Source organism: Malania oleifera, chromosome 1, assembly GCF_029873635.1.
Source record: "Malania oleifera isolate guangnan ecotype guangnan chromosome 1, ASM2987363v1, whole genome shotgun sequence".
Lineage (NCBI taxonomy): Eukaryota > Viridiplantae > Streptophyta > Magnoliopsida > Santalales > Ximeniaceae > Malania > Malania oleifera.
Window position 1 is genome coordinate 149,724,554 of NC_080417.1, and position 144,179 is coordinate 149,868,732.

Here is a 144,179-nt window from a genome sequence, read left to right on the forward strand (position 1 = left end):
TATGTAGAGGTTGAAAACTACTCCTTCTTCCCTCTAATTAATATTTTTATTGCAAATTATGTTTTATTTGAAATTTAGGATACATTTTTTTGAACATTTTTTAATATGAAAAATGTGACATTTAATATGAAAGAAATTCTTTCTCAAAAAAAAAAAAAAAAAGAGTGGGGGCCAAACAGGCGCCTAGTCTTTTGTTAATTTTCCTTTAATGAGGCTTTGATTTGGGTTGGCATGACTTTAAGTGACAAAGTAGTGTCATTTTGTGGGACGGATGTAATTAGATTTTGGAACATCATTTTTCGGTTGAAAGACTCTGCCGACCAGCAATCCGAAATCCCATAATTACCCTTCTTCAAGGACTTTGCAGGGCTAAAACTGTCCTTTTGGACGGACAGAGTCAAAACATTCAAATTGAAAAGTTTCAAACGGTCCAAAAAGGGCACTATGGTATTCTGCGCAAACAAATTATTATTACAATAAAAGAAAAAGTAGAGTAAAACAAAGGTGGCATTAGGGCATGCTCAACAAGTCCACATATATTTCCAACTTTATAGCATTTAAAACATACCAAGAACTTTCTTTATGCACTTTGTGTTTCTCTTTCTAATTATAAAATAAATAAAAGGTGGGTTAGATCTTCATTTGGTCCATAATTACCGAAAGATTTGACAACAAGTCAAATGCAAATTTGGTTATTAATTCTTTTTTTCTTTTTATTTTGATCGATTATTTTAAATTTTTTAAACATCACAATTTACGAGTAAATTTAGGTAATTATTGGATTAAGTTTGCAATACTTTATAATTAATTTTGAACTATCACATTAGGAAAAAAATGTAAAGACTAAGATAAAAAATTTAAGTAATTCGATGATTGATAGACCATCTAGCATTTTCAATGGGCCCAATTCGTATTTCTTTGAACAATGAGCGCATTCGTATCTAATTTTTTATTCAAATGATTTTGATTTATTTTTTTTATCCAATCAAGAAGACCAATTAGCATTTGTAGTTTAGTTTAACTAGTTAATTTATCTATAATGTTTCTTAACCATGTTAATTTTTTTTTTTTACCCTTTTTACAGTTATTGATGGAAGAAAAACACAGAGTACACAAATACACACTAGAACAATATCGCTCAAAAGCCGAGTTCTATCTTTGCTCGTGCCTTAACAAAAACAATGAGAGCAACGTGCATCGCACACCAGGAGGCCTATTGTACACCCGACAATGGAACAACATGCAATATGTCTCAACTGCATCATTTCTTCTATCAATATACTCAGATCATCTCCAAATCTCAAATCAACGGCTCAGTTGTCCCAACGGAGAGGTGGGTCCCCAAGAACTCCTCTCCCTCGTCAAATCACAAGTCAATTACATCTTAGGATCAAACCCACTAGCCATGAGTTACTTGGTAGGCTATGGTTCTAACTACCCTCAAAGGGTGCACCATAGAGGTGCATCCATTGAATCATACAAAACAAGTGCGGGATTTATCGGATGTACACAAGGATATGACAATTGGTATGGCCATCCTGATCCTAATCCTAATGTTGTTATTGGAGCTCTTGTAGGAGGACCTGATAGTGATGACCAATTTAGAGATGAACGGTCAAACTATATGCAAACTGAGGCCTGTACATACAATACGGCGCCATTGGTTGGAATTTTTGCAAAATTGCACGAGTTAGAAGGCAATAATATTAAATTGCCTTGTGATGACTCTTTAGTTTCTTCTAGCTAAGTAGATGTTATTTAATTGCATATGAAAATTTTTTTTCCATGTATTTGTTTGGCTTGGCAATGTACTCCTATTTCTATAGGTCAAATAGAGGTTTATAGAAAGAAGTAGCCTAGAAGTGATCAATGTTTATTGCAATTTTGCAATACAAGTAGGTGAAAAAAATTGTAATAGATAGTTTTATTTTTATTTCGAATATTGCTATATGAAAATCTTAATGATTCTAATTTTAGAATCAAAAACAAAATTTGAAAGTCAAGTGACTTAATAGTAGTTGGAGCTCAAACAACATTACATAAAAATTTTATTTTTGTTATAAACTTCGTACATGAAAATTTGAATGATTCTAATTTGAAAGCTGACAACAAATTTTGGAAGTCAAATGGATTAGTAGTAGAAATTTGAATAGCATTACTTAATATTTAGATAAGAGATTTTTCGTCCATTTATGACATATCCCTTAATCAATTTTATTTAGAAAGTAAATATTTCCGGAATGTTTATATAAAATGCATGCTCTTTATATATATATATATATATATATATATATATATATATATATAATTTGAATTTTACAGATTTGTACAAATTTGAATATAATTTTGTATTACATTTTATCCAAATTAAATATAACTCTAAATCCAAAATCTCTTCAAATATAAGACCAAAGAATTTTTATTTTTGCTTAACATCTTGAGGTTTTTGTCTTTTTAAGAAGCCTCTGAAGAGGTCTGTGAAAATTTTGAAATCTTAAGAAAAGTTATTGACATTTTTAAAACTTTAAGAAAAGTCAGTATTTATTTTACCAAACTTAATAAGAAGTGAATGTCCTTTACTAGACCTGAAAAAATAGATAAAAATGTGTTCATCCGAACTAAATGCGACCAATTTAAATTGACTCATAACTAAATCTGCACATTAAATGAGTTGAATATGGTTTGAACTTTTTCTATCCACTTCTAAATGAGTCGGTTGGCGGATTTACAATTTTATCTGATGGATATCTGCTTATTCGTTAACAATTAATATTTAAATTAATTTACAATCTTATATGTTCATGCTTATTTGACATCAAATTAATTAACATAAGCTCTATTGGCCAATGCTTACCCCCACACTCTCAACTCTTGCACTACTAAATGCGTCTCTAGGTCTATCCTATGTCCACATTCAAACTCATATCCAAATACTCAGTTTATTTGTGATCAAAACAAAAGTCTCTAAGTTCATGCTCTGAAAAATAAAAATAAAAATAATTATTTTATGATTAGTTATTAAATGTTTAATATATTACCAAATTATAATTTTTAAAATAACTTCAGTTATTGTGTTACAAAATAAATTGTTTATTGGATAGTGAAAAAAATTATATTAGGGATGAGAATGACGGATTATCCGCCATCTGCCATGGATTATTCGATCCGAAACGCCATAAATCCGCAACTTAAAAGAGTTAGATATGGATTATAATATCTTCACCCTATAATATGCCTAATTCGTCACGGATTATCTAATCTAGTCCGTTTTATTAGGTCTATCCTTTACCATAAAAATTATAAATGCTTACAAGTTGAGTTTTCTGTATTTGATGATAGGGGTGAGAAAACAGTCGGTTCAGCCAAATTCGGTTAGTTAATCGAATTAACTAAAATTTTCGGTTAATGATTTCCGTTAATCAAACCGACCGAACGCAAAGAGATCATCAAACTGCACCCGACCAAATTACCTTTTTAGGTAATTCGGTTAACCGAATTTAACCTAAATAATTTGAAATTAATTATTAAAAACATAATATAATTGTAAATTTTTTACCAATTCCAGGGAAGATGGTGAGCAAATCGAGACGAGAAGTGGGAAGAGGGGCTTAGACGAAGCCATGAAGAGGGAACTCAGGGAAGAGGGTGAGCAAAGATCGAGATGACAACTGGGAAGAGGGGCTCAGGCGAAGCCACGAAGAGGCAATTCGCAAAGAGGGAGAAGTGGAGAAGGACCGAAGGAAAACCTAGAGGCTATGACGTAGAGGACACAAATAATTGGAACAAAATAGTAGCCCTAGCTGGCCTTCGCCTTTCCCCAATTCCGCCTTTAACATATAATATATATTACTAATTTATATTTAAAGTTTAATTAGTTATTAATTCGGATAATTTGGTTAATCGAATTAAAATTCCTCATAACCAAATCGATAACTGAATTCCCAAATTTTGATAAATCTATAATGGAACTGAACCGATAATATTCTTTAATCGAACCGAACTGACCGAAATTGATTGATTAATTCGGGTTTTCCCAAATTATGCTCACCCCTATTTGGTGAGAATATTCAATCTTTTTAAAATAATGGTATTCAAGACCTTTTAGTCCACTCAATTAATCTGAAATAATGAATCCGATCTTTTATCTTCCTCTACTTAAATGATTAGTAAGGTATTATCTAAAATGAAAAGTCCGAAAAAGAAATTCTTAATTTTACTTAAATAATATTAAACATACTTAGATTTATACAAATAATGCAATATAATATAAAATATTAATATTATTTTTGGGTTGCCGAGTCCGAGTGAAAAGTGTTGGCTCGCTCCAGAAATTGCGGATGCTAAGAGCCAAATCCAAAGAACATAAAGTCCACGTTCCCAAACCGAGATTGACGGTGCCAACGGTTGAAGTCGCGCCACGTGGAACTCAATAATAATCAGGCCACAAGATATCGTGCCGTCGCCTTTTGGGGAATGGGTCCATTATTCAATTTTTGGTCACGTCGTTTGAACATTTTTTTTTAATAATAAAATCTGGGTACCATGTTCCCATGTTCTCTTGCACATGCTGCGAGACTCAGCAAGATTTAATAATTTTTATAAAAAATAATAAAATAAAATATTTCGTTGCATTATTATATTGTAAAATATTCTTACGAAACAATTTTTTAGTACGTTGAGGGAAACTAAAGTGTGAACATTTCTAGTATGTAATCACTATTATTGACTGATCCAACAATAATACATTAAAACTTGTGCATTTTATTTTTTAGTGATTAATAGTACTTAAGAGTCTTTTTAAGGTTGGACTCATTTGTAAATATATATATATATATATATATATATATATTACTCTAATATTTGGTAATAAATAAATTTAAAAAGAGTTCATATTTTAATTATTTGATATAATATTTTGAAAAAAATTAGGGTGAAATACATCCACCTTTGTTGAGGTTTAGTAAAAAGACAGAGATTTTTTCTGAGATTTAAAAAATGTTACAAATCTTCTTTGAGATTTTAAAAATATCAAAAACTTCCCCTAAAGTTTGCTAAAATGATGCAACATCTTCTTAAAAAATTTGTCTTTTTATAAAATATAAGAAAAAGTTTGTATCATTTTTACAAAACTCAAGGGAGGTTCTTAGAATTCTTAAAACCTCATAAGAGACTCTTTAAGTCTTTAAAATTTTAGGAAATGTCATTATCTTTTTATTAAATTTCACAATGTTTTTTGTTCAAAAAATCAAGCATCATATACGTTAGCAAATAGCTAGGCTATCTAGCCTCATAATAATTACTAAGAATTGTGAAAAATACATCAAATACAACATCTTATTTTGACTTCCATACAGTTGCCCTTATTAGCATTGTAGGACTACTCACGATCCCTTAAAGTAAAAATATATTTAGGGTAAAAAATACTCAACTCTTCTAAGATTTAACTAAAAGATGAAGACATTTTCTAAGGTTTCAAAAATGTCATAGACCTCCCTTGAGGTTTCAAATATTTCACAAACATTTCCTAAAGTTGCTAAAAAGACATAAACCTCCTTTTAAAAAACTTGTCTTTTTTTTTTTGTAAAATCTAAGAAAAGTTTTATACATTTTTAAAAAAATTTAGGGGAGGTCCCTGAAATTTTTACAACCTTAGAAGAAGTCATTGTATTTTTACCAAACCTCTGGGAAGATCATTGTATTTTGCCCATATATTTATGAATTTTCATAACTGATTAACAATGGTTGTCCATATCAATTTAAAGATTTTCTCATATTGCCTCCTATCTTAGAATTTCTTTGTAATTGGAAAAAGGTCCTTGAATTATAGGTCTATTGAAATGTAGGACAATTGAAGAAAAAATTATCTCTTATTTCAAGACAAAAGTCACACATTTTATAATTAGAATATGATAACATGCATGCATCTTGAAACAACTTTCTCAGTATAATGAATTTATTTTGAATGGCAAAATCACATTATGAAATAATGTTTTGAGAGATGATGTAACGCCCTGAACCCTCTATTCGGCCCAAAGTGTTACTAAAACATAACATACACATTTTTCTGATACCATACATATATAATCCATCCCAAACAAAGGAAAATGGGTGCTCCATCTTGACATCATATGCATACATAGCGAAAAAATTTCTAATACATCAAACGCTTACCAGAGTTTCTAACTGTTCCCAACTACATACCAAATCCATATCATAATATTACAAACCCCAAAAGCATAAAAATCGCTACCTATGTCTCACCAGATATGACAACATCTAACAACCGTCTATCACCAACCCGTTGGTACGCTAGACTCGATCCCTCGAAGGACATGAAACATGATTTGTATGATAGGGTGAGACACCTCTCAGTAAGATGGATCATATTATTATCAATGTGTGGCTAGCATGAGATTTCGTGTAAACATATTGCTGATAACATTTAAATATATTTAACTGATATTTTAAAAACAGTACAGCAATATATCTTTTGGCAAACCCATGATTTCATAATAAAATATTGCTGGCTCAATATACCCCCTTTTATAGTAAATATGCCCATATATGCCTAGAAGATACAACCTAGACAGTTGAATTAGCGTCGTCACGTTGTCACATACTACTACGACATACTTCTCCCCATAATGGGTTGTGCGACTTGTAGGCTGGACCTAACATATAATCAGCCGACTATAGCTAAGTCAAACTAAGTAGTAAGTACGATTGTACCTACCCTATACCCAGAATTCTACATCATAAGGGCCATCTGAAATTCTGCATCGGATGGGCCCCCAAAATTCTACATCAGGGAGTACTACCCAGGACTCCAATCGACTATCCAATACCAACACTCTCTCTAAGACATGTGGTTGCATTATCTCCCAACATATAGTTACTGTAGCGATCCTAATTTTATTTAACATAAAATGTAATATAATGAATAAATGGTCAACCCGAACCCGTGGGTAACAGGGACACCTGTCATCTACAGGGGAAACCTAAGCAACAGTAAAAATAAATTCTCAAACATCCAACCACAAGACATAATACTAGAGTTTACTATATCATCAAAATACTGTTACTATATACAACCTCCAAAGAGTCAAAATAACATTGGGATCAAATAACAAAAACTCCCGATCCTAGTTCAACGCTTACCCTTCTAGTAGGGAAGCTCCAATCACTTAACAGCAGCCCTGGCCCGCCGGTCTCTCTGGATTTCCTGAAAATCATTTAATGTTCGGGGGTGAGACACTTTTCAGTAAGGGAAAATAAACTAAATACAGCTGTGTGGTAACATGAATATTTAATGCAATTATACATATATAGTACGTTTCATAAATCGGGAAAACATTCATCATATCATACTGAATAATCATACATTTTCATATTTGTTAATAACTCATAACGTACATAAATCATCCGGCTGTTATAACTGTAATATTGAAAATATACCCAGGATGAATAGCTAACTGGGGTCATGTATTACCCCCCATGACGAGTTGTGTAGCTCGAATGCGGGACCCGACAATGGCTGGCCGACCACTGCCAAATCAAATATGTCTGTAAGTACGATGGGCCCGCCACACCCTGGTCCGGACTTCTAGGTGGACGTCCATACTCTATTGAAAGCCACATCGACTATCCATCTCTCATCGTCTCGTGGGATGGTTAGCACTAATCTGACGTAGATATATGATCTACAATATAGCTACGGTACCGAGCTCCTGAACTGAACTAAACTAACATCTGGGTTCTGATAACATATAGTACATGGTAATATAGCATCTTCATAATTTTATAAGTACGGCCTCGTACCAAAAACATAAATATGGCCTCGCACCGATAACATAAATACGGCCTCGTACCGATAACATAAATATGGCCTCGTGCCAATAACATAAATACGACATTGTGCCGATAACATAAATACATGGCCTCGCGCCAAAATCGTTTCAGGTATATATATTGAAAATAAATCATTTATCATATATTCGTCAAATTCATCACAACATAACTCATCTTTTCGTAATACCTGAAATCATGCTTTGTTCGTAAAATCCTTCATATCATAATACATTTCACGTAAAATAATATTCATGCCATACATATGCTGTTAAAAGTCATACTTCATATTCTAAAATCGTGATTTTCTGGCATCTCATACATACATATACATTTTAACATCATAGCAGTATATTCCCAAAACGTACATTTCATTCATAATATACCAATATAACATAAGCTTTTCCGAAACTAAATTTACTTGTAATTAATAATAATTTGCATAGGAAAAATAACTGCTTTAGTTTATTCCCTTACCTGGCTACTGAGAAAGCCCCTAAAATATCCTAACCTGACCCCCGTAGGATTTCCTGCTCAACACCTTGAAACTGAAAATTTCCAGTATTAAACCTCAGTATTTTCATGCGTACATCATTTCCTATAACTATCGCCAAACCAAATTCGACTTAAAAAACCTTACCTCAACTCAGGGATGATTTCGAACTTTGTTTTCCCAACGATCCGCTCCGATAAACTCGTAGAGAATTTCACCAGGAGCGTCGTGGTGACTTCGGATTGTCGATCCGGCGTATATCTGGCCCAAAAATGATGAGAGAGAGAGAGAGAGAGAGAGAGAGAGAGATGAAGAGGAGAGAGAGAGTGCGAAGATGGCTTAAGAATGAAGATAAAAATCGGATTTTTGATATATATAGGGCCAGATTTGTCGACGAGACACGTCACCTCGTCGACGAGTCCTTCATTAAATTCGTCGATGAGACCCTATATTCGTCGACGAAATTCAGAGCAGCAAAAACCCTCCCTCGTTATTTTCTCATCGACGAATCTCTATATTCGTCGATGAAATTTCTACTGCTCTCATCGATGAACCCCTGTATTCGTTGACGAATCCAGGCAATCTCTTTTAAATTATTTTATCCCCCAAATACAATGTCGTCGATGAACCTGTAGCGTTCGTCGACGTAGTCTACGACCTCCTTCTGTTTCTGTTTCTATTTCTCTCCCTCTTAATTATTCAAATTCCATTTTTATTCGGGTTGTCACAGTTACGGTACCGTGCTCATAACTAAACATCATATTCACAGGTCTCTTAAATCATATATGACAATTTACATCATAAAACTGAAATGATAATTCATTTTCATAAAATTATATAAAACATAAACTATTCGTAATTTTGTGAAATATCTGTTATATAGTGTTTACTAACATCGGCCCTCAGCGGTCAATTATAACTCGGCCACCGGCCGTCATATCTAATCTCGACTCATAGCCGTTACAATTGAGTATTACACAAAACTTGTTCATTCATGCTAATTAAAACTGTATTCATGCCACACAATTTTTCACCTGATAAATCATAAATAAATAACTGATTAAGAAAATAGACACTTTACTGAAAATAGGGGTATGAGTATCTCCAAGTTGTTATTTTACTAAAATATAGATACATAATTAAGTATAGGAAAAATGGAGATAATCAACCCTACCGTCTTTGGTTTATATTAAAACACACCTACGATTTGAAATCCCAAATTTTCAATCAGTGAAAACATTCAGAAAGTCTAGTACTTTAATCCAAAAATATCATATTCGAATTTAATCTGTTGGTTTTGAAAATAAAGTCTTTTAATCGAACCCTAGGCTCGAAAACTTAGGAAAATTCGTAACTATATATATAAACATATCTAGTATTTCAATCGGTTAAAACTTGCAAAAGTAACTGACATAATATAATCCGCTTACTTGATTCCTGAAAAATGACCCGTAACTCTCGAAAAATAAAATCCTAACTTTTGGAGCACGGCCTAAAACGAGATCCCAGGAGTTGGGAGGAGGGAGAGAGAATCGAGGAGCACTCGTGAGTGATCCGGGGGACTTATATATATATATATATATATATATATATATATATATATAGAGAGAGAGAGAGAGAGAGGAAATGAGAGTTATAAAATAAAAGCATAACTTAATCCTTAAGTAACTTAAAATATCTCCTCCAAGATATTTATATATAAATATCTAAAAATATCTCCTTCAAGATATTTTTTATTATTATTATTATTATTATTATTATTATTATTATTATTTTATTTATTTATTTTATTTTTCTGTTCGAGTTACTACATTCTCCTTTTCTTATAAAAATTTCGTCCTCGAAATTTGCTAACTGACTCCCATCACATCCACTGGATTACTACCGATCTGCTGATCCAACTTTAGGAAGAGCTAGTGGCCACCCACATAGTAGCTTCATCCTAAGTTGATTACCTACCCTCACTTATGGCGGAGGAATACCATGGTTACATACCATGTCTCAAGAGATTACAATAGCCATACAAAACTCTCCCTAAGACCATCCATATACCAAAATTGTAAACACACCGATAACTTAAACAAACCTACTCTAAACAACCTATATGCAAAACCAAACTTACCTAAGCTGCCATAGTTACCTGTTTAACGCTGATCCTCTCTAAATAACCGTGGATACTTCTAGGGTATTTATGTCTCTAATTCCCATGAAGTTTCCTCGACTGCATGATTACGTCAAAGTACCTTCACAAGCAAAATCCTCTTAGTACGTAACTTCCGTTCCTTACATTCTAGAATCTGAACCCGTATTTCATCATATGTTAGAGTTTCCCTGAGCTCTAAAAACTCGTAACTAATCACATGCGAAAGATCTGAAACATATTTCCTCAGCATGGACACGTGGAACATGTCGTGAATCCTAGACAGTGTTGGGGGAAATGTTATCTTGTATGTGATGACCCAAAAATATATATACGATTAAAGTATAATAATAATAATAAAGTTAATATCAATACAGAAGTACTTTTTTGTAGGATCTTTGATTCCATGTTTGATACTTAAGAAAGACCTTGTCTTAACGAGTGTTCAGAGATCATTGCGGCTTAGTTGCTCCCTAGAGGTCGGCCTGGTCAAAATGGAATTTTATAAGATAAACAGTATAGACACTCTTTGTACACGTAAATAAGTACATATACATTAAATAATATTTTGACAGACATAATTTGTAGAAATACATGATAAAATAATAATAATAATAATAATAATAATAATAATAATAATAATATAGGTATCCTATGTGGGGCCCACATGAGTCCTGAAGTTGTGTGGGATCCACATGAGTCCCGAAGTGTAACGACCTCAAAATTCTTATCATTTTTTTTTAAATATATATATATACAATAAACATTCCTACGCAGCAGAAACATAAATCATAAAACCATTTATACATAACTGTACAATACCAAAATCCAGAATATACAGACCATACAAAAATGCCCCTCCAGTGTCATCTATCCAAAAATATACACCACACTGACAAAAACTCACCCTATAACCAAGGTGATCTGAGCTATACTCTATCCGCGAGCTTGATCTGCTCGCCTCACTGGCTTACCTGAAAAATGTTAGAGTAATGGGGTGAGTCGACGCTTAGTAAGTGGAAATATGCTATCACTAGTGTGTGGCAACTAAGTTAAGGATACTTTTAAAAATAATAACTGAACTGCAATGAAATAAATCATCTGTAAAACATATCTTTCTTTCACAATTTAAAACATATTGTAGCGTCTGTTTTTCTACTTTTCATACAGATAGTATCATACTATACTCATCATACTGTAAAACTGGATACATATAGATATAACTGTACTTATTCCCTGGGACTCTATACGTCATGATTTGACCCCTCATGACAGGGTTGTGCAGCTCGTAGTCGGGACTCTATCTGATTGGTCCTCCAAATAAGTCATTATACTCTACACTACCTCAGCCCGGCCAAACTGCATCCTCTCCTAAGCTCGGGACTGGCTACTACCTCGTCAAACCGGCCCCCTCAACCCAGTGTACTAGGGAGCTGAATACTCTCCTAGCACGCCTGATGGTACCCACATACTATCTGAGATATGTGGTTGCACTCTATCTGTATCTAACAACGATACCATGCTCTGTAATCTGTATCTGTCTGCGTATCTTTCCTCAGGGATCTGATACTATATACATATATACTCTTTTACTGTTTTCATCATGTTTCCGAAATTACCATAACTCTATCTTTCTGTATTGTAAATACTGTATCTCTGTGTACTATATTTGTAGCATCTTGATGCTACCTCTGTATATCTATCTGTGTATTCTATATATATATTCTGTCTGTATGTTCTGTATGTTATGGTTATAGGAAAACATGGCATGCTATATCACTGTATATATATATATATATACTGTTCTGAGTATTTGTATACATGTATATGGATATATGTATATATCTGTTTCATGAAACCATTCATATAAAAGCTATATAAACATGAACATTTCTCTGTGAATATAAATCTATATCTATATATTCTGTGTAAACCCATATACTGGAAAAATTATGTAAATTGTATGTATTGTCAATAACTGTGTATTTAGTATAGTATGATACATCACAAAACTATATAAATTCTTTATCTCATGAAAATCTACTCAAACCACACAAGCATTTAACTCATATTCTGTATAAACTATATAATGAACTGATATGAATATATGTTTATAAATTCTCTAATAATTTTATAAAAATTCCTAGCATAACATATTTCCCTTATCTCAACTTTAAAAAGCCCCTATAAAGATCTGGCTCTTTACCTGCAGGATTTCTAATCCAACATCCTGAAAATGCAATGTCCCAAAACAAAACATCAGTATTTTTTAGTTTACATCATTTCCTATAACTGTCAGAAAGTCAAAAACTCAATAAAAGACCTTACCCTAAATTTGGGATGAAATTCAACTTCGTTTTCTCGACGATCCGCTCCGGCAAACTTGTAGAGAATTCCACCATGAGCGACATGGTAGCTTTAGATCGTCGATCCGGCGACTGGTGGGGCCGAAAATGAAGAGAGAAGGGAGAGAGAGTCGTAGGAGAGAGAGAGAGAGAGGGAGAGAGGCGCTGGAAATGAGATAAAATCCCAGATTCCATATATATATATATAAACCAGGGGATTTCGTCGACGAGTCCTTCACAAATTTCATCGACGAGACCCTGTATTCATCGACGAAATTCAGGCTGCCTCAGAACCCCTCTCGGTATTTTCTCGTCGACGAAGCCCTGTGTTCGTCGACGAAATTTCTTAACCACTCATCGACGAATCCCTGTATTCGTCGACGAGTCCTTGTAATTTCTTGAATTTATTTTATTCTCCAAAATGTAATGTTGTCGACGAATGCTCTACGGCCTCCTTCTGTTCTGTATCTATTTTCCTCTCTCTTTAATATTTGAATATCAATATTTCCTGGGTCGTTACACGAAGCTATGCAGAGCTCATAAAATCGTGTGAGGACTATTGGATTTACGTAAGACCCACTTAGGTCTCGAAGTTGTGTGGGGCCCACAAGACCATGCGGGGCCTACATGAGTTTTTCAAATTCGAATTTAATTATTTTGTAAAAAAAAAAAAAAAACTAAAACATGGTTTAAAAATAATAACAATGATAATAATAATAATAATGATTTTAAAAAATTATTAATAAATAAATAATTAAGTAATTAATTAAAAATTAATTAAAGGGGAGTGGTAGCAAACACTCTCACATGACCTTCATCCCTATCCCATACATAACCTATGTCTAACCCATCCCATGCTCATTCTTTGATTTTAAAAAATTATAATTTCACTCATCTCCTTACACTTTTACAAATTCTATTTTCTTCCTCAAAATTTTCCTATAAATAGGAAGCTCTCAACATTCATTTTTCATAAAAATTTTTAAAGGAAGAGAAAGATTAGTGAGTGAAAGAATTAGTAGTGGAAAGAATTTTTAAGTAAGTTCTCACTCACCCACTCTTTTCAATCTCACTTCTTAGAGATAGTCATTGTGTTCGTAACACAAGGTAAAAGAAGAAGTAAGTAAATTTGATTATGTTAAACTTTTATTAAAATTCATACCCGAATTTATTTGTAAGTAAATTTGATTATGTTAGATTTTTATTTAAAATTTATACCCGAATTTATTTGTAAGTAAATTTCGATTATGTTAATTAATTTCATAAAATTCTCTTAAGTTTATTTTTATGCATATTTAATTATACTAATTTTATCTTTAATATATTTTTATTTATTTTTGAGTTAAGAAATGTTCTAAACCCCTCGGGTATTTTACATCATTAATTTCTATTCAAGAAAATAGTTTTAACACGAAAATTGTGTGGCATAAGTTTATTTATACGTTGCATATTTTGCGAAAATATGAGTAAAGATTACATGAGTTGATTTTTTTTATTGCGTATTTCACGAAAATATGAGTAAAAATGAGATTTTCATGATATTATTTTAATTGTAGAAATTATATAATAAAAATATTTTTAAAACCCCTTATAGTTCAAACGATACAAAATTACGAATGCTCAATACCGCAGTTTAATGTTTAAACGGATTAGAGTGTACCCACGCTGTTTTGCAGAATGATTTTATATAGTAGTGGATTTCTCCTGAGTGCACACCTAGGTCGGACAAAAGTTTAATAGGAAAAATCCCACTTAATGATGATATAAGTTAATTTAGTTTGGTCGACTAGCCATTTAAGTCCAGTTTTCGGACCGCACAACCCAGTCATGGGGGTAAACATGACTTACGATTAACAGGCCTAAGGGTGATTTTTACAGTATATGTATATACATATTTAATTACGTGCACAGAGTTATTGATGATTTGAAAGTAAAGTATAGTTTATATGAATATGATCATTATTGTGCCTAAATGATGATTTAAATGAAACGTATAAGGAAAATTTAAAGTTAAAAGTTTAATTTAACAGTTATAGTATATGATTATAAAATTTTACTGTTGTAATTGATGACAAAAGTTTTTAAGCAATTTTTTAAAAAAAATTTACATTTATTTTAAAAGCATTTTTAAATGTATAGTAATAAATATTATTTTATGAAATTAAAATATTTTGAAAGTTCATTTTGGCCACACACTAATTATTGTCTCACCCCAATCATTATTTTATATTTCAAATCATTTTGAAGAGTGTACCAAAAATCTAGCGTAGCAAATGCATGGACGGGAATAGAAAGAGTAGAGTAGAATAAAAATTTAATATAATATAATTTAGAATATGTTTGTGTATTTTAGAATTTTAGAAGTTTGCATTTTAATAGTTGAGACATATATTTGTAATAAAATTAATTAATGCTCTGGTAATAAATATGATTTAAATTTATTTGCATCCGCTGAAAAATTTATATGTAGAAATTCACTCGGGCTCGAGTCCTTACAATTGATATAAGAGAATAGGATATAAGTTCTACATACTCTAACATATAAATTTTACCAGAACTTAAGTATAAAATATGATTTGGGTAGGATTTGGTAGTTTAGAATATTTATTTTAGTTTATTTTACGTTAATGATAGATTTTTTTATTTTAAAATAAAATTTGATCATTATTTAATAATGGATCCTAAAGATAGTAACATTGGAGGAAATGAGATAACGTGAAAGCTCCCAAGGATAGGTAACAATCTTATATTCTTTAAGAAAAATGATAGTATTATTGAAGACATGTTAATTAAGTTAAATATGTTATTTATGTTTGTAGAAACACGTACTTATATTGATGACTCATAATTAATTGTTAAATCATATGCATTAATAATTTAAAATTTTCATATATATAAATATAATAATATAATAATATCCAAGATTATTTATTTTCGCTGTTATTATTTTCACTAAAAATATAAGAAGTAACACATTAGACTTTATTAGGTTTGGAGGTGCTACACATACAAATAGATATGAATAAACGGTTTATTCTGAAGTCTCAATTTACTTAAAATTTCTTTACATGTGCAAGTTAGATATGAATATGTATTTTTACGTTACATATTCAGTTCTTATCAAAATATTCAAGCTTAATTTAGGAATGTATATTTGACGAAATCTTTAATTTTAATTTTGTATTAGTTTATAAGGAATTAAATACAATTTAAATGTTACTATATTATATTTAAATTCAAAAAAAAAATCCCTTAGCATGTGCAAGTTAAATATGAATATATATTTACATTACATATTCAATTCCCATCAAGCATTCAAGTTTGATTTAGGAGTAAATATTTTGACGGAATTTTTAATTTTTATTTTGTATAAATTTATAAAAGTAAATACAACTTAAATTTTAGTATATTATAAAAAAAATTACATTAATGAAAGTAATATAAAAATTAACTAATCTTCTTCAAATAACTAGCCAATGTCAAATCATCGATCGGTCAAATATACCCAATATATATTTGATCTAATAATAATAATAATAATAATAATAATAATAATAATATTGGAATATATATAATGGGTACTCATGTAGTAAAAAAAAAAAAAAGCCTAATGGGTAAAAATCATCGGCTATAGCTCACTTTCCTTCGAAGCAAGGCCAAGGCATGAGACCACTTGGGCATAGTGGGGATTCGAACCCACGATCACATGGATGCACGGCCGGTTCCTTACCACTAAGCCACCCATCTAAGTGGTAACTTAAGGATGAGATTAACTATAGTTAAAATATTAATAAAGATATATAAATATAAATAGAACCTTAAGTCTACAAATTTTGTTATACGTGTCGCTCGCTCAATTTCTACAGCACGTGTCACTCGCTCGATTTCCACAACACATATCGCTCTCCTTCGATTTTTGAAAAATGCGTCACTTGAGGCGCACGTTGCTCTCTCTCGATTTTTGCGACACACGTCATTCTCTCTTGATTTTTGCAAAATGCGTCACTCGATATCCGTGATATGCGTCGCTCTCTCTCGATTCTCACGGCGCACGTCGCTCTCCCTCGATTTGTGCAAAACACGTGCTCGATATCCGTGACACATTTCGCTCTCTCTCGATTCTCGCGGCACACGTCGCTCTCCCTCAATTTGTGCAAACGAGTGCTCGATATCCGTGACACGCGTCACTCTCTATCGATTCTCGCAGCACACATCGCTCTCTCTCGATTTGTGCAAAACACATCGCTCGATATCCATGACACACATCGCTCTCTCTCAACACGCGACTATTCCCTTATAAAGGGTTTGCCTCCTCAAACTCTAAGCATCACAACTTTCAACCATCTTGAACAACCACATTTAGATTTGCAAATATTAGATCTTCCCAACTTTTCTCTTAGTTGTCTCATTACTTGAATATGTTGTCAAATCACCCAACTCCCCAAGTTGCTGAGAGCAGCACTAGATCGCCAATTCAAAGATGGAATCCCAGCAAGGTACAACTGGAGATTTTAGAGGAGGCCTTCCGCAGCAGTCAAGGGGAACTCCCTTCTGTGGAGCAGACTATCTTACTTGTAGCATGACTTCGACGGTATGGTCCAATCGAGCCAGGAAATGTACGTTTTTGGTTTGAGAACCGTAGGCGTAAGCAAGGATTAGTTGAAAAAACCACTATTTCAACTACTGCCTCACCAATTATCCATCTTACCTCCTCCGCCACTACTGGCCTGAGCAGTGCTCCTACCATTTCCCCAACCACTTGTACCATTATTTCTATCGATAATATTCCGTCTATGAAACTTACAACTAACATCACACCAATGAGTCATACCTCTTACAATGGTAGCACCGCAGTCACCACACTAAGGGTTTGTGATAATGCTGGCCTACACCACCATTACAAAGAGATCCAAAATGCATTGAGACTCATGTACGGGCCACCAATGGCTCGTTATGAGCATCCCCACCAAAGGCCACAAGGAGAAGAGGGCAGCTCTTTCTCCCTTGCCTAACAAACGGGCGTTCTCTCCCTTTTTTCGACCCAAGTCAGCGACATTACAAGAGGTCAACTCCGCCAAGAAAGAATCTAGACAGTTAACAGTAACATCACTAGCACTTTGACAGATGTTAACGTTGAGTTAAGGCTCTAAAGGCTAGACTTCGTTTCATTTTATATATATAATATTATCGTTTTCCACATCTTCTGAACTTATTTAACATTTCAACCTCTATTAGATCGACGATTCACACTTCAGTTCCCAAAATAAAATATTTTACCAAATTGACCCTCAATATAATCTAAGACTTAGTCAAATCGTTCATCAATTTACTTTTTCAAATAGTGCAACCAATTATACAGTACTCATTTTAAATTAACAAATTTCAAGGACGAAATTTTTATAAGGAAGGGAGAATGTGATGACCCAAAAATATATTATAATAATAATAATAATAATAATAATAATAATAATAATAATAATAATAATAATAATGGTCATTAAGTTAATATCAATACAGAAGTATTTTTCTGTAGGATCTTTGATTCCATGTTTGATGTCTAAGAAAGACCTTGTCTTAGCGAGTGCTCAGAGACCATTGCGGCTCAGTTGCTCCCTAGAGGTCGGTCTGATCAAAATGGAATTTCATAAGATAAATAGCATAGACACTGTTTGTACACGTAAATAAGTACATATACATAAAATAGTGTTTTGACAGACATAATTTGTAGAAATACATGGTAAAATAATAATAATGATAATATAGGTATCCTATATGGGGCTCACAAGACTGTGTGGGGTCCATATGAGTCCTGAAGTTGTGTGAGGTCCACATGAGTCCTGAAACTATGTAGGACTCATAAAATCGTGTGAGAACTATTGGAGTTACGTAGGACTCACTTGGGTCTCGAAATTGTGTGGGGTCCACACGACTATGCGGGGGCCCACATAAGTTTTCGAAATTCAAATTTAATTCTTTTGTAAAAAAAAAAAAAAAAAACTAAAACATGACTTAAAAATAATAATAATGATAATAATAATAATAATAATGATTTAAAAAAATTATTAAAAAAATAAATAAATAATTAATTAATTAAATAAAAATTAATTAAAGGGGAGTGGTGGCAAACCATGCCTAACACATCCCATGCCCATTCTTTGATTTAAAAAATTTATAATTTCACCCATCTCCTTACACTTTTACAAATTCTATTTTTTTCTCCAAAATTTTCCTATAAATAAGAAGTTCTCAATCTTCATTTTTCATAAAAATTTTCAAAGGAAGAGAAAAGTTAGTAAGTGAAAGAATTAGTAGTGGAGAGAGAATTTTTGAGTAAGTTCTCACTCACCCACTCTTTCCGATCTCATTTCTTAGAGATAGTCTTTGTGTTCGTAGCACAAGGTAAAAGAAGTGGTAAGTAAATTTGATTATGTTAAATTTTTATTAAAATTCATTCTCGAGTTTATTTGTAAGTAAATTTGATTATGTTAGATTTTTATTTAAAATTCATACCCGAATTTATTTGTAAGTAAATTTCGATTATGTTAGTTAATTTCATAAAATTCTCTTAAGTTTATTTTTACGCATATTTAATTATACTAGTTTTATCTTTAATATAATTGTATTTATTTTTGAGTTAAAAAATGTTCTAAACCCCTCAGGTATTTTACATCATTAATTTCTATTCAAAAAAATATTTTTAACACGAAAATTGTGTGGTATGAGTTTATTTATACGTTGCATATTTTAAGAAAATATGAGTAAAGATTACATAAGTTGATTTTTTTTTTTGTTGCGTATTTCACGAAAATATGAGTAAAAATGAGATTTTCATGATATTATTTTAATTGTATAAATTATATAATAAAAATATTTTTAAAACCCCTTATGACTGAGACGATATAAAAAATTATGAATGTTTAGTATCGCAGTTTAAAGTTTAAAAGGATCAGAGTGCACTCACGCTGTTTTGTAGAGTGGTTTTATATGGTAGTAGATTTCTCCTGAGTGCACACTTGGGTCGGACCAGAGTTTAATAGGAAAAATCTCACTTAATGATAATGTACGTTGATTTAGTTTGGTCGGCCAGCCAGTTAAGTCCAGTCTTTGGACCGCACAACCCAGTCATGGGAGTAAACATGACTTTCGATTAACAGGCTTAAGGGTGATTTTTATAGTATATGTATATACTGTAACGTCCCTCAATAAAAATACAACATAATAAATAAATGGTCAACCCGAACCCGTGGGTAACGGGGACACCTGTCATACACAGCGGAAAACCTAGCAGCAGTAAACATAAAAATCCATACATCCATCTATAAAACATAATACCAGAGCTTTTATAACATAATATAATTGTACTTCTGTACATATCTATATACATCAAAATATCTCTAGGGTCACACAAAATAACTCTAACCCTTGTACAAAATCTTACCCTTCTCACGGGTAATCTTACTAACTCAACGGCGGCCTTGACCCGCCGGTCTCTCTGGGGTTCCTGAAAAATTTAATGATGTTAGGGGTGAGACACTTCTCAGTAAGGGAAATTAAACTAAATACAACTGTGTGACAACATGAATATTTAGAGTGCTTATACATATATAGTACATTTCATAACTCTGGAAATAATCATAATATCATGCTGGATAATCATGTATTTTGTAAAAACCCCAAAAATAGAGATATAAAAAAAATTAGTGGATTGATTTCCAAAAAAAAAATAATAAAAAATAAAAATAAAAATAAAAATAAAATAAAATAAATAAAAATAAAAAAATAATAAAAAAAATAAATAATTAATTAAATAAATAATTAACTAATTAATTAATCGGATTTAAAAGAAAAAGAAAAAAAATTAAAAAAAATTTATTTTAATTTTTATTAATAAAATATATTATTATTAATATTAATTAAATATATTATTATTATTATTATTATTATTATAACTATCTCCTGAAGCTTAAAGAAGCTTCAGGAGACCTTTTTATAAAATAAAAAAAGTTCATTCTTTCTTCTTCTTCTTCTTCTTCCTCTGTACTTTTCATTTTTTTTATTTTCTCTTTTGCTGCAACGCAGCTCTCTCTCTCTCTCTCCTCTCATTCTCTCTCCCTCTCTCCTCGATTTCGTGACGGATTTTCGCCCGATCGAAAATCCGAAAATACCACTGGACTCCATTCGCCGCTATCGTCATTTCTACCGGAGCGGATCGGTGGTAGGAGTGGCGTAGGCGTATTCCCTGGGGTAAGCCATTTTCCCATTTTTCTTTAATTTCTTGCAAAATATAAGTCCAATTGACGAACGGACACCACCACGAGAATCTAGGGATGATTCTCTACAAGTCTAGTGGGACGGAATTCTCGTGGGGGTGTCGGGCCAAAACCCCAAATTTGGGGTGCGGCGATTATTAAGGGGCTTAATTTTAATTCATTAGTATTAATTTAAAAATGCTAAAATATTAAGCATCTAGGATTGAAGTAGGAAATCTGAAATTTAGGGCCCGGGTGAGCGCCGCAGGTGTAATTTTGGTACCCGCAGGCAAAATTTGGAAAATTAAGTGGGGATGTTAAATAATAGTTTAAATATTAATTTGAGGTATTTGGAGCCTAAGGAAGGCTAGATGAGTATTATGTTGGAGAAATAGATTAATTAATCTAGGGAAAAATATAAATTGGAGGAATTAAATTTCGGGCGCCAAGGGCGTGAAATTTTGGGTCCTAAGGAATTTCTCAATAGCCAGGTAAGGGAATAAACTAAAGCAGTAATTTTCCATACAAATTATTATTGATTATGAGTAAATTTATTTTCAGAAAAACATATGTTATATTGTGTATTTCGAATGAAATGTACGATTGGGAAAATACTGCTGTGATGATTAAAATGTATATGTATGTATGAGATGTAAGGAATTTACGATTTTAGAATATGAAGAATGACTTTTAATAGCATATGTGTGGCATGAATATTATTTTATGTGAAATGTGTTATGACGTGAAAGATTTTACGAACCAAGCAGTTATGGAAATATGAGTTATGTTGTGATAAATGATGTATTTTCAGTATATATATACCTGAAACAATTTTGGCGCGAGGCCATATATTTATGTTATCGGCACGAGACCGTATTTATGTTATTGGCGCGAGGCCATATATTTATGTTATCGGCACGAGGCCGAATCTATGCTATCGGCACGAGGCCGTATTTATATTATTGGCACGAGGCCATATTTACTATGATTTTGGCGCGAGGCCATATGTATGATTTCGGCGCGAGGCCGTATCTATGTTTTCGGCACGAGGCCGTAATGATGTTATGTATGATCATGTATTATATGTTTTCATAACCAGGATGTTAGTTTAGTTCAGACCAGGAGCTCGGTACCGTAGCTATGGGTTCATTTTGGCACGAGACCTTATTAGTGCTACCGTCCCACGAGGGGATGGGAGATGGATAGTCGATGTGGCTTTCAGTAGAGTGTGGACGTCCACCTGGCAGTCCGGACCAGGGTGTGGCGGGCTCATCGTACTTACAGACATATTTGATTCGGCAGTGGTCGGCCAGCCATTGTCGGGTCCCGCCTTCGGGCTGCACAACCCGTCATGGGGGGTAATACATGACACCAGCTAGCTAGTCATCCTGGGTTTGTTTTCAGTACTACAGTTATAACAAATGATTTTATGTATGATATGAATTATTAACAGATGTGAAAATATATGTTTACCCAGTACGCTATGATGATGTTTATGGAGTTATGAAATGTACTATATACGTATAAATGCATTAAATATTCATGTTGCCACACAGCTGTATTTAGTTTATTTTCCCTTACTGAGAAGTGTCTCACCCCCAAACTTAATTAATTTTTCAGGAGCTCCTGAGAGACTGGCGGGTCAGGGCCGCCATTGAGCTAGTGAGATTACCCTGTGAGAAGGGTAAAATTTTGTAATAGCGTCAGAGTTATTTTGTGTTTGACCCTAGAGATATTTGGATGTATGTGAGGATGTATAGAATGCTCTGGTATTATATTTTATGACTGGATGTTTGAGATTTTATGTGTACTGCTGCTAGGTTTTCCGCTGTGTATGACAGGTGTCCCCGCTACCCACGGGTTCGGGTTGACCATTTTATTTATTATGTGATATTTTATGTTAAGAAATTGAGGGACGTTACATATTTTCATATTCGTTAATAAATCATAACATACATAAACATCTGTTATAACTCGTAATACTGAAAATATACTCAGGATGAATAACTAGCTAATGTCATGTATTACCCCCCATAACGGGTTGTGCAGCCCGAAAGCGGGACCCAACAATGGCTGGCCGACCACTGCCAAATCAAATATGTCTGTAAGTACGATGAGTCCGCCACACCCTGGTCCGGATTGCCAGGTGGACGTCCACACTCTACTGAAAGCCACATCGACTATCTATCTCCCATCCCCTCGTTGAATGGTTAACACTAACACAACCTCGTGCCAAATCTGATCTACCCATAGCTACGGTACCGAGCTCCTGGTCTGAACTAAACTAACATCCTAGTGTAATAACATATAATATATGCACATACATAACATCATCATGGCCTCGTGCCGAAAACATAGATACGACCTCGCGCCGAAATCATACATATAACCTCGTGCCAAAATCATAGTAAATATGGCCTCGCCCAATAACATAAATACGGCCTCGTGCCGATAGCATAAATATATGGCCTCGTGCCAAAAGCATATAAATACGGCCTCGTGCCGATAACATAAATATGGCCTCGCGCCAAATACATTTCAGGTATTTACATTTGAAACTAACTCATTTATCATATATTCGTCAACTCAATATAACATAACCCATCTTTCCAAAATACCTGAAAATGTGTTTTACTCGTAAAAGCATTCATATCTTATCTCATTTTACGTAAAATAATATTCATGCCACACATGCTCTATTAAAAGTCATACTTCATATTTTAAAATCATGATTTTTTGACATCTCATACATACATATACCTTTTAAGCATCATAACAGTATTTTCCCAATCGTACATTTCATTCATAGTAAACGAATATATCATATGATTTTCTGAAAATAAAACTACTCATAATCAATAATAGTTTGCATGGAAAAGAACTACTTTAGTTTACTCCCTTACCTGGCTACTGAGAAAGCTCCTCAAATTTCCTAGCCTGACCCCCATAGGATTTCCTACTCAATACCCTGAAACTCAAAATTTCCAGTATTAAACGTCCATATTTTCATGCGTACATCAATTTCTATAACTACCTTAAAGTCTAATTTGGCTTAAAAAGCCTTACCTCAACTTTGGGATGATTTCCAACTTCGTTTTCTCGACGATCCACTCCGGCAAACTTGTGGAGAACTTCGCCAGGAGCGTCGTGGTAGCCTCAAATCTTCGATCCGACTTAAAACCAGCCCAAAATCAAAGAGAGAGAGTGAAAGAGCCGAAGAGGAGGGAGAGAGGAGAGAGAGAGAGAAGATAGCTTATATGAAATAAAAATCAGATTTTTCATATTTATAGCGGCAGAATTCGTCGACGAGCCCGACCTTCGTCGATGAGTTCTTCACAAATTTCGTCGACGAAGTCCACTCCTCGTCGACGAAATTCAGTCAGCTCAAAAACCCCTCTCGGTATCTCTTCGTCGACGAAGTCCTGTGTTCGTCGACGAACTCCTTGAAGCCTTCATTGACGAAACCTTGTGTTTGTCGACGAAACTTGGTAGCTTCCCTCTTTATTTTTTGTTTCCATTCCCCTTTCTTTATTAGTTTAAATTTCTTTTAAAAATTCGGGTTGTTACATATACATATTTAATTATGTGTACAGAGTTATTGATGATTTGAAAGTAAAATATAGTTTATATGAACATGACCATTATTGTGCCTAAATGATGATTTAAAAGAAATGTATAAGGAAAAATATATATATGTATATAATTAAAAGTTATAATTACAGTTTTTAAAGTTAAAAGTTTAATTTAACAGTTATAGTATATGTTATAAAATTTTACTATTATAGTTGATGACAAAAGTTTTTATGCAGAATTTTTTTTAAATTTATATTTATTTTAAAAGCATTTTTAAAGCTATAGTATTAAATATTATTATACGAAATAAAAATATTTTGAAAGCTCATTTTGACCACACACTAATAATAATCTTATTTACTTATTGAGCATCGTCTCACTCCAATCATTATTTTATATTTCAGATCATTTTGAAGAGTGTACCTGAAATCTGGCGTAACAAGTGCATGAGTGGGAATAGAAAGAGTAGAGTAGAATAAAAAATTTTAATATAATATAATTTAGAATATGTTTGTGTATTTTAGAATTTTAGAAGTTTGCATTTTAATAGTTGAGGCATATATTTGTAATAAAGCTAATTAGTGCTCTGGTAATAAATATGATTTAGATTTATTTGCATTTGCTGAAAAATTTATATGTAGGAACCCACTCGGGTTCGGGTCCTTATATTGTATGCCACCGGACCGACTCTTTCCAAGATCTCAAATGGCCCAACGTATTTAGGGCTCAACTTGTCCTTCCTACCAAACTGCATCACTCCTTTCATTGAAGCATTCCGCAAAAATATAGTATCACCTATATCAAACTTCAGCTTCCGTCGGCGTATATCTGCATAACTCTTTTGCCGACTCTGTGCTGCTTTAATCTGTTCCCTAATGAGCTTAACCTTCTCAAAGGTTTACTGAACAAGTTCCGACCCCAACATCTACCGCTCACCAACCTCATCCCAGTATAATGGAGATTGACACCTCCGACCATACAATGCCTCATTTGGTGCTATCCCAATACTGATATGATAACTGTTATTGTATGCGAACTCAACCAACGGCAGATATTTAATCCAAATACCCCTGAAGTCCAATACACACGCCCGCAACATATCCTCTAGAATCTGGATGGTCCTCTCTGACTGACCATCGGTTTGTGGGTGAAAAGCAGTACTGAACATGAGTTAAGATCCCAACGCTTCCTATAGACTCTTTAAAAATCGAAAAGTAAATCACGAATCCTTATCCAAAACGATAGACATTAGCACCCCATGCAATCTAACTATCTCCTGAACGTAAAACTCTGTCAACTTATTCATAGAATAATAGACTTTAACCGGAATTAAATGGGCAGTCTTTGTCAGTCTGTCAACAACTACCCAAATAACATTCTGCTCGCGTGAAGTGCTAATGGCAACCCTATGACAAAATCCATGAAAATGTGCTCCCACTTCCATTTAAGAATGAGAAGTGGTTGCAATGGTCCCGCTAGCCTCTGATGTTCGGCTTTCACTTGCTGGTATGTCAAACACTGCTAAACGAAACGGGCGATATCTCTTTTCATGTTGGACCACTTGACAGATTCTTGCAGATCCCTATACATCTTCGTGCTACCTGGATGCACTGTATAGAGCGAGCGATGTGCCTTTTCTAGAATGACCCGTTTAATCTCAACATCATTCGGTACACATATCCTGGTGTGAAATCTCAACACCCTGTCATATGAGATATTGAAATCTGGTTTCAATCCATTCTGCACTCCCTCTATAACTTCTACCAGCTCTGTATCTTTCATCTGAGTTGTCCTGATCTTTTCCCATAAGGTCGGTTGCATAACCAGGCTAGCAATGATTCCTTGGTGATTTCCTTTCACCATCTCCACACCCAACATTCGTAGTTCTATACCGATCTGATGCTGAACTCCCACTATCGATACTGACGCATCTACTGACTTCTGACTCAAAGCATCAGCTACCACATTAGCTTTTTCTGGGTGGTAGCTAATGGTACAATTGTAGTCCTTTATCAGGTCAAGCCATCTCCGCTGCCTCATATTCAACTCATTCTAAATGAAAAAGTACTTAAGACTTTTATGATCCGTAAAAATCTCGCACCTTTCACCGTACAGGTAGTGTCTGAAGAACTTTAGTGTATACGCTAATGCTTCCAATTCCATGTCGTGTGTCGGGTAGTTCTTCTCGTACGCTTTGAGTTGACGAGAAGTGTAAGCAATAACTTTACCTTGGTGCATAATGACACAGCCGAGACCCTTTTTAGAGGCATCACTTTAAATCAAAGATCTCCCATCTCCTAATGGAATGGTCAACACAGGAGCAGTAACTAGTCACTGCTTCAGTTCTTGAAAATTCTGCTCGCACTCATCAGATCACTCAAACTTCATATTCTTTCTCATAAGCCGTTATTTTCTCAACTTGGAGATACTCATAGCCCCAAAAGAAAAGTTTTGCTTCCAATCAAGTAAAGAGTTGACAATGCCACATTGTTTGCTATACAAAGTTCTTATGCATCTTCTAAAATGTTTGCTTGCTATACAAACTTCTTATGCATCTTCTAAAATGCTCATCCCATTTCTTATTTAAATTTTGTCTATCATGTCTTTGAATTACTTGAAATATGATTTGGGCAGAACATTTGCTTGAATGGACTAACATATTAAATATGATCTTGAGCGGTCTTAAAGTGGACTCAAAAAAAAAAAAAGGTCAATCTCAACACTCCCACTCTAGCACACACAAACTTAATGTACAAACAAATAAAGTTTCTCATATTCTATTTTTCAGCTTTTGGTCCCTGGTTTTATTCAGTGATTTGGTAAAATCTTCTTTTTTGATTAATTTTGTCGTGATTGTGGAATATTTTTGTTGAGATTTTGCTTTTGACTTTCAAAGTTTATTGGTCCTCTTTATGTTCTTGTTGAATCATTTTGTGGTTTGTTTTGGATCCAGCCCTTGCTTGCTATGGATCAAAGCATGTTGAGGTTGCCCATGAGCAAATGGCAGTCCGAACGCTACTTATGATTGATAAAAACGTAACTTAGTCCTTTAAGTAACTTAAAATATTCCCTTCAAGATATTTATATATAAATACCTAAAAATATTTCTTTCAAAATATTTATTATTATATTTATTTATTTTGGTTCGGGTTACTACAGATGAGCTTTGTTTAAATTGCATTTTCGCATGTAACATAGCTTTTCCTCGTTATATACAAACGTTAGATCGTGTAAGAGGAGATTATATTGGTGAAAATTAGAAATATACACAATTATGAAAAGTGGGTAGAGAAATACGACTTCGATCTCACTAACTGATAAAAAAAATGCGATATTAGTATATGATAAACATGTATTTTGAGTATTATAATTTGAAAAAGAGATGATGAGAATGTTAATATGCATGTTCATGTGTGTATGCTGTATATTATGATTTTTGAGAGGCCTCTTAGTCACTTATTTACTTTATTAACATATTAGCACCGATCTAGAGATATGGTGTCCGCTTAAAAATACATTTATAGTTAAAAATAATATAATATTATAGTGATAATATATTATTACTTATTTATTATCCTGATATTTAATTAAGGTACTATTTAATATCATTAATATTTAGTTCTATTACATTGCAACAACAAAACAAATTATGATGACATATAACATCCCCAAAGTTTTACTGTTTAAAATTTAACCTTTTTAATTAAATCATTCATTTAAAAATTATTAATCACTCATTTTATTAGTCCTCAATTTATAATTTTTTATTTCTCATTTAAGATTTTTATTTTTAATTTTTTTAAAACAATTATACCGAATAACCCTAATCTTCTTGCCTCCATTAACCAAACATTTTTCCTCTATATCTACTATAAAAAAACATGCAGAGCCTTTTCAAATAACAAAAATAAAAGGAAAAATAAGTCCTTTCATATTTAAAAATAAAGAATAATTTTATTTTTTATTTTCAAATTTATACAAATTTAAAAAATATCATTTTGTTCTACAATTTTCCAACATTCATATAAAAAGTTACAAAACAATCCTTCGAAAATTAGATAATAAGAATATTTCTAAACCAAACTTAAATCATTTCATCTAACATTTTCCTTTTCCTTTCATGCTTTCCAGTATCCAAGTTTCTAAATTGGAATTTTTTTAAAGAAGAATTATTTTTTTTTCTCTCTTTCGCACATATGCACACATTTTTTACAATGGGCTATTTCCCAAAGAAACCCTAGATTTGGTGTGATGCTGCTTGAACAAAGGAGAATAGGGCTGCCACTCTAATCTTTTTTTTAATACTTCATTAATATTTAAAATTTTAAATGATATCTTAATTAAATTTCAATCCAATTAAATATTACAATTTATCTAAATCTAATATAAATTCAAATCCAAAATCTATGGTAAGAAAAAAAAATATTAAAAAAATTCATATTTTTATATTTAATTATTAATAAAAATATTTAAATTTAATTAATTCTTAATTACATTAAAATAATACTTTACATCCGTCTGGATCAAAAATTTTATTTAAAAAAAAAAGTCATTTTCCTTATATATGACTAAAAATTAAAAATATTAAATATCAAAGAGGGGATATAAATTGCTTAATTTTTTTCATTCATTTTTTTTTCCTAAATAAAATCTTAATCTAAATAGATTCCTTAAACATATAAAAATAAATTTTAAAATTATTTAAATTTATATTAAATTTAAACAACATATAATATAAAATTATATTAAAACTTACCTAAATAAGATCCAAAATTAATGGTCCAACCTAAGAATCCTCCAACTTTTTTTTTTTTTGAATTACGGACCGAATTTCCACGTGTCCGTTTTACGGTCCACATGACTAATCCAATGCCCCTTTAAATCGACTCCACAACTTCAAAGGAAGGTAAATTTAAAAAATCCAGGAACGAAAATAAACTCGAGAGGGTTTGAACACCTAATCTCGTGAGAGACACTCTCACAATCAGCACTATTACCTGAACCACAGGGTAGAATCCTCCAACTTTATAATGTAAAGATAGTGTCCTTAATTGGCGTTTATCCAATGGGAAGAACTTAGTATTTTTAATGAAAAATTGTTTTTTTCAAATGCTTTATTATTATTTTACACAAGCTCTTCTTCCAAAAAAAAATAAAAATAAAATGACAAGCCCTTCAAAGTTCAAAAAATAAAAATAAAAATAAAAAACAAAGGTGCAACAAGTCAACAAGGTAAGCACATACTATTCACATGTATGTTTTATTATATGGTCCCAATATAATTATGCTTTCCCAAAGTTCATCCATATCCTTAGCTATACTTTCTCTCGCCGCCCGGATTCAATGTTGTTGTCAGCGTCACCGGCCGAAATGGCTTCAAACTCTGCAGCTTCCGGTGCCTTTTTAACCGTTCTGGTCTCGTCGCCCCGCCGGGCCATCTCCTCCTCCACCCTCTTCAACTGCTCCTTCTCCTCCGCCACTCTCTTGAACGCTTCCGCCGTGGACGGCGCCCTCTCCTCCACTCCATGTCTCCCGCCGCTTCCCTTGCTCTCTTCTCTATACCACTTTTTATCGAATAAAAATTCATACACGCACACGCACGCACTCATCGTCAGCCTCAAATCACATTAAAATTCCACCCTTTAATTTTGTATATTATTAATTTTTTTTTAAAAATAATTAAGGTTAAACAGAAAATTAAATTAATAAGGAAATACAATTCATCTCATAATTGATGCTCGCATTCTAACATCTTTAAAACATATTCAATTTTGTGAAAAAATTAAATCTACAAACATTATAAATGCATTCGATCGCTAGAATAAGAGGGAAAAATTAATAATAAATTAGTAAAAAGAAACAAAATCACAAAAGCTATATCCTATATACGAAGAAGCAGGAAGAAGTAAAGATCAGCGGCACAAGCAAATGTTGATAAAAATTACGGACGTACCAGGATGGGGGGTTGGAGACGCGCGGTTACGGGCCGGAGCAGCGGCGATCGCCGGGAATTGTAGCGAAGACGAAGAAGGTGGCCGGCCATGGTGGTGTGAACGCCGTAAAAGCAACCGAGACTGAGATCGGAAAGCAAGAGGAAAGTCGTTTGGAGACTACTACTAGGTTTCGGAACAGGAACAGTCGAATGAAGTGGATCCGGTGTTGATCAGATTGAGATGTACACGTGCCTGCCGGCTTGGATTGCCCCAGCAACGTGGCACATTGTTGATTTGCCACGTCATCGCATCGGTGGACGAATCTTGTTTGGATAAGGAGCTAGTTGTCACGATGTTGCCTGCTCATAATTAAGCTACAATCATGATCCCTGGCCGGATGGAAAAATTAGTTGTCAAATTTAATTATTTATTTATGTTTTAATAGTACGGGGCTCCAGTCATACGCTCTTTTTGACACTATAATGTGGTATCAAATTAGAGGTGAAAGTCACCTGCCCATTAACGCGCCCTTGATAATTTAAAGGGATAAACTCTCAAGAATAATCGAACAAATGATTTAAGTTCATCAAAGTCATAAGTCACTCATATTATTTATGTCAATTCAGTTTAATTACTTGATTAAAGTTTATCATCCTATCATTTTTTTAATTACTTGCAATCTTGATTCAATCTTTGTCTTATAGGGATAATTATAAGCTTATTATAAATATTAGTTTTTTTTAATATGCATCTTATAAAGAATCAAACATTTTCGAATTTTATTATCATAGCCCACTTTAAGACAACTTTATGCAATAAATTTGTGTGAGGATTTTATACTTTTTTTTTTATGAAAAATTATACTTTGCACACAAAATTGATGAAATGTGCAAGCCAAGATGAAAGAGTTTTCCCTTCTTCTTTTTTCCCCCTTATTTGTTAATTATATTTATTTCTTAGGATTAAGTTTTGATTTGTGATGATAATATTAAAATTTAGAGTTTATTTAAAAAATTAATATAATTATGCTTAAATCAACTCTGAGTAAAAAGTTTTCATTAACTTTACAAAAAATTGATTAATTACAAAAATATATGCAATGATTAATCATACAAGTATTAGAATTTTATTTTATAGCTTAAATTATTAGTGGTAATAGTTGAAATGTATAGCTTATTATGCTAATAATAATATTGGATAATTTATAAAGAGTTTAATTCTTCTTATTCAAGGGTCTTAGAATTGAGAGTAGATTGCATTTATAATAAGTATTTTTATTATCGTAAGATTCAGATTAAGTCATCATATGGATATCTTTGGGTCTCATTAGTAGTGCTCATTAGATAAGTCAATATTATACTGAACAGTGCTTGTTTCTTATTGCCACATAAGTGATGCTCATCATATGGGCTTATACTCTGCAGAGTAGTGCTCGTCTCTTGTTATCTCATGAGTGGTGCTTATCGTATGGACATCTTTAGATCTCATGAGCATTGCTCATTAGATAGACTAATTTTTTTGAACTATTTCTGTCCCTTGTTGTCTAGTGGTGCTCATCAAATAGAAATTTTTTAGTATCATAAATGGTGCTCATTAGATGGACATTTGGCACTTATAAGCAATGCTCATAAAATAGACCAATTTTTGCATAACAATGTCCATCTTTTATTGTCTCATGAGTAGTGCTCATTAGATGGACATTTTTTAGTCTCATGAGCGGCACTCATTAGATAGACCAATTTTTTGCGGAATAATGTTCATATTTTGTTGTCTTATGAGCAACGTTCATCAAATGGGCATTTTTTAGCATCATGAGCAGTGCTCATAAGATGGTTCAGTTTTTTGCTCAGCAGTGTCTATCTTTTATTGCCTCGTGAGGGGTGTTCAACAAATGGACATTTTGGGGTCTCATGAACGATCCTTATCATGGGTCAATTTTTTGTCGAGTAGTATCTGTTTCTTGTTGCCTTAAGAGCGGTGCTTATTAAATGGGTATTTTTAGACTCATGAACGGTGCTCATTAGATGGGCCAATTTTTTATCGAGCATGTAACGCCCCAAAAATAATTATTGTAGGAGGATGTAGTGATTCTAAAAAAAAAAAAAAAAAGATAATTATTAATTAATTATTATTAAATGAAATAAATTAAATTAAGTTTTATATATATATATATTATATGTTAAAAAAAAAAGGAAATCATCCTGAAAGTTCTGGATGATTTCAATGAAATAGACAGAGGCCTGCATTCTCTCCCTCTCTCAGCGCCTCTCCCACTCTCTGTCACTCTCCTCGTCTCCTCTCATTCTCTCCTCATTTTCTCGGCCAATATTCGACCGATCGGAAATCCGAAGATATTGTTGGGTTCCTATCACCGCCACCGACAATCCTACTCGAGCGGATTTGTCGTAAGAGCTGCGTAAGCATATCTCCTAGGGTAAGGCCAATTTTCACTCTTACCTCAATTTTTCTTAAATCTTAAGTCCAATTAACGAACGGAAATTACCAAGAAATTCGTGGGGAGATTCTCTACAATCTAACTGGAGCGGGTTTTCGAATTGTAGCTCTGGGGCATCAATCTTAAATCGGGGTAAATTTAATAATTTAGGCTTTTATTAGGCTATTTAGGGTATTTAGAATCTAAGGGAATTTTAGAAAAAGTTATTCTGGGGATTGTGACGAATAATAGGGTGAAATTTAAATTTTAGGGTTCAGGGCTTTTGAACGCCATGGGGCGTAAGCCGGAGTTCTATTGGGCTTTTTAAGAATCAAGTAAGGAGATTAAGTTAAGTCAGGAATCTTATTTAATTTGAACCGATTAAATTTATTTATTTATTTGAGATTTTAAAAGTTATTTCAAAAACCAACCGTTCGAAATGAATTTTACAAACTTAGGATATATGGTATGATATTTTGAATAGAAACGAATGGTGGAAAGTTTGGTTGTTTATATGGTTATGTTTAAATGTTAAAATCGTGTGGGCGATGATTATTTGGTAGAATTTATTGCTTAACTAGATTTGAGACTGTTTGCGAAATATTGGAACAGTTTGTAAAATACTGGAATTGTTGCAAAAATATTGAAACTGCTTGTAAATAATACATGAATTTGATATGACGGCTAAGGGCCGAGATTTTATTTAAACAATTGTGAGCCGGATTGTATTTGTGGCCGAGGGCCAGATTTTTGAAATAACAGGAAATATATGTGAATTGATATTTTAAATTGTGATTTATATTATCTAAATTGCATGATATGCTTTAAAAACCCTGGGGACCAGTATATTGTGAGCACAGTACCATTGTTAGTTAGACCATGTGCACCCACACTGTTCTGAATAGAAATGTAGGGGGGTCCAGCTGACTGCCTGCGTGAGGTTGAAGTAAGGGCGTTGGACCTGCAGCTTTGCTATGGATGCCTGCAGATGTGTTTGTAGATGTTGCTTTTTGACTTCGTTTGGATTGATCATCTAGACTTACTCCAGCCTTCGGACTGCACAACCCGTGCCATGGGGGAAGTAAATGACGTGTTTGTCACAGGAAGAGTCTTAAATGCATATCTGTTAATTTATGTGAATATGAATAATTAATAAGATAATTTCGAGGGCTTGCTGAGAAAGGTGAGTGCTCTAATAGCAGTAATGGTATTAGAGTATAGAGAAGCTACTTGTATGGGCAGGTAATCTTCCTTATCCTTGGTTAGTTGTGTGTGTGAGTGTAAAATAAGAATAATTTTATAAATGTGCTTATCTATTTAGTGAGCTGGTTATTTTCTGTAGACTAAATGCATGCTGGCCACACACTGACATTAACTTAATCTTTCTCTTACTGAACTGTGCCTTACCCCTACTTTACAAACTATCTTTTCAGGAAATCTCAGAGATCGAGTCTAGCAGGTTAGAGGAACCGAGCTAGCGGTGTAAATTTGTGTAGGTAGTGTGTATGGACAAAGAGTTTATTTTTGTGGAATTTTAGGGGTTGTAATTATGTGAAAATGGATATATTTGTGTATAAAGATAATTAGAACTCTGGTAATGTAATTTGAGGATTTTGCATTTTATTTCCGCTGTGTATATGTGTATTATATTTGATGAATAAGGTATTAGGTACACAAACGTCACTAAAGTAGCACCTCGGGCCCCTCGTGGCGGGTCGGGGCGTTATAGAGCAATTTTCGTCTCTTATTGCCTCATTAGCGACGCTCATTAAATGGGCATTTTGGGCCTCATGATCAATATTTATCAAATAGATCAGATTTTTTGTCGAACAATGTCTGTATCATGTTGTCTCATGAGTGATGCTCATTAAATGTGTATTTTGAATTCACTAGGCATAGGGATCTCCATTGTTCCATTGGTAAAAAAGGGATCAGAAGATCTTGCTGAGGTTTCCCTTTTTAAGGGTTAGCTGCAGACTTCTTTCACCAATTTGTCCAATTGATCAATTTTCTTGAGTTTTTCTTCAAATTCCAAGGATTGTTGCTCGTTAATGCCGACATTGTTAACTCATTCTACTTTCTCTATCAGATTTGAAAATTTTAAGGCTAGTTCATATGGTACCGCCGCTATATCCTTAGGTATTGTTTCTGTTTGAACAACCCTTGAGCCATGTTCCATATGGTCTTTTTTCTATTGTAAGATCATGCTAAACATGCCTTCTATTTCCTTCGGAAGGCTAGAAATTAGTCTAAAGACACAATTTGAGTTGAATTGTCTAGTGGTAGGGAGTGAATTGATTGGGCTGATTGATATCGAATAATGGCTTCGGACTCAAAATTGTATGATGTAGCCATGATTGAGTTTTAGAAAGAAATCCTTCCAAGTTTCTTGCACTCAACATCAACTACTGTTGCCAAAATTTGTCTAGGAGAATTTGGATCAATCTCGACTTTGATCACTTTCCATAAATGAAAGAAAACGACTTGAAGGGTTTGAGTTGTACTCCAGGGGACCACTTCAATGCCTAAGTCAGGAAATTTTGAAGGATTATATGACCTACGTTAATCGTCCCACCCAAGAGTATATAGAGTTAGAGGGGGGGTAAATGGACTCTTTTTGCGGATATATAATTTTTTTACAAAATAAAACTCTTGACCAGATTCAAGAAATTAAATCACAATATATGAAATTTAAATCATGCACAAGATAAATAAAAAAGAGTATAGGGAGAGAAGATCAACACCGGTATTTTTACGTGGTTCGGCACCAAGCCTACATCCACGCCTTGAGACCAACTCAAGGATTCCACTATATGATCTCCTTCACCGGCGGAGAAGCCTTACACTCGAGAACAAATCCCTATACTCGAGAACAAATCCTTACACTCAAGAACAAATCCCTACAGTGCTCACAAAAAGCCTTCACCAAGCGGTTCATAAAGAACCTTTACAACCAAGAAGATGATTTACAAAGAGATGCTCCTTTAATTTGAGCTGATAACAAATACAAATCAAAGTTCACACAATTCTCTCTAGGATTGAATCACACAAGATAAGTGCGCAAGAGAGAATGAGCACGTGAAATGAAGAACTAATATGCAAAGTACCTAGGTTTTGTAATCAAAGATGTTTTTCACTAAGAATGATAAAAAACAATGTCTAAATAAGCCTAATAGCTTGTATTTATAGCGAAAAAACCAATATGAACGTTAACTAGCCGTTGGGATAAAATCTCATGAGATTTGCTTGAGAACTAGCCATTTTCTAGTCATTATGGCGTCGGGCACGAGACCACTTGTCGACGAGTCCCCTACTCTCGTCGACTAGTCACACTCTGCCAGCAATCGTTACCATTCTACTTGCGACTCATCGACTAGTGGCCCCCACTCGTCAATGAGTGCCCTGAATCAGAAAAAGTCATCAACATGAAAGTTGTGGGATTTTGTCTTAACTGTCCAAGGACACTAATATCGTACCTTTTGGAATTTTCTAACAAAATTTATACCCCAAGTACCGAAGGGTGTTTAGGACTTAAGGTTGCACTACATTAGTTGACGATTGCTTTGTTTTTCCTAATCAAAAAGTCTTTTAATGATTTAAAATATTCTTGGACAAAAGTATATGAAATATATTAAGTCTAATGAAGATTAAAACTTGTCCAAGACCATTACTTTTCTTCCTGGCTAATGCTAGGCCTCACTAAATAGATATGGGTACTTCTAACGCATTTCCTCCTCTAGCTCTCACGAGACTTCCTCAATTGCATGATTCCTCCAGAGTACTTTTACCAGTGGAAGTTTCTTGGTGTGTAGTTTTTGCTTTTTATGATCTAGGATTTGAGCTGACACTTCTTCATATGATAAAGTATCTCCAAGCTCCAGTGCCTCATAACATATTACGTGTGACGGATCTGAGACGTATTTCTTCAACATAGACACATGAAATATGTCATGGATCCTGGATAACGCTGGGGGTAAGGCTAACCTGTAACGACCTGCCTTATTTACCATATATTTTTTTTTCCATATAACAACGTACATAATATCCAGCTAAACTGTCGTAGTCATGGTTAACCTAGACTCATGGGTACTAGGGATATATCTTTCATAAAACTTTGATACCTAAGCAGCGGAAAACATAAAATCATATAGATGTCATAAATACTAGAAACCATACCAGAGTTCTATTAAATCTGCAATATACATATACATACAATCATCCACAAAAGACTAAAAAGTGCTCCTAGGGTCTCAACCTAAAAATCCATTTAACCCTAACTCATCCACTTACCCTACAAATAGGGTAGTCCATACCTCTGAGTAAGTAAATCGTCTAATACATCTATACGTACGTAAAACTTTCCCTAGGACATTCATAAATCTCATCATGTAATAACCTCACATGACCAGGTTGTGCGGCCCATAAACTGGACTTAAAAGTGGTTGGCCTTCCATGTTAAGTCAAACATAAAGTCTATAAGTACAATTGCCCACCCATCCTAGTTCGAACCCATCCTGCTCTCTGCAACACTTCTTGGACCGGACACAGGGGGTATCCTGCTCTCCGCAACACTTCACGAGTCAATCGACTATCTAATACCAACACTCTATTTAAGAAGTATGGTTGCACTGACTGATCTATACACCCAACCTGGTCTGAACCCATCCTGCTCTCTGCAACACGTTAAGGGCCAGACATAGGGGGTATCCTGCTCTCTACAATACTCCTCTGATCTTGCTAGCTAGCTACGGTACCATGCTCAAAACATACCTAGTCCATTAGGGTTCTGATATCATATAGTATATTTCATATATTATAACTGTAACATATCTAATTTTCATATTTCTACGTAAAATATGTCATAAATATTTGATCACGACATAAAGCCGGCTGAAACTGAGCTGTTACAACACTAGGCCGGCTGATCTATCACGACACTAGGCCAACTGAAATTAAGCTGTTGCGGCACTAGGCCGGCCGAAACTGAATTATATCATAATTTCTATAAGGTTTATAGCATTTTTTGGAAATCATTATCTAGCTGCACATGTTTTGTATAATCATAAAATATTCTAACCTACTTATCTATTCTAAATAATAGTCACACTCAGGCCTCACAGTTTGAGTATTATTCTAAAATATACTTTCTCCCTAGGAAAAATATGTTTCGCTGAAAAATGGTATTAAATTTGCTTCTAGAGTTTACTCAACTCAAAATGCCTGTTTTGCCAAAGATACACATTAATTCATGATAGCATTTTTAAATGCCTGAATTCCCAAAAAAATCATAAATATAATTTCTATAAACAAATATTGCATTTTAATCGCTAAAATTTCTAAAAAATACTTGACACAATCTTTCCCCTTACCTAATTCCTGGATAAATGCCTGCAGGGATCCTAAAACCGTGCCTACGGCGTACGCACCAAACTCTGTATCCATAAACCCTAATTTAATTAACTCAACCCTAGAATAACAACAATTTTAACATTCCTAAGCTCATATACTCTCAATGACCAATTAAACTTTAAAACATCTTCCTTACCCTAATTTTGGAGCGGTGTCTGGAATGTCTGAACTACGAAATCGCTCCAGTTCAATTGCGGAGAATCGTCGCCGGAATCCCGAAATGCCGTTTATCCTTCAATTTAGGTTGAATCGGACGAGAAATCAAAAAAAGAGGAAGAGCATTTCACAACCTAGGAGAGAGAGAGAGAGAGAGAGAGAGAGAGAGAGAGAGAGAGAGAGAGAGAGAGAGAGAGAGAGAGAGAGTTTTGATTTTTTTTACAAATAAAATGACTTAGAAGTCTATTTATAGGTTGCTGGCACAAGGGAAACCGTCGACGGTTTGGCCTTGCACCAAACCATTTCTCCTTTTTCATACTTATTATTATTATTTTTTGGGTCTCTAAATACAACCATTTAAGATTCTACTCAATCTTTGCAGTTTGAGTTTAACTTCTCATAACTTATTATGCAAAGATAAACTTACCTAGAACCACTAATGGGTTATTATAATTAAAACATGACAATTAAGATCACGTAGCCACCAAGGCTAACAACCATAATAGTAAAGGAGTGAGGATGAAATGAGATGTTTTACCTTCCTTAAGGAGTCTTTTTTATAGGCATTCATGATAACTTCTTATTTATTTCCCTACTAATGAATATTTATTTGGATTTCAAGAGTTATACTTTGATTGTGGATATGTTAATAGGGAGTAAATATTAGTGTGCTAACTCCTTACTTTTATTAATGAAAGTTACCTCATTTCTATTGACCCATTGATGTATTTTGGTGAAACATAAGTTAATATCGAGTTTAATATTGAGGCTTCTTCTAGGTTATATCAATTGGTAAAAAAATCATTTTTTAAAAATAATAAAAGTTGCATAAACTCCTCGTGTTTGGACAAAAATCATTGAGTCATTATATGATTTTATTATAAACACTAAACCCCTCTATAATATTTAAAACTATGAAAAATCATAAAATCATTAGTTTTATTGATAAAAAATAATATATTAGATGAAAATATTAGCCCCAAGGTTTCATTTACTTGGTTTTGATGATAATAAACTAATTATCGACTAATGGTTTTATATTTAAGTTATTTGCAAGATTAAAACCATTAAAGTTAAAAAGTTGAGAGAAGATGTGAAATGTTCAAATTTATTTAACTGTATTAATAATCTCTCAATTGTAATATAATTTACATTGTAAAACTATGAGAAAATATAACATATAACATATATGGACTTAAATTGGTAAAATGGAATCAAAAGATTATCAAACCCCGACCTATGTGCTAAGGGCAGTCGATCGGCCCCAAGAGATAGTTGACCGGCCTTGAAGGCGATTGATTGGTCTAGGATTTTCTGCTTTCTAGTAGTTACTTTACCTTCTCTAACTGCTAATGAGCAGTTGATCGGACTCATTAAGTGGTCAACTAGTATGACTAGCCAAAATGCTTTAACGAGTAGAAAACGACTAGTTTTCATCCAAACTCTATATATATATGTCATCCAAAGCCTTGAAAATGTTCAAAAAGTTATCTATATTGAACTACCAAGTGCTCTTACTTTCAGTTGTCTCTTATTCTCTCCTTATGCTTTCTATTATCAATATTTGAAAAAAAACTCTTGGGTCTATATTTGATTATTCTTTGAGAGCTTATTTTTGTAAGCTTGTATTGTAAATCTTTCTTGTAAGGAATTTTCATTTCTAAGTTTTGTTATATTGGTTCCTTGATCTTTGAAAAACAAAGATTGTGTCCTAATTTCCTTTTCTCTGTTAAAATAAAGGGTTATAATTGGTTCCCTAGTCTCTGTTACAATAAGAGAATAGTGAAATCTTAAGACAATTGGTCTTAAGAGACTGAACGTAGTCGTGAATAGCCGAGACACTATAAAAATGCTTACATTTCTTTTCCCTATCTTTTTAATTTAAATTTCTTTCATATTATGTGTTTTGCTTATTGTGTGTTATTTGCTTTAACTTTTGTATCAAACACTCAATTTTTATAAACCCAATTCACTCCCTTCTCTTGGGTTGCCTTCGAACCAACAAAATATGCAAATTTAATAAGTAAAATTGCCCTTAAATGATGATATTATTTTTCTTTAAACTTCCAAATAACAGTCAAATTGTTTACCATAGTCTTTACTAGTATTAAGACATTAAGTAGTTTAGGTATATTCCTCAAGACCGGTGAGAATATTGTATACATTAATCAATAATAAATATGTCATATATAAATTAAAATAAAAAGTTTTCATATTTATTTTGTACAACGTCGGATCTCAATAATTATGTAATAAACCTAAAAATATTAGGAGAGTAGAATATAATACTAATAAAAATTAATAAAAATATATTAATATTAATTGCATGAGACATTTTAGTACTTTAACTCATTTAAATAAACACAAGTTAACGGTATTATAAAAGTTTAGTGAGTTTCCTATAAATCTACATAATTCAAGCTCAAGACTTAAAATCTATATTTACACAAATAATCTCACACTGCACTTGGAGATAACATTTGAAAACTTAAATTTAGATTTATATGAATTTTGATAAAATATAATAAAAAATTATATGATATTTTTGTCGAATCCACACAAATTCAAACCTCAAATATATGCTCCCAAATACTATCTTGAAAAATTAATTATCATCTATGTTTAGTATAAAAAAAATTGTATTTTTAATTATTAATTTACATATATAATTATTACAATGCTATACATTCTTCATAAAATTGTTACCTTAAATTATTTTAATTTCCTTAAATTTTACTTAGATTATATTTAGTACAATAAATTATAAACCTCAAATTTTATTTTTTTTATGTTTAAAAAATAAATATAATTCTTCATAAAATTGTATTTTTTTTTTTTTGCATATTTTTAATTCATTAGACCTGAATACTTTTAACACATTAAATTTGAATATGCATAAAATTAAACGAAGTTAAATTCGGCTTATCCCCGTTAGGGTTTTGGTGACCGGCGTCGCTTCCTACTCGCTGCTTTGCGTAGCTCTTCAGCTTTCTTTTTTCCCTTTCGCGCTCCCTCTGTGCCCATCAATGGACTCCAATGGAGACGATGCGGCTCGAATTCTCCGCGAGCTAGAGAGTTTGAAATCTGCAAAGAATGACATAGAGCAGCGCATCTCACTCCTCGAAGCTCAGCTTAGCCAGTCTCGGTTGAAAGACGACGCCGTTTCGAATGATTCATGCCCTTCGGCGTTCGGAGATTCCTTCGCTGGTCACGGATTGTCGCCTCAGATGATCCACAGATACAGCCGGCACCTCTTGCTTCCTTCCTTTGGGGTTCAAGGTTTTGATAAATATACTTATATTGATACATACACATCTGCAAATGCTCATGGCTTCTTCTCTGTTACCATTGGAGCATGAATTTTGAATTCCTGTAGGTTTAAAATTTGAACGGCGACGGCCTTGTGTGTGTGTGTTTTTTTTTAATTTTATTTTAAGGTTTTCTTCTCTTGCTATTATTAACTGTTTACATTTTGGAAGTATTTATGTAGATCTTAAGAGCTAGAATCGGTTTAATTTTGCTTTCAGAAGCAGGGATGCTCTTATTCTGCCTTGGAAATGCCTATAGTTTTCATTATGCTTAGTTTGTTTCATGCAAAACTTTCCTAGATATGGTTGTTTCCCTGGATTTCCATGGAGAGAAAAAAAAAAAAACTTTTCTTCGGTCGAATGAAGTTCATGGTGCAATTTTTTTAATTATGAATATCAATCAAAATAAATGGTACCTTCTCCGTTTGATCGAAGAGAAGTGGAAAGAAGAGGAGAAATTTTGAAGGGCATTTTAGGTTTGGAATATAATTTTCATGTTTTTAATTTTTAGTTTTTTAAAGAATTATAAAATTTTCACTTTCTTAACGTTTGTGTAAGATATACAGAAAATATCTTTTTATTGCTTTCCAAGTTCTCCATATAAATATTTCTTTTTAAAAAATAAGGTGCCAGTTTGGTATGTACTTGGAAAACTTAAAATGGAAAACCAAATATGTTTTCCACAATCAAACATGCTTTTACTTTCTCTCCAATTCTTTGGATTGGTTAGAGGACAGAAGAGAAAAGGCAACTTATTTTTCTCCTCTTATTTATTTCACTTTACTAATGATGAGTAAAGAGAATAGATTTTTTCTTTTTCAATTGGCTGGAGAGTATAAAGAGAAGATAAAAGAAGTGGAGAGAGAGAGAGAGGAGGTTTGGGTTTCTATGGTATATGTGTGTGTGTAGGAGAAACAAAGCAACATATCTTTTGTTTCTAATTTTGAGAGTTTTTTTCTTGTAGGGCAGTCAAATCTCGCGAAATCTTCAATTTTAGTTGTCGGTGCTGGGGGATTGGGTTCACCTGCTTTGCTATATCTTGCAGCCTGTGGTGTTGGTAAGAGATTGGCTTGAGAAGATAAGAGCCAAAGATATTTAAGTTTGTAGTGGCAATTTATAATTTTTTGTCTCTCTTTTTAGGCCAATGAGATATACTGTTGACATTTTGTTCCCATGGTTACCAAAATTATTCTAATGTGTCTGATCACATATGCACAAATGAGTTTTTTAATATAACCTTTATTTTTATTTTTCATTTTATATTTTATTAATTTCAAGCTTTCCTTTTAGTTTTTGAAACCCACATTTGGATTTTGTTTCCAGGTCGCATTGGCATTGTTGATCATGATATAGTCGAGCTTAATAACATGCACAGGCAGGTACAAATTTGCAATATGAAAAAGGGTGGTGGGGAGTGGGGAGGGGGTAACGCTAGCTTTTTCTCCTCAAATATGTAGAAGTACTTATATGGGATAGAACAGAAACACTACTTTTAGTCTCCTGTGCCTTTTCTATTGAAGTGCTACTTGCTTATCAAATTCTTTCATGCTATTGAAATGCTATTAGTATACTGTGGATCACCCCATTTAAAATTTATTTAATTACTTTAATAATCTTCTTCCATTGCCTTTTGTTGCATTTCAGATTATCCACTCTGAAGCATATATTGGTCTGCCAAAAGTTGAATCTGCTGCTGCTGCTTGTCAATCGTACGTTACAGTTATTGAATTGTCTTTTTACCTTTACCTGATGTCAAATTGCACATTTGAATCCTACATTATGAAGGATGACCTCCCTTTGGTCGCCATTGGAAGTCACTTTAAACTTTTATTGTTCCCTTTTTCTCTGTAGTCTTGCTTGTTTCTAACATAGGTTTGTAACTCAGGATTAACTCCACTATTCAGATTGTGAAACACAAAGAAGCTTTACGCACCTCCAATGCTTATGAAATAATGAGCAAGTATCCTTCCTTGATTGAGAAAAATTTAGATGTGCCATCTCCCCCCACACCCCCTTCTCTCTCTCTCTCTCTTTCTCTCTCTCATGTAGTAATTCTTTTTCTTAGGGGGGGAAGGGGGCATGGTGTTGTGTGTGGGTGGTGTCAAAATATTGCTGAAATTGTCATTCCCTTGACTGCAAAATTTTCTAGGTATGACATAATAATTGATGCAACAGACAATGTTCCTAGCCGTTACATGATCAATGATTGCTGTGTTGTGTTGGGGAAGGTAATCTGGTCCTCTGTATTGCTTGTTCTTATAAAATGCAGTTTTGTTTTATTCTAACCTTAGTATTAACCACATATATACGCCCATGCAGCCTCTTGTATCAGGTGCTGCACTGGGATTGGAAGGACAGGTGTGTTATAAAGCACTCTGCTGTTCAGAATCTGGCATAGAGTTTCTTATAGGCTCTGAATTTGTGAATGTTACGTTCAGCAATTATTTGTTTTGTATCAATTCTTAATGACTTTATCATCAAATATATGATAGCTCACGGTTTACAACTACAAAGGAGGTCCGTGCTATCGATGCTTATTTCCAGCTCCTCCACCTACCACTGCCTGTCAGAGATGCTCTGACAGTGGAGTTCTAGGAGTAGGTGAGTTTTTCGTTGTGGTTGACACCCCAATCACCTCTGATTGTGAATTATTAATATAAAATTTATCTATTAAGTAAATTTTGGCATGTGAACTATTCTTCATTTTTCTCACCCTTCTGAATTTGCAAAAGAGTCTTAGGGAAGATTTTGTTTAGGTTTGATGTGAGATTCTATATTTAGGTTCTCCTTACTTTTTGATTTGTTTCTATGACTTGGGAGGAGATCATATCTTGTATGTTGGCCATTACTTACCAGATGCAATTCTTCTCCTTGGGACTAGTTAGTATTTATGTAGAAAATGGATAGAAAACTAACATATGCTGTTCTGCATTTATCATGTTTGTTTTTTGTCCTGCTATATTGATAATCCTAGTGGTATTTTCCCCTCAAAAACTGCTTTGCCATTTTACATTTTTAAGCATGAGTACAAACAAATTATACCATGTTTATTTATTTGTTTTTGTCTGTTTGTTTTACAGTTCCCGGTATCATTGGCTGTCTCCAAGCCCTGGAGGCTATAAAGATTGCTAGTGCTGTTGGTGAACAACTTTCAGGACGGATGCTTCTTTTTGATGCATTGTCTGCAAGGATTCGTATCGTATGTTTCATGTTGCCTTCAATTAAAGTTCTATAAGTATCAGCTGTATTTCGTTGTTTTGTTGTATATATATTTTTTTATTTTTTGCCTTTTATATATAATCCCATAAATGGATTAATGCTTATATTTCTGCTATAACACATAAATTTCAAGATTTTTAGTCTACTTGTGTGATGGGGAGTAGCCAGGAGGATTTTCTTGTGAAGGGTTGTCATTGTTGATTAGCAGAACTAAACTTCCACCCACCATGACCCTGCTCCATGATGGTTGCAGCACCATAGCATATGTAATAGATCTTGGTTTTATCTTTTGCATTTAACACCACTTCAAACCATTATGTTATCAGGCCCATCTAAGAAAATAATTTTTTTTTTATTCTTGGGTGGCTGTGGTAGGAAGACATGATGGTGGAAACTTTCCAGTTTCCACCTTTCAGATAGAATAACATTGATCTATATCATCGTGTATCTCTCAGTGAGCAATCTGATTTTATGAGTAATTAATTTTTCCCTGCAGTAAACTAAATAAATAATGCTTTATGGGAGTCTGTTTGACTTTCTAGTTTTTTTTGGTGTGTCCTATATTGCACTCATTTCTGGTATGTAACAATAGTTTTATATTGCTTAGGTTAAGATTCGAGGGAAGTCATTGCAATGTGAAGTTTGTGGAGAAGGTGCTACATTTACCCAACAACACTTCAAAGATTTTGACTACGAGAAGTTCACTCAGTCACCACTGTCCACGGTCATCTTTTTTCCCTGCTCACTTGTCTCCTATTTGCAATTTCATTCTCTTTTGATTGAATTGCTCGATTTCATTTGTTCTTAAAAATTAAAAATATCTTCCTAGTCCTCAACTCCACATCCACTATTCACTTTACTAGCTGTTTTACTTTATTTTTTGTCCTAGTGAGCATAACGTGTGTTTCTTTTTCTATGTAATGGATAGTCTTGATGAAGCTAATGTATCTGCAATTTCAATTGACTGCAGTCACCTTTGAAGCTAAACCTGCTTCCGAAGGATTGCAGAATAAGTAGCAAAGAGTACAACGAGAGAGTTGTTGGCAGAGAAGCACACGTGTTAGTGGACGTACGACCAGCACACCACTTCAATATTGTCTCTCTTCCCGGGTCCCTGAACATCCCACTTTCAAGTTTGGAGCATAGGTTGCCTGAAGTTTCCGCAGCCTTGAAGAAAGAGGAAGGGCACAAGGGCATGGATGCTGATTCCGGTTCAGCTCCCCCTCTATTTGTAGTCTGCAGAAGAGGCAATGATTCACAAAGGGCTGTCCAATACCTACACAAAATAGGTTATACTTCAGCTAGGGATATCATTGGAGGACTGGAATCTTGGGCTCTTGAGGTCGATCCAAAGTTCCCTTCCTACTAGCTAATTTGTCCATTGATCGTCGAGAGTTGCTTTATACTTTTTTATAGGTTCATGTACTACTCCCACATAAATAACGCTGCAAGGAAGAAAAATGGGTGGATCCGTTTGGGCAGCTGTATTTATTGCCCTAAAAGAAGCCATCATGAGCTAACCATATTTGATGTAAAATATTTGCACTTGTGGTAAATTGACTTAGCGATGTGTTGAAAGCATGGTGTAGATGTTTTACTGTAGTATAAAAATCGGTGGAAACAATGAGTTGTGTGCATGAGAAGTATGAATGTGTTGGGTGTCTGAATAGTGAATAGTATGTTTAGGCTTTGGACCATGACATGGATTATGAGATGATTGCATGATTGTTTACTTGGCAGAACCAATAGGATGGCAATTTGAACTAATTTTAACATGCTATCTATCTTGGCAACAGGTGCTTTCTTCTGGTTCAGATCAGGATGAGTGTGTACTAAAGAGAACTTGGTCGTATAAAAATAATTTGCATTTTATGAAACTTTGGGTTTGAGATAATTGAGAAATTCATTTAATTTAACTGCAGGATATCTGATACAACTTGGACTAAAATCATTAAACAAACCATGAGTCGACTCCATACCTGTGCAGAGTGTGACCAGATGAAAAGGTGACTCTGCTTTCCTATAAGACTTTGTTTAAACTCAATCATAGACTTTGGTTCAAGGTCAATCCGTTCGACAAAACTTCAGGCAGGGTTTGAACAATGAACGATTTTTGTTATGGGAGTGTAAAATTAAATTGCATTTTAATTTATATTTATTCTATGTTTGGGAGATTTTTGGATTTTTGTGAACTTGGACAAAGCATAATACAAAATGATACACGTTTCTATTCTTTCTTTTTTTTCTTCAAATCAATACAAATCTAAATCCAAGATTTCAAATTGGTACTTCCAAATGCAGCATTAAATATAAAAAAAATATGACAAACTCCCAACTAAAAAAAATATAGTAGTAATCCTTTTACCAACAACTACTAAACCCCCTAGTGCTTTTTTAAATTGTATAAAATCACAATTTAATTAATTTTTATTGACAAAATATGCTACAAAGGTAAGAAATGTCTACACAATGAATCAATAAAATCAAGATATTAACTAATTTGATTAATATTCATGCAAATGTCACACCTTACTCCTTACACCAGCAACAAATTTCATCAAATCAATGTTTTGCATAGTGTTGCCAACAGTGACATGTTAAGAACAGGCAACGAAATCATTTTTTAAATGGAATAGTGGGTAATTAGAAAGTTGCTAGTAGTCTAACTTTGAGTGATAATGGTGAATGGGGATTAGAGTGTAGATATAAGTCCAGTCATAATATTTTAATTAAATTATTAGTTTTTGCGCATATTTTGATCTTTTCAACCTCTTGTTAACAGAAAATAATAGAAATAGTATTTTGGATAGTTTCAAAATATATGAAGGTTACTGGTCATATGGAACCACAAGATGGCTTCTTATATTTAAGTCAAGGCAAAATTACCCCACATGTTAATGAACAAAACATATAAAAATAAATAAAAATAAAACCAATCAAACTCAGTTAAAACTAATTAACTCAAACTCAGTCCAAGCACAAGTCTAAACTGAAAATTTTTGACCAAGCTCAAATTTTCAGGCCAAAAGGGATGGCATGCCAAGCTCTGTTGATTGCCCAAACTAAAAAATGACCAAAATTCAGAAACACCAAGTTTTCCCCTTATAAATCTTTTGGTCCCAACCTCACAGGCAAGAAATCCCACGAGTCTCAGCCAAAGCCGAAGTGAAGAACAATATTTAAACTCCACAAATTTCACAATTCATGATGAGTAATGATGCAAAGAAGAAGAAGAAGAAGAAGAAGAAGCAGCAGCAGGATTTGTCAAATGTGCTTTTGGAACAGAATGAAATGGATTATGTCTGGACTAAGAACGAAGTAAAAACTGTTTCATCATGTGTCAAAAAAAAGCACAAATCCGATTTATCCATCCAAAACACAGAAGCATAAGAGAATTTCATTTATCGCAAGTAATGAAATTTCAACACCGCAGAAAAATTGTTTTAGTTTTCTCCTCTCATCAAATCCAAAACCACTGGCAGCTTTGTCATCATGATTCTACCTATCCATAAATCCATAAATGACAACAAAGAAAGTGTTAAATATCAAAATCTGAAGGGCTAAAAAAAAAAATCCATCCCTCTCACCAACCAACAAGAAGAAGCTTCAACAAAGCCATCCTGATATATAGACCATTCTTTGCTTGTCTGAAGTAGGCAGCCCTTGGATCCTGGTCAACCTCCAAAGTTATCTACATGATCAAAGTAAATTACTAGGGAATGAAAAAACTATGGAATCTAAGATCATCCCTGCGACAGTAGCAAACACTGCATGCCTACCTCATCAAGCCTTGGAAGAGGATGCATTACCACAGCATGTTTCTGCATTGCACCCAAAACTTCCCGATCTACAATGTACTTGCCTCGAGCTTCTTCGTAAAGGTCAAACCTCTCCCCAAACCGTTCTCGTTGAATGCGAGTTTGATACACCACATCACACTTCGAAGCAATTTCCATCAGATCAGCACTTTCCTCCCAATTGACTCCTTTCGAGGTTAAATAGTCTTTTATGTCATCCTAGAAAACAAAGTGACCAAATGAAAAGAAGAAAATAAGGACTCCCTAAAAGCCTCCTTTACTATTGATGCTGATTCAGTTAAATTCATAAAAATCTTCAATTCTCTTACCTTCATTTTTACCACATCAGGGGAGACAAAGTATATCTTCATATCTTGGTACTTGGCGAGCAAATATGCAAGTGAGCGGACTGTCCTTCCATTAGCAAGATCCCCAACAAGACCAACTTTAATGCCATCCAGTTTTCCTATCTCTCTTTCAATAGTGTACACATCTAAAAGAGCCTGCCTTGTGTACAAATAGAGGAAGAAGAGCTTTGAGTTTAGGTGCATAAGAAAAATACATTGTTATAATTCAAATAAAGAAAAGGATCAGCTAATCTAAGATTATTATAATGAAAAATATAGTTTGGTTGCTTCAAGTGAACTTATTGTCCCACTAAAGTCTTAATGTGGTTGTAAAAAATAAGAATGTGCTTAATAGTCAAAAAATGATGATTTTGGTAAAATGGGGCCCTAGTGTCAAAGAACCAGCATCAATGGTAATCTTGCTTTCTTATGGAAATTTCTGCCTGCATGAGTGACTCCACTGTCCACGTAGGAGGGGTTTGCATAAATCTCTCAATCCCCTGAGATTTTAACACAATTGTAATAGCACTCTCTTATGACACCTGCAGCTTAAAAGCTTGCCTTGGCACAATCCACTCAACACTAATACTTAAATATAGATACCTTAAAATCTAAAATAATAATTTATTTTACCTTTTCTTTGTTTATCATTGCACCAACCAATGTCCCCATCGGAGATAAGAAGAGCATTCCAATTTTTATTTTTATTTTTATTTTTTTTGTGTGAGTTTACATTCTATTCATATTTTGGGACATCAGTTCTGCTGCCAACAGAGTTTCCACCAAATAACTAACACATCAAAAAGAGCTTTTCATTGTTTAGAAACAATGGATCATGTGTCTTACAAACATGATAACATATCTACTATCATAGTACTTCTACTTTTCCCCAGCAAAGTTTGCTTCAACATAAAAGAGATGATTGAGGATTAAATAATAGCAGAAAAAATAGATTCATGGGTGCAGACAGGATAAAATTTTGAATTAAGAATACTACTTGAAGTCATATTTTCAAATCCACAGTTCAATGAATCATTAATGTTCTTCACTGCTGACCTAAGGATGCAGAAAATGTTTTGTCATACAAAGTGAAACATATCATTCCAGTTCAAACTGAGGCATTATATTTATAAGTTACGACTGTATTTCCAAAGACTACTCCATCATAATAAAGTAAACAAAAATGATATGCCCAATTTTCAGTAAAAAATGGTTAACTTGTTTTAGACCTAAAAAAAACTGATCAACCAAGCTTCTTTGAAATCTTCAGCCGTCAACTGCTCTATATATTTTCAAAAGTCTAAGAATTAGTGCACACCTGACTTGGATGTTGTCCTGGGCCATCCCCAGCATTAATAATAGGAATACCAGCTGTAGCTGCAGCTCTTTTGGCTGCACCACTTTCGAAGTGCCTCATCACAATTATATCCGAGTAACCCTCAATTGTTCGTATGGTATCTGCAGTTCAACCACCAAATTAAGAATAAAATGACGCAAAATGGTGCTGGAAAGCCAAAATATAAATGGAAAATATAATACCTTCAAGTGTCTCTCCTTTGGCTGCAGATGAAAACTCCCTTGCATTTTCTGTTGTCAAAACTTCTCCGCCCAACCTTTTCATTGCAGACTCAAAAGAAAGCCTAGTTCTAGTGGAAGGTTCATAGAAGAGTGTAGCCATTAGATAACCCTTGAGGATTTGGCTCCCAGATGAGTTCTTCACGATCTTCTCCATCTCACGAGCCACTTCAAATATTGCACTGAGAGTATCTTTATCAAACTGCTGAGCTTCAATTACATCATCAAGTTGAAACTTATTCCCTACTAAAATTGAGGGCTCATTCTCAATGTCCAATGCATGACAGTGGATTCCATTCCTTTTTGAGACTCTTCTCATCTGTTCCCTTGATGATTTGTCAGCACAGAAAAATCTTGAATATGATACATTTTTCTTAGAATGACTCGACTGTTTAAAGAACATATTTGAATAATTGCAGCCATAGTCTCTAGAGAAATTTATTGCTCTGGGAGCAATTATAGCCCCACAGAAGGCAGATGAAGAAAATGAAGATGAAGCCATCAGAAAATGGCTATGACCAGTTCAATGCTGAAGAGTTGGTTCCTTTGAGCACCTTAGAACCCCTAGAACAAGGCAACATAAAGCTATATTAATCTTACATGAGCAATGAATGACCACATAAAGTTTCAACTCAAATGTAAACACAAAAACAACAGAAATAAAATCAATACACATGCACACATTAGAATGTCATGTTTTGAATAACATAAAATATAAAGCATCTTATCCTTTCCCATAATCTTCTTGGTAGTACATAAGAGGTACCCTCTACTAACGGGTAACATATTTCAAATTGACTTTTGTTAAAAAGCCACTTCACCCAAAGCTTAAATTGTTAGGTTGTGGGCCAACAACAATAAAACCCCCCACACATGCAGTTCAATTGCATGGGACAGATACACAAGTGAAGAATAACACCAATATGGAAAATAAGATAAATTTTCAAAACTACACCATAAGGCTTAAAAGAATTAATTAAAAGGGAAAAATTTCTTTCAAATGTTGAACATAATAAGACTTAATAGTCAAAACTCATGGGAAACTTGAGAAACTTACTCAAAACTTGGGATAGTTCTACTAGTACTAACAATCTGCAAACAATCATTTGCTCTAAACCATTGCTAAATAACAAAAAAGTAAGATGGTATGGAATTGAACAACACAAGCTTCATAGCAGACGTCCATGCAGCACTAACACTGCTTTATGGGTGCCATGTTTGTGTTGTGTACTTGTGTCAGTGTACGACATTGACATCCTTCAACACATATACAACCCTTCAAAAACATGTCAACAATTGAAGTGTAATTCTAATGCTACAGACTTTCTCGACATTTCAACACTCTTCTCATACTTCTTCAACAATCTCAAACATTTAATGACACTTTGTAACATAATTTTCTTTTACCATAAATATCATAAATATGATAGAAGAACAGCCATATGGTTTTTGATACTTCACAACATTAACGACCATGTGCTTCCCCAAATCAACTAAAGTTACAAATGAACATGCTACTAATGTTCTTATTTTACAATCCAAATGAACTTCATAAGTTTCCAAGACTTCTTACTTTTCAAGCAGTAAGGATTACACCCCTGAGAAACTAATAAAGCGAGAAAACTGCTCAGCATACCTAAAGTACTTTCTAAAATTAAGCAAAATTTTTCATCAAAGAACAAAAAAAAGAAAATCTTATATTTGCACAGCATATGAAAACCAACAGAAAACAACTACCAGATCACCTTAAGCAAACACATCAGGAAATCTCATTAATTGAACTGGCTGCCAATTTATTTGGCTATAGTTTCAAAAATCTTGAAAACTAGTTTGCTCTCTAATCTGTAAAATCACATTACTTAGTCCCAGGTTGTGCTGTAGCTGTAAGCTGCACTAAAATTTAAAGAGCAAACCACCCCCTTAAAAATATTATATAGCAAGTTTGATGTCTCAAACCTGATGAACTTCCCTCCAAATAAATGAAAAACAAGTAAGCACACATTGGGTTTCTAAAGCAAATCACACCCTGAGATACCTGCATAATGGGTTCAACTTCACCTCCAAAACTGAGCCAAAGATGTTAACTTGAAATAAAATTGGTACAAGTAAACGAAAAAACCATTAGAAAAAACACAAAAATAACTAATATCACATGAATTAAATGCTGCTGCTACAAATGATCATCAAATCCCTTAAATCAAAGTGCAAGCACAAACTAGGGTAGAAGAATCAAAATAAAGTGATTCACAGTAGAAGACCAATTATTTGAATTACAATAACAATTAGCTATCTATTTGGCATCACTTATTTTTTATTTTTTATTTTTTTTCTAAATTACATTTTTGTTAGGTATTCCTAGTTATCGGATTAAGTGATTATCCCATATTTTAGTTGTTTGGATGCAAATTAGCCAACACACTTATTTTGGGCAAAAATACTATAGCAGTACACAAAGAAAAAGAGAATTAAGAATTTAAAAACATGTAAACAAATGCAAGAAAACCAGTGCAGCACAATGCACATAAAGAAAGAGAAAATTAAATAATTAAAAAAAAAAAAAAAACAACCGCAAGCCCATAGCAGCACTTAAAGAACAAAAAAATTAAAGAGTTAAACAAAAAAAAAATAGAAAAAAAAAGATACAAGAAACTTGTAGGCAAAGTGGAAATAATAAGGTTGATGGTGTTCTCGAATTCAAAGCAATTATTTTTGTTTCTGTGAAGTTCAGGGAAGTGTTGAAGAAAAGCAGAGACTAGAAAAAGAAATGCAGAAGAGCTCACCAAATCTTCAAAATTCTGACTGTTATCAATTGATTGTCAACTTCTATTGCAGGTTTTCTGCTCTACTAGATGCCTAGGAATTTGCTCACAAGGATCAAAGAGAGGTTGGAGGAAGATGAAGCTGGCAGCCTATTGCTTACACTCGACAAGGAATAAACTCATAAAATTTAATTTTTTAATTTAAATATACTTTCCAATTCCTACATTTTCTTAATTTCTCCTACCTTTCAGTAAACGATTTTTTTTTCAATTTTTTTATTTTTCACCCAAAATATTCACTTTTTGAGGAAATCATTAAAAATTTTGTAATATTCAACCTCTTTTCAGTATCATATCTATGGAGGAGTACAGCTAATATGGGGGCAAATCAATTTAGTAACTGCAGCAGTAGATTAATTATAGACATGGGGGATTTTGGTTCTTTAACAGTGCACAAATCATATTATGCACATAATGAGCTAGAGTGGAATTAAGTGTTTAAAATTCTGGATGAACGTGATAATTAATTTGATGGGATCATTGAATTTGTGATCTTGAAAGAAGAGTGGAAAGTCAAGCTCCTGCTATGAACTAGAACTTAGCTTTGTCTGGAGGATGATGAGCTCACTAATCGGATAATTAATCAGCCACTTAACCCAAAAAGAAAAAATGCAAAGTTGAATGGACCACTTTGACATGTCTGGGCATCTTTCATCCACTCATTTGGTAGCTAAGTACAAGTACAGCCCACTTCAGCAGACCAATTTCCACATTTGGTCAGCATAAAAATCTCAACTCTCATCTCACCAAAGAAATGAGGAAGCATTGGGATTGTTGGGCAGAATATGGTCAGCCACTCTGCCTGAATTGAAGTGCTGTCTAGCCCCTACACTCAATGATATTGCAACTTTGTCTCTTGCATTATGTTGCCCAACCCAAACCTTTCAAAAACTTATATATATATATATATATATATATATATATATATATTATATATATATATATATATATAATGTAGCCCAATCCTCCCAATTATTCTTCTTTTTTTCTCAGTATAAAGAATATGAACCTTTAAAAAAAAAAAAATTATGGTACAGCAATCAGTACATTTGTGTATAGACAGACTAGAAAATGAGTACCAACTTGCTGGTGTACTGATCAAGGGAACAAAATTAAATAAATGGTATTAATTTTTTTAAAATTAGTCAATGGGGTTTCATGTTCACAACACAATGGATTGAAAATGTTCAAGGAAAATAGTGCGTTTGATATTTTAATTACCAGAGACTTCGTGAAAATCTTCTAATTAATGTAGCAGATCGAAGGGAGTAGTCTGAATACAGGGACAACCTAAATCCAAACTAGAAAAGTTCAGATTCTATGCTAGAAGACAACCTAAATCCGAACTAGAAAACATGAAAACGAAGTTAACTAACGGCAAATCAAAATCAAGCACCATCAAGTACAAAAGAAAAAGAAATAATGCAATATGTTTATCAAATAGACTCAACATGAACACCAATCAAAACCCTTGATAAAGGCTTTGGTAAGAGGGTGCGTGAAGAATATCATACCAGAGTTGAAGGAAGAACAGCGCTCGAGCAGACTCTGATATCTGAGTTAGGTGCTCAACTCGCCCAACAATCACAGCTCAAAATCCAGTCGTAGAACACCCAACGCTCGAAGAACTCAACACGAACACAATCACTCAGAATCCGACAAAGAACCCAACTCGGCCACAATCGATGTCGCAAGCAAGGGTTGGCGAGTTAGAATTCATGTTGATTCAGAGAACGAGAGAGGAAACCGTGGTTGGGGGCCGTAGAAATGAGAATCGCTGAGGGTGTCGGGCTGGGAGAGGATATGAGTCCATAATTTTCGAAATTGAATATGGGTATTATTGGAAAAAAAAAATTAAATTTAACAAGTGTCGTGGGCTTAGCAGTAATGGTTTGGAATAAATGAGATATTAGTGTTGTGGGCTAACCAGGAATGACCACCCTAACAAACCAAACTTTATCATCTAAACGAATTGAACTCGAGTTGGCTCATGTCCAGCTACGAGCCGGCTCATTTATCAATTCATTTACTCGTTACTAATTCATGAATTAAGTGACAATGACTTGTGGACAAACTCGATATCAATGTCATTAAATATTTGTTTTTAAATTTTTTATTTTTAAAATATATTTTTCTTAAATTATATTTATTAATTATCAATTATTTTAATTAAATTAATAGTTTCGTTCATTTATTAATTTTAAACGAGCTTTAATTGAGTCAAGTTTGAGCTTGAGTTCAGCTTGTTTAAGCTTTAGTCAAGAGCTTGAGCTATATACATATGCTAAACGAGTTCAGTTCGAATAGAAAACTTTAAATTCGAGTCGATATTGAGCTTGGCTAGAGCTCACTTATAAATAATTGAGTTGTTTGGTTCATTGTAGTCCTAATTCCAACCCAAATCTTAGGAATTCATATTTTACACTTGGTCGGGATAGACTTTTCACAAGGAATAATATATGAAATTAAGAATGACTATTTAATTGGGAATATATTAGGAATAGAATTATTTTAATTTAGGAGGTCTTAAGATAAGAGAGATTTATTTAAATAATTTTATAATTTATTCTTTAACTTTTTAAAAAGAAATGTCCTTTATAGAATTAGATAAATTAGGCAACTTTATCATTAATGCTAAATTTCAAATTCTAAATTCCTTTTTAATAGATCTAACCATTTTCAACTCATTTTTTTAAAGTTAATTAAAATTGATATCTTTATTCGTAATACTGGATGACTTAAAATTAATCAATTTTAATTTTTGAAAATTTTGTAAAATTTCCTTTAATTATAATTTATTTAAAGTGATTATAAATATAATTTAATGACTTTTAACTTTTAAGCTATTAATTACTTAATTTAAGTATTTTATCTATTTATTTAAATAATCCATATACTATATAATTTTTGTATGATACCAATGAATCGGTGGATAGTTTACATACTATAGTCTAAAGAATTTAATAGAAAGTCTTTAAAGTTTGAGTCTTTCGAGTCAAATGAATTGACGAAGGCTTAATGTACAAATTAATAAATAATTAAAATATGCGGAAGAATTGCTATAATTTAAGAGACTTTGGTAGTGTTTAAAAATATAGATTTTAGGTATATAAAATCCTAAATTCACCTTCCAAACACAAGATATATATATATATATATATATATATATATATATATATATATTCTATAATTAGTAACGATACAATAAAATAATCCTATGTTTGGAAGTGTGAATTTCGAACTTTAAATTTGAAGTCGTATAGATTTCGATAAATTTGGACATAATTTTATATATATTTTATTAAAATTCAATACAAATTTAAATATTAGATCTCTACAAATATATGGTAAGAATAGATCCAAATTTTTCATTTTTTCCTAATGTTTGAAAAGTAATGTTCCTGAACCACAACCTTAGTGTAGTGGACCTATCCTGGAAACTGGATTTCTCTGGAACAACCCAATGGGTTGGGTGAATTTTTTCTAATTTTTCTTAAATTTATTTTTTAGAAATATTTTATCTTATTTTTAAAAGATAATAATCTAAAAAATGGTTTATATTATTTATACTTTTATATATGATATGCATATAAATTGGTTAGTTCATTTTTTTATCCAAATAAAATTTCTTTACACAAAATTTTCAGTTATCCAAAATAAATTTTATAAATATAAATTTACCTAACTTTGTTATATTTAATTTTATTTTAGAATGTCATGTCATATTTTATAAAAGATAAAACAAGAATGCTGGAAACACTGTTGTTCTTGCAGTGAGAGATGATGTATATTTATATTAATAACTGTACAATGATTTACAGGAAACTATAAACAAAGAAATGAAATATACACGAAAAGCAATTAATTTTATAGCCATTGGGGACTCCTAGAATCAAGGTGCAGTTACATTTGATTTGCCATGATCTGTTGCATTATTTATGTCTGTAATTGGGGACTCCTAGAATCAAGGTGTAGTTACACTTGATTTGCCATGATTTCCTGCAGTGTTTATTTTCGTAATATGCCCCTTCAAGTTCGATAGGGATGAATTCACGTTGAGCTTGTCTTGTAGGAAGACAAATCTTGCTGACACGATTGGTTTAGTGAGACCATCAGCGAACTGGTCTTTACTTGAGATGAAGCGAACTTCCAAAGTTTTTTGTTGAACTTTTTCCCGGATAAAATGGTAGTCTATCTCCACGTGTTTAGTTTGCGCATGGAATACCAGATTTGCCATGAGATATGTGGCACCAATGTTGTCACACCATAGGATTGGGCTAAAACAATACCAATTTCATGTATCAAGGATTGTATCCAAAGTGACTCAGCAGTGGCATATGCAGCCGCACGGTACTCGACTTCAGTGCTTAAACGTGTCACAGTTGGCTGTTTCTTAGAGCTTCATGTGACTAAGTTGTCACCAAAATAAATGCAAAAACCTGAGGTAGATTTTCGATCATCTGGGAAACCCACCCACTCGGCATCGGAGTAAATAGAGCTGTGTTGACTTGCTTCGGTTAAAAGGGTATCAGAGTAATGAAATTTCACAATATTTACTTATAAGGGAAAAAAAAAAGGTAAAAATTAGGTCGTTACACTTGATATACATAAGTGAGCACTAACTTAATCTAAAAGTTTAAGCCTATTGACTCTTAGGTCCAACCATGTATATAACAAAACCCTTAACATAAATTACTAACGATGACAACTCAACTTATGTGATTGGAGATCCCATGAATTAGGTTTAATGGGTAATATTTTGTTAAACGCTATTATTTGTTTTACTCATCTCAATGATATTGGAATAGTGTGTTTAGTTATAGTTATTCACTTGATGAATACACCTATATGAGTGTGGAAGCGGACTACTTTTTATAAAAGTTTAGTGGGCTAAAATTTTCTAGAGCATTCATGAAAATCCATATATAGTGCATGACGTATTCACATCAGCCTACAGGAACCTTGTACTTAAAAATGTCATGTGAGTTGTGTGTTTATAGAGTTACACTGAAAGGGGATGGTTCAAAATCATAAAATTCATCAAGTTATTGTAGTTCATGGCACACGTTCTCTAAGTACAATTCAAACCGAAAAGGTATTGTCACTCTTTGCACAACTTTTCATGGTTATCCAACCTTTGTTTTTCTTTTTATTTTGGTTTATAATTTGAAACATGCGGAAAATTGTTGAAGATGTATCAAATTTTGACAGTTTTTTTCTTCTTTATTTTCTTGTTAATGGCAACAATTCTTTCTTGGTTTTATTTCCATTGTTTTTATTTTATTTTATTTCCTCCAACAGTTAGATGTTAATAATGGTGTTTGAACTGTTACATACCATTAGTTTGTTGTAATAACCAAAGCCAGAAGTTACTCCTACATGCAACATTGAAACTTATAACAAGACAACCTCTAACCTTTTCCAAAACACAACCAAAAAACATTTCTCTTATCTTTCTTATAAATTCATTCTCTCCATCATTTACTAGTCATAACAAGTAGATATCTAGTTATTTTTTCTATAATCCTATCTTTGTTTATTTTTCTTCCTCCATATTGGGTCACTGTCCATTATAACTACTAAAGTTCTAAAATTTGTGAGTGCACATAAACTCGAATCTCGTTTAGTAATCTAGAAATCGTGCACACTATGACTATTTGTATCGAGAGATTTTCTTGTATAAACATGAAATCAATTTTAAGGAAAATGGTCTTAACACACTTTAACTTCTCTACAGTAAATTTTTTCTCCTAGTTTAATTTAGTTATTATCTGATTACACCTTAATTTTTTTACATGTATATTAACTACTGCTGCAATGCTTCGCTTCTCTTGGTTGCTTAGTTAATTGCTGCGGTACTTATCTATGTATAAATATGTACAATGATGTATATGCGTTTTGGTAAACAGTAATCCATAGATCTGCCGACCTCAGCACGCACACCAGGAGCAAGAGAGTGACTTATAAGTCACAAACATAATTATAATACTCACAAAATTAATTTGTTAACCCATCCATCATCAAACCATTTCATTCTTTTTTATATATATACATATTATGAAAGAGGTTGCCACCAATTTGGACACCAGCCAACCAATCCATTTCAAAGGATTTTTTTTTTAGCGAGAAAGTCAAAGGGGATAAGATCATGATTCTTCAAGATGTGGGATTGATGATGGTGATAGGAGGGGTAGACATTTCATTTTCTCAAGAGCCAAATATAACAAGATTACACTGTTTGCATAAATATAGCAGAGAGAAAAAAAAGAAAGGAATACATCTAAGAAAAATATAAAAAATAAATAAATTGAAATACAATACAATAGAAATAAATGCAAATAAATAGAAGACAGAAGTCTAGACTTGTGCGCCTGCACAGAGGAAATTGAGCAATAGTTAATAGAGGGTTAGTGGTTGAAAATTAAATGCATCCCTTAATTTATAAATTGATGTTCAAGGGAAACAAAAAAAGAGAACAATATGAAGTGAGAGCAATAGTTAAAGAATGGATGCCCCCACGGCATGGTACAGTGGAAAGGTATCAGCAAGTAAGAAAGAGTATCGAAACTTCAATTCCAGGTAGATACACTCATGGAGCCAGCGGTACCTGTGGATGGTAAGAGTTTACTCTATGAGCCAACGGGGATTGTGGATGGTGAGAGTTCGCTCTATGAGCCAGCGGGGACCGTGGATTGTGAGAGTTTTCTGTGAGCTAGTAGGGACCGTGGATGGTAATGGAGATGTGTCCCGAGAGTCAGGTTGGCCGAACGTCCAACTGATGCACAAAAGTGGTATCCGCATCCGGACTTTACCCTGATCAGCGAGACCTGAGGGTGAAGGACACTGATCTATAGGTTTGGTGTCGCACCAGGGGGTCCAAAGGGCTCGTTGGTGGCTGGAGTTCCTATGTAATAAAAAAAAAAAAAAAAAGTTAAAGAAGGAAGGAATATCGGGTAAGAGCAATAGTCAGAAAGATATAGGTAACCGATAGAGAGTAACAACAATAGCAATATAGAACAATTTGTCAAAGCAGAGCAATTCTCAGTATAGAATAATTCAAGAGCGGAAAGGTTTTGATACTCATAAAGCATACAATCAAAAGGGTCAAAATAAAATGAAATTTATCACATGTCACCGCTCTTTGTTGACACGTGGCCCCCACTTCTTGAGTTTTATTTTTTTTAATTTTTTTATTATTTTTTTTATTTTTATTATTTTTTTATTGAAAATAATAATAAAAATTCTAACAAATAGGAAAATTTTGCAAAAAAATCAGGAAAATTTGGGAAAAAATCAAGAAAAATATTTTAAAGGTCAGAAAAATAGAAAAAAAATTATTTTTGGGTTGTTTTGAGTTGAAATAAATACAAATGTATATTTAAAATCCTAGCAAATTTTATAAAAATATTGAAAGTTTTAAAAAAAATCTAAAAGAATTTTAGAAAATATGGGGATGTTTTTAAAGATTTTTTTGCTTATAATTTGACATTTTTCTCCAGTTTTCATTGGTTTGTCCCTTTTTTCCAAATTTGTTTGGTTCATGAAAAAAGAAAAAAACAAACAATTTTCCAAGAAAATAAAAAAATACAATGAATAAAGGAGAAAATATAGATTATTAAACACACAAAAAAAGGTGAGGGTTACCTCTATGGATCCAAATCAAATGGGAAAAGGGAGAGAATCTCGCTCTTTTCCGCTTTCACGAGTTCGTGCTTGATCTGCAAGAAAAAACAAGAGAGAAAAAGAGTGGTTAGAAAATTAAAAAGAGAGAATAAGAGCGAGAGAGAGAAATATAGAGAATAAGGAAGAGAAAAATTAGAGAGAGAGAGAGAGAGAGAGAGAGAGAGAGAGAGAGAGAGAGAGAGAGAGAGAGAAGTGAGAGAAGGAAGGAGACCAAGAGAGCGTGGGGGAAGAGAGAAAGGAGAGGGAAGAGAGAGAAAGGAGCAAAGATTGAAAAAAAGGGAAAGAGAGCAGCGAGAGATGAAGAAAGGAGAGAGGATGAAGATAGAGAAAAGAGCAAAGAGGATAGAGAGTTGCAATAGATGAAGAGAAAGAGAGATGAAAAGAGAGAGTTGTGAGAGATGAAGAGAAAGAGAGAGAGAAGAGTTGTGAGAGAAAGAAATGGGAAGGGTGAGAGAGAGGGTATGGGAAAAGACAAGAAAAAGAAGAGCAAAAAAGGGGGGGAAAAGGAAAAAAAGAAAAGGAAAAAAATAATATAAATTAAATTTTAAAAAAATGAGACACTACGGTGATTCTTGGCACAACTAAGACCACACGTCCAGGAAGTGACATGGCATGTTCCTGGCCGTCCAAATTGTGATTTCTTTGGATGGTCGGATCGCTGCCATATCAATGATCTGTGTCACAAGTCTAGCATCTACCGCATTCCATCATATAGTGAGTGATGTCACACTGCTAAAATAAATCAAAATAATTAAAATAATAAAAATAAAAAATCATGCACCACGTGTCAATACTGTTGGCTGACATATGGAAAGCCCATTCCAAACAGGGTCAACTAACCTTGATTGAATTGGTCTGACCCGTCCCGAACTGGTTGCTTTTTTTTTTTTAATTTAAAATTTAATTTTTGATTCATTTTTATTTTAAAAAAAATGAAAAAAATAGTACAAGAATCAAGAAAAATTAGGAAAAATCACAAAAATAAAAATAAAAATTATTTGAGTCAATTTGACTCAAATAGCCAAAAAATGGAAAAACAAAAATATCAAAAATAAAGTAAAATGAAGGAAATTTTCTTTAAAATCTGAGAAAATTGCATGAAAATGCTAAAAAAATTTAAAAAATTCTTAAAAATATTTTTAAAATTTTGGGAATCTTTTAAAGACTTTTTACTTGATTTTGATAAATTTGTTCATGTTTAAATATCTATATATATTTTATTCTACGTGAGTGTGTCCCAATAATTAAACAATGGGTAAAAAAAATATTTCAGACCTCACCTATCTTAGTTCTGAGGGGGTTTATCTAATAAGATTCCCACCTTTGAAGGTCTTATTAGACATCCTAAATCGCACCTTATTTCACATTTTCTTTTAAATTTTTTATATTTATTTGCTTTTTAAAGTGTTAATTAAGACCATTAGATTTAATTTAGAGACAATTCATCGTTAATTAGGTACCGTTAATAGAGCAGGTGAGTAGGGAGGGTGTAACGACCTACTTATCTTATCATATATTAAAACATAATTAATAATAAAGTCAACCTGAACCCATGGGTAATGGGGACACATCTGACATTCACAGTGGAAAGTTAAGCAGCAGTAAATTTAAATCACATCCTCCAAACCATAAAATACATAATACCAGAGTTAATTATATCACGTTTCTGTATTTATATACAATCTCCAAAATAACCAGAAATGCCAAAAAGTATTCCTAGGATCCTACAACAAAATCTATTGATCATAGTTCAACACTTACCCTCCCATCGGGGTAACACCAACCTAACTCAACGGCGGCCTCGATCCGCCGGTCTGTCTTGATTTCCTGAAAATTATTTAAGTTTGAGGGTGAAACACTTCTCAATAAGAAAAAATAAACTAAATACAGTTATGTGACAACATAAATATTTAGTGCTATAATACATATACAGTACATTTTATATGCTGGAAAGCATTAATGATATCATATATGAATAATCATAACTTTCATAATTTCTAATAATTCATACTGATCATGAAATGTCTGATATAACTGATAATACTGAAATTTACCCAGGATGTATAACTAGCTGATGTCATGTATTACCCCCCATGACGAGTTGTGCAACCTGAAGGTGGGACCCAACAATGGCTGGCCGAGTCAAAAATACTTGTAAGTACGATGGGCCTGCGACACCCTGGTCTGGAGTACCAGGTGGATGTCTACAACTCTACACTAAAAGCCACATCGACTATCCATCTCCCAACTCCTTGTGGGGCGATTAGCACAAGTATAAACATAGTAATCTGATCTATGTAGCTACGGTAACGTGCTCCTATAACTAAACTGAATTATCATTCGGGTTATAATAACATATAATACATAATATACTTGTCTAACATAAATAGATTGATAGCATTTTCTGAAATAACATACATACATATGACCTTGCATCAGTTTCTTTCATATCTGCGGCCTTGCGCCGAACATTCATAAATACGGCCTTGTGCCAAAATCAAACATAAAACACGGGCTTGCGCTAGCTATCAATCATGACCTTGCGCTGAATATTTCATACATATCATTCTGAACAAATAATTCATTTATCATGTATTTCAAAATCCATAATGTACTGCATTATTGCATAATTTTTGAAAACATACTTCATTCATAAAATTTGCCATAACATAATACTTTCCACGTAAAATAATATTCATGCCATACATTGCTGTATAAACCATACATTCCATTCTAAAATCATATTTTCTAGCATTTCATACTAATATATATATATTTCAACATAATGACAGTATTTTTCAAAATATGCATTTTTACCAATCTTCTCATATATGTTATACATGCTTCCTGAAAATAAATTTACTAATAAATAATAATATATTTTGCATAAAAAATAACTATTTTAGTTTATTCCCTTACCTGACTTCTAAGAAGAAAGCCCCCCTAAAGTACACTCGTCCTACACCCGCAGGATTTTCCGTTTAATACCCTGAAAACGACAACTCTTAGAACTAAACTTCAGTATTTTTTCTGGAGTAACATTTCGTATAACTAGGGAAAGACCAAATTTTGCATAAAAAGTTTTACCTTAAATCAAGGATGAATTTCAACTTAGTCCCACCAACAATCTGCTTTGGTAGATTTGGAGAGAACTTCCCAAGGAGCGTTGTGGTGGCCTCAGATTGTCGATCTGGCAAACGTCGGAGCCGAAATCGAAGAGAGAGGAGATAGAAACTGTAGAGAGGAGATAGAGTGAAGATTTTTCCAATTTTTTGCGTAAAAATCCGAGGTTTGGGCTATTTATACTATGGGCTTCGTCGACGAGGTCAAGAGGCAATTCGTCAACGAACTCTCCCCTTCGTCAACCAAATTCAGAATCTCCTGAAACATCCTCTCGGTATCTTTTCGTTGACGAAGCATACCCTCGTCGATGACCCTAAAACAACCTTTTTATATTCCCGTTTACCCCTTTCTCTATTATTTAAATATCATTATTCTTCGGGTCATTACAGGGTGCTAGTACCTTCCCCTCGCAAAACTGAACTTTAAATCTCCACTCTGGTAAATACGGACCAAGACTACTAGTTCCTTGACCTTAAGATTAGTCTAGAGACCAATCAACGAGTAGTAATTAGATGAATTAATTGCACATAAGTAAATAACAGGTTAGTGGCGACTCTATCGAACATTTATTATTATTAACCCTCGCCATTTCGGACCCATTTTCGAGATGTTGTGTAGTAATCCTTAAAAATAATATTAAAAATAATAATAATAAATAAATTAAAATTAAAATTTTAAAAATAATTAATTAATTATTAATTATTAATTAAATAATATAAAATAATAATAATATTATATTATAATAATATAAATATATATATATATATATATATATTTATATATAATGGTATAAGCTTCCATGAAGCTTCTTTCAGTTTCACCTTCAATCCAATCTGAAATTGGATTCCTGTGCAGGCAAAGCTCTTAATTTCTCTCTCAAGCTCTCTCACTTCTTCATCTTCTCCATTCCTCTCTCCCACTCTCCTTCATCTCGTCTCCGTTATTCGATCGATCAAAAATCCGAAAATACCATTGGGCTCTGCTCACCGCCACCGACATTTCTACTAGAGCGGATCTGTCGTGGGAGCGGCGTAAACATATCTCCTAGGGTAAGGCCAAATCTCAAATTTACCTCAATTTCTCTTAAATTATAAGCCCCATTATCGAACAAAAATTTCCACGAAACTCGTGGGGAGATTCTCTACAATCTAGCCGGAGCGAGTTTTCGAATCGGAGTTCTGGAGTACCAATCCTAAATCGGGGGTGAATTTGATAATTTAGGCTTTTATTTGGTTATTTAGGGTATTCAAAACTTAGGGAAAGTTACTGTAGGAATTATGACGAATAATATGATGAAATTTAGATTTCAGGGTTCAAGGGTTTTTGAACACCTGGGGCGTAGGCCGGGGTGTTATCAAGTTTTTTCAAGAATCAGGTAAGGAAATTAAGTTAAGTCCGTAATTTTATGAATTTTGAATCAATTTAATTGTTATTTTTATATAAATATATTTATTTATTTATTTATTCATTTTGGAATTTAAAGGTTATTTTGAAAACCAGCCGTTCGAAATGGATTTTACAAACTTAGGATATATGGTATGGTATTTTTAAATAAAATGAACGGTGGAAAGCTTGTTTGTTTATATGGATATGTTAAATATGGAAAATCGTGTGGCAGATAATTTAATTTGTATGGATTATTGTATATCTGGATTTGAGATTTTGAAATACTGAATTGTTTGAGAAATTCTGGAAATGCTTGTGAAAATACTGGAACAGTTTATGAAATGCAGGAGTTTGAACTAACGGCCAATGGCTGGGTGTTATTTTATTGGCCAAGGGCCGGGATTATTATTTGACGGTCGAGGACCGAGTTTTACTTGGTGGCTATATGCCAGATTGTATTTTGTGGCCGGGGGGGGGGGGGGCAGGTGTTTAGAATAACAGGAAATATATATGAATTAATGTTTTAAATGGTGATTTCTATTATCTAAATTGCATGATATGCTTTAGGAACCCTGGGGATCAGTGCATTGTGAGCACGGTACCATTGCTAGTTAGACCATGTGCACCCACACTGTTTGGATTGAAGTGTAGGGGGTCCCGCCAACTGCCTGCGTGAGGTTGAAGTAAAGGCGTCGGACCTGCAGTTTTACTGTGAATGCCTGTAGATGTGTTTGCAGAGGATGTTGTTTTTTACTTTGTTTGGGCTGATCACCCAGGCTTAGTCCAGCCTTCGGGCCGCACAACCCATGCCATGGGGAAGTAAATGGCATATTTATCACAGGGAGTGTCTTATATGCATATCTGTTAATTTATGTGAATACGATTAATTAATAAGATAATTTCGAGGGCTTACTGAGAAAGGTGAGTGCCCTGGTAGCAGTAATGGTACTAGAGCAGAGGGAAGCTACTTGTATGGGCGGGTAATCTTCCCCATCCTTGGCTAATTGTGTGTGTAAGTGTAAAATAAGAATGTTTTCATAAATGTGTTTATCTATTTAGTGAACTGTTTATTTTCTGTACACTAAATGCATGCTGATCACACACTGACATTAACTTAGTATTTCCCTTACTGAGTTGTGTCTCACCCCTACTTTACAAACTATCTTTTCAGGGAATCCTAGAGATCGAGTCTAGCAGGCTAGAGGAGCCGGACTAGTGATGTAAATTTTATGTAGGTAGTGTGTAGATAGAGATTTTATTTTTGTTTAGTTTTATAGAATGTAGTTATGTGGAAATGAATATATTCGTGTATAAAGATAGTTAGAATTCTGGTAATGTAATTTGAGGATTTTATATTTTATTTCCGCTGCGTACGTGTGTTTTATATTTGATGAATAAGGTATCAGGTACATTGATGTTACTAAAGTAGCACTTCGGACCCACGTGGCGAGTCGGGGTCGTTACATGTTGCGACACATTTTTCTTCTTTTTCATACATATTCATTCTCTCCATCATTTAGTAGTAGTGTCTAGTAGATATCTTGTTATTTTTTCTATCATCATATCTTTTTTTTATTTTCCTTCCTTTACGTTGGCTAACCGTCCATTGTAACTACTAAAATTCTGGAGTTTCTTGAGTACACACAGTTTGAATACACAAATATTGGTATATTATCTCCTCACATATTGCAGGAGTTTACATTACTATATATAGAATGTAAACAGAGCAGTTTGTTACAAGAGATTGTGACTAGATACACTAGATTACAGCAGAATATTTAAATAGAAATTATTGTTGAGATATCTTCATTATTTGAATTTAAGAGATTGTTGAGATATTTTCATTATTGGAATTTAAGTTGCTGTTGTGATCAGTTCCGGGATCCTTGGAGATAGTTTCAATAGAATCCTTAACACCCCCCTTTAAGTGAAACAAGGAGGCACGTACATTGAGCTTGGAACAGAGTATTTGAAATCACGAGAATACTATTCGTTTGGTTAGAACATCGGCCATCTGGTCTTGGGTGGAGATGAACGAGACTATCAAATCTTTAGCAGCAACTTAGTCATGAACAAAATGAAAATCTATCTCAACATGTTTGGTGCGGGCATGAAATATTGAATTGGCTGACATGTAAGTTGCACCTATGTTGTCACACCAAAGAGTTGGAGCACGTGGAAGTGTAACTCGCAGATCGTGAAGAAGGTACTAGATCCATTGTAATTCGGTTATAGTGTTGGCGAGAGCCTTGTATTCTGCCTCGGTGCTTGTGCGAGACACTGTTGGATGTTTATGAGAACTCCAAGAAATTAAGTTCTTGCCAAGAAAAATACAATACACACTTGTGGAACGACGACCATTGGGGTAACCTGCCCAATCCGCATCAAAAAATGATTCAAGGTGTTGAGTGGATGACTTAGTGATAGAAGTCCATGAGATAATGTATGCTTGAGATATCGGAGTATGCGCTTCATGGCCTGCCAATGTAGCTTAGTTAGACGATGCATAAATTGGCACACATGGTTGATAGCAAATGCCAAGTTGGTATGAGTGAGTGATAAATATTGTAGTGACCCAACAGTGCTTCAAAAAAGAGTTGCATCAGGAAAGGGATCACTGTCATGTGCCAATAAGGAGTGAGTCGATGCCATAGTGGATGAGATCGGCTTAGCTTCAAGCATTTTTGTGGCCTGTAGTAAATCAAGTATATATCATTGTTGAGATAAAAGAAGGCTCTCTGGTAGTCGTTGCACCTCAACACCGAGAAAGAAGTTGAGATCACCTAGATCTTTAACAGCAAAATCTTTCCTCAACAGTGCAAGAAGCTTATCAATGGTAGATGGAACCGAAGAGGTGATGATGATATCATCAACATAAATGAGAATAAAAATGGTTGTGGATCCAGCACGAAAAATAAATGAGGAGTCAGCTTTGGATGCATGAAAACTAAGTTGAATTAAACAGGAGCTCAATCGTGAAATCCAAGCCCTCGAGGCTTGTTTGAGGCCATAAATCATTTGTTTGAGGTGACAAACATGAGATGGATATAATGGATGTGAGAAACTAGGTGGTTGAGTCATATATACCTCCTCAGAGAGCATCTCATGGAGAAATGCATTTTGAATATCAATTTGGCGCATGGCCTAATCGGCAGAGAAAGCTAGTGAGAGAACAATTCGTATAGTGGTTGGCTTAACCACAGGATTGTATGTTTCTCCATAATCCAAGCCGGCTAATTGATGAAATCCTTTAGCCACTAACCGCGCTTTGTAGCGCTCAAGAGATCCATTACATTTTCTTTTTAGTTTGAATACCCATTTGCATCCTACTACATTCTTAGCCGCATGAGATGGAACAAGGGACCAGGTATTGTTCCGAAGCAGAGCATTAAATTCTTCTTGCATTGCAACTCGCCACTCTATTATTTTGACTGCATTAGTGAAGCAAGTTGGTTCAATTGTTGCAGCCGTTTCAGCAAGTAACGCTCAGGGAATGGGGTACCGAATTGTGCCATCTGTATGTTTTCGAGGTATGAACACGTTGGCTTGAGGCCGAGTGACCATTGAGTGAGTTCGTGTAGGCGCTAGTGCTGGAGGTATCTTAGCGACAAGAGGAGCAGGGGACAAAGTTGTAGGTGACTAAGGTGATGCCATTGTAGGTGATGAAGCAGCTTGTGAATTAATCACATCTGGGCCCATCGGTGAAGCAAGTAATGGTAATGGAAAAATGGCATGAGTTGGTGATGAAGGTTGAGACGTGGACCTGCAAATGGGATAAGAAGATGGAAAAGAGGATTCATCAAAGATAACATCAAGAGAGATGTAAATTCGATTGGTGTTAGGATTTAAACATTTGTAACCCTTATGATGCATGCTATATCCGATAAATACACATGGAGAGGAACGAGGATGCAATTTATTGCTGTTGTAAGGTCGAAGATGTGGATAGCATGCACACCCAAAAATTTTGAGAAGATTATAATCTGGACTGCACTTGTATAATTTTTCATAAGGTGATAAATTATTGAGCATAGCAGTAGGCATGCGATTGATAAGAAAACATGCGGTTTGACAAGCTTCATCCTAAAATTTCCGCGGTAAGGAGCTGTCGGTGAGAAGAGCAAGTGATGTTTCAATGACATGTCTATGTTTTCACTCACCACATCCATTTTGGGCATGAGTATGTGTAACGCCCCGAACCCTTAAACTCGGGTCCGACATGTTACACCTAATGAAATCCTAATAATCCATAATTCATAATATACGCAGTGGAAAACATAACCATAATCTTCATATAACATAATACCAGAGTTAACTAATTCTAACTATAATCCATAATAAATCATCCATCACCTGCATTTCCATAAATCTACATAACTCCCAAAATATTTCAGTATTCAATATCAGTATGTTTCACAACCATTCATAAGATCTAGAAGACTTAAAACATAAAACATAAATTTTATACATCCCAAAGTTAACATAGAAATATACTCTTTTATTTTTCTATTTCCCAATAATGCTATAAAAACTTCGAGTTCTCAAAACTCAATCTCAAGGAAATTCTGAAAAAGATAAATTCATATTCGAGTGAGACGTATCTTAGTAAGGGAAGAAATGATATATTAAAACGGTGTGTGGCTAACATGAGTTTATATAACAGCATAATATTTAACATTTGAAAATCGTTAACACAATTTCTGAAATCATTCTCTGATCCTAATCAAACACATGCAAAAGATTTAACCGACGAGATTTCCCGAGGATAGGGGTGATTACCCACTCATACAAGTAGCACCCCTCTACTCTGATACCTAGGCAACCCAAAGGTCACAACAGAAGCATACCAGGGCACTCACTTACTCAGTAAGCCCTCAAGTATTAAATTGATCTCGTACTCACACAGTTCAAACAAAGGTTTACTGGCGAAGGCTCCCAAGAATAGAGAAATCTACCCGCCTATACAAGTAAGTTCCCTTTGCCCTAGTACGTTATGTAGCTACTGCCACATCTGAAGCTACTAGTGCACTCCCCTTTCTCAACAAGCTCTCAGGCAAAGAGTACGCCCCGCCCAAATCATAGCACATTTTACGTGCATAAGTACTTCTAAAATCATAATACATTATTCATTCTATCATTATTCAATCATTCACATTTGTTCATGTTCATAACTTTAACATTTCACGTCATTTCACTTTAAGTGACTTTTTCCCATTTTACATTGTTCACATTTCACACTTCATTTCCATTCCATTCATTTCCATTTTCATTTCATATCCAGCATCTTTCAGCTGTTTTACCCAGCATTTTTCAGCTATCATACATTTACCCAGCATCTTTCAGCTGTTTTATCCAACATTTTTCAGCTTTTACACATTTGCCCAGCATCTTTCAGCTGTTTTATCCAGCATTTTTCAACTGTTTACCCAGCATTTTTCAACTGTTTACATGGTTGCATTAACACACACGAGCAACGTAGTTCATATCATGTTTTATTCACAATGCATTACTTACTTAACCTGTATCTCATACATTTAATATATATTTGCACATAATCTCGTGCCACACAGTTTAGTAATAAAGTTCATACATTGCCTATAAAATACGCCAACATTTAATGTTTATATACCGAAAATACCTTTCATTCCTTACATAATTACCCTGAAAATATTTTTTCACTTTCATTAGTTCATTTTCGCATATACATATCTAATAAAAAGCCCTAAATTCGCAAAAATATAATTTAAACAGTTGACATTTTAAACTCATACCGAAACATATACACGTACATATAACACAATTTATTTTTCTTTAAATTCATAAAAAATCTAATTTAATATATATTTTTTCCCTTACCTGGTTTCTTAAACTACCCCAATAGGGACCCCAAAAAGATGCCTGCGGCGCTCACCCGGACCCTGAAATTAAAAATTCTAGTTCCATGTAATTAATTCTGAATAAAATATTATTTTAATATTTCCTAAATCCATAAATTCTAAATAAATAAATATACCCTTAAATTTAGCCAAATTACCAAATTTCCTAAATCTCACTCTCGCTTTAGAGTAGGGTCTAAAAAATCCCAATTGAAAAATTACCTACGTCAAAATGACGACAACAAGAACTAGGACCCCGTGGTGGTGTCTGATCGTCGATTCAACAGCAGATTTAACGAAAAATTGAGAAATTAGGAGAAATATACCTTTCCCCAGGAATGGTGCTTACGCCGCTCCCACGACAAATTCGCTCCAATAGAAATGTCGGTGGCAGAGTTAGGAATCCAACGGCACCTTTCGTTTCCTGATTAATCGAGTATCCACCGAAAAATAAGAGGAGAAAGAGAGAGACGGAGACGGAGATAGCAAGCAACTGAGAGAGTTGTAGAGAGAGAGAGAGAGAGAGACGTCTGAGAAGATGCTTTCATCATCTTTTTTTCTTTTTCTTTTTTTTTACTTACTTAACTTAACTTATATATATATCTTATCCTTATATATATTCATATATATAATATCACCATTAACTTAGTTAATTCAAGTTAATAATGTTTAACTAATTAATTACTAATAAATAATTTTAATTTAATTTAATTCTTTTTTTTCTATTTCCTTTATTTGTTTATTTAATACATTAATTTAATAATGCTTAACTAATTAATTGATTAATAATTTTAATTTATTAATTAATTTAATTTTTTTATAATTTTAATTTATTAATTTTTATTTTTTTATTTTTTTTCCCGAGTTATTACAGTATGTGGGCATGACAAATGGTGATGAATGCCTTGAGTTGGAGATGAGTATGAAGGGACCGATACTCACCACCCCGGTCGGATTAGAAGCACTTTATTTTAGTATCAAATTGTCTTTCAACAAGTGCTTGAAATTTTAGAAATGTGGGATAAACATCGGATTTACATTGAATTGGATATAGCCAAGTAAATCGAGAAAGTGCATCAATAAAAAAAACATAATATTTATTTCCAAGATGTGAAACAACTGGTGATGGACCCCAAACATCACTAAATATTAACTCTAAAGGAGATGAAGAGACATGCATAGAAGAAGAAAATGGTAACTGATGGCTTTTAGCTTGCAAACATGCAGAGCATGGAGTAGCAGTTTTATTGGAAGAGATCGGAAGCTGAAACTTGGAGATGACACGCCGAACAGTTTGAAAAGCTGGATGCCCCAAGTGACGATGCCAGTTGACATTTGTTGTTCGTTCACCGACAAGTACTTGTTTTATTGGACTGGAAGGAAGCTGATAGAGACCATTTTTAAGACGCCCTTGAAGGCTTATTTTCTTTGTGCTACAATCCTTAATTACAAAGTGAGATGCATGAAATTCAAAAAAGACGGAATTATCACGAGCAAATTTACTGACTAGAATAAGATTTTTTGTAATGTGAGGAACATGAATGAGATGTTTTAAAACAAAAGAACGAACGAAAGTGCAAAGAAGAGGGGAGCCGATGTGATTAATAGACAAACCTGAGCCATCACCAACATGCATCTGATCAGTGCCATTGTAAGGTTCTGCAGACAGATTGAGATTGGAGAGATCACTGGCAAGATGATGGGTTGCCCCGGTATCGAGGTACCAATTCTCATCAGGTGCATTTGGTTGAGAAGTATAATATGCTTGATGGGACTAAGATGGGGCTTGTTGAACAGCATGATCAAACCTATAGAGATAATTAAGAGCAATGTGACCCATCTTGTTGCAGCCCTGGCATATAGGGTGATGGCCATTGGAAAAGGTACCCAATGATGGGGAATGATGACTCCTACTGTGACCAAGTTGACCATGTCCACCATAGTTATGTCGGCCACCAGAGTTATTATGGATGGGCCACTGATTCTTGCCTTGATTTGGATGATTGCGAGAGGCCATATTGGCAGAGGACATGGCAAGATCAGTGGGAATCTGATGTTGTTCAATGCACTATTCATGCACTAGAAGATGTCCATACAATTCATCAAGAGGCAAAGGATCCACACGAGTTATCACGAACGTGACAAAGGGATTATATTCGGTCCCTAAACCTGCAAGCAAATAGGAGACATTTTCATAATTATTTATAGGCTATTTGACAGCAGCAAGAGTATCAATGAGAACTTTCATTTTTTGAAAGTACTCGGATATGGTAGAGGATCCTTTCTTCATGGTGGCAAGTTGATAATGAGTGCGAGTGATATAGGCTTGAGATTGAGAGACAAACATTCTTTTAAGAGAAAGCCAGAGATCACAGGAAGTGGTTCAGCCCATGACATGCAAGAGAATATTTTCGGATAGGGAAGATATGAGGGTACTGAGAATGATCTAGTCTTGCTTGCTCCATAGCTGGAATGCCGGATTTGGAATGGTGACAGCGGAAATTGAGGTAGATGTTGGATTGGGTATGGTGGAAGGGGAAGGAGGATTGGAGCCATCAACAAAACCATAGACATGTTGGTCACATAGATAGGGAGTGACCTGAGCATGCCAGAGGAGGAAATTTTCGTGGGTTAATTTGATGGTGAGCAGATGATGAATATTGGTGAGGCTAGCGATAGGAACAGAGGTGGAATTTGGGGATGGCTGTGGGTGGGTTTCAATAGAAGATGGTGGTGAGGATACAGGGTTGTCCATTGGAACAGAAGAGAGACGTAAGTCTTGGTGGCTCTGATACCAAGTTTGAATACACAAATATTGATATATTATCTCCTCACATATTGCAGGAGATTACATTGTTATATATAGAATGTAAACAGAGGAGTTTGTTACAAGAGATTGTGACTAGATACACTAGATTGCAGCAGAATATTTAAATATAAAATATTGTTGAGATATCTTCATTATTTGAATTTAAAAGGTTGTTGAGATATCTTCATTATTTGAATTTAAGTTGCTGTTGTGATCAGTTCCGGGATCCTTGGAAATAGTTTCACCAAAATCCTTAACGCACACAAACTCGAATCTCGTTTAGTAATTCTAGAAACTGTGCACGCTATGACTATTTATATCAAGCGATTTTCTTCGTAAACATGAAATCGATTTTAAGGAAAATGGGCTTAACACGCGTAAACATGAAATCGATTTTAAGGAAAATAGTCTTAGCACGCTTTAACTTCTGTATAGTAATTTTTTTCCTAGTTTAATTTAGTTATTATCTGATTATACCTTAATTTTTCTACATGGTGGTCATCAGCAATTTTGAAATTAAGGTGGGATTGCAGTGAATTAAAAAAATAATATATATGCACAAGTAATATTTGTAGTTTGATTAGGTGAACCGAAAGAGAAAGGTGAGAGACGGTGGGTCAATTTTCCGGCTCCCACATACGCCTCCATTATGAAATGCTGCAGCCATTGATAAATCCTTCGCGCATATCTTAGCTACTGCTGCGATGCTTCGCTTCTCTTGGTTGCTTAGTTAATTGCTGCGGTACTCAACTATATATATATATAATGATGTATATGCGTTTTGGTAAACAGTAATCCATATATCTGCCGACCTCAGCACGCACACCAGGACCAGGAGAGTGACTTATAAGCCACCAGCATAATTATTATACCCACAAAATTAATTTATTGACCCATCCATTATCAAACCATTTCATTCTTTTATATATGGATATTATGAAAGAGGTTGCCACCAATTTGGGCACCTGCCAACGAATCCATTTCAGATGGATTTTCTTTTGGCAACAAAGTCAAAGGGGGTGAGATCACGACTCTTCGTGATCAGTGGGGTTGATGATGGTGATAGGAGGAATGAAGCGAAGGGCATGCATGCATTTCTTTTCTTTGCTTAAGAAACTAAACGAAGGCAATTCTCCAATAAAATTTTTTAAGAAAATGAAAGGAGAAGAAGGTAGGCGGCCGATATCACACCTATGCTATGACTTCCTCAATGGGCCTGCGAGCTTAATTTCTTCCTGTTTTTCCCACCACCCCCATCTTCTTTCCTACCCACCTACCTTCTTACTTCTTACGACCTTAATAATGAATAATGAATATGTATATATGCACGCACGCACTATCATATACCCACCTACATCATCTTCAACTATCATAACTGTGTAGCCTATTTGTTCACATTTTCTTTTCTCATTATGCTTCTATTCAAAATGCATATATATATATATATATATATATTAATAACTCAGGGACTCCAGTCACCATCGCATCACAGTGGACACTTTGGTACAACCCCAAATTCAAGAAATGAAAGTCATTCGCTCATTAACGCAACCCTAATAATTCACCAGTGTAATGCCTCAAGGGGGAATCGAATTCGTGACCAAAGTCACAAGTCACCCTTATCACTTGAGCCAACCCAACTGGTCTAAATAAATATATATACATACACACACATATTCTAATTTTGGAGGCCTATTCGTTCTGAACTGTACAAAATGAAATATATCTATTCTAAAATTGCTTGCCCCATAAAGAACTTGAACCCCATTAATTGGCCAATATTCGAGGTTTGGGAGATATAGCTTTTCATTTAAGATATGGGAAAAAATAGAGGGAGGGGTCCATCATCCTGGTGAATTAGTCGAATGTCTAATGGGCCTCAGATACCATCACTTAAAAAAAAAACAATTTGGATCTTAAGCTTTCGGTACAAAATTAAGTCCCAATGAAAGAGTTAAAACTATTTTCAAATTTTAATCTCTGTAAATGAATAATTTTTTTTTTATTTACGTTTAATGTGATTATAGTGCCTTTTGAATCATTACAGTGTGATTATTATTGTTTGATGATTAAGCTTTTCCAATCGTTATAATTCCTATCTAATAATTATAGTAAATTTGCACCGATTTCCAACAGTTGAAGATATGCATTACCAACACCCATTAAGAAATTATAGTGATCAAAATAAATTAGTACATATTAATTTAATTTCAAAAAATAACATTAAAATCCTTCTTTTTTGGTCGCACCATGATACCGAGCATTCAAATATAACAAATCATTGATTTGCTAGTTTAATCGACTACTAAAACTAGAGACAGTATTTCGTGGGTTCAATTTTAAATTGGCTCTTACAATAAAAAATTAGGGAAAGCAAAAAATTACACACCAAGGCATGAAGTTTTAAAATTTTAACAAACGTTATATAATATAACTGTTGAATTAAAAATATCATTTTAAACATGAAAATAGAAGCTTTATGTGCTACAAAGTTCTTAACACGATAAGCTTAAGGTTTTATGAGTTAAATATCTGTGTTGAAGTCTTGACCCTTTAATAAAAATAAAATTTTGATATTAATTAAGTGGATAATGATAGGATATGGCGAACATATATAGAGCGAAATTAAAGCCATAAAAGCTAAAGAGAGCAAAAGTAGGCGTGGAGAACATGAAATAATTTGGGAAGTGGGTAGTTCAAGGTAATCTTAATATGACAAAATTAAAATATTATATGACGTAATAAATTTGAAAATAATCAAAATTAAAATATTTAATATATTAAAATTTTTAAAAATCAAAATTAAAATTAAAATTTGATTTTTCCCATGTTATTGAAAAAAAAAACCCATATGCTTTCACATATTCATATCGGAAATAAAATTTTTGAATGATAATAAACTAGTAAATTCAAAAAATTATAACTAATGCTATGAATACGTGTTTTGTTTTTTTTTTTTTTTTTCACGTATACTTTTAATTATAGCTACCGAAAACCCTATCACAATGATCGAAAATTGAAGAGCATGCAAGCCTCGACAGATAACATTAATTAAGCTTAACTTCTCCTTCTTAAAAAGACTTATACCACTCAAATAGTCATCATATATATGTATTTTCTATTAATGTGAAAAGAAAAAAAAATTGTCGTGCTACAAAACTTCCAAAACAAGAAGGGAAAAGCTCAAACCAATTTTTTTTTTCTAAAAAATATGGTTCATGTGCTTTTATTTTTCACCCACTTATAAAATCAAAATCTCTTTTTGCGAAATGATAAAATGAAAAATAAGAATAAATAAAACTTGGACTGTATGTTCATAAGTTAATTTCTTAGCTCATAAACAACTAAAAATGGGTACATTACATGAATGAGTATATATTTATATGTTGTGCAGTTTAAGCAATATCTTAATAATTATGTTTCCTTTCTCTTTTTCTACAAAATTTCAACCGTTGTGTTGAAAATTTTAAAAGTATTTTGGCATTATTATGCAGCTATGGTTGACAATTTGCCACTTATATGTATATATTCTAAAATTAAACTTCAATTAAATAATTAAAATTGTGATAAAAAAAAAAGGGTGAGACTATACGACAATGACCATTGAAAATGATAACGTATCATTTCTTTACTCATCAAAATTTTAAAAAATGTATCTTTTAGCTTAACAAAAATTTAAATTTTTAATATATATTAATTAATTCCTTATCCAAATTAATTAATTCCTTAGATTTATGAAATTATTTCAAAATTGAAATATTATTATAAAGTTGACACGAACAATGTTTGAAGAGAGTAATTAATATAAGAAAAATATTTGAATGAATACTCCTTAATATGAATTACGAATTTTTAATTAAGTTGGTCATAAAATTAGTTTATAACTTTGTGAATCTAACTCTCTAAGTCAATTCAAAATTAATTTGAATAGAAAATCGTGCATAAAATTAATTTAATTTGAAACTTTTCCTAAATAATAATAATTTTGGTAACTCGCTATATCTTTTCACGAAAAAAAAAATTAGGTCTTTCAGGAGGATCAAGGTGGTCAATCCTCCCATCAGATCCTCTCATCTAATAAAAATACTTTATATAATGGAAATACATGGATCTTACCATGCGATACTTACTATTTGATGTGTTTTTATTAAATGAAAGGGTCAAATATACAAAAGAACTACTTTGGTCCTCTCAAAGGACCTAATTTTTTCTTTTTTTTGCCACTTAACAATTTGCAATGAGATGTTGATAATGAGACAGGTAGAAACGGTCCTTTCAAAGTTAGATCAACATGATCAATTATAACAAATATATGATTATATTAATTTTCACCTTAAATTTTGATAAATTAAAATATCTTGAGATGTAAAATTTGTAATATTTTTTGTTTAAAGTTAATATAAATTTTAATTTGTTATATGTTATATTCGTAATTCATTTTTTCGACTTTCTGTCACAAACTATATGGTAAAAATTTAAAATTTAATTACCAAACGGGCAGGCCTAGGGGGTGCGCCCGTTAAGATTTTGTTTGTTTGTCATGATTAGGAACCAAACCGTACAAGGAACCACCCCAACTCCAACGTTCACATTTAAGGTTAAAACCAAAAAATAATAATTAGTAAAAATCTCGCTTGTAAGAATTCTCGCAAAATCAACGGCTCGGCGCTTTCGAGATGTAGACTCTGATCCCTCGTGATTGCAGGTTCAGGAAACGTGTACGATTACGATAGTGAGTCCGCACCTGCGTGATGGAGGCGAGGCCTGCTGTAATCGGATGTGAAACGGTCGACTCGTGCGTCCCGACACTTTTGCTATGTCCAGAGCTTCCACGTGGGGCCTACCCATTACTCTATACGTCAATGCGTGAGCCCCACTCCCTCACCCACTAACTCCACTCCCTTGATTTCTCTAACACACGGCCTATAAATAATAATAAATACTACATCACCATTCACCAAAATCGACTGTTTTTTTGCTCTGCTTTCTTTGTGCTCTGCTTCTCTTCTCTGCATCATAAACAGAGCATGGAGAAGCTCACAGTTCCTCATTTTTTCTTCTTTCTCCTTTCAATGTTAACTGTCGCTGGTTTCAATCATGTTTTCGCTGATCGGGGTGTGATCGGGATTAACTATGGACGGATCGCTGATAACCTGCCTTTGCCGAATAACGTCGTGCAGCTTCTCAAAACTCAGGGCCTGACCCGCGTGAAGCTCTACGACACCGATGCCACCGTACTCCGCGCCCTCGCCGGATCTGACATCTCTGTCACGGTCGCTCTGCCCAATGAGCAACTCGCTGCCGCTGCCGCCAGCCAGTCTTTCACCGACGCCTGGGTGCAGAGCAACATCTCCGCCTACCTCCCGGCGACCCAAATTAAATCCATTGCCGTCGGAAATGAAGTGTTTGCAGACCCAAACAACACGACCCAGTACCTGATTCAAGCTATGAACAACTTATACGCCTCCCTTGTCAAGTACAACCTCAGTTCTTCCTCGAATTCCAATTCTTCAATCAAAATTTCTTCCCCAATTGCTCTTAGTTCGCTCCAGACGTCGTACCCGTCCTCCGCCGGTTCGTTCAAAACCGAATTAATTGAACCAGTCATCAAGCCCATGCTCAATTTTCTCCGAAAAACCGGTTCAAAGCTCATGGTGAACGCCTATCCCTTTTTTGCCTACACTGCAAATTCCAACGACATCTCGTTGGACTACGCTCTGTTTAAACAGAACGCCGGCGTCGTAGACTCCAAAAGCGGGCTTACCTACTACAGCCTCTTCGAGGCCCAACTCGACGCCGTTCACGCGGCCATGTCCGCCCTCCAATACAACGACGTCGCGATAGCTGTGACGGAGACCGGGTGGCCTTCCAAGGGCGACGAAAACGAGATCGGCGCCGGAGCCGCCAATGCCGCTGCTTACAACGGCAACCTGGTGCGCAGAGTGCTCAACGGGAAAGGCACCCCCTTGAGGACGGAGACGCCACTCGACGTCTACCTCTTCGCTCTTTTCAATGAAAATCAGAAGCCGGGACCAACGTCGGAGAGGAACTACGGATTGTTCTACCCGAACGAGGAGAAGGTGTACGATGTACCCTTAACGGAGAAGGCATTGTCGGCGCCGGTGAACGGCAGCAAGTCTCAGGTGAATGCACCGGCGCCCAGCGGCAGCAGCGGCTCGCCGAGCGCAGCGGGGCAGACGTGGTGCGTGGCGAACGGGAATGTGGAGGAGAGGAAGTTGCAAGAGGCGTTGGATTACGCGTGCGGAGAGGGAGGGGCTGACTGCCATCCGATTCAGATGGATGCCACGTGTTTCAAACCGAACACCTTGGAGGCGCACGCCTCGTATGCTTTCAATAGTTACTACCAGATGAAGAAGCGTGCCGCTGGCACGTGCTACTTCGGAGGTGCTGCCCACGTGGTCACCCAAACTCCCAGTGCGTATTTTCCCAATTTCATTTTCGTATTATTTGTATGCTACTTTTTTTTACAAGTTATTTTTTAAAAATATTTGGCTAATGGAAGAAATTATTTGCAGGGTTTGGCACGTGCGAGTACCCTACTGGCTACTGAGATGGGGAGAGAGGGTTTAAGGATTTGTTTGGGATTTGGGTTTTTGTTTTTGGGTTTTTGGGGGTTATATTTTTACATGTATGGTGGATTGGGAGATTTGGCAGATTATTATTATTATTTTTTCTGCATTATTGATGTAGGAGGGGGAAGTAGGCGTTGTGGTAATGTGGTGGTTGTCAGCTGCTGACTCACTTTTGACTATATTGTTTGTAATTAATTCCTTATTTATATTATTATTTATTCTCCAAAAGATTGCCCATTAGTTTAGTTTTAGTTATATATATATATATATATATATATATATATATATATAATGAATTAATTCCTTATCCATTGTCATTATCCAAAAGCATTGCCAACAAATTCAATTTTTATTTTATTATGTTGATGTATATTTTGAGCAACAGGCATAATGATCTCATCACAGATAAATTTTGCATCTAATTCTTTCATTTTTACCATCAGTAAGCAAATTATTTGAGTTTTTGAGTGAGATGATTTAAGTTAGGGTGTATTAACATGTATGAATTTCTACTTTGATTTAAATTTACATAAAATTATGTGAGGCTTAGTATTAAAAATTTATTAGTGATTTATTAGATCTAAATTACCTAAGAGAAGAGAGTTCATCCTATAACATCCACATCTCTTAAAGTTTTAATATTTTTTTTTTTCAAAGAAGGGCGGCACCCCCATTTATTTATTGATAAACCCTTACTTTTGGCGGAGGAATACGGTTACAAAACAATTAAAGGGAGAAACAAAAGACAAAACTTTAAAGGTTTCCCCAAAAACAACACCAACATCCAGTCAAAACAGGATTACAAGTTCAAACAAAACAAAACAAAACAAGGATTTACAAAACAAATCTCAAGCAACAAAACAAACAAAAGATAAACGACATCAATTGAATTGTCCCAAAAAGAAACTCTAACCACTGATTGAATTGTCCCAAAAAACAAAAAAAGTAATATTAGGAAATTTGATATCATGTGTTTTTCTTTCTGAAGTGATGTTGTCTTATAGTATAAATAATATTCTTGAAAAGAAGGTTAGATATTAGCATAAGATATGGACAATATTCTGTAATAAAATTGTAAATATTGTTGGAAAATTATATATACATATATATATATATATATATATATGTGTGTGTGTGTGTGTGTGTGTGTGTGTGTGTGTGGGTGCGTGGGTGATCTTCATGATCACAGTGTGTGTGTGTGTGAATAAATGATTAATTAAGTATTAAACTTTATCTTAACTTATTAATAAATATATAAAGACACATTAATCAAAGGCAAGTACCTCATTTATTGGTGTATAAGATATAGTGACAAAAGTCATCTATGTATAATGGAAATGCATGTCGAAGTTTAATCTCGCAATTTGAATCGAATTAGTGGTCAATTCAGTTTTTTTTTTTTTTAAAGCTGAAATCATTAACTAATTTTTTTGTTAATTTTAAATAATTAATTATAAAAACAAATACATTGAATTTAAATTTAGGGCAACATTTACGTCTTTTAAAGTTTGGCAAAAAAACAGTAATCTGTCTTGAGATTTCAAAAATTCCAAAGATCTCGCCTGAAATTTCAAGATTTTCAAGAACTTATCCTAAGATTTACTAAAAAGATAGAAACCTCTCTTTATTGTAAAAACACAAATCTTTTATGGGAACATTAAAGTTTTTTTCACAAATGTTTATAATATTTATAAAATTTCAGGAAAAATTAATTCAATTTTTGAAACGTCTCGATGTGTTTTTATTAAATTTCAACGGAGGTGTCCTTAAACTTATTTTTTATTTTTATATATTTTTCCATTTAAAATTTATTCTATTAAACCAAACTTGCAGTCAACGTTATAATTTGAGAATTTAAGGAGGAAGGACCACGCCTCCCAAATGGTCCCAAGATAAGCCCTAAGGCTTTCAAGTTTCAACAAAAAAAAAAAGGAAGCCCGGCCCACTCTCAAATTAGCCTGGACCTAAAATAATTTGGTCCTTACAAAGATACAATTTTTCCACCACATATTAGCCTGGCCCTAAAATAATTTGGGCCTTATCTCAAGACGTTTAAGTCATTACACCACAAATTCATTTTTTTATCATATTTTCAGCCAATGTTAACTGTTATTAAAAATAAAATTTTATTATTTCATTATGATGTAACTAAAAAAAAATTAATGACACAAAATTAAATTTGCGTTCATTAATTTATTATATCTTTATTTTTCTTAATTTCTTAATTATAAAATATATAGAATAGATTTTTTCACATTTTTTTAAAAATATTTTATGAGATATACACAACCATAAATCTCCCCAACCACTATATTTTTGTGCCAATTATGTAAATTCATGTTGTATTTGGTTTGCACAACAAAATGAGATTAATAATAGGGCAAAAGACAAACACCTTCCTTTAGATTTGGTAAAAAGACAAAAACCTCTCTTAAGATTAAGATTACGTTAGAATATTTAGACTTAGATTTATGTATCCACGTTGGTGAAACACAAAAGTCAATTGACAAGTTTGATTAGGAGATAAGTCTTATGAAAGTTGGAAGTGTTCTAATTATGTCGACTTGGAACAATTTCAATACATTAAGACAACTTTGATCAATGGAGTTAATAGTGTGGGAAGGCGCATAATGGAAACTAGTGAATAGAATAAAGAAATCCATAAATGAGTTAATACAAGATTTCTACTAATAGTATCTTAAGGTTTATGACACTATTATTTTTTTTTTCAAAATAAATAATGATGATGAGTTTATATCTAAAAATCAATGGGAGAGAGTTTGTATTTTTTATTTTATGTATGGATGGTATTTTTTTTAATTTCTAAGAACTCTGTTATATACGTAGAACATAAGAGATGCATCGTTATGTTGAGCATTGAAATTTGTCATAGTAGGTTTAGGAGAATATGTAATTTTTCTCTAAAGACCTATATTAAAAAAAAAGTTTTTGAAAGGTTTTAATTAATATTTATAGTCCCCATCGTAAAAAGTTACAAATTTATTGAAAATTAAAATTTTGCCATTGAAAGTGAATGAGAACAAATGAAAAATATTTCATGTGCCTTGGAAGCATCAATTATGTAGTGGAAGTTGGGATTATGTAACCTTCCAAGTAATTTGGTTGAGGAATTTTATTTGGAATTTTGAATAATAGATTTTATTTTCAAGGCCCATTAAAATATTATATAATTTTTTTTTTTTCTAGAAAGCAAGTGTTTAAGAAAGTGAAGACACATAAAGTTGAGATATCTTGTTGTTAGAGAGAGGATGCGAGATCAAATGTGTTAATTGAACACATTAAGTGTCGAGATAATAATAGTAGAACCATTAATTAAAGAATTAACATGTATAATAAGCATGCAAATTCAATAGGTTTGACTTATATTTTATAATACATATGTTCACATTATTGAGACTGAAAGATGATGAAAAATGTTTATGATGTTTTGACATTATTGTGCAATTCAATTATGATATGTATATAACTAAATAGTTCATATTCTTCTTTATTATGACATATGCAAATAAATGTTAAGCATATAGAAGGAATTATCCAAAAAGTTGGGCGACGAAGAAACATAATATCCAAAAAGTAAAAGTTGTCGAGATGAGGATGCTTAGATGGATGAGTGGTATAATATTAAAAGATAAATTAAGGAATGAACATATTCGTGGTAAATTAGGTATAGCTCCTATAGAAGATAAAATAAGGGAAGGACGACTCAGATGGTATGAACACTTGCAACGTAGGCCTTATAGTGCACCTGTGAGGAAGAGTGACTTAGTTGTTGTGAGGGGCAGTAGAAGGGGTAGGGGTAGACCTAAAATAACTTGGGAGGAGATAGTGAGTAAGGATTTAATGTCTTTGAATCTATCAAAAGAAATGATCCATGATCGCATAAATTGGCGGAAAAGGATTCATATAGCCGACCCCACTTAGTGGGACTAAGGCTTGGTTTTGTTGTTGTTGCTGTAGTTTAAATAAAATAGCTATCATCCATGTTAAAAATATATAAGTTTTACATTTACATTTGTATTCAGTTGTTCATATAAATACTTGCTACTCTTGTATTTTGATACACAGATAATAAAAAATTTCTCTCACTCTCTCTCTCCCTAAAATAATTTGGGCCTTAAAAAGTGAAATCCAAAAGATATCGGATTGTCTAGCTCATGGTTTGTCGACAATCGCGATCTGCTTCTTCTTCTTCTTCTTCTTCTTCTTCTTCTTCTTCTTCAATAGAATTCATTTTTTTTTTATCAATCCGCCTTAGTTATTTGTTTAGTTAAATGTACAATGAATGTTAATCTAAATAATAATAAAAACATGTTTCCTAATGTGATCATTCAATTAAGTGTAAGAATGTTAAAAATTTTAATATATGTGTGATTGATCTTCATGATCACATAGTGTGTGTGGCTGTATATAAATGATTAATTAAGTATTAAACTTTATCTTAACTTATTAATGAATATATACAGGCACATTAATCAAAGTCAAGTACATTATTTATTGGTGTGTAAGATACAATTATCAAAGTCATGTGTCTATATAATGGTTAATGAAAAGTCCCTCAATCAAGATACATTAAGAAATGTATTACATATAATCGGTGTACATTCACTTTGAAGATAGAGAAATGTCATATGCATATTTATGACTTCAGATGGATGGAGACACTAATGGATTTTTATATAAAGGGTTTTTACTCCTTCTCGCCGCTCAATAATCAAGTTTGGGAGAACCTCCATCAATGAGCCAAACATAAAAATGAGTGAAGGGAGAGAAAATCGAGTAGTATTTTGCATGATAAAAATAGAAAGAAAGAAGAACTAATTGCATTGAAGTTTGATTGTCTCAATAAAAATATCATAAGGTATATTTTGAATTTCTTTCCTTATCTTTACTTGATCATGGTTCATAAAATTAGTTGAAGATCCTTATGAAAATTTTTTAACAAATATATTTAAAATGAAATGGGAGAAAAAAGAAAAAGAAAAATGAATCACACTCTTCAGCAACAATATGCAGATGTAGCATGATTCTATGTATATTTTAAACAAAAATAATAATCTCTATCTTAAAATAAATTTAAATAAAAAAATATGTGCACCATATTTACTTTTTCTTACAATTTTTTTACTATTTTACCCAAATTTTAATTAATCTTTATCGAGTTTAATCTCGCACGTCAATTCAGTTTTTTTGTTCGACTGAGATCATTAACTAATTTATTTGTTAATTTTAAATAATTAATTATAAAAAAATTGAATTTAAATTTACGGCAACATTGACATCTTTTGAGATTTGGCAAAAAGACAGTCACATATCCAAATATTTCAAAAGTTTTAAGTATCGACTTGAAGTTTCAAGAGTTGACTTGATATTTATCAAAAAGACAAAAATTTACTCCTATATTTTGCAAAGAGACAAATCTTTTATGAGAAGGTTTGTCTTTTTGAGAAATTCATAAAACGTCAACCAATTTTTGAAATCTTGTCAATGTCCTTTTGTTAAGTCTCGGAGAAGGTGAACGTCTTTTACCTTTAAATTTTATTTTTGTATATTTATCTATTTAAAATTTATTCTATTAAACCAAACTTGCATTGAGAATTAAAGGAGGAAGGACCAAAAACCATTTTAAGGAGTAGCACGCCTCCCAAATGGTCCCAAGAGAAGCCCTAAGGGCTAGGGCTTTCAAGTTTCAACAAAAAATAAAGGAAGCCCGGCCCACTCTCAAGTTAGCCTGGCCCTAAAATAATTTGGGCCTTAAAAAGTCAAACACATTTTTTTCACCACAAAATCCAGCAGAGATTTGATCTCAAGACATGATTTGATCTCAAGACGTTTAAGGCATTACACCGCAAATTCATTTTTTTTTAATCATATTTTCAGCCAACGTTAACTGTTATTAAAAATAAATTTGAATAATTTTTATTATGATATAATTAAAAAAAAATGACACAAAACCAAATTTGTATTAATTTATTATATATTTTATTTTCTTGATTTCTTAATAACAAAATATATAACAGATTTTCTCGCATTTAAAAAAAATATTTTATGAGTTATACACAAGCATAAATCTCCGTAACCATTACATTTTTGTGCGAATTATGTAAATTCATGTTGTATTTGGTTTGCATAATAAAATGAGATTTAAAATAATAATAATAATAATAGGGTAAAAGACAAGTACCTTCTTTTAGATTTGGCAAAAAAACAGAAACCTCCTTTAAATTTAAAAAATGTCATTAACCTCCCTCAAGATTCAAAAATGTTACAAATCTCTCACAAGATTTGTCAAAATAAACATAGACCTTTGCTTAAAAAACCTTTTTTTTTTTTTGCAAAATATAATAGGAAGTTTGTGTCTTTTGATAGGAAGTCCTTTTAATTTTTGAAACCTCAAGAAAGGTCATTGCTTTTTGTCAAATCTCAGGAGTAGTCAATGTCTATTACTCAAAATATATATATATATATATATATATAATAAAAATTTAAATATAAATAATACTAAAATGAAGTGATATATTCAATTTTCTTTCCCAATCACATTTTTTTTTTTTTTCCAACTTGGGTTAGTCTTTCACAAGCATCCAAGCATAACCAAACAGGGGATGAAAACATTGTTGTTCACATATTGACACAATCCTGACAATTCACCAAGTAAACCACAAGTGAAAAATCGAATATGAGACTTTGATATCATTAAACCCAACTTTGCCCTTACCGTTTGAGCAAACCCATCTTAACATTTTTATTTCATTCTTCCATATTATATGAATAGTTAGTGTACGAAAATTTAGATAACAAAGCTGAAAGAACTCTCTTTTTGGTTATTTATTAAAAATACAACAAAAAATAATGTAACCACGCACATAAGCAAATTAAAAAAAGAAAAAAAAAAGACACAAACCAATTTAATAGGTTTATTAATATGTGCACATCCACAAAAGCCTCATGGCAAATCTCAACTAACATCGAGGACTTTATAAAAATTTATACCATTGAATGTAAAGTAGACATTTGAATTGGACATAAATATCAAGTCCACCAAAAAAAATTTCCAAAATAATAACAAATGATTTAGACTACACTCCATTAGTAAATTCAACATTTTTATGTTTAAATGTTGATATCCAAATAAAAAAATTTATTAATTTCGTAATTAAAATAACATTTTAATATTTGATAAAATTATTTATTATTTTAATAGATTAACCAAGTGCGGATTAATTTGGACTTTATTCAGTCAATCCTGGTTGGGTTTTTATTTTAGGGCCCAAATCATCAATCTTCACCACAAGTACGAGGCCCAGCCCAATCCAACTTTATTCTCCCTTTTTACTGAGCCCTAGGCCCAGCCCAGCCCACCTGATCAAGGCCCACCCATTCAATTTCATAAGGAAATCTTAAATCCTCTTATGGGTTTAGGCTATTTTTATTTGGACACACCAAAATATAAATTTTCATTTTTTCTATTTTGATTTTTATCTAAACGTAAAACTAAGCCCTATATGTTAATGTGTTATAATAAAATTGTTCAAAACTTTAGTCATCCTCTCAACGAATGTGACGATTATATATTTTTCCCAATTCGTTCGATTAAAAAAAATATTAAAGAACTAATAAAATTAGTCAAAATTTTCATATTTAATTATTAAAAAAAAGTAACCAATGAATAAAAATCCTTAACGCAGATGGAGCATTAAGATTTAAAAATGATAAAATAAGGAAAAGAAAAGAATATACATTAGCAAATTTGATTAGTGTTAACAATATGACCATTATACCCTTTTATTGCCCTTGGAAAGAAAAAGACAATTGTACCCTTCACGGCATCAAATTGATTTTGACTCACCACCCCATTTTTTTTCAGTTTGCGCGTGACCATAACATAGTGGGCCAAGATAAAAAGGTACAATGCACGCACAAATCAAAAATGGTTTTGAGTCAGTCTAATACTATAACCTAAAACCTAGTTTGAGATTTTGTCTAATTTTTAACATATAAAACCCTTATAAAACTTTCTTTTAAAAAAATTCAGAATAAACTTTATTTTCCCATTTAATACAACAACAAAACCAAATCTCAGTCCCACTAAGTAAGGTCAGCTATTTTCCCATTTGATGCGTCCTAAAAAATGCTACTTGGGGCAACATTTTTTGTATAAAACATTAGATCATCCAGCATTTTTTGCACGCCCCATGTATTATTCAATAATTGAATTAAATTTTTTTTTTTTGTATTAGGAATTATTTGAAGATTTAAAGAATTTTCAATATTTTCTTTTAAAACATAAAAATATTGGGAGTATTTAAACAGTTTAAATTTTTAACTTCTAAATCTTTTTATTACTTTCAAACACAATGAGTGTGTTCTAAAACTTGAAAAATGAGTAATTTTATTATATTTTTACGTATCAAAGGTGCAATTTTAGTTTATAGTGGATAACATTCAATAAATATTCTCATGAACTAATGTAGGATATAATCTAATGAACAAACTTTGCACAAATAATTTTGCCATTTTAAACTACCGGAAGAAAATAATTATAGAGAAAAGTCCACCAATATTTTTTAAAAAAAAATCAAAACTGCGTACACAAAATGAAGAATGTAACAACCTAACAATCTTAAATCAATAAAAATAAACAAGTTGTTGCAGTGGTAGAAAATGATTCATGTAACCGATCCCAAACACTACCTACTAGGATTTAAGGTATGGTTGTCTTTTATTATTGTCGGTGGTGGTGGTGGTGGTAGTGGTGTCTTAGACAAAAAGGCATGCTTCCAAACTATTTACTTTTAAATAATCTTCAAAAATGAATATTTAATATTAGTTACAGTTTTTTTCTCATTTGAATAAAGAGTTAGGTAGCTGAGAGTCAACAAGAATTAGCTATTTCAAAGTATTCAATTAGCTATGATAGGAAGTGCTCATTTGAAAGATTGAAGGTAATCATATGTTATTTGGTTCATTGAGTTCATAAAAAAAGTAAGAAGATGCCCTAACTGCATGAAAGCACAAATCTTGCCAAAATAAGGGAATGAAGGTTTTGATGCAATGATCTAACTACATAGATCCTTTTATAACAATAACTTAAGAAGATATACAGTGGGGCAAAAGGAGTTTAAGTTGCCAACATCAAGCTATCATGAGATGATAGATTTAAACTGTTGTAGCTCAACCCTTACACTAGGGTAGAAAATTGAACCACCTCATGTTTAGATTATGCTACTAGGTCACATTCTTTGTCTTTTGATCCAGGAAACTCATACTACTTGAAATTTTCGTTCAATTCTTAAACGTGATCATACATGCATTGCATCAAGTAGGCATTCTTTTTGCAAATCAGAGCCCCAAATGTCAAGAAAATAAAAGAAGTCATCCAATTCCAAAATCTGAGGCTAATATGTCTTCACATTTCAACTTGGGATAGAAAACTTCAATAAGAATGGTTTTCTTATGAAGTCCTTGAAAAGCTCTTTTTTTTTTAATCTAAAATTACATTTCCACTTTACATTTAATTCATCCATTACATAAGATCTAGTTCAAGAATAATAGTTAAACTTAACCTCATCTGCAGTAAGTAAATCATTTACATCAAGTATGACATTTGCATTTGCATAGAATTGTTACTTGCATCTAGTTTAGTTTAAGATTATTGTTTCCATACATCATTTCATTTGCATCATATTTCACACATACATTATCATGAAAATCAAAACCAAGCATCATGTACCTACCTTGAAAGAACATTTTATTTTCATGAAATCCAACACATTCATGACATCAAATTTAGTTTAGGAATATCACATCACTTCATCAAGGGTTAGAAGGAAACAAACGAAAATATTATATATAACTGTCATCGACAATCAATAAAAGTATTTTCAAAACTTTCATATAGAATTGTACACATTCACACTACATCAAATTACTGTAAAAATTTTGGCAAAGTCTCCTCTTAAAATCGAGTATATCCATCCATGCTTACATTTGTTCAAAGAAAATAATTTTCATCAGCAATCGATAGCAGTATTTTTACAACTTTCATACACAACTGTCTACATTCACACTATATCGAATTACTGTAAAAATTTCGGTAAAGTCTCCTCTTAAAATAGAGTATATCCATCCATGCTTGCACCTAATAAAAAAAATAATTTTCATCAACAATCGATAATAGTATTTTCACAACTTTCATACGCAACTATCTGCATTCACACTACATCGAGTTATTATAAATGTTTCAATAGAGTCTCCTATTAAAATTAAGTGTATCCATCCATGCTTGCACCTGTTCAAAGAAAATATTTTCATCGTTAATCGATAACATTATTACACAACTACACACATTGAGACTATAGAAGCAGTATTTTCCAATTACATATACATATTAGGGAACAATAAATAAACATCCCCAATTATACAAAAATGATGCAATTAGGCCATACACGAAAAAATAAGAATCTGACTAATGTATAGACTAATGTACAACACATTATAGGTTGCAAAGTACATATACAACAATGACTACTCAAGTGCCACACGCGGTCTCTGGTGTCAATGTGGCTACCTTCTGCGTCCGCCCTCTCCTTGCTAGTCATCTCCATCCAGTCTCCTACCTCGTCGTCATCCTATAGGTCTACTATCTCTGCCCTGAGGTACTACATCATCATCCATATGAAGCAGATGGGGGGATGGCTCAAATAATGATGTTGGACGGGAACGAGGTGGCATGCTTGGTGCATCCACGTCCTCAACATCTAGATTGTCGTCTAATAGGAATGACGTGGATGAGGTGGTAGGAGATTCGTACAGGGTACTCAAACCTGAAGGTCGGGAGGATAAAGTAACATTTCCAACATAAGGTTTGCTATTAGACGACTTGGCAATATTAACTCCCATCGAACATGCATATGGTGCTGATGGGCCAAATACATCCTCACTCTGTACAACAAGCAACCCGCCATGCAATTCATCAGAGTGGCTTCGTAAACCACTATCCGCACACAAAGCATGTCCTCATATTGGAGCAGCTCGACCTCCTTGTGTAGGCTAGTGAGGTTGAGGTACATGTGCCCGTTGTCCATCTTCGTGGACAATCCTCGATCCAGACCTCACCAAATCCTGTACTGCAGGATCTGGAGGGATCAAATCTACCTCATCGAGTATGTCAGTATGCAGTATGAAACAAAATTTAGTTAGTACATTCACATCATAAAATCCACATAACAAAAGTACAATGTATGGGTTAATGTCTACTTACGAGCCTCATATATACAATTGTGGTCCTGTCCACAAAGAGCCGCATGATGGACTTATACCACCTAAAGTATGGGTCATTGGGCCGCAAAGGATGGTCCTCCAGTTCCATTGGAATGATATTCTCTCTCTGATCCTGTCATACATCTGCATACATCCTGTGGAAAGTCGTCCAATCGGTCACCCCTCGACTACGTTCGTCAACTATATGGAGGTCTTACCCATGAAGATGTACCCCCGGTGTGGAGAAGGATCAAAAAAAAAATTCCAAAATAATAACAACTGATTTAGACTACACTCCAATAGTAAATTAAACATTTTTAAATTAAATGTTAGTATTCAAATAAAAAAAATTTACTAGCTTCATAATTAAGATAAAATTTTAACGTTTAAATAATTAAAAATAATTTATTATTTTAATAGATTAGTCAAGTGCGGATTAAATTGGACTTTATTCCGTCAATCCATTGACTGGTTGGGTTTTTATTTTAGGCCCAAATCATCAATATGCACCATTCTCAGCCCAATCCAACGTTATTCTCCCTCCCAGCCCAGCCCACCTATTCAATTTCATAAGGAAATCTTAAATCCTTTGTTCAGGCTATTTTTATTTGGACACACCAAAATAAAAATTTTCATTTTTTTCGTTTTGATTTTTATATAAACCTAAAACTAAGCCTATACACTAATGTGTTATAATAAAATTGTTCAAGACTAAGTCATGCTCTTAACGAATACGACGGTTACATTTTTCTCCCAATTCATTCGGTTAAAAAAATTACTAAAAAACTAATAAAATGAGTCAAAATTTTCATATTTAATTATTAAAAAAAACGGATTGAGATTTAAAAATGATAAAAGAAGGAAAATAAAAGAATATACATTGGCAAATTTGACTAGGGTTAACAATATGACCCTTATACCCTTTTATTGTCCTTGGAAATAAAAAGACAATTGTACCCTTCACAGCATCATTTTGACTTTGACCCACCACCCCCCTTTTTTCAGTTTGCATGTTACCATATACACAAACAAACATGATGGGCGAAGATAAAAAAGTATCATCCCGGCACAAATCAAAAATGGATTTTGTTGAGTGCAAGACTTGTCATTGGGGTTAATGCACAAAGAATTAGATTGTCCTATTCAAATTTTATACATAGAGGGATGTTGCAAATTGATTATTGCTTTTTTTTAATGTGTAGTTTTCGTAGCATTTGGGTCCTTAATAATGTTTTGATTAGTCATTTTTATAGAGAAATTAATAAGATTTATCATGGTATAGCTAAATGGTTTGTGCATTTAATGAATTTAAATTTTGTAATCTTATGTTTCCTTCTCGGGTAGTAAATAGTGTGACATGAGGATTTTTTCAGGAGAATAAAGAGTTTTTGTCTTCTATTTTTCTTTGTACATTACGAATTAATGTAAAACATTATAAATGGTCAAGACATAATTGACAATGTAAAAAGAAAAACAAAGGTACAAACAAAATCGGAACGAGATTCATTTTCTTGTCAAGATATGTTTCTTTTTAAACTCAACAGGAAAAAAATAAATAAATAAAAGGTCTGCGCCTAACTTTAAATTTGTTAAAAAATTAATTGAAATCCAAGTTCCTAATGTAGGGAGCCATAATAGGAGATTGCTATTGTGGGTCTGAATATAAATGTTAAAATAAGATGAGAAGTCATAAAGAATTGGAGCGAGTTATGTCAAGTTATATAGCCACTTGACTAGATATGTGAGGTCATTTTTTTCTAAGTATCTTTTTTTATTTGTAACTTCATTTTTCACATGCATGTTAAAAGAAATAAGAATAAATTTACAACTACATTGCTCGAGATCATTAACTTTTGCAAAACTTTTCGTTAAAAGAATTATGTGCATGTAAATCAAATTGTCTATGAATAGGATGTCAATCCCATGTGAATCTGTAGTATCAAGTTATTAACATAATAATTTTATTGGTGCATCACAATCAATGCCATGTAAATATGAAATCATATTAAAATATAAATGATGCGTATTATGTACTATCAATGTCACGCCTCGAACCCCGAAAGTGAGACCTAGGGTGTGATCTGAGAACTTAACATGTATCTGTATCATACAAACATCCATGATACCAATAAATATGAGGGTCCAACCCGATAGGGCTCACTGATACCCTACTCACAATCACTATTCACATGAATAACATAGCGGAATATATTTCATCCTCGAAATTTGCTAACTAATTCTAAACACATCCTAACTTGTGACCCCTCTCTACAGAAGAGTCAATAGCCACCCACATAGTAACCCCGTCCCAAGTTTATTAGTTACCCTCACTTATGGCGGAGAAATACCATGGTTACACATAATGTCTCAAGAGTTTACAATGCCATACAAAGTCCTCCCAGAGACCATTTCTACACAAATTCATAAACAACTAACAAACTAAAACATACTTACCTTACCGGACCTGCAAATAAAACTAACTCTTACTTGGGCAATCGTATTGGTCTATCTAATACTAAACCTCTTTAAAAAGCTGAGGGTACTTCTGGTGTATTTCTGTCTCTAGTTCCCAAGAAGCCTCCTTGACCGCATGATTACACCATAGCACCTTCACTAACGGTATTTCCTTAGTACGCAGTTCCTGTATTTTTCGATACAGAATCTGAACTGGTAGCTCCTCGTAAGCCAAAACATCTCCGATCTCTAAGGGTTCATAGCTGATTACGTGCGAAGGATCTAACACATACATCCTTAGCACTGATATGTGGAAGACGTTATGAACTCTAGACAATGCTGGGGTAACGCCACTCAATAGGCAACTGGACCAATCCTTTCCAGGATCTCAAACGACCTAATGTACTAAGGGCTCAGCTTGCCTTTCTTCCTGAATCTCATCACTCCCTTCATCAAAGTAACCCTCAAGAATACCATATCCTTGATTTCGAACTCTAGTTCCCTTCGATGAGCATCGGCATAACTCTTCTACCGACTCTGAGCTGCTTTTATCCTCTCCCTAATAAACTCGACCTTTTCAGAGGTCTATTGAACCAATTCCGGCTCCAAAACCTGCTGCTCGCCTACCTCATCCCAATACAACAGAGATTGGCACCAACAACCATACAAAGGCTCATATGGTGTCATCTCGATACTAGCCTGATAACTGTTATTATATGCCAACTCTATGAGCAGCAGATATTGAATCCAACTACCACCGAAATCCAGTACGCACGCTCGCAACATATCCTTTAAAATATGAATGGTCCTCTCAGACTGCCCATTCGTATGCGGGTGAAACGCAGTACTAAAGGTGAGTTGGGATCCCAAGGCGTCCTGTAACCTCTTCTAGAATGGAAAGGTGAACTGTGGATCTTGATGTGAAACTATAGAAACTGGGATGTTGTGAAATCATACTATCTCTTGTACATAAAGCTCTGCCAGTCTATCCATGAAGTAACTGAACTCTGATCGAAACGAAGTGCGCAGTCTTCGTCAGCCGATCCACAATAACCCAGATAGCATTCTACCCATGCACCGCTGAAGGCAATCTTGACACAAAGCCCATCAAGATATGCTCTCACTTCCATTTTGGAATGTCAAGTAGCTGAAGTGGTCCTGCTAGCCTCTGGTGTAGTGATCTTAATTTCTTAATAAGAAATATAACATGATAAATGGGAAAGTCAATCCGAACCCGTGGGTAACGGGGACACCTATCAATCACAGCGGAAACCTAAACAGCAGCAATCATAAAATTTAAATCATCCATCTATCAAGCATAATACCAGAGTTTACTACACATTATAAAATTGTATTTTTATACATCCCCATAAATATCAAAATAACTCTAAGGTCAAACACAAAATAATTCTGACCCTAGTACAAAAATCTTACCCTCCTAATAGGGTAATATCCCTAACTTAACGGCGGCCACGATCCGCTGGTCACTCAAGGTCTCTTGAAAAATATATTTAGTTCGGGGGTGAGACACTTCTCAGTAAAGGAAAATAAACTAAATATAGTTATGTGAAACCATGAACATTTAATGCATTTATACATATACAGTATATTTCATAAATCGAAAAGCATTTATCATATCATACTGAATAATCATATATTTTTCATATTTGCTAATAACTCATAACGTACATAAAACATCTACTATAACTGTAATACTAAAAATATACCCAAGATAAATAGCTAGCTAATGTCAAGTATTACCCCCTATGACGGGTTGTGCAACCCGAAGGCGGGACCCGACAATGGCTGGCCGACCACTGCCAAGTCAAATATGTATGTAAGTACGATAGGCCCACCGCACTCTGGTCCGGACTGCCAGGTGGACGTCTACAACTCTACACTGAAAGACGCACCAATTATCCATCTCCAACCTCCTCGTGGGGTGGTTAACACAAGTCTGAACATAGATATTTGATTTATAACTAGCTACGGTACCGAGCTCCTGAAAATGAACTAAACTAACAAACTAACATCTGGGTTCTGATAACATATAGTACATGATAATATAGCATCTTTCATAATCACGGCCTTGTGTTGAACATTTCATAAATATGGCATTGCGCCGAAATCATACATAAATACGGCCTTGCGCTGAAATCATACATACATATGGCCTTGCGCCAAAATCATACATACACACGGCCTTGCGTCGGTATCATACATATATACGTTATTATGAAAATAATCATTTAATCATATATTTTTCAGAATCATAATGTACTGTATACTTTCATAACTTCTCAAATCATAATGCATTCGTATCATTATCATATCATAATATTTTTCCACGTAAAATAATATTCATGTCACACATTTGCTGTATAAAACTCATGCATTGTATTCTAAAGTCATAGTTTCTGGCATCTCATACATACATATATATACACATTCAACATAATAACAGTATTTTTCTCAAACGTACATTTCCTTCGTAATATACAGATAAAATATATGCTTTTCCTGAACATAACTTTTCTCATAAATTACAATAATTTGCAAGAAAGTAACTGCTTTAGTTTATTCCCTTACCTGGCTACTGAGAAAAGCTCCTATAAACTTTAATCTCACACCCGTAGGGTTTCCTAATCAATACCCTGAAATTGAAAACTTCTAATATTAAACTTCAGTATTTCTACGTGTACATCACTTCCTATAACTGTCATAAGACCAAATTTGACTTAAAAAATCTTACCTCAACTTAGGGATGATTTCTAACTTGCTTTCACCAATGATCCGCTCCGGCAGATTTGGAGATAACTTCTCTAGGAGCGTCGTGCTGACTTCGGATTGTCGATCCGGCGTAAAACTGACCCAAAATTGATGAGAGAGAGAGAGAGAGAGAGAGAACCGAAAAGGAGAGAGAGAGAGGTTTGCTTAGTTGTGAAGTAAAGAAAATCCAAATTTTTCTATTTATAGAAATGGATTCGTTGACGAGCCACGTCATTCGTCTACGAATTCTCTTAAGCCTTCGTCGACGAATCCCCTGTATTCATCGACGAATCCCTGATGACTCCCTTTAGTTTTTCCTTCCAAAATGCAATGTCATCGACAAACGCGTCGCGTTCATCGACGAAGTCGACTTCCTCCTTCTGTTACCGTTTCCATTTCCCCTCCTCTTATTATTTAAATTCCATTATTATTCGAGTTGTTACATTTGGTGTTCTACTTTTACCTGCTGACACATCAGACATTGCTCCACATAATGGGCGATCTCTCTTTTCATGTTAGACCACCAGAAAGATCCCCGTAGATCCCTATACATCTTTGTGCTCCCTAGATGCACCATATATAGAGAGCAATGTGCCTCTTCCAGGATGGTTCATTTAATCTCAGCATCATTCAGTATGTAGATCCTGGTGTGGAATCTCAACACCTCGTCATCTGAGACATTAAAGTCTGCATTCAACCCATTTTGTATTCCACTCACAATCTCTGCCAATTCTACATCTTTCATGTGAGCTGATCTAATCATATCTCGTAAGGTTCGTTGCACTACCAAGCCAGCAATTAACGCCTAGTGATTTCCTTCTACTAACTCTACATCCAACCTCTCCAAGTCCATCCTAATCTGGTGTTGAACCCCGATTGCTGAGACTGATGCAGGCACTGACTTCCAACTTAAAGCATCAACTACCACTTTATCTTTCTCGGGATGGTAACTAATAGTACAGTCGTAGTCTTTAATCAATTCAAGCCACCTGCGTTGTAACAAACCCAACCCGCCACGTGGCCTGGGGTGCTACTTTAGTGACATCTGTGTACCTAATACCTTATTCATCAAATATAAAGCACATATACGCAGTGGAAATAAAATACAAAATCCTCAAATTACATTACCAGAGTTCTGACTATCTTTATACACAAATATATCCATTTTCACATAATTACAACCCATAAAATTCCAAAAAAAATAAACTTTCTATTCATACACACTACCTACATAAATTTACATCTTTAGCCCACTAGACCCGATCTCTAGGATTTCCTGAAAAGATTGTTTGTAAAGTAGGGGTAAGACACAACTCAGTAAGGGAAATACTAAGTTAATGTCAGTGTGTGACCAGCATGCGTTTAGTGTACAGAAAAATACCAGTTTACTAAGTAAATAAACACATTTATAAAATCATTCTTATTTTACACTCACACACACAATTAGCCGAGGATAGGGAGGATTACCCTCCCACACAAGTAGCTTCCCTCTGCTCTAATACCATTACTGCTATTAGGGCACTCACATTTTTCAGCAAGCTCTTGAAATTATCTTATTAATTATTCGTGTTTACATAAATTAACATATATACATATAAGACACTCCCTGTGACAAATACGCCATTTACTTCCCCTATGGCACGAGTTGTGCGGTTCGAAAGCTGGACTAAGGTTAGGTGATCAGCCCAGACAAAGTAAAAAAAAAAATAACATCCTTTGCAAACACATCTGCAAGCATCCACAGCAAAACTGCAGGTCCGACGACCTTACTTCAACCTCACGCAAGCAGTCGGTTGGACCCCCTACACTTTTATTTAGAACAGTGTGGGTGCACATGGTCTAATTAGCAACGGTATCGTGCTCACAATACACTGGTCCCTAGGGTTCCTAAAGCATATCATACAATTTAAATAATAGAAATCACCATTTAAATATCAATTCACATATATTTCCTGTTATTCCAAAAACCTGACTTCCGGCCACAAATACAATCTAACTCACATCCGTTTAAACAAAACCCCGGCCCTTGACCGTCAAATCAAAGTCCAATATTATTCACAAACAGTTCCAGTATTTTTCACAACAATTCTAGTGTTTCACAAACAATTCCAGTATTTCGCAAATAGTCTCAAATCCAGTTAAATAATAAATCCTACTAATTAATCATCAGCCACACAATTTCAACATTTAAACATAACCATATAAACAACCAAATTTTCCACCATTCGTTTTATTCAAAATATCATACCATATATCCTAAGTTTGTAAAACTCATTTCGAACGGTTGGTTTTCGAAATAACCTTTAAATTCTTAAATACATAAATAAATAAATATATAATAATTTAATTAGTTCATATTTAATAAAATTCTGACTTAACTTAATCCCCTTCCCTGATTTCTAAAAAGTCCAATAAAATCATGGCCTACGCTCCACAGCGTTCAAAACCCCTGAAACCCTGAAATTCAAAATTTACCATATTATTCATCGCAATCCCCTGAGCAACTTTCCCTAAAATTTCCCTAAGTTATGAACACCCTAAATAGTCTATAAAAGTCTAAATTATTAAACTTACCCCGATTTAGGATTGGTACCCTAGAACTCCAATTCGAAAACCCGCTCTAGTTAGATTGTAGAGAATCTCCCCACGAACCTCTTGGTAATTTCCGTTCTTTAATTGGGCTTAAGATTTAAGAAAAACTGAGGTAAGAGTGAAAATTGGTCTTACCCCAGGAGATATGTCTACGTCACTGCTACAACAAATCTGCTCCAATAGGATTGTCGGTGGCGGTAATAGGAACCCAACAGTATTTTCAGATATTCGATCGGTCAAATATTGGAAACGATATTGAGGAGAGTGGGAGAGAGAAGACGAGGAGACGTACGCTGCAATGAGAGACTAAGAAAAAAAAACATAGGGTACTAGCGCAGTAAGATTGAAACAAGGAAATTAAAAAAGAAGAAGCTTCTTGTAGAAGCTTAAGTTATTTTATATATATATATATATATATATATATATATATATATTACTTTATAATATATTATTTTAATTAATAATATTAATTAATTAATTTTAAAATTTTAAAAATTTTTTTTTTTTAGGATCACTACATGCATTGTCTCATATTTAACTCCTTCTGGGTGAAGAAGTATTTGAGACTCTTATGATCAGTAAAGATCTCGCACTTTTCACCGTATAGATAATGCTGTCAGATCTTTAGTGCAAAAACCACTGCAGCCAGCTTTAAGTCATCTGTAGGGTAGTTTCTCTCGTACTCCTTAAGTTGGCGAGAAGCGTACGCAATAACTCTTCTCTATTGCATCAACACACACCCAAGTCCTTTATGTGATGCGTCACTATAGATCACGCAACCACCATCCCCTGATGGAATGGTCAACACTAGGGCCGTGACTAACCAAAACGGGTCAAAACTTGAAACCCTAACTTTTTGAATCGATAGAAACACGAGATCTTATGAGCCGGGAGGAGAGAGAGTGATACGGGAGTAAGAGGGAACCCATAGGAGTCGTTTGGAGAAGAAAACTCGAAACCCTAGTAGAGCTCAAAAAGAGGGATTTTGGAATTCCTTAAAAAAAATGAATCACTTCTACTTATAGGTGAGCAGCCCAGAAGAAAATCATCGACGGTTTTCCTTGTATCCACAAAATCGTCGACGATTTTGTGGTTGATTCGCCCTGTTGACCCAAAACTGGCGACTATTTTTCTCATGCTCTATGAAACCGTCGACGATTTTTGGCCCTGCCTTCTAACCTCTTTCCTTTTCTTTTATATTCCTTTATTTCACTCTTTTATATTTATTTTCTTTTAATTTCGAGTTTGAGTTTCTACATTTGGAGTTTGGACCAGACTGGGTAGGCAAATCGGACTAACAGGCGGGATTCTTTGACTTAGCCTGGTGGTAGGCCAGCCATGGTTAAATCCAGTCTTTAGACCGCACAACCTGATCATGGAGGTTTATACATGATGATGTTATTTGTCCACAAGGGGATTTCTTCTTCGCATATATGTGAATTTATGTAAATGATATTATTTACTGAGCTAATTATATTGTGAAGAAAATGTATATTTCCAACAGTATATGTGTGAGTTATATTATACAAATTCTATATTTGTCAGCTAAAGTAAATTAAAGAATGTGTCTGATTTCACTGAAAGTCATGTTAGCCACACACTGATAATAATTTATTCCGCCTTATTGAGAAGTGTCTCGCCCCAGTAAATATATCAACTTTTCTAGGCCTACAGGAAACCGAGTCTAAAAACTCCAAGGCGGGACCTAGACGAGCTAGCTAAGAGTGAGTGTTGGTAGGACCCCCTATTTTGTTATATTTAGTTGTTTTTGGGTCATTTTGGGTTGTAATATATTTTGGAAGATATTGATACAAAGGTCGAGGGCTAGTACTCTAGTGTGTATGATATTAGAAGAGCATTTGCTTACATTGTTCGTTTGTTTGAATTAATTATGGGATGATAATATTTTATGTATATTATGAACTATTTTTGGAATCTAGATGAGAGAGAAAGAACTTAAAATTGTAAGCACTCATTCACCAGTAATCTCTTCAAAGAACTCTTACAAGTTGATGGACACACCTCTCATAATGTTAAGCCGAATTATTTGCAAAAATGAGTGTTTGGTATTATTTGTAAGCTCATATGAATTAGTAAGTTGGGGGGTCATCGCATTGATACTGCTGCACTTAATATAAACAATGAAGTTGAGAAATTACCAATCAAACTAAGTTCATGACATCGATGTAACCTATTTAATAACAACGGTAATATGTTTAATTGACATTGTTGATCATACTCGCAATGGTAAACAATAGGTTTTTTTTTTTTGGCTCTTTGGAAAATGTTCTTTTAAATATATGAAATATCTAATTTTTAAGTTAACTTATTATGTTACATTAGCCATAAAATTGAGTAACTAAAGTTGGATTATCTTCTTAACATGATATTGTGAAATGGAGCATAAAGATTTGAAATGGGTAAAGGGATGCATTTAAAAAAAAAAAAAAAGGAAAAGGGTCAAAAGTGAAGGAAGCGAAAAAGAAAAAGTTGGGGGGCATTTGGCGCCAATTCCACCAACCGTAAGAATCAAAGAATCAATGGGGACAGTAGTTGTAATTACCAACTGGTAAACTAATGGTGGATGCGTGGTGGCCGATGCAAATTTGTATGCGGTCGGTGCGCATGCGGTACATATTAGCACCTTTTCTGCGGGGCAATCTAACTGACGCACTTCGCGTACAGACGCTGCGCAAATCCCGCTTCTCTCTCGCTTTCCCGCGCGCTCAATAACCAACGCCCAAAAAAAAGAAAAACTGAAAGCAATGGGCGGGGGAGGCTGCGATTCCCGAAGCGGAGAATGCTAGCGTGCGCGCGTCGCAATAAAAGCCTACAGGTGCGAGAGAGAGTGCGCACTGTACCCCCTCGCGTGATTTAGAAGGAACAGCTGCACTCTACTTGCTGCGCTGCCTCCCCCTTTTGTCGCCACGTTATCTTCTCCTTTTCTCCACTTATTTTTTTATTCTATTTTCTTTTATTCAAAAAATTAAAAGTGCCACGTCTGCTGCCACGTTATCCTTCTGAGGCCGCAATCCTCTGCGCTCACCCTCATGGGAGAAAGCCTGTACATCGTATGACGCATCACCATGTAAATAAAATCAGTTTTCCCTCTCTTTAAAATAATAATAATAATAATAATACTTTTGCTTTTGCTTTTTTTCCCTCATATTTCAAAAACCAGATTGATTATTCCCTTCTTGTTTAGTTAAGAGTGAAACCAATGTCTGCGTGTGAGATTTATTTTGGCTTTGTCATCCGTATGTACCAAAATGCCCCCCAGACATATTATTTGGCTAACTTAATGGCAAAATAATATAATTAATAGAGTATTAAAAAATATAAAATATTTCATGGCTAATAAAAACTTTATAATTAGTTAAGAGTTAAATTGATACTATAACTTTCTTTTTTAAAATTTGAAATTTTGGTATGCGAGTTTTTAATTTTAATAAAAATATACTATTATTTGACATTTTAGTGAACTTTCTTAAAAAATATATATATAGGATAACTTATAATGAAATACAAATACATGTTAAAGTCTCATAAAAGAAACTTAACTAAATCATAAAAATAAATTAATTTGATGATTGAGAGAGACTTAATTTTAAATTCGTGTAAATTATAAAGTTCAAAATTTATGTTTTCAATTGTTATGTGAAAATAAATAAATTATTTATTTACGTCAAAATAAATAAATAAATATATTACATATGTTGCAAGTATCCATATATTAAATGATAAATAATTTTAAAAGATATATTTTTAATATTTTCTTAAATATAAAATATCAAAAGAAGGGGTGAATCACAGCCACTAACCAGAATATAATCAAAATTTTTAATTGTAATTACGCTGTCAAAAAAAAAGTTGAACATCACAGCCTAAAATATTTTATTGTGTTTTAGGGATCCTTGGTCAGCAATTTGACCATTTAATAGCACGTTATTTCCATTTTTTTAATAAGCAAGTCAACTAATCCGATTCATCAAAAGCTGGGGCCCACGATCCACATGGCTTTAAGGGTTACCACAACCACATGAGAGTAGGACGTCGTAGAGGAGCAAAACCCCTGATGGTGGGTTCGACCAAGTGGACCAATCGGGAAGCTCCACTGTAACGCGGCTCAGTAGCTCTCCTCGCCAGCCACAAAACCGGAAATACCAAAACGGTCAAAACATCGCATTTAAATTTGAAATTAAAAAATAAATAAACCGAAAGAACAACTATCCAATCAAACATGATGTCGACGCGTGTCGAAAATCCATTGGCCTGTGCGTCTCAAAAGCATCACAGCTTCCTTGACAGCGAGGGCCCGAATCACGAGATGGGTCAGGTCAGAGGCTGCCCGTAGGTCCAGCCTTTTTGCTCTTCGCTTACGCACACGCCCCACTGTACCGGTCACAACCGGGTCAAAGTTGGTTGAATGACCGGCTGGTGCAGGTAACGCTGGGGGTCGGGCCCGTCGGGGGGAGGCGTTAGGATGGGAGCACAAGGTGCGGCTGACGGGTGTCAGTTCGGGAGTCAGATGAGTGGGGGGGCCACATGTCTTTGGGTGGGGTTTGAGTGTTTTCGACTCTTGGGTGGAGGGGACGGTTCGGGTCAGGGAGATAATACGTGGGGTGAAGCCGTGTCTGGTGGTGGGCGAGACCGGTGGGCCCCGCACAAATCGTGATCGGGTCAAGCGATCCGCGGGAGTTCTCAGGGGTAGCTCTAAGCAGTTTTATGACATTTCTGTCCTCCTCGAGTTTCATTAAAGATCGTAAAATGTTTTCTGAATTTATGAATTTTGAGATTTTTATGTCAAATTTTCTCTTTGAATTTTGTAAGAGTGCAAAATAGTTTAGAGTAAAAATATGATCCCATTGTCAATCACTAGATGGATCTCAATAACAATTAAATGAAGTCTTCCATAAAATTTGAATTAGAAAAAAGTGTATATCTTTTCTTAAATTTGTATCTACGTATTTAAGAGTTTGCAGATCGAATTCATATTAAATTTATATAAATTTAGATAAAATGCAATATATGTTAAATTTTATATAAATTAATACAAAATTAAGTTCAAAACTCAAAATCAATGCTCTAAACACAACCATAGAATTAAACTATGCTTAAAATTGAATATGGTGGCAATAGAGCTCGTTGTAAGAATAAAAAAGTTGAGTTGTCAAAGACAACTGAATGTTTATTTTAGGTAAGGCATTGACAAACCTGTTTTGATCAGGTTTGTCATGTGCAAGTCACATGAGAAAGCAAACTTGCTCTGAATAGTTTGGTTATGTGCAGGTCACATAAGGAAGCAAACCTACTATAGGCAACTCGATCACATCTAGGTCACATAAAGAAGCATACCTGCTCTAGTTAGATCGGTCACGTGCACGTCATATGAGGGAGTAGACATGCTCTAGACAAATTGATCACACGCAAGTCACATAAGAAAGCAGACCTACTATAGGCAACTCGCCCACATCTAGGTCACATAAAGAAACCGACCTGCTCAAGTTAGGTCGACCACGTGCATATCATATGTAGGGAAGTCAACCTACTTTGGATTTTTGCATAATGCACGAGTGGGTCACATTGGGGAAAAACCTCTACTTTGAGCGTATCAGCCATATGCACGTCATATGGAAAATAAATATGGTCTAGACAAATAGGTCACAAACAAACAGTAAAAAAGAACACTTGTTGTAATTAAGTCAATTAAAAGAAAAACAAAGTGAGTGGAAACTAGTAACTAGGCAATGACCAGGACAATTTATAAGGATGAAATTGACTTTAATAAGAATTGTTTTCCGCATATAAACTCTCCCCAAGTATTTGATAATTTTACTAATTTTTTAAAGTTTTCATATTTATTATTTTTATTTTTCAAACAAACACAAAGTTGATTTTACCCTCAATTCTCAAAAATTTGGATTCTCAATTAGATGATAGCACAAATGAAAATCACTCTCTCTTTCTTTGAATTACTCAACTCAATTATTCCTGCAATTACAAATTATGTACACTAAATGATTAAATGCTGACATAGCACAGTACCATATCTAAATAGGCAAATTGAAAAACGATATAAGATGGTTGCTAAATTATTGGTGTTGAGACTATCATTTATTAATTGTTATTTGTCACATTTAGTTATTGTGATAACGTGTTGGATTAACATAATTTTTATTTGTTGAGAGACTTTAAAAAATAAAAATAAAAAATAAATCATATGTTGAGTAATCTATTGATTGCAACATTTAAACATGTGATGTTGTTTGCTAAATTTCAATATAAAGATGAACTGCTAATGAAGCATACGAGACATTAGGATAGCCTAATTAACATCTATTCATTAGAATTAATAATATTTAAAATACTTTTGATATCTTTAAGTAATAGAGAATTGGTATTTCAAATATAAAAAGTTAAAATGAAAACTTATTAAGTTTATTTACACAAGTCACATGCTTTGAACTTCGTTTGATTTAGAGTTATTTTTAGCTTGAGACACATGGGATGAAAGAATTGGGAGGTCTTTTTTTTTTTTTCCTTTTTATATACATATTATGAATTGGGTGTGAGTTTTCAAGTATTTTAATATAGGTCAAAAGATATTAACTTTTCTTGAGATTTGGTATTAAAAAAAAAAAACATTGACTTTTTTTAAGATTTTAAAATTTTTAGTGACCCTTACTCAGATTTGAAAAACCTTTCATGAAATTTATTTTGAATGACGAGTTTATATCTTTTTGACAAATATCAAGAAAGATTTTTAAAAATTTTGAAACTTTCGAGCAGATTAATGAATTTTTTAAAACCTCAAAAAAATCTCTATCATTTTAACAAATTTCACGAAAGGTTAATATCTTTACTCATTAATTAATTAATTAATTTAGGCAGTGACAGTGCTGCATTTTTCTTCTTTCCTTTGTATTTTGTGCATTTCGTATTACATCTTAAAGACAAATGGGAAGAACTCTCTCGCCAATGATTTCTTAAAATAATTGTGTTATATATCATATGTAATTATACATGTTAAAGCAAAGTGAAATAGTCAATGTTTTGATGTTCTCATTTATTTAATATATATTTAGTTAAATTAGTATAAAATTATGTATATTTTGAGTTTATTTTGTAATACTTATGTATTTTTCCGAAGGGTGTCTTTACAATATGCATAATTTTTTTATTGCTATTCGCCTTTTTTTTTAAAATTTAATAAAAAATGTGCCGAAGTCATTACTCATTAGTCATGAATGGAGACCGCGGAGTAGCTCTGGCTCTTCACCAAGAGAGACGTGGGTGCGTAGCAGGTCAGCCATCATGGAGGGTTTTAGGACGAACCGACTTTCGATTTTATAAGTACACGTGGCAGTACCTGTTTGGCGGTTCAAAGACACGAGGAAAAAAATAGTTGCGTAGGCCATTTGAAACTCAGAAAATATTAAATAAAAAAAAATCACATTATGTTTGGTTATAACAAAACTTCAATTTTAAACATCATTCATATTTTATTTTTAAAATTTTTAATGATATTAAAATAAATTTCACATTTGATAATATTTAATCGAAAAGGAAAATGTAAGGAAAAATTAGTTTTCTTATTTATTTTTTTTCAAGTAAAATATTTAATCTAAATTGACCATTTTCCTGCCTGATTAAATATTATAAAAATAAAAATTTATTTTAATATGATAAATTAAAGAAAAATTCATATTAATGGTATGAAAATTTTAAAAAAATTATAGATTTTGAAATTTTTTTTCTTCTTTTTTTCTTATTTTCGTTGATAATCAATAATAAAAATAAGGATTTCTTTATATATATATATATATATATCTATTATTTTATTTTATTTTTTTGAGTTCCAAACAGTACCATAAGGAAAATTATTGCAGTCCTTTTTAAATTTTGACCAACCTGATGCCGAAAGTTCACCCTCTCTTTTTAAGCCAATCACCTAAGCAAATCTCACCATTTGGCGAAAAAGCCACGGTACAGCCGTTGGTCTACCTTCCTCCCCACCATGATTTTGAACCGTTAGATTTAAATACTTTTTCTCCATATTTACAAAAAAATAAAAATAAAAAGAAAATATAATCAAATTGTAGAGTTGGATTTTTTTCTTTCTTTCCTTTTCACCTTATTTTAAAAAAAATATATTAAAAAAAACAATTGAAGGTCAATTTACAACTTGATGCCCTTTTCTCTTCCTTTTTTTTTAATAAATAAAATAGGCCAAAACTTGTTTCGCATAAAAAGCTATAAATTTTAGTTTAAAAAATATTTTATTTGAAAAAAAATTAAGAAAAAAATTTCATTACCTATTGATAAATAAAATCATTTTAATACAATTCAAAATAATGAAAATAAATTAAATATTAGTCATACATAAAATTTTAATTTTATCTATGGCTTTGCTATGTATTTCATTTTGTTTTTCATTTTTATTATTAAACAAATATAAAAAATGGGTTTGATTACATATATTTTCCTTTCAAGTTTCAAATTTTGATAAATTTAAAAGCATTAAAATAGACATGATGTGAAAGAAATGAAAATAACCTTAATTATACTTATTGTTTTTCGGTGCATATAAAGTCACTACACTCAGAAAAAAAGACGTGAGGAGGGATCAACGGTCAACACATGATTAAAAGAAGAATTAGAACACAAGTGAGAATCAAATTTGAATGTATTATTTTGATTTGTCGTTCTTATTTAATAAAAAATTATAAGTACGAATACCAAAAAGTACGGGACAATGATAATTTTATGCAGACAAATTTGAAATAGATTGCACTTATGGATACCTGGTATTATTACTAAATAATAATGATAAATTATTATTTGTTCTACATTTTTTAACAGTTGAACCATTCCAGCCTGGTAATGGAAAAAATTAATCTGACAGAGTAATTGATGTATGAAAAAATTAATAAAAAGATAGAAAAATCACCTTCTCATCTTTTCTTTTTTTCTTCTTTTGGGTGTTGGAAAAAATTACGTAAATTTTGTCTTAGTTTAATTGTAAAATACTAATTTTATTGTGATCAGTTAATCCTCTAGTCACAAAATAAATTTAATAGTTTGTTGGGAGATAAAAAAAAAAATAGGTGATGACAATTTTGTCATAGATGTTCTATTTTGGGCATCTCGTTTGAGTACTGGATTTATTTTTTTAATTTAATAACTAAAGAATTTTTTATTGAGAAAATGGCACATGCATCTAATATATCAGCTTTCATCGAGAAATTAATGGAGATGCTATTTTTTACTATTTATGTCACGCCCCGAACCCGCAGATGGGTCCTAGGTGTGAAAATAGTAACCTAACCTGTCTCTGTATCATTTAAATATATATGATACAATACTGGAAGAGGGTCCGACCCCGTGGGGTATACGGAAGCCCTAAAGAAAACATACACATGCACATCCATACTCATCAATACGCAGTGGAAAATGTTCATTCTATCCATATAATATACCATACCAGAGTCTATACAACACTAAGATATACGTTCCCATAATTACAAAACATACTTCAGGTGTTTACAAAAATCATCATGACAACCCGGTTACGAAACTCGTACCTATCCAAGCACTAACTGTAGCTAAACAACACCCCCGCTTTCGGATGCTAGAAAGTCAGTTTCGGCTACCCGAAGAACCTGAAAACATTTGTATATACATTCGGGGTGAGACACCTCTCAGTAAGGAAGAAAGCAGGTTATATCAGTGTGTGGCATACCAGTGTTATTTTATGTAAAGCATAACACCATACAAAACGATACAATTTTGAAACATTTCCATACAGTTTTATACAGTTCCAGTATTTTCACAAATCCATTCCAGTACATACGATACCCAAACATACGGTCCGTGTCGTCACACTCAAGCAATCGATACCCTGTGATAACTAAAGCCTCACAGCGGTACGTTGCCAATACGGTGTAGCTCACACCGATCGGTCACCAGCCGGAACACACTGGTGATATTTTACACCCTCAGAAATAGACTGGACACTCTCGCCCACTATAATGAACTGATACATGGCGCAGCGTATGGTAATTAGCTGCCACATAGTTGTTTCAACGTACGATAATTAGCCGCCACTAGCTGATTTCACAAAACCTAGAATCATTTTGGAGCTCACGTTCCTATACTCATCAGCGTACGGTAATTAGCCGCCACTAACTGTTTTACAAAATATGTGGAACAATTACATACAATCATACATTCAACACTTATTTGGTATATCGTAAATTATATCGTTTTCCAATTTAAGCATACATCTTTATACAAATATGGATACGGTCACCTCAATAATACAGCTTAAATACAACATATAGTTTTCCAATCAAAGTAGAGATGATACCCAAAAATCTCGATTTTCCCAAAAACTGTAACTCGAAAATCCCGTATTTTTACCTGATAGATTTTCCTAAATAAGTAGTCAAAACATACATACGATCATAATCTACAGGTTTACCGATCTTGATTTCAAAAATAAATTGATATAAACATAATCCCCTTACCTTAACCCAAAATCAAATTACGAACTCTACGGCTCCCAAAACTACGAACCGAGACACTAAAACCTAAATAATGCAGAACAATACTTCTTTACAATTCGTACTACTACTTATATTTTAAAACAAAAATGGAAACCGAGTCTTATCTCGATTTTTTACCAAAACTTGAAACTGCTCAAAACGAGATTCCGATCCACTATTCACGAAGAGAATCTTGCCATGATCTACGCGGCAACGTCGAATTTACGATTTAGGCGACGAACGACGAAGAAATCTAGAGAGAGAGAGAGAGAGAGATCCCTCGTAGACGAGACGGTGCACTCGTCGACGAGTCTGAGATCCCCGATTTCCCAAAATCCCTCAGCTTATCCTCGTCGATGAGTCTCTAAATTTCATCGATAAGCAGCACCTAGACTTCGTCGACGAATTCTGGCTTCGTCGACGAACTCTGCTCAATTACCAATTTACCCTTCTTTTATATAATTAATTCATATATCACGGTTCGGGTTCTTATAGTTTAAAAATATCAAGGAGATTTAGTGATTATAAAAAAAATTACATGATAACGTATTATTATTATTATTATTATTATTATTATTATTATTTTGTTGATTATATAAAGATTTATGTGATTATTTATTCATTTTTTTAAGTATATACTTTTAATGCAAAACAACTAAAAATAAAAGGAAATTGAGAAGGGAAAATGACTAGAATGTCAAAAATATAATATTTGTGGACTTTTCTTTTCTTTTCTTTTCTTTTTTTTGTAACTACATTTACTTTTTGAGACAAAATACTTATATTGAAGACAAAAATTGTGACAAAATGATTCTTGGTGATCTATTTTGTCAGAGCAAGTTAATTTATTTATTCCTTTTTTTGTAATTAAAACGACTAAAATGTAAATCCTTTTAATGATCGCTTTTGTTTCAAAAAGATTCAATATTTTTAGAAAAAAAAAAACTCATTATAAGTTTTATATTTGAAGAAAAAAATTCTTTAAAATTCTTTTTAGACAATGCCTGATTTACAATTGGAATAAAAGTCAAAATTAAAATTTAGATATACGGTCATTGAAAATAGAATGTTGAATTTCATTTACATCTCATTAAAACACAAAATCACAATTAGAACCACATCGCATTTATATTTTATTGTATTTATATTTTCACTATACTTAATATTATTCTATTAAAATTGCTTGTTATTGTATATTTATAATTATTATACTATATTATATTTATTTTACTAAATATTAATAATAAAATACTAAATGTGACGACTTGATTTTTCCACCATTTTTTTTTTAAACAATTGTCACGCCCCAAATCCGCAGATGGATCTCAAGTGTGAATATAGTAACCTAACCTGTCTCTCTATCAATTCAAAAATACATGATACAAAGCAATAAGAGGGTCCGACCCCGTGGGGTACACGGATGCCCTATACACATACACATATACATCCATACTCATCAGTTACGCAGCAGAAAATGTTTCATCTATCTATATAGCATACCATACCAGAGTCTATACAAAGTTATGATACATGAACCCATACAATACGAAGGTATAAAATCCCATAAATACCGTACATACTCCGGGTGTCTACAAAAACCATCACGACGACCCGGTTTCAAAATCTCGTACCTAATCAGGTACTAATAGCAACAAATGACACCCCCCGCTTCCAATTGCTAGGATGCTAAATACGGCTACCTAATGGATCTGAAAACATTGTACGTACATACGGGGTAAGACACCTCTCAGTAAGGAATAAAGCAGGTTATATCAGTGTGTGGCATATCAGTGTTATTTTACGCAAAACATAACACTATACAATATAATACAGTTCGAAAACATTTCCATACAGTTCCAATATTTTCACAAATGCATTTCAGTACATACGATACTAAAACATACGGTCAATGTCATCACACTAATATGCAATTATGCTATGAAACCCGAAGCTTCATAGCAATTACGTTGCCAATACGATGTAACTCACACTAGTACACAACTACTCCATGAATCCGAAGTCCCACAGTGATTACATTGCCAATACGCAACTATTCCGTGAAACCCAAACTCCACAGTGATTACATTGCCAATACAATGTAGCTCACACCCCTCAGTGACCAGACAGGATACGTAGTGATATTTTACACCCTTGGATATAGAGCCGGACACTCTCGCCCACAGTTTTCACACCGGTACATGGCACAGCGTATGGTAATTAGCCACCACATAGCTGTTCAGCGTACTATAATTAGCCGCCCCTAGCCGATTTCACAAAACCTGAAATCATTTTGGAGCTCACACTCCTATACATATCAGCGTACAATAATTAGCCTGCACATAACTGTTTTACAAAATACTTGGAACAATTACATACAACCACACATACCACACTTATTTGGTTTACAGCAAATTATGTCGTTTTCCAATTCAAGTATACAGTTTATATAGATATGGATAACAGTCATATCAATAATACAATTTAAATAAAACAAACGGTTTTCCAAACAAAGCAAAGATGATACCCAAAATTCCCAAATTTTCTTGAAAATTGTAACCCAAAAATCCTGTATTTTACTCGATAGATTTTCCCAAATAAGTTACTAAAACATACATACGATCGTAGCCTACAAGCTTACCGATATTGATTTCGAAAATAAACTGATATAAACAGAATCCCCTTACCTTAACCCGAATTCCAACTACGAACTCTACGGTCCCCAAAACTACGAATCGAGACTCTAAAACCTACAAACCACAGTACAATACATGCTTACAATTCGTACTACTACCCATATTCTGAATTAGAAACGAAAATCGAGTTTTACCTCAATTTTAGCCTGAAACCCGAAATCGCTCGAAACGAAATTCTGATCCGCTAGAAATGTAGAGAATCCTTCCTTGATCCTCGCAGTAACGTTTGATTTACGAATCAGGCGACGAACAGCGAAGAAAACTAGAGAGAGAGAGTTCTTCAAGTTCTAGAGAGAGAGGAAGATGATATTTTGAGATTACTTAACTTATAAGCAATGGAAATTGATATTTATAGCCCTTAAGTCGGCCGCCCTCGTCGATAAATTGGCGTCCTCGTCGATGAGTCTGCCACTACCTTCGTCGATGAAGTAGTGGCATCGTCGACGAGTGTGAGATCCCTGATTTCCCGAAATCTCTCGGCTTCTCCTCATCGATGAGCCTTTAATTTTGTTGACGAGAACAAAAGGGACTTCGTCAACGAACTTTGGCCTCATCGACGAATTCTGCTCAATTTACCAATTTACCCTTCTTTCACATAATTGATTCGTATATCACAGTTCGGGTTCTTACAACAATAATAATCAATCATCATCTATCAACTAACTCTGATACCATATATTACACATAACCCAACCCAAAAGGGGGTACCGGGTATTCAGTTCATCCAAACATACTATCCATGTAGCGGATTACATACAATGTCTTAGCCCAATATACAATATCATCCAAAATGCTATACAATGCCAGAGTACTAAGACCTCTACACACACACACACACACACACACACACACATATATATTGTCACGCCCCGAACCCTGAAATGGGACCTAGGGGTGAATTAAGTAACCTAACCTGTCTCTGTATCAATATACAACATACATGATACCATATACAAGAGAGTCCGACCCCATGGGGCAACGGATGCCCTATATACATACATACAATACATGTCCATACTCATCAATATGCACAGCGAAAAACGGTCTTTCTTTACATCAAACTGTAACATACCAGAGTCTATACCATATAAGGTTAAACATACCTACAAATACTATACATACCACGGTGTCACGGTCCGCCTCAAGCTTAGCCCGTGACACATGGGTGTATACAAAATCCATTAGGACAACTCGGTTACAAAATCCGTACCTATCAGGTACTAACAGTAGCTAAACACACCCCCCGCTTTCGGATGCTAGGATGCTAGTTTCGGCTACCCGAAGGACCTGAAAAACATTTATATATATTCGGGGTGAGACACCTCTCAGTAAGGGAGAAAACAGGTTATATCAGTGTATGGCATACCAGTGTCATTTTCGTACTTCATAACACATACATACGATACAGTTTGAAACACATACGTATAGTTTCAAAACAAGTTCCATACACTCCCATACAATTCCATACAGTTTCAGTATTTCCACAAAATTCATTCCAGTTCATACGATACTCAAATACATACATACATACACATGGTCAGTGTCGTCACACTACTCACAACTGCACAAGTCACCTAGTCTCACAGTGGTTACGTTCCAACACATTAAACTACGAAGGTTTCCAACTCAAGCCCAATAGTGAATCCATTGCTACATATGCAACTACACAAGGTCACCTGGTCTAACCCCGATTACTTTACCATGTGCAAACTACGCTGTGTCAACCTAGGCCCACTGTGGTCCGTTGCTATATTCGGTGACCAACCGAATCATACTGGTAATATTTCGCACCCCGGATATAGAGCCGGCCACTCTTGCCACGGTAGTTAACCGTTATAGGGCACAGCATACGGTAGTTTGCCGCCCTTAGCTATTACAACATATGGTAGTTAGCCGCCTTTAGTTGTTACGGCGTACGGTAGTTAGCCGCCCCTAGCCGTTTTTCAGAAAACCTGGAATCACTTTGGAACTCACGTCCCTATACATTTCAGCGTACGGTAATAAGCCGCCACATGGCTGTTTTTCACAAATATCTGGAACAACATACAAACATACACACATACCACACTTATTTGGTTTATAGCAAATCATATCGTTTACAATTTCAAGTATACAGTTTATGCAAATATGGATTACAGTCACCTCAATAATACAGTTTAAATAATATAAACAGTTTTCCAATCAAATAAAAGATGATACCCAAAATTCCCAATTTTCCCAAAAACTATAACCCGAAAATCCCGTGTTTTCACCTGATAGATTTCCCCAAATAAGTAGTCAAAACATACATACGATCGTAGCCTACAGGCTTACTAATCTTGATTTCAAAAATGAACTGATATAAACAGAATCCCCTTACCTCAACCCGAAACTAAACCACGAACTTTACGGCCCTCAAAACTACAATCCGAGACTCCGAAATCTATAAATCACAATACTAAACATGCTTATAATCCATACTACTACACATATACCGAATCAGAAATGAAAACTGAGCCTTACCTCGATTTTGGCCCGAAACCCGAAAATGCTCGAACCAAAATTCCGAACCACAGAAGTTTGTAGTGTAGAGAATCCTCCCACGATCCTCGTGGTAACCTCAGGGGATTTCGGATTCTATCAACAAACCGGCAAGAAATCTAGAAGGAGGATGAGAAGAGAGGAGAGAGAGGAGAGGGGAGGGAGGGAGAGGAGGTGTTAGGAGTTTAGAGACTTGAGAGACTTCTCTCCTTAATGAAGAAGTAAAGGATAATTTTTTCCTTTTTATTACCCTTGACCCACCCGGAATTTTGTGTCGATTGATTGAGTTGAAAAGTACCTTCGTTGACGAAAAAAATGTCAAGGGGGGGATTGCGTCTCGCGGGGATTGTTGCAAAAGCCTCGTCGACGAAGTCTGATTATATTTTAAAAACTTTTAGACCTCCGGGCTTTTTCTTCGTCGACGAAATCTCTGAATTTCGGTCTCGACGAAAAAGTTTCTACTTTGCCGTCGTCGAAGAAATTTTGGCTCTTCGTCCGTTGAAATCTGCAGGAGGAATCATTTCTATTTCGGAGAGGAAAAGAGAGGTTCTTAACATATATCCCAAAAAAAACTCACAAAATAGTCTAGGGGTTACACAAAATACATCCCCTAACTCAAACACTTAACCTGAATTAGGGTACCACGGTTTTCTCTACCTCGGAATTAAAATGATCTTAATAATCTTAAGCTCACACGCTCCCATTAACCGATTAAAATCTAAAAACGCGGGTTTGATTTACTTCCCATATTTAAATTTAATTTATAACATATTTAAAAATACCAATATGATCAATCCTCACAGTTTAATCTAATTCCACAATATTTCCAAAAAATTCTATTTAATCAAATTTCTACAGTTTAACTTAATCCTAAGAATATTTTCAAAAATCTAATATAATAAAATCCTACTATTTAGTTTAATTCCAAGAATATTTCCAAAAATCTAATATAGTCCAATCATGCAATTTAATTTAATCTCATAAATATTTCCAAAAATATAATAAAATATTAATTTAATTTCAAGAATGTCTTAAAAAATCTAATATAATCAAATACTACAATTTAATAATTAAATACTAGAATTTAATTGGTTAAATTTTTAAAACAACAAATACAATTTGTACTTCTCACCTTATCCCAGGAGTGGTGCTTAGGATGTCTAAATCATAAATCTACTCTTAATTTATTTTTTTTTAAAACAACAATAGGATGGAAGCTCGATGGAGGACCTGATATAGTAAAGAGGATTCTTAGAGGAACTTTTAATTTTCACATTCATGAAAAAAAAAATGATCATAGGATTTTTTTTTAGTTGCGATTTGGGGATTGGAGGAGGGGGGGGGGAAATTTTTAGGCTTTTACAAAACTTTCGGAATAGAATTTGCTTTTACTTGAATCTTGGCATGATGAACTTCAGAATTTAAGTTATTTTTTGTTTTGTGGTTTTTAAAGTAAGTAATATTACTTATAAAACAATTTCATTCTTCAAAACCGTCTCTTTCTAATTTTTGCCCATCGGGTTTGACTCCCTTGCTTTGCCCTAATTTTTGAAAAAAAAAAAAAAAAAAACCCCAAAATCAACCCAAAAGTTATAAAAAAATCAAATCCAATTCATGTTTTTTTTTTATTTAAAATATACCCAAAGTTATTTGATTTTTTTTATTTTTTTTCTAACTTTTTAAAGTAATATCTGAATATATTTCTTCTCAAAACCATTTAATTTTTTGGCGACTTGCTTGTCAAAGGATTTGGAAAATCCCCAAAAGTATAAAAATCAAATGGATTCATGTTTAAATATACCAAGTTTATTTTTTTTAAGCTATAAAACTATAGTTAAAAATTAGAGAAACTTGAGAGAAGAAAAAGAAATACACAGGGAGAAATAATGGCATCAGCGTGCAACATTGACGAAAGCAATAAAAAAAATACAAAAAATACTTAACTTTATATGAAGTTCAACGAACAGAAAAGAGTTAATTAACCAAAAGAAAAAATAAATTTCAACTTTAGGACAATAAGACCATAATATTTAAAATTTATGGAATTAAAATATTTAGCAAAATTTATACAATAATTTATTAAAATTCTCAAAAGACTATCAGTCGACAAAAAACGTAAAAGGGAATTTTATATTGTATACTTTGAAGATAAGAAAAAAATAAAATAATAATAAAACAAATAAATTGAGGCATAGGAATACTAATTTTATAGGCAGCTTATCAAAAACAGAAGAAAGGAAATCTTTCACCTGGAAAGAAAATCTTTCACCTTTACGATTTTTTGTAGTTTAAGTTATAGTATCGTAAAAAAAAAATTTTGAATTTTATGTTTCAATGTTTTATCATTTTTTTTATTAATATTCTAAGAATATTAAGACCCTATTTTGATGAAGAGTTTATTTGAAAAAAAATTGAAAAGAAAAATAAAAAAATATTTTTCATCATATTCTTCCATGTAAAAATACTTCCAAAAAGAACTTTTTATTCTAATACAATTAAAAATTAACAAATATCAAATGTCAATGATGTTAAAATTAATTTTTTGTCTGTCAATTTGCTTTATATTTTAATTTTTGTTAATTTTAAAAATAAATTCTTTCGCCTTTTGGTTTCATTTTTTTTGCATTTTTTAAATCGAATTGGGCCATAAGAACAAAAACATTGTAAAAAAAAAATTCAAAAACTGAAAAAACTTTTTGTATCATGAGCATTTATCGTTTTAAAAAGAGAAGTTAAAAAAAAGGAAAAGAAAAAAAGAAAAAAGGGAAAAAAAGCAAAAAGGAAACCTCAGAAGCACTTCTAAACGGAATGAATTGCTAGGAGAAACCATGAGGAAAAGGGGGGCAGAGGAAGGAATATATATATAATAAAAAAAAAAAAAAAAAGACCAAGGACCGACTCTTTGGTCATTTAGTTGAGCGGATTATTTTTTGAACAAAATTTTATGTCGTTCTCCTTCTACGCCATTAAAAATAAGAAGCAACGCAGAAGAAGAACAGATGAAGCCATCGGCCCACTCTTTCACGTTCTCTCCTCCTTGGTCGGTTTCGATGGGGCGCACCCTCCCACAAAGAGCGGGTTGTAGGTATAAGAAGATATCTTGGAAAAAAAATACATGGAGCCGACCACCCCCCTTTAATTCTTAAAAAAAAAAGGAAAATTCCCATCCTCACTTCCTTCCCCTTTCTTCCCATCCAAACAACCCATAGAAAATACGCACGCAATCCACCAGAATCATAATCAGAAATCTGAATCAGTATTGTGCAGAGAAGAGGAAAGAAGGGTTGTTATTGGTTTTTTTTGTTTCAAATCTATTCTTCCCTTCTTTCTCTGCATCTTTCCCTTTTCGCCTTTGCCTAGTTTTGCTTCACCATCTACGGAGAGGCCATGCGGAGAGGCAGGGGAGCCGCCGCAGCCAAGGCGTCGCCGTCTCCGGCGGCCTGTGACCCCGATGGAGCAAAGGAACCCAGATTCAGAGGCGTAAGGAAGAGACCATGGGGCCGATTCGCGGCGGAGATCAGGGACCCCTGGAAGAAGACGAGGGTTTGGTTGGGGACCTTCGACTCCGCTGAGGACGCCGCTCGGGCCTACGACGCCGCCGCCCGCACCCTTCGGGGGCCCAAGGCCAAAACTAATTTCCCCCAATCGTCGCCGACGATGGTGGCTCCGTTCAGTCACCAGACCCCTGGCGATCCGTTTGCCGAACAACGCTACCGGTTTTACCCGCCGGAAGATTTTCACGAGCAGCAGATTATGCCTCCCCAGAGACCCACGTCGAGTGGTATGAGCAGCACCGTGGAGTCCTTCAGCGGGCCGAGGCCGTCGCAACCCAAGACGACGGTTCAGCCGGTGGCATCGTCGCGGAGGCACCCCAGAACCCCGCCGGTGCTGCCTGACGATTGTCACAGCGACTGCGACTCGTCGTCTTCTGTCGTCGACGATGCGGAAATCGCATCTTCCTCCTTCCGAAAGGCTTTCCCCTTCGATCTCAACTTGCCTCCGGTGGACGACGATTATTACAACACGGTCTTGTGCCTCTGATGACCCAAATGATTTTACATTTTTTGCCCTCTTTTCATTCTTATCATGCGGGAAGGAAAAAAAAAAAAAAAAAATCAATCAGATAAGATTACGATAAGAAATCTCACGTCTACGAATCCACGATTGCTGCCTGAAGAGAATCATCACTTTTTTTTGGGGTTAATTTTAATGTTGTGGTTAGAATATATGAATTAGAGTGTGTGATCTTTGGGTTTCTTCAACTTCATCAGCTCTTCCATTGGGGTTTATGCTATCTTGTTGAAGTTGCTTGTAAAGAGGGTCAGTTCTGGTTTGGGTATTCTCTCCCAATGATTTGTCTCTGATTCCTCTCCCCCATTTTTTTTCTTAGATCTGTATTGTAAAATATTATCTAATTTAATGATGGTCAGAGAAAATTTCTCCCTCCATTTCGATTGATTCCCATAATGCTCACTGCCTGATATTGAGTTTGCGTTCTGCATTCTTACTTTTTCACATTTTTCCCCTTCGGTTCAATGATTTGTGTTGTGGGTGTTTTGTTTATGATCTGTGATTTTCAGTTGCATCCGCGTGAGAATGGTTGGGTTTGATCTTTTGTCAGGTTTGGGATCTGCCATGGCAGGGCTTCCGATTAAAGCTTGTATCTCATGTACCTGATCACATTGCTCACTGCATCAAAAGCTTAGAAGTAATGTTACGTTTTTGGTATTGCTGTTTTTGCTTTCTTTTGGGAATTGATGGCACCTATTTGGTAAGAAGGAACTCTGATCGGGTGTGTTCTTCTTCCCCCACCCTCTTCCCCCCTTCTGCTCTGTTTGGAGTCCTGGAAATCATAGGATTCCCCTGAGGCCCTAATTCTTTTAGAAGATCTCATTTATTCTCCTGTCTGAGTCATCTGCCAATTGCAGCAGTAGCATTAATGGCTTAATGCATTGGGGTCTCCTTCCATTATTTTCAGAATTGGATCCATTAATCATTTATGGAGTAGTTTGCATCTGGAGGATGAAAAATATGAAAAGAAAATTTATGCAGGGTACATTTTTCTTTAGAAAAAAATTAAAGCCCACTAACCATTGTGGATTCATTCTGTGTTTGCTGAGGTTCTTTCTTCATTTCTGAGGTAATGGTGGTGCAATTCGTCCACTGCTCTTTGCTCATTCAGTTTTATTGTTGGAAAGTAATTTTTGTTTTTCTGAAAGCAAAAATTGTATGACTGACTTTTAAAGTCAAGAATTATGGTTTAAAACTATTTGCCCTAAATTTATAATCAATAACCCAGTGGTTTTTTTTTTATTTTTTTTGGGTTTTTTGTTTGGAGTTCCTGAAAAATATTATAGAAGGGAAAAGAATGCAAGAATTTATTTTTCATTAAGAAAATTAGTAAAAATAAATATTATAAATTCTACTAATTCTGCAGAAATGTGCCTGTCCCAAAATTAAAAAGGAAAAAACTCAGATGATACAGGGCATCAGGAAATCTATGTCCATGCCCCAAAATCTGCCATTCAATAAATATCAAAGTAGCTGTAAAGTTCCTTGCACCATCTCATCAGACTTTTTGTTGTACCAAATCATGAGACCCCTCATCAAATAAAAAAAGAAAAGTCACGAGTCCTTGAGTATATGGTGAGAGGTGTATGATGATGAATCATGATCAATGGTTGTTAGATCTGCATAAGGCCATTTTTATCAATGGGGCTAACAGGGCACCCTGGCCTCCTCTCGCTTCTTTGAAATAAATATGCACTATAGTAATTGAAAATAAACATATTAATTTTTCCAAAGTTTTTATTTTCTACCCACCAAGTGGGCCAAGGTGTTATTACAAGAGAATAGAATTATATGTCATCGGGATGTGGAATGAAGGAAAACAAGTCAAATGTAAATTTTTAACTGATTCAAAAACAATAATAAAAATTATATGTAACATTAACCTAAATCATAGCTAATTTCTGTATCTTTTTGCAAGTTTGAAATTAGGATCTTAAATTTAGACCAAACAAAATGTAATATTTTGAAAAGTTCAGGTCTCAGATTATGACTATTGAGTAATGGACAAACCCATACCAATTCAAATTTAAGATGGAAAATATATGATTTCAGGTATGATCTTAAATTTTATTTAGCTTCTTACGATTTCAAATTAGTGATTCGAAACTGATTTCTCAAACACAAGTCCAAATTTTAAATGAAAACTTAGTTAGAACATCAAATACAAATGGTAGTTTTGAATTTTTAGCAATTAAATAACACTTCTTTATTTTTTTTTTAAAAAAGGGGACAATTAACATATTTAATTGTATTTGACTTTGCTACCACCCTTTTCTTTTTCTTTTTAGCCCTAAATGTGTGTGAATGGGATAGTGACCATATAAATTAATTAGATATGCTTGGTGATCTTCAAAGAGAATAGGTACCATGCCTTAATTGACCATAATAGTCAAATTCAAATTTCATTTTGCATCACAAAAGCTTTCCTCCACCACTCACATCAATAGTTGCTAATCACATGAGAGGATTTTTTTTTCCCCATTTTGGGTGTTTTTACGTTCTCAAAATTACTCGTGTTCGGTACTCGATTGCACGACAAAAATAAATTATTTATGTCCCAAATTATTTTTATTTTATTTTATTTTATTTTAATATTTAAATATGAAAATTTTAACTTAAGAGGTCTCATGTTAAAACGTTTCTTTAGGATTTGTTTAGAACCTAAAAAGAGGCTTAAAAAAATATATATTATATTTGTGATGTTAATTAACTCCCTACTTGATACTTTTTTTTTTATTAAATAAAAAAGGCCACACACATATATACTTTGCTAACAAGTCATTGCTCTGTTCTTCCACAAACCTAATTATTACAAAAATCCATGCGCATCAAATTAATTGGCATGCAAGCAAATAAAGGTATTCACATGGTCAAGCTCATCATCTCTTACATGCTACTCTTGTTTTCTTTCATGATCTCTTTAGTTATGTATTCAGGTTGTGTTTTGGGATAAGAATTTCAGATTTAATAATTAAATTCATACCGAGTAAAATTTAAGATGATTTTATATTATATTTTGTCTAAATTCTAAACTCAAAATTTTAAAAATTCCCAAAAATTCATTAATTTTTTTTAAAAAATTTATTTACAATTTTGCTAGCGTGAGCTTCATTTTACGGTCCTTATTTTATAAAAACTAATTTGAAAGTTAGACAAAACACAATACTTGCAATTCAAATAAATGCCCGTTTAATTTCAAATCAAACATTCATGTTGGTTTCAAAGGATTATTACCAACCCTTTGAATTTTATAAATAAGGATCCTAATGACAGACACGGACAATTAAAATTTTCAGATTTTTTGCCTATAAATTTCTTTACTTTTTTTTTGGGTGTCTCATAAGTGAGTTATAGAAAAATTTTAAATTGAATTCATTTGGGCGTGGAAAAATATTAAAAATAGACATAAAAAAATTTAAAAGTTTGCACTTTGTAGTAACGACACCATACTATTCTATGGCCTAACACAATCTCTATTTTGGAAAACACAAAAAGAAAAAAAAGTAAACCAGAAAAGTGAGTTGGGTGATTGTGGATTTGGTTATTGCCATGTTTTTCAAATGAACAAAATACTTGGACCATCCACCTCAATAATGCCATTTTTAAGAGGCACCACATCTCTTCTGAAAAATTTGTTTCCTGCACATTGTGTGGTGATTCATTATATATATATATATATATATATATATATATATGAACACAATTAGGGTTTTAGAAGAAAGGGGAAATATTCAAGCAATTCTAAACTTAGAAAGTTAGAAGGCAGACAAGAATCTTTGCCTAAACCCTCATGTGTGATGAAAAAATTCACTGTGAAGCTACTAGTCCAAATGGAGCATAAGAAGATGCGTTTGGTTAACTCCGAGTTACTTGTTTTGGAAAACCTTCATAGTCTATCACACCAAAAATTCACATGCTAACATATATGATGACGAAAAATCTTTTGCTCAAAACTTGCAGAATTTGGATAGGTTACCAAGCAAAGGACTAAGATTTTAGAGAAGGGATTTTTTTTTTTCCATTTGCTATTTTTAGTGGATAAAGTGGTAACTTTAGAAATTCGAAAGTGCCCATTTCCCCCCTTGTCGATTCCTTTCTTGGTTATAATTTTTGTAAGAAAGGGCTTTTTTTTTTTCCTTAGAGATGGTAAATTTATTTAGCTATCTTGATTTGGGACGGCGTGTGTTCGTATATTTACATATTATAGATTTAAATGGCTCACGATACAATTGTAGATTTAAATAATTATAGATGTAAATGTATATCTTTAAATGTAGATCTAAAACGGGAAAGTGTAAGGACATGCAAGTACATACATGTTTGATTAGATATTAGCAACGTTGAGGAGCTTTCTTAACTTTGTATGCTCAACTATTGGAGACTAGAGAAACCGTCCCTTTATATCCCTAGCTAACCTCTTTCTCGTTATGGTCTGCAACTACCGTTATGTTGAATAAAATGTTGAAAAAAAACAACCACATAACTTTTTTCGTCGTGGATGTCGATAATGAGTTATACTTCCTTATGGAGTCTAAGAAGAGTAAGATATTGTTTCTTAAGATTGGAGGTTTTATAGAAACAACATCTTATTGAACATAATTTTGGGCGCCCCACAGCATCATAAACCATTATGAGATGTTACTTGTTGGTTTTTTGAGTCCGATCCTTGGTTTTGATAATGACAAACCGCAAGTTTCTTATGTGTGTGTTTTAGTGTGTGAACAGGTATTATTCAAGTCACACATAAGATCAAGAGAACATGGAAGCCAAGGTAGGTCTTACAGCACAAATTTGGTGTATTCCTTGGAGTCAAAGAGCAAAGAAGGAAGAAAAAGACATAATGTTTCAGTTGTATATGCATTTATTTTTCTACATGGTTTGTAATATATTGCATCTGCATGCATGATATGAATGCATGCTCATACAAAACTGTAGATAGACTTTAGGGCTGACTTCGGTCGACTAATGCCGGATTTTTAGGATATATGCTCAACGGACTTAGATTGACCTTAGGATCCTAATTTCTACATAAAAATGTGGCATATTGTCTTAAAATTAATTATCATATGAATAAGGATAATCTTGTAAGAAGAAAAGGATCGAAATACCTAAATTGGCATGTTCAGGTCGACCGAACCCTTATACTCAGGGTGTCACGCCCTCAACCCTGAAATGGGACCCAGGGGTGAATTAAGTAATCTTACCTGTCTCTGTATCAATATAAAACATACATGATATCATATACAAGAGGGTCCGACCCCGTGGGGTAACGGATGCCCTATATACATACATATAATACATGTCCATACTCATCAATATATGCAGCGGAATACGGTCTTTCTTTACATCAAACTGTACCATACCAGAGTCTATACCATACAAGGTTAAACATACCTACAAATACCATACATACCACGGGTGTCTACAAAATCCATCAGGACAACCTGGTTACAAAATTCGTACCTATCAGGTACTAACAGTAGCTAAACACACCCGCTTCCTGATGCTAGGATGCTAGTTTCGGCTACCCGAAGGACCTGAAAAATATTTGTATATATTCGGAGTGAGACACCTCTCAATAAAGGAGAAAACATGTTATATCAGTGTGTGGCATACCAGTGTCATTTTCATACTTCATAACATATACATACGATACAGTCTGAAACACATACGTACAGTTTCAAAACAAGTTCCATACATTCCCATACAATTCCTTACAGTTCCAGTATTTTCACAAAACCATTCCAGTTCATACGATACTCAAATACATACATACATACATATGGTTAGTGTCGTCACACTACTCACAACTGCACAAGTCACCTAGTCTCACAGCGGTTATGTTCCAACACATTAAACTACGAAGGTTTCCGACTCAGGCCCAATAGTGAATCCATTGCTACATATGCAACTACACAAGGTCACCTGGTCTAACCCTGATTACGTTCCCATGTGCAAACTACGCTGCGTCAACCTAGGCCCACTGTGGTCCGTTGCTACATTCGGTGACCAGCCGAATCATATTGGTTATATTTTGCACCCTGGATATAGAGCCGGCCACTCTTGCCCACGGTAGTTAGCCATTACAGGGCACAGCGTACTGTAGTTAGCCGCCCTTAGCTGTTATAGCGTATGGTAGTTAGCCACCCCTAGCTGTTACGGCGTACGGTAGTTAGCTGCCCCTAGCCATTTCACAAAACCTGGAATCACTTTGGAACTCACCTCCCTATACATTTCAGCGTACGGTAATAAGCCGCCACATAGCTGTTTTTCACAAATACCTGGAACAACATACCAACATACACATATACCACACTTATTTGGTTTATGGCAAATCATATCGTTTAGAATTTCAAGTATACAGTTTATGCAAATTTGGATTACGGTCACCTCAATAATACAGTTTAAATAACATAAATGGTTTTCCAATCATACTAAGAGATGATACCCGAAATCCCCAATTTTTCCGAAAACTATAACCCAAAAATCCCCTGTTTTCACCTGATAGATTTCCCCAAATAAGTAGTCAAAACATACATACGATCGTAACCCACAAGCTTATCGATCTGATTTCGAAAATGAACTGATATAAACAGAATCCCCTTACCTCAACCCGAAACCAAACCACAAACTCTACGACCCTCAAAACTACAAACCGAGACTCCGAAATCTACAAACCACAATACTAAACATGCTTATAATCCATACTACTACACATATACCGAATCAGAAATGAAAACCGAGCCTTATCCCAATTTTGGCCCCAAACCCGAAAATGCTCGAACCGAGATTCCGATCCACAAAAGTTGTAGAGAATCCCTCCACGATCCTCGTGGTAACCTTTGATTTTCGATTCTATTAATGACTGGCTAGGAAATCTAGAGAGAGAGAGAGAGAGTAGAGAAACCTAATGAAGAAGAAAAGTAATTTTCCTTTTATACCCCCTTTGACCCGCCAGGTTTTCGTCGATGAAAAGTACCTTCATCGACGAAAAGTCAAGGATTTCGTCGCGGTTGTCGGTAGCCTCATCGATGAAGTCTGATATTTAAACTTTTCCAGACCTCTTGACTTCTCTTCGTCGATGAACCTCTGAATTTCTTCGACGAAAAGTCTACTCGCTTTGTCGACGAAATCTGCAAAAATTCCTTTTTATATTTTCCGGGTTCTTACATAGGGCCCTTTGGTCGACTGAACCTCCATAGGGGTCAACAGTTTGACCCTTCGATCGACCGACCAGAAATGTAAAGCGATGCCCTGGTCGACTGAACGGACACGTGGGAAGTCCCAATGCCCTGGTCGACCGAACCACCAAGTTCAAAAGGACTTGGTCGACCAAAGTTCATAAAGTTCGGTCAACCGAACTCAATCTGGTCTACCAAACCTCAAAAGGTTTAGAATCGCCTTTGAATGGTCGACCAAACCTGTAGTTCAAAAATCCCCCGGTCGATCAAACTTAGTGAAATGGTTGATCGAACCTTAAAAATGGTCGACCGATCCTCTTGGGTTGAAAAGATTTTGAAGTGCTAAAACGTCATTAAAATTTAATTAATCTTTTTTAAAATACCGAGTGTGTCCCTCAATAGTCAGATTTCCTGAAAATCTATAAATACCCCCTCCATAACTTAGATTAGTAACTTTGATTAACCAATCTTTTCTCTCTAATTTTATCCTAGTCAAAGTTCTCCCAAAACATATTTTTACTGCAAAATTTCATTGGGGTTATATTTTATACTATCCATTCTCTTCCATTAATTATTTTGAAAATATCTTCGAAGAAAACATTTATTTGAGCATTTATTTTCAAGTGTTTTACTATCTCTTGCTTGCATATTTGAAAAACTTTTGAGAGTTAAGCTTTGAGATTTCTCCACATATTTCCATGGTAAATTTGTTATTGGAGAAATACATTCTTACTTTGATTTGCACATTGTATATCAAATGTTTGTATTTTTGTTTTGTGTAAAATCATTTTTAGAAAATCACCCTTTACTCTACTGAGCATTATTTCATATATTTAGAGAGTGCATTTATTTGAGCTTAAACCTGTAAATCTTAGCTTGTATTTTCAGAAGCATTACTTTGTATAAAAATGGTTTTTATTGTACTGGTCAGGTTCAGCCCGTTAATTAAACTGGGGAGTCTTAGCCCCGTAAGTGAGACCGGTTCGGTTTAACCCAGAAATTGAACTGGGGAGTCTCAGCCCCATAAGTGAGACTAGTTCAACTCAGCCTAGTAATTGAGTTGAGATTTTCCTCATCCGTAAGGAGTGGATGTAAATGGGTTCAGCTTCGCCCCGTTTAAGTGAGCAGGTATAGTATAATCCTTGGGGGGTATGCCCAAGGTGGGGACGTAGGCTGGTTTGGCTGAACCTTGATAACAAATATCGTGTGTCACACCTTGAACCCGAAAATGGGACTCAGGGTGTGATTTAGTAACCTAACCTGTCCCTGTAACATACAATATTCGTGATACTACACAAATTAAGGGTCTGACCCCATAGGGTTCACGTATACCCTATCCATCATCACATACACAATGTACATACGCAGTGAAAAAATTCAACCTAATACATTCATAAAGCCGTACTAGAGTCTATACAAAATCAGGATCTAGTCCCATAATACAAAATATAATCCTTAGGTATCCACATAACTCAAAATGACACCCCGACCATGATTTAGTACTTATATAAGTACCTAGACAGTGCACCAACACCCACGCTCCTGAAACGCTAGAACGCTAGGATCGGCTACTTGAAGGACCTGAAAAATATTTGTATGATAGGGGTGAGACACCTCTTAGTAAGGGAGAAACATGTTATATCAGTGTGTGGATACATGAGTGTTATTTCAACAGTAAAACATAAACATTTCACAATTCTAGTATTTTCTCAATACAGTTCCAGTATACATCTCACAAAACACCTCGGTCTAGTATCGTCACACTCTTCGGCCTAAGCTGGCAGCACAACACGACGCCCCCGGTAAACTAGCGCAGCCTAAGCCCCACAACGTTCAACCGGTGTAAACATGGTACAATCTCGTACCCTTCGGTGACCAACCGGAATCATACGTGGTATTGCACACTCTCGGCCTCAAGACGGATATCTGAGCCTATGGTATTTAACTGACTCAGCCACCTGTGGTATTATTCCAGTATGCCTCATATCTCAGCCTTCGGTTGTTAACTGAAATGCTTCGATTGTCCTAGACCTTTGGTTTTATCCCGAATATGCATTTTCACAAAACCTGGAACATTTTGGAACTCACGTTCCTATTATCTCATTTCAATTGCTCATTGCCTACTGTAGTTAATCGGCACGCTTTTTTACAAAATACATAATTCACAGCCTACGGTAGCTAACCGACATGCTTTTTCACAAAACACATCATTCAATATATATCAGCTCATTCCACACTTATTTGGGTAAACTTACAATCTCATATCAAGTATTCTAAAAATACAATTTAAAATAATCAAAGGTACGGTCATCTCTATATTATAGTTTAACCAAATATATAGCTTTCCAACATAAACAGCGATGATAACCAAAACCCCCAATTTTTCCAAAAACTGTAAACCCGAAAATCTTATAATTTCACCCAATAGATTTTCCCAGATAAGTAACCAAAACAACCATAGAATCGTAAAGCATAGTTTTACCGATTCATATTACAATAAATAACTGATATAAATAGAAACCCCTTACCTTTCCTCGGAATTCACTACACGAACTAAATTGCTCCAAAATAGCGAATCAAATTCCTAAAACGTAAAAATCGAATAACACTACCTCAATATAATCCTTTCTACTAAAGATCTACCGAACCAAAAATGAAATCGAACCCTTACCTCGATTTTGGAATAAAATCCAAAAATCCTCGGAATGCAAATCCGATCCGCTATAATTGTAGAGATTCCTCCCCTAATCCACGTAGAAATGCCGGATCGTCGATTTGGGTAACGGATAGCCCGAATCTGTGAGAGAGAGAGAGAGAGAGAGAGAGAGAGAGAGAGAGAGAGAGAGAGAGAGAGAGAGAGAGAGAGAGAGAGAGAGAGAGAGAGAGAGAGAGAGAGAGTTTTGGTTTCTTAGTAATGAAGCAATGAGAAATGATATTTATAGACCCCTTGACCCAGTCAGCCTCATCGACGAGATGGCGTCCTCGTAAACGGGTATAAGAGGGGAGTTCGTCTACGATGGAGTTTCCTTGTCAATGAACCTAAGATTTCAGAATTCCAAAAATCTCTGGACATCCTCTCATCGACGAACCTCTGAATTTTTTCGCCGAGTTGTATAAGGGATTTCGTCGACGAGAGAAGGAGCCTCGTCGATGAGCCCTACTGATTTTTTCTTTTTAAATTTTCTTCCCTTTTCTTATTTATTTAATTCAAAATTATCGGGGTGGGTTCTTACAACCTTCCCTCCTTAAAAAAATTTCGTCCTCAAAATTTGCAATCTCTCGCTTGCTAACTCATCAATATAACCAAACACACACCCAACTCTAGGAAGAGCCAACGACCACCCACATAGTAGCCCCATCCCAAATATATAACGTACCCTCACTTATGGTGAAAGAATACCATGGTTACATACACAGGGTCTCGGGAGTTCACATGTATCACAAAACCCTCCTAGAGACTAACCACACATTAACACTCTAAACAACAAATACATCACATACTTACCTAAGCCGTACTTGTAAATATTACTCCTCAGAATATTTTTGGATATCTCCTGCGTATTTCCATCTCTAATTACCAAGAAGCCTCCTCAAGCGCGTGATTCCGCCACAACACTTTCACTAACGGTATCTTCTTAGTACGCAACTTTTGAACTTTTTGGTCCAGAATCTGAATGGGTACCTCCTCATACACCAAAGCATCCCCAATCTCTAAAGATTCATAACTAATCATGTGTGATGGATCTGGCACGTACCTTCTCAACATGTATATGTGGAAAACATCATGGATCCAAGAGAGCGTTAGGGGTAGTGCAATCCTATAGGCCACTAGACCCACTCGTTCAAGTACCTTGAATGGTCCGAGATACCGCGGGCTTAGCTTGCCCTGCTTCCCGAACCTTATCACCCCTTTCATCGGAACGATTCTCAGGAATATCTTACCCCCCACCTTGAATTCCGACTCACGACGATGAACATCTGCGTAACTCTTCTGCCAATTCTGAGTTGATTTAATTCTTTCCTTGATCAATCTGACATTCTTAGAAGCCTGCTGTACAAATTCGAGATAAAATATTTTTCGTTCACTGATCTCATCCTAGTACAGAGGAGACCGACACCTTTGACCATACAATGCCTCGAACGGTGCCATCCCAATACTAGCTTGGAAGCTATTGTTATAGGAAAATTCCACTGATGGCAGAAACTGAATCCAACTACCACCGAAATTTAACACATAAGCCCATAACATATCCTTCAAGATTTGTATCGTCCTCTCTAACTATCTGTCAACTAAAAGTAAACTTCGTCCCCAGTGCCTCCTGTAAGCTTTTCCAAAATCGAGAAGTGAACCTTGGGTCTCGATCTAAAACAATGGACACCGGTACCTCGTGCATTCTAACTATCTCCAGCACATATAGATCTTCTAGCCTACTAAAGGAGTAGCTAACCTTCATTGGCACAAAGTGAGTTGATTTAGTCAACCTATCCACAATCACTCATATTGCATTTTTCTCATGAACTGCTGTTGGTAACTCGGTGACAAAGTCCATAGAGATGTGCTTTCATTTCCACTCCGAAATGCTCAATGGCTGCAACAGCCCTACCGGCATTTGATGTTCAGCCTTTACCTGTTGACATGTCAGACATTGCTCCACAAATCGAGCAATCTCCCTTTTCATGCTACTCCACCAAAAAGATTTGCGCAAATCCCAATACATCTTCATGCTACCCGGATGTGCCTTGTACAAAGAATAATGCGCCTCCTCCAAAATCGTCCTCCTTATCCCCTCGCCATTTAGAACACACAGTCTGATTCCAAACCTTAATACACCTCCCTCGGAGATGTTAAAATCTATAGCCAACCCTTGCTGCACCTTCTCTACAACCTCGACTAACTCCTCATCATTAGTCTGCATGGCTTTAATCCTTTCTAATAATGTTGGCTGGATAACCAAGCTAACAATGAAAACCTGATGATTACCATCCACCAACTCCATGCCAAGCCCCCCTTTAGATTTCATCTGATGTGATGCTGACCTACTACTGCTGATACTGATGCGTGCTCTGACTTCCAACTCAACGTATCAGCTACCATGTTAGCTTTCCCCGGATGATAGCTAATGGTGCAATCGTAGTCCTTGATCAGTTCCAGTCACCTCCTCTGCCTCATATTCAACTCCTTGTGCGTGAAAAAGTATTTGAGGCTCTTATGGTCCGTAAAGATATCACATTGTTCACCGTATAGGTAGTGTCTCCAGATCTTCAGTGCATACACCACTGCCGCCAAATCTAGATCATGCGTGGGGTATTCTTCTCATACTCCTTGAGTTACTGAGAAGCATAAGCAATTACCTTCCCCTGTTGCATCAGCACACATCCCAAACCCTTCAGAGATGCATCGCTGTAAATCACAAAACCACGGTCCTCAGATGAGATGGTTAAAACTGGAGCAGTGACCAATCAGTGTGTAAGAACTCAATCTGAGATAGGTGTATTAAATAAATAAGAAAAGAGAAGGAAAATGAAAAAGGGTAAAAATCAGTAGGGCTCATCGATGAGACTTCTTTTCTCGTCGACGAGGTCTCTTATATAGCTTGATGACGAGTTCTAGTGGTTCATCGTTGAGGAGATTTCGAGGGATTTTGAGAAATCTTGAAATCTTAGGCTCGTTTGTGAGTCCACCTTTGCGTTGATGAACTTAATTCTACGGCCCGTCGACGAGGATGCCATCTCGTCGACGAGGACACCGTATCGTCGACGAGTTTGGCCGGGTCAAACAAGGTATAAATATCTTTTGGCTTGCTTAGTTGAGAAGAAAACCAAAAATCTCTCTCTCTCTCTCTCTACGATTTTAGGCTGTCTGTTGTCAGAATAAATGATGCAACATTGCTACGTCGATTAGGAAGAGAATCTCTTCGAGTATAGCGGATCGAAACTTCATTTTAAGGATTATTGGGTTTTGACCCAAAACCGAGGTAAGGGTCCGATTTCATTTTCGTTTCGGTATATATGTAGTAGTAAGGATTATAGTGAAGTGTAGTTCTTTGATGTTTAGGTTTTGGGAACTCGGTTCGCAGTTTTGGAGCCGTTAAGTTCATATTTTGGTTTTCGGGTTAAGGTAAGGTGATTTTGTTTATATCAGTTATTTTTGAAATTGGAATCGGTAAACATGTAGTTTAAGATTGTATATATGATTTGGCTGATTCGGCTACTTTTTGGGAAAATCTATTAGGTGAAAATAGGGAAATTTTGGGTTACTATTTTAGGAAAAGTTAGGGGTTTGGGTATCATCTCTATTTTTGTTAGAAAATCGTATGTTGACTGTACTTATATTTGTATTAAACTGTATTCTTGAAATGAAAACAATATGATTTGTTGTATACCAAATAAGTGTGGAATGAACTATTGTATGTAAATGTTGTAAGTTTTGTAAAACAGCTGTGATGGTTAATTACCGTAAGTTGAGGGGTATAGGAACATGAGTTCCAAAATTGCTCCAGGTTTTGGGAAATTTGCCACGTCTTGGCTAATTACCGTGGGCAAACATTGTAACACCCCGAACCCTTAATTTCGGGTCCGGTGCGTTATACCTGATAAAATCTCTGATAATCCATAAACCAATATATACGTAGTGGAAAACATAAACATAATCTCCATATAACATAATACCAGAGTTTACTAATTCTAACTATAATCTATAATAAATCATCCATCACCTGCATTTCCATAAATCTACATAACTCCCAAAACAATTCAGTATTTTCACAATCATTCCCTACTCAATAGCCTTAAAATATGAAGACATAAAATATAAATATTTACATTCCCCAAAATTAACATAGAAATATACCCTTTTCTTTTTCTATTTCCCAATAATGCTATAAAAACCTCGAGCTCTCAAAGCTCGATCTCGAGGAAATCCTGAAGAAGATAAATTCATATTCGGGTGAGACACATCTCAGTAAGGGAAGAAACAATATATTAAACTTAGCGTGTGGCCATCATAAGATTATACATATCATTTTATAATATTTGCAATTCATTTACATATTACTGAAAGTTATTTTCTGAACCTAACAATCACATGCAAAGGTTTACCCATGAGATTACCCAAGGATAGGGGTGATTACCTGCCCATACAAGTAGCACCCCTCTGCTTTGATACTTAGGTAAGCCGAAGGTCTCTACTGAAGCATACCAGAGCACTCACCTTACTCAGTAAGCCCCCAAGTGTTAACTTGATCTCGTACTCACGCATTCAATAATAGTTTACCAGCAAAGGCCCTAAGGATAGAGAATTCTACCCGCCCATACAAGTAGGTTCCCTTTGCCCTAGTGCGTTATGCAGCTACTGCCACATCTAAAGCTACTTGTGCACTCGTCTTACTCAGCAAGCCCTCAGGCGAAGAGTGTGCCCCGCCCAAACATAACATGTTCTACATACATAAATACTTCTAATATCATAATACATCATTCTTTCCATCGTTATTCAATCATTCACATTCTTTCATGTTCATAACTTAACATTTTCTTGTGTTTCACTTTAAGTGACTCTTTCCCTTTTGTATCATTCACATTTCACATTTCATTTCATTGCATTATCATTCCTTGTCATTTCATTTCATAACATTTTCATTTCATTCCTTTGTACTACAGCCGCTCTTTAGTTGTCATCAGTTAGTTCACATAGAAATGCGCTAGAATCTACTACTGTTAGTCCACATAGAAATGCGCTAGAATATGCTGACCCGACTTTCAGCTGTCGTACCTTTACATGGTTACATTTAACATACACATGCAATATTGTCCATATCATATTTTATTCCCATTGCTTTACTTACTTAGCCTGCATCTTATACATTTAACATATAATTTGCATAGATTCTCATGCCACACATTCTAACAGTAAAATTCATACATCTTTCTCATAAAATAAGCCAACCCACATTTGACATTTATATACTCAAAATACACTTCATTTCTTACATAATTCCTTATAAAATTCCTTTCACTTTCGTTCGTTTACTTTCACACATACATAACTATATAAACAACCCTAGGCTCAAAAAACATGAATTTCATGGTTGGCAATTTAAACTCACATAAAAACATATATACATAAATAACACATGATTTATTTTTAATTAATGAAAAACCTGATTTAATATATAAATTTCCCCCTTACCTGATTTCTTGAATTACGCCGACAGGGACTCCAAAAAAAATACCTACGGCGCTCACTCGGACCCTGAATAAAAAATTCTAGTTCCATGTAATTAATCTTGAATAAAATATTATTTTAATATTTCCTAAACTCATAAATTCTAAATAAATAAATATATCCTTAAATATAGCCAAATTACCAATTTTTCCAAATCCTACTCTCGCTTTGGAGTGGGGCCTAGAAAACCCCAATTGAAAATTTATCCACGTCAAAATGACGGCAATCGCGACTAGGACCACGTTGTGGTACCTGATCGTCGATTTAACAACAGATTTAAAGTAAAATAGAGAAAATGGGGAAAAAATACCTTTCCCCAGGAGCAGTGCCTAACCCGTTCCTATGACAAATCTGCTTCAGTAGAAATGTCGACAGGGGAACTAGGAATCCAACGTCCGTTTCTCGATCCGTCGCAAACTCTTCAAGAAATTGGGAGAGAAAGAGACAGAGATGGACGTGAGTTGGGGTATGCAAAAAGAGTTTCAGGGGGAGGGGTTCGTGAGTCTCTTCTTAAAAAAAAAATTAACTTCTTCTTCTTCTTCTTCTTTAGTTACTTTATATATATCACTGAAGGTAGAAACCTTAAGACTACCTCTTTATATGAACTCATTTTTCACTAACAGTCGTCTGTCAGAGCCTTGACAGTTGTCTGTCATGCTTCTGTGTTTCAATTTTAAGCCTTTAATTTAACCAGTCGTCTGTTTATTAACAGACTGTCGTCTGTCAACTGAATGATTTTCTTTTCTAGTCACTTTTTAATTTCTCTCTCATTGTTACTTGAATATAAATTTGTTTTAACTTTGAAAACATGTTTCAAGTTATTATCTTAAGGTCTCTAAGTCTATTTGCCTAATGAACTTCAAAATGAAAACTTCATACTTGAATAAACTTAAAGTACTTACAAGGACTTGTCCTAAGTGCTAAAAAATTCTTCTTTACTCTGAACTTTCTTTGTTGCTAGTCTCTGATCTCTCAGAACAAACTGATCTTTCATCTCTTTAAATCTTCTTGATATTTCTTCATTAACTTAGACTTTGAGCTCTCATGTTGATTTTATTTAATCATCATGCTCTTATGATCTTCAGACTTTGATCCATGCTACATGAGTACTTTCAATATGGATCCCTAAGAAAACACAACACTTAACAGAAGCATGTTAAGTCCTACTTGTTTGTTAGCATCAATATGGAGTATTAAACCTTGTAAGGCCAACAATCTCTTCCTTTTTGATGATGACAAACAAGAAGAAAAAATTTTGAGTGAGCCTTAAAAGGACTCCCCCTTTCAATAAGCTTTATATTAATAGAATCAATATTAATTTCATCAATCATGCTCATACATCATTATACATCATTCATGCTCATTTCAAATTCAATCATGCTCAAGTTCAAGCTCAATTTTTGCTAAACAATTATTCGCATGCACACATTTAATTTAAATGAGATATGTTGCACACGTGTATGTCTGCACTGATAGTTTAATCATTTTACATACACGTTTGCATTATGAATGGGATATGAACTGTGGTGAATCAGTGTATATGTTTAAATTATCCAAAATGTTTTAAAACCCAATTGACCCCCCTCTTGGGATCACACCAAAGTCAACAATTGGTATTAGAGCCTGACTGCAATAAGCTTAATCGCTATTTGCATAAAGATTGCAATGACTCATTTTTCATTGTATCCATGTTTTGAGGGTCAATATTTTGCAAATCCTCTACTGCTTATATCATATAGATTTTACCATTTGATTAATGAAAATGCTTTTGCAAAATCAATTGATTGGAGGATTTGGAAAGTATTTGTCAAAATTATCATATCCCATTGAAAATGTTTTCAAAATGCAAAATTCCCAAAATCTGAAAGTAAATTGAATTTGAATGACATGTGTTTTAATGCATATCATTTGAGTGTCATGTATATACTTTTAGTTTACCTCAGCTACTAATATTCTTGCAAAGCTTATGTTTTATAGTAGTCCTAAGGGTTTTGGAAAACAAAATAATCTTGGAAAAATCGAGAGAGAGAAGTATGCCACTCAGAGCTTGAACGATTAAGGAGTAAAACTTAACAGTATATCTATTCTCCTTCTAATATATTGAATAATTCATAGTATGATTCACATGATATATCTTATGTTTGATTTGTTTGTTGCTGTGAATCATATGATCCCTGTATTAATTTCATGTCATGATTTGTATGGTATATCTTGTACTAAATCTTTGTATGAATCATGATAAATCTTTTATGATAATAGCATGATGTCTTATGAGGTACATCTTAAAGAAATTTTTATATACTCATAAGTTTTCGGACAAAATATATAAAGGGGTTGTTATGCTTTGAATGCGTAAATAGTGTTTGTGCTTAATATGATAAATTTTAGTAAACACTATTATCATACTGAAGAAAACCAAGCCAATACATGAGTTTTTGTGACCACATCCAATCTATTTACTTAATATATGTATATCATAATGTTTGGATAATTTGAAGATATTGGCTATCCCCTTCGGATGGACGAAATGTTTTAAACTACTAAATCTTTTTAAATACTATACATTTGCATAAAGTTTAAAAATCTTGAATATAGCATGACTTGTCCATCACACAGATTTTAAGTTTAGGGAATTAATATTATATATATCACATAGCCCTAAATTCACAATGGAACTTAAAGCTCATCCCCATATTTGAAAATTTTGTTATGCCAAATATTGTTATTGAATATGAAATTCTTTGATTGCATAACTGAGGGGGAGCAAAGAATTTTTTTTTTTGTTTAAATCTGTTGTTTGAGCCGAATGCTACTATTCACTGTGCTTGCTAAATGTTATATGATTTGATGGATGGTTTATATTTACTTGAACTGCTGAACTAATGGAATGCATGCTTGTCTTGAATGCCTCCTACATGGCTGATGCAGTGATGTGAATTGTTTACTGGTAGTGGATATAGGTTCTCGCATGCTCAAACTGAATGATTTCTACATGATGAAAATTATTTTTGAATTGTATGCATGAATCTATCAGGTTTTTGGTACATGGAAAAGTGGTAAAATGTTCTATTTATAGACGGTATGCTGCCGAAATTATGGTAGAACTTTTCCCAAAAATGAAGCCATGTACTAGAATAAATGATGATAAAATGCATGCTAGATGAACTTTATGATTATTTTAATAATGCATGCAAAACAATTAATTAGTTAGCTAATGCATGTCGAATTATAAATGGTATGTGCTTAATAGAAAAACATGCACAATCTTCATGCCATTTCCAAGGTAGCTAGATAATTAAATAGATTAGTACATGTTAAATCCTATTGGTTTGCGTTGAACTGAAAACATGTACAAATTTTATGGACATAGGGGAAACTAAGTTCATGGACACCATTCAGTCCTAACCTTGGTATGTGAACTTCATGAAGGACCTAGATGGTCAATCATTATGTTATAATATTTAAGTCTATGTAACTATGAGCAACTGCATGACTTGGGGGAAGTGTTCATCACACACACTAATTGTGTACTTTGAGTTGTGTTATTCTTATATTGAACCCCTATTGCATTACCTTTAAGTATAGCCTTGATTGGGTACCATGTTTTAAATCAAAATGTAATATGTCATGTTGCGTGCTAAATGCTTATTATTTGCTGCATACTGAAATTCTTAGAAAGGGTGAAATATAAGGATTGTTCTTAAAAAAACTATCATTCTGTTCAAAAGGACTTGGTTGACCTAAGTTCGTAAAGTTTGGTCAACCGAACTCAATCTGGTCGACCAAACCTCAGAGGGTTCAGAATCGCCTTTGGACGGTCGACCGAACATGTAGTTCAAAAATCCCCTGGTTGTTCGAACCTTAAAAATGGTCGACCGATCCTCTCGGGTTGGAAATATTTTGAAGCGCTAAAACGTCATTAAAAGTTAATTAATCTTTTTTAAAATACCGAGCGTGTCCCTCAACAGTTAGAGGATTATTGGTACATGGATTATTGTTTTTTAAAACCATGATTACAGAGATGTGAGAGTAGATGAGAAATTGAGTTCAAGTTGATCCCATCTGATCTTAAACGTACTCATTTGAATTCAGGTTGATCTAAATTGATAAAATTTTGGATCATGGTTAATTTGACTAATTTTTTGAGCCTAATTATAATTTGAATAAACCCATCTAAATAATTTGGATCTAAGTTGACTTGGCCCATTTAGTCAACCTATTTGAAGCCAAATTGAAAAACCTTAAATTGGTTTGATATAGTGGATAAATCAAAATTATATCTTTTCAAATTTTTTTAGAAGGAAGGAAAACGTCAAAATCCTAAAAACTTTGAAGAGAATGATTAACAAAATCAAATAAATGAAACTTCAAAGAGTGATTTGAGGTATTTTGGAAAGAAAATTGAAAAATCTTAGATTGAGAGATTCATAGAGTGTTAGAGCAATAAGAATGAGATGACTTTTAATTTCTAAGTTGTAAGATAAGTGTTTGCATGCGTGCGAAAGTAGGAGGATCCCTGAGAGGGACTGATAATAATTTGCAGTCACATCTAAGAATCTAGATAATTTTTAAGAACACAAAAGAGAAACCTTTAGGAAAATCACACACACACACACAAAACTTTCACTTGCCTTGTAACGACCTGAAGAATATTGGTATTTAAATAATAAAAAGAAAGGGAAATAGAAATAGGAATAGAAGGAGGCAGTTGACTTTGTCGATGAACGCGAAGCGTTCGTTGACAACGTTGCATTTTGGATAGGATATTCCCGAGGAATTTTTTAGCTCCTCGTCGACGAACACAGGGGACTCGTCGATGAGGGTATAAGAGGAGCTCGTCGACGAGGATAGGATTCGTCAACGAGAAGATATTGAGAGAGGATTTTTGAAAACTTGAAATTCTTCGACGAGGGTTGAAGTTCGTCGACGAACTTTCTATAAGACTCATCGATGAGGTGACGTGGGTCGTCGACGAATCCCGTAGTATAAGTACGGTTAAACGTGATTTTCATCCATTTTCCCGCGCAGAATCTCTTTCTCTCTCTCTCCTCATACGGTTTCTCCTCCTTCTCTCTAAGATTTTGGGCTGGATTTCTGCCGGTTCGATGATCTGAAGCCACCATGACGCTCTTAGGAAAGTTCTCTGCAAGTCTACTGGAGCGGATCGTCGGTGGGGCCGAGTTGGAAACCATCCCAAATCCAAGATAAGACTTTCTACTTAATATTTGGTTATTTTACAGTTGTAGGAAGTGTTGTACGCATAGTTTTGGGGAATGTTGTTTTCAAGGTATTGAGTAGGGAACCCTGCGGGTGCGAGACAGATTTTCTTAAGGGCTTTTCAGGAATCAGGTAAGGGTATAAACTAAGCTAGTTCTTTTAAGAAAATGTATGTATATATAACATTTGATTTCAGGAAAATAAATATATTTATATATAATAATTTATATCTGGAAAACACTGTTGAAAGTGATGGTATGTTACATATGCAAAAAACCTGTTTAGTGTTGCATGAGTAGGAATTGTTATGAAATACTGTTTTCTGGGAATGTATTAATGATATGGATTTTTATAATTGAAAACCGGCGTACGGGCTGTGCTATGTGTATGATTTTCCAGCGTACGGGCTGAGCTATGATTATATTTTGTTAGCGTACGGGCCGTGCTATGGATGTGATTTGCTAGCGTACGGGATGAGCTATGATATGATTTGCTGGCGTATGGGCCAAGCTATGGTAAAATGTGAAATACCGGCGCACAGGCTGATGATTTTCATGATATACGTACACATGCAAAATGATATGGTTGATTTGATAATTAATAATATGACGTATCCATGTATCACAGTTTCAGTATATGTTATATGATATCAGAACCTGGTTGACTTGGTCTAGGCTAGCACTTGCACGGTACCATTGCTATGTGTCCATGGTCATCATGATCATGATATTTGTGTTAACGCCACTGTACGGAGTGGTGTGAGATTGGATGGTCGATGTGGTTTTTAAGAAGAGTGTAAGTGCTCCTAGTGTACAGACCAGGTCTGGCAGACCCATCAGACTTACAACCTATACTTTTGATTTGGCAGTTGTTGACCAACCATTGTCAGGTTTCGCCTTCGGGCCACACAACCCAGTCATGTGGGGGTAATCCATGACAACAGCCAGCTAACCTACCGGGAATGTTTTGTATTACTATTATTATTATTATTATTATTATTATTATTATTATTATTATTATTATTATTATTATTATTATTATTATTATTATTATTATTATTATTATTATTATATGAGATGATATATGTTTATGAAATGTAGTATGTTCCGTTATGTTTTGATATATATATTTTTTCCTGGATTCGACATAACGGTTTACTGAATATGTTCTGTATGGTATATGTATAACACAGAATACTCATGTTGCCATACACTAGTATTAGTTTATTACCCTTACTGAGAGGTGTCTCACTCCAAATTTTATAAACTTTTCAGGAGCCTCTGATAGGAGAGCGGGAAAAGCCCCACTAATTTAATGCTGTTGACTTGCCCTCTTTGAAGGGTAAGTTTTTAGTAGGGACAGTTGGATTTTGTGGGAAATGTCCCTAGATCCTGTTCTTGGGATGCGTATGCTGAAATACAGTGGATATAATGACTCTGGTATTTATGGTATTGTGATGGATATTTTCGTATTTATGATATTGTGATTGTATGTTTTCTGCTGCTTAGGTTTTCGTTATATGTTCCGATGTATCCCTAGTACCCACGGGTCCAAGTGGATTATGATCTGCTGGGTTTTGTTGTGTTGCAAAAAAAAAAAAGTGAAAATTAAGCGGGTCATTACATGCCTAAGGATTTGGTGCAAGGAATTGCATCAACTAATGTCGACTATATTAGTGCGCCATGTTGGTTAATTTTGATAGACCTACATTTAGAAATTTCACTCCACGTTAAGTCCACTCATTTTATGAGTGTAATTATAAGTTGGGTAAAATTGATTAGATAATTCTGATTCGGTTGATCCAACCCATTGGAAATTCCAATCGACCTAAATTGAGGAACCTTAGTTTAGGTTATTTAGCATATTTTGTAATTAGATAAATCAAAAATAAAAAGAAGAAAAACATTGGAACCCGAAAAAATTGAACATAATGAAAAACAAAGTCAAAGAAAGGAAATTTCAAGAGCTGGTTTGTAATATTTTGAAAGGAAAGTTAAGAAATCTTAGATAAAAAAGGGGAGATATAGGATGAGAGTGTGTGCACGCACGAATAGGTGAGCAAATTGTAGAGGGCAAACCCATAACTTGTAATCATCTTTAAGAGCCTAGATAATTTGTAAGGACTTAGAAGTGAAATTTTTTAATAGAATCCGAGAGAGAGAGAGAGAGAGAGAGAGAGAGAGAGAGAGAGATTGGTGCTTGGAGTTGCATCCACAAGTAACATAGAATAGTGGTGATAATGGGAGCTAAGAATTTCATTCTTGCTAGTAAAGGAGAGGGAGAAAAAAAAAGAAAAAGAAAAATGGGATGGGGAGTCTTCTAGAGATGCCTTCCCTATGTGTGCATTTATTTTTTTTAAAGTATACGATCAGTTTGAATTATTAACATATAAGATGAGTTGTCCTTTTTGTGTTATACTTGATTTATGTGACTTGACCTATTGAGTTTACTGGGCTCATCCTACTTGACCCCAATTTTAAAACTTAATTAAATTTATTTAAGGTAATTTTAAAATAAAAAGAATCAATAAACAATTAAAAAATAAAGAAAATAGGGAAATGTTTTTTCAAATTCCATGAAATTCTTATAAAGGCATAAAATTTCCAAAATTCCAAAAAATATATACAACTCTAATAAAATCATAAAAATTTCCACAAAATGGGAGAAAAAAACCCCAAAACCCAAAAAAAAAAAAAAAAAAAAAATCCTTGAAATCCCAAGAATTCAAGAAAACTTCAAAAAATGCTGAAAATTATAGGATTTTTTTTAAAAAATATATAGTTTGTTGATTTTTATTCCTTTTTTTGTTTTGGGCATGCTTGTTATATTATGTCTAGGGGTGTACACGGTTCGGTTCTGTTCGGTTTTGGCCAAAACCGAAAATCGAACCAAAATTTTTGGTTTTGGGATTTCCGAACGAAACCGAAACCGAGCCGAAATTATGCTTTAATTGAAAACTGAAAATTTGGCAATTCGGTTGCGGTTTTCAGTTTAGACTGATTTTTTTTACAAAAAAAAAAACCTTTATTTTTCCTAAAGTTGTTGAAAATTTATTGAGGATTTTAATTTTTTATAGGGACTCATAATTTTTAAAAAATCAAATATGTTGGACACTTTTAACAAAAATAACCTTTGTTTTTCATAAAATTCTTAAAAATTTATTGAGGATTTTTTTTTTCTATAGTGGCTATATGGCTATATTGCATGTTATATTTTTAGTAGCCATATTATATATATATATATATATATATATATATATATATATATATATATCTTATATAAATTGGTTTTTTGATTTTTTTCGGTTTGGTTTCAACATAAAACCAAAACCAAAACCGAAACCGAACCTTTTTATTTTCGAAAACTGCAACCGAAACTGAAAATCGAAAAATCGAACCATTTATGGTTTGGGTTCGGTTTCGGTCCGATTTTCGGTTTTTCGGTCATTTTTGTACACCCCTAGTTATGTTTAAGTTTTATTTTTCATTTTACATTTTTACTTAGTTCACTCACATTGCTGCT

The 144,179-nt window shown here is 34.1% G+C and overlaps 6 protein-coding genes and 1 long non-coding RNA gene across 11 annotated transcripts in view; 4 read left to right on the forward strand and 3 right to left on the reverse strand.

Moving 5' to 3' along the window:
* LOC131164464 (endoglucanase 11-like) overlaps positions 1–2,014 on the forward strand; it is a 3,833-nt gene extending 1,819 nt beyond the window's left edge. The window contains exon 5 of the mRNA XM_058121673.1: positions 1,085–2,014. Within this exon, the coding sequence (XP_057977656.1) occupies positions 1,085–1,747 (663 nt within the window). The 3' untranslated portion in view covers positions 1,748–2,014. The remainder of the gene's footprint in view (positions 1–1,084) is intronic.
* Positions 2,015–29,727: 27,713 nt separating this feature from the next.
* Positions 29,728–30,977, reverse strand: LOC131164470 (uncharacterized). The gene is made up of 2 exons (XM_058121683.1): positions 30,599–30,977; positions 29,728–30,209 (listed from the first exon to the last, which is right to left on the reverse strand). The coding sequence occupies exons 1-2, from the start codon at positions 30,686–30,688 to the stop codon at positions 29,961–29,963; spliced, it is 339 nt and encodes a 112-aa protein (XP_057977666.1). The 5' UTR covers positions 30,689–30,977; the 3' UTR covers positions 29,728–29,960.
* Positions 30,978–41,455: 10,478 nt separating this feature from the next.
* Positions 41,456–46,682, forward strand: LOC131164477 (adenylyltransferase and sulfurtransferase MOCS3). Its single transcript, XM_058121694.1, has 11 exons — positions 41,456–41,856; positions 42,850–42,942; positions 43,209–43,264; positions 43,530–43,594; positions 43,771–43,845; positions 44,035–44,113; positions 44,205–44,243; positions 44,378–44,486; positions 44,966–45,084; positions 45,712–45,828; positions 46,075–46,682. Exons 1-11 carry the CDS (start codon positions 41,604–41,606, stop codon positions 46,471–46,473), a joined length of 1,404 nt encoding a protein of 467 aa, XP_057977677.1. The 5' UTR covers positions 41,456–41,603; the 3' UTR covers positions 46,474–46,682.
* Positions 46,683–48,466: 1,784 nt separating this feature from the next.
* LOC131164484 (aspartate carbamoyltransferase 2, chloroplastic) lies at positions 48,467–55,514 on the reverse strand. Of its 4 annotated transcripts, none has more exons than XM_058121736.1 (7): positions 55,157–55,449; positions 54,864–54,932; positions 50,788–51,387; positions 50,567–50,706; positions 49,231–49,404; positions 48,884–49,120; positions 48,467–48,774 (listed from the first exon to the last, which is right to left on the reverse strand). In XM_058121736.1, exons 3-7 carry the CDS (start codon positions 51,323–51,325, stop codon positions 48,688–48,690), a joined length of 1,176 nt encoding a protein of 391 aa, XP_057977719.1. In that variant the 5' UTR covers positions 51,326–51,387; positions 54,864–54,932; positions 55,157–55,449; the 3' UTR covers positions 48,467–48,687. The 4 variants fall into 4 exon arrangements, with proteins under 4 accessions (XP_057977719.1, XP_057977692.1, XP_057977702.1 ...); XM_058121709.1 differs by having other exon boundaries at positions 48,467–48,795; positions 55,157–55,447; XM_058121719.1 differs by lacking the exon at positions 54,864–54,932 and having other exon boundaries at positions 48,467–48,795; positions 55,157–55,514.
* Positions 55,515–59,811: 4,297 nt separating this feature from the next.
* Positions 59,812–61,769, reverse strand: LOC131164496 (uncharacterized). 2 transcript variants are annotated; one of them, XR_009139277.1, is made up of 3 exons: positions 61,287–61,769; positions 60,250–60,546; positions 59,812–60,013 (listed from the first exon to the last, which is right to left on the reverse strand). It is a non-coding gene; the product is annotated as an uncharacterized LOC131164496 (long non-coding RNA). The 2 variants fall into 2 exon arrangements; XR_009139276.1 differs by having other exon boundaries at positions 59,812–60,546.
* Positions 61,770–79,458: 17,689 nt separating this feature from the next.
* Positions 79,459–81,340, forward strand: LOC131164504 (glucan endo-1,3-beta-glucosidase 12). Its single transcript, XM_058121759.1, has 2 exons — positions 79,459–80,954; positions 81,056–81,340. The coding sequence occupies exons 1-2, from the start codon at positions 79,547–79,549 to the stop codon at positions 81,088–81,090; spliced, it is 1,443 nt and encodes a 480-aa protein (XP_057977742.1). The 5' UTR covers positions 79,459–79,546; the 3' UTR covers positions 81,091–81,340.
* A 37,598-nt stretch (positions 81,341–118,938) lies between these two features.
* LOC131164509 (ethylene-responsive transcription factor 3-like) lies at positions 118,939–120,415 on the forward strand. Its single transcript, XM_058121773.1, has one exon. The coding sequence runs from the start codon at positions 119,355–119,357 to the stop codon at positions 120,006–120,008; it is 654 nt and encodes a 217-aa protein (XP_057977756.1). The 5' UTR covers positions 118,939–119,354; the 3' UTR covers positions 120,009–120,415.
* The last annotated feature ends 23,764 nt before the right edge of the window (positions 120,416–144,179 follow it).

Excerpts from the sequence above, each read along its gene's own strand:
- LOC131164484 (XM_058121719.1), bottom strand. The coding sequence starts at position 51,325 with ATGGCTTCATCTTCATTTTCTTCATCTGCCTTCTGTGGGGCTATAATT. Across the intron at positions 50,707-50,787 it reads CAAAGGAGAGACACTTGAAG|ATACCATACGAACAATTGAG; the intron begins GTATTATATTTT and ends GTTGAACTGCAG. Across the intron at positions 49,121-49,230 it reads CTGATGTGGTAAAAATGAAG|GATGACATAAAAGACTATTT; the intron begins GTAAGAGAATTG and ends TTTGTTTTCTAG.
- LOC131164509 (XM_058121773.1), top strand. The coding sequence starts at position 119,355 with ATGCGGAGAGGCAGGGGAGCCGCCGCAGCCAAGGCGTCGCCGTCTCCG.
- LOC131164477 (XM_058121694.1), top strand. The coding sequence starts at position 41,604 with ATGGACTCCAATGGAGACGATGCGGCTCGAATTCTCCGCGAGCTAGAG. Across the intron at positions 41,857-42,849 it reads TCCTTCCTTTGGGGTTCAAG|GGCAGTCAAATCTCGCGAAA; the intron begins GTTTTGATAAAT and ends TTTTTCTTGTAG. Across the intron at positions 45,829-46,074 it reads CTCAGTCACCACTGTCCACG|TCACCTTTGAAGCTAAACCT; the intron begins GTCATCTTTTTT and ends AATTGACTGCAG.
- LOC131164470 (XM_058121683.1), bottom strand. The coding sequence starts at position 30,688 with ATGGCCGGCCACCTTCTTCGTCTTCGCTACAATTCCCGGCGATCGCCG. Across the intron at positions 30,210-30,598 it reads GTCTCCAACCCCCCATCCTG|TGGTATAGAGAAGAGAGCAA; the intron begins GTACGTCCGTAA and ends TTCGATAAAAAG.
- LOC131164504 (XM_058121759.1), top strand. The coding sequence starts at position 79,547 with ATGGAGAAGCTCACAGTTCCTCATTTTTTCTTCTTTCTCCTTTCAATG. Across the intron at positions 80,955-81,055 it reads CGTGGTCACCCAAACTCCCA|GGTTTGGCACGTGCGAGTAC; the intron begins GTGCGTATTTTC and ends AATTATTTGCAG.